Source organism: Mycena indigotica (genome assembly GCF_014461135.1).
Source record: "Mycena indigotica strain 171206Taipei chromosome Unknown Mind.scaff0012, whole genome shotgun sequence".
NCBI classification, from domain to species: Eukaryota; Fungi; Basidiomycota; class Agaricomycetes; order Agaricales; family Mycenaceae; genus Mycena; species Mycena indigotica.
The window spans coordinates 2,637,401-2,777,926 of record NW_023503011.1 but is presented as its reverse complement, the minus strand read 5'-3'; the positions used below and the strand labels follow the sequence as shown (position 1 = coordinate 2,777,926).

Sequence of the window (140,526 nt, the reverse complement as noted above, 5' to 3'; positions counted from 1 at the left end):
AAAATGGTCACAAGCCATTTTTCCTGCCTTTCACCACCTCTTTCGTTCCACTTGCGATGTCGGCACCATGCTCATGTGTAGTCTCAAACGCGGCAGCTGATTCCCTCGATGAAAACGTCATGAATGTCGCGATGGAACACCGCCAAATGTAAACGGCTGATCTGGGTGGAAGGAAATTTGGGCTTTGAGTAACGGAGTGGGCGCTTGCGGAGCGTCTGGTGGAATAACTGAGGCTTATTAACTGTGCGTGAACATCCATTATGCTCCACTCCTGGTCGCACAGCATTCAAGCAACGACTCACAAGTACATATTAACTTGTAGTCTCGCGATAGGTGCGTGTCTATTTCCACTCTCTCACTCTCATGTAACTGAAGAGGCTGAGTAGAGAACTACTCCTACCCACGGACGACGAATATCTCGAGGACACCAGCGCAAGCACTTGCGTGGCTCCGAGAACGAGCGGAAGCGCTTCGAACGGCACGCTGCACGCGTGTATAGAACGAGGGGCAGCATCTGGAATTGGAGTTGGCAGGTCTGTGGCACTCTCCAGCCCGTCCCTTGTCCAACGTTAACCAGAGTTTTTAGCTCTTGTTCTCCTCCTTTTGAGACAAGACTCTCGCACACCTCTTCAAGTTGCCACTCGTTGTACTGCCCACTATCTTCATCGTCAACTTCTACTGCGCCAAACACATATCCGAGCTCATCCCTTTTCTGTCTCGCGGGTGTAACAGTTGCGCGTCGAAGGGAATATATGCCAGCCTCGCTGAACTCGGAGTTTGTGGCTCAACCCATCCACCCCCATCTTCGTTACCAAGTTCTCGTATGGGGCCGCTGCTGCTGCTAGCTCACACATTCCGACTTCAGTCGCTAGTTTCACCAGAGCACCTCCATCTAACTATGAGGCCAGTTATCACAAAAAATTATTTGCTTGTGGTTTGTGGTTTATGACTTATAGTTGTGTTCACTTTCTGTGGTTGAGGCCATCTTTGTGCTTGTGGCATATATGGTTGAGGTTTTCATTTCCGTGGTTAAGGTTTTGATTTCTGTGGTTGAGGTTTCAGGGCTGTATTGTAAGTGTCTAGAAGCTAAAATTCAGATTTCCATCAGATTCAGATCAATTCATCAATGCTCTACAACAAGTTAATACTCTTTGCAAAACTCCAAAGTCTGGAAAGCTTTACTTACCAGGTGATTTATCTGGGGATCTTGCAGTTCAAATGTTTGAGGCTCTCTGAAGCTTGGTGAGACCAGGAGAATCTAGATATGTAGAAGGTAGTTGCCTTAAACTGCGATAGCAAGATTGATGGGATTGATCGCCATCATAGTATCAATTTGTATGTGATTTAAATGTGGGTAAGTGGTCTAATGTATGATACCTTAAGCTCAAACACAATGAACATAATCATAAATCTCATAGCACAACCACAAACCATCAATTGAGAAGCAAAAACCATGTAGACCACCCACCACAACCTGGTAAAAAACCACAACCATAAAGCTGTACCATCTTTAAAACCTCGATGGAAAGAGCACAGACTCAAATAACTAAATTTTTGTGAAAACTGCTCTTATATCTAACGTGGTGGTGGATGTCAATCCCACGCGTTCGAGGTGGGTGTGGCCGTATTGTCCTCTCACAGAAACTCACCCGTCTACCCTGAAGGCGCTTCGACTTGTCACTGAAGATGCTCTCCGGCTCAATGGCCAGAGCCGCGCAAACTCATCTGTAGGCGCTATCTACCACCAGTACACGTCATAGAACTTATTCATAAACGTCGGCTGCTCAAGTGGGGTGTTACGACCCGGATTCTCTCCGGGCTCCCTTTCCCTTTGCAGCTTTGCCAAACACTAAACTTGCACTAAACAACGCTCGAATACCCAAGGCGCTCAACAATGATTACATCTCCTCCCATACTCCTTCCTCATCCATCTGCCTCTGGTTCTCCTCCTGTCCCCGCAGGTTCCACCAACGACTTCTGCCCCGAAGGCGAAAGTCACGTGCCACTTACGCAGGCCAAAAGCATTCGATATATCTTTGGACCCATGCTATATATTACAGCAAGTGCTTGCCACGTTGTACGACACTCGCCCCGGCCCACTCCTCGTTCATTATTTCCCCGCCGCATCCGAGGCGGAAGGCCCTTGTCCGGCGCACTTTCGTCCACCCCATCCGCCAGTAACAATGAGGTCGTGTGTTGGAGGAGACGTAGCAGTCGCAGGGGAAATGAATGCCTGAGAAGATGGGTGGACTTTAGGGGCATTGGGGGCCAGCATTTGAGCACTGCGACTGCCAGATAACCTGATTCGCCTTCGTTCGGCCGAAAGTGTCGTCAAGGGCGGGCAAGTCCGAGCTTTCGCGGTTGTGGAGATCTGTGCTGTTTCTCGGTGGCTGGTCTTCTTCTTCGCTTCTGTCGTACTTACGATACTTCCTCTAGTACATAGACCTCCGTGTATCTCTACCGCGAAGTTGAACGACATATGAGGCTGTTACTCCTGTCGTTTCACTAGCTGATGTAACACTGGCTGAAGATTCTCGCTAAGGCCTAGCGCCGGACAGGTCACTCTTGTCGTTGTGCGGTTCGGAAGCACTGGTTGCCAAGACTCTCTGTGCGCGAAGTTGTCGAGCGCGGATGCATTCGGGAACGCATCAAATGTGCGAGTAAAGCGACTGTATAGTTTGGCGGCTACAAGCGACTTTGCGGCGGTCGAGGGCGAGTCTGTCCAGGCGCAAGCCATCCTTGGTTGCAATGTCATGGCCTGCCCCTGCCCCCATATGACAGTTAGCCTACGTCCGCTGTGATATCCATGCATCAGTAAAAGTGCACAAAAGTCTTTCAGGTCTTTTAGGTCTTTGGGCAAGACCAAAAAGACCTAAAAGACCTGAAAGATGCAAAAGATGTTGGGTCTTATTCCAGCAGCGTCCTGGTCTTGGGAAAGACTTGAGATCTTTCCCAAAGATCCCAAAAGACGCAATTAAGACCTGCTTTAAGACCTGCTAAGACTCTCAAAGATGCAATGCAAAGAGTGAATAAAAGCAATAAATTCAATATAGCTAATACAATTTGATAACTACGCTCACACTACAGCTCTTGCTGTAGTGGGCCAGGGCCGGGAATCATTGACCGAAACGCAAGCGCTTCGGCCAGTCCAACCCCGAACGTGAGGCACACAGAAGAGGCGGGCGGGTCAGCGGGAGACAACCGCTGGCCCGTTTGGGCTGAAACCTTCACGGATTGCAGGAGCAACCCGTCTGCGCCAAATCCTGCGTTTTGGCGCGAAAGGACCGAAAATTGGTGGCATGGTAAGGCAGGGAAGCCGGAAATAGGAAGCTGTGGCGGGCGGGAACGCGTCGGTCGTTGGCCGCCGTTTTCGCGTCGTTGGGAACGGAGGGAGAGACGGAGAGGTGGGTAGACTTTGGTGGGATTCGGCCCAGAAACGGGCGCAGGATGAGCGGGACAAGTTTCGGCCCAGTCTGGCCGGTACATCGGCCGACGAGCGGGAACGGCGGGAGTGACGAGCTCGATCTTCGGTCTTCGGGAAGCGGAGGGGCGTCCCGGACGCTCCTCCGAAAATGGGGCGAAACGGGCGAGAATTGCTTGCGGGAGGTGGGGGACAAGTCGTTGCTGAGTGATGCTTGAGAGTGCATTTGCAGCCTTGGTTGCTCTGTCAGGCGTGAAAACTTGCCATTGAGGGGGAAAGCCTTGTGTATTGATGGAATTGAGGTGGCAGAGCGTTGAGGAGTGGAATTGAGGCTATAGGAGGGTGCCTATGGGGCGGGAGATGAGGGGAAAAGGAAGGAAGAAAAACGGCGATGAGTTGCCGACAGCGATCAGCCATCTGTCATTCACATGGCAACATGATGGAACATTAGGGCCCTATTTTGATGGATGACTTGGGAGTTGTGAAAACAGTTTACAGCTCAATAGTTGCAATAAGGCCTTTTGATTATGTCTAAAACTGCAGAGCTTCCTAACCAATTGACTTATGATATACTCCTCACCTTCTCACACCTATACAAAAAAAATTTGGGTTTGTTGACTGCAAAGATCATTGCAGAATAAGACCAAAGATTGCTTTCCAAGACCAAAGACTGCTGGCCAAAGACCAAAGATTGAAAAGATCTGTTCCCCAAGACCAAAGACCTGCTGTAAAGACTAAAGATCTAAAAGACTTTTTGACACTTTTACTGATGTGGTCTGTTATCCCCTCATTTACGCAGAGCACGTTAATTGACCAGTACTACTAGGAGGCATTTCCCGCCGCGGGTCTTCACAAGCAAACGGTTGTCGCGGCGGGAGCGAATCCAATCTGCATGTGCTTGCCGCAGTATTATTGCAGCTGCAAACGGCCGAACGATTGCGCTCATGCTTCAGCCTAGCATACAAACGGGCGGCCATTGTATCAGGTCAGGCACGTGAAACGGCGGGAGTCACTTCCGCTTTCCACTGCTGGACACGATTATGCTGACTTATCGCCAGCTCAAGTTGGATAAAAGCGCGGCTAGCATGTACAGTCCGCAAACCACCACTTCCTGTTCTGCTCAGCCTACTCACAGGTAAGTCGTCATCCTCATCCCGCTCTACACAGACTAATTTTTTACCCTGGTTTCCAGATATCAATGCAACTCACCAGCCTCTTCGCCTCGCTCCTTATCGCATGCGCTGCCGGCAGCGCGGGCGCAACAACGCTGAAATGGCACGCCGGTGCCCGCTGCACCGGCGGCGTCATCGAGACCGTTTCCGACGGCAAGTCGGGCCAGTGCATCCTCCTCGGCCAGGGCCGGACCGCGCGGAGCATCTCCTTCGACGGAGCCAAGGGCATCGAGTTCTTCGAGTCCGGCGGGAAGCACGACGTCTGCACCAACTAGTGCTGTCCAATTATGATTATGAATACGAAATTTTCATAATTTATTCATATTCATAATATATTCTCTCTGCTGGAGCATATTATAATTGTATTCATATTCATAATCATAATTGGGCTCAGAATATGAATATATTATGAATATATTCAATTATATTCAAGCTTCACAAGTCTGCACATAGTGCATATAATCCACCTTATCTCATGGTTTATTGAACCACTCCTTGGTTATGGTTGTTTCTGTGGCCAATTTTGCAGTCATTGAGGCATGCATATCTGTCATCCTATGCTTGATGCTGGAGTCTGGAGACCAGGTGCCCTACAGAGATGCTCTTTGCAGCCATAACCAGGATTGGTAACATAGCCTGGATATTCTACAACAAGATATTAAGCTGAACAAAACTCTAGCCTAGGTCAAGTATGATACCTTCACCAGCGAAGAGTATCATCAAAGTCCAGGGTAGCAATATAAAGGTCAACTTCAGCCTTCTGTCAGGGCTGGATATGGATATTGTCCGGCCTGATTTACTGCCAAAAGCCATTGATATGGTAAAGACTGAGTTTGAAGATGTTGCTACTGCTGCTAGTAGCCTGCTACAGAGCTAGTACCTCTGGCTGAAGGGCTTGCTGGTGTATTTGAATATAATTAATTATGGCCAAGGTATAATATATTATATTCATAATATATTCATATTCATAATCACTCATATTCAATGGGTCTGAATATGCAAAGGGCATAATATAATCATATTTATTCGAATATATTCAAAATATATTCTAGCATAATATAATTGTGGACATGCCACCAACGGCGCCCAGGCGAGCAGCGCCCACAACTCGGGCTGCGTGACTGCGCCGGCAGGGTGCGTGGTGTTGCGATTCGCGAACGAACTTGCGCCGGTGACTAACATGCTTGACTGCAGATTCAATTGGGCGAGTGTTCGTCTCCGGTAGATGGAATGGGTTGGCGGTGGTGTGGCTACAGAGTATCTTAGTACTTGTAACTTGCTTGGGTTCAGGTTGCAATAGATTCGGTGTGGACAGTGGCTTGTGCAGCAAAGGCGGTGAGCAAGAAGAATTAAAAGCAGCATGCGGCAGTAGCACACCTTCTGCTGAAATATCAGGTCAACTTCTGCCTTAGACCATTCGCATGGTGTATCGAAAGCTCATAGATAGGAAAGTATCCACGTATAGTGCGGGTCTTCGTCTGCCTGCAATCGTGGATTGGAGAATGGAGAGACATTTGACGTTGCCATGTCTATTTTGTACAAAGTGCTACATTGCACATGCAAGACAATGAATGGAGGGACAGAAAACAAGAGAGACAGGGAGAAGAAACTTGAAGGGTGCATTGGCAGAACATGGTGGAGGGCAAGCGACACGTAAATTGAAATATTGAAGTCGTCGTTGGGAAAAAGAGAGCCCCGGTTTGCAGATACAATGTGTGTTATTCATCGGCCACGAAGGACATAAGCTTGAACTGTGTTTTCTCTCATTCTCCCCACGCCTTTCCCGCATCTGCTTCGAAGTCGTTGCATCCACCATCCGCTTGACATACGAGCCAGGGCCGAAGGGTGTTGCGCATATGGACGCACATAGAGAAAAAGGCAAGCAGAACGAGGGGCAAGGAGCGCTAATAAGTAAATGAGAGGATAAACGGGTTGAGCGGCGTTATCAACGCACAATGTGGCCTTTCCTCGTTACGTGTGGAGCCCAGAGCGGGTATTACTGCGCAAAAAGACGATGCCTTGGCGTACTGGTGGATTCCAAGCTTGACGTGGGCCGACAATGGTGACCGCAAGAAGAGTGGAGTGGTAGGTCGCCTTCTCCAGTACTAGTATTCGGTTTGCGGATTCCGACACCAACTGCGCTGGCAAATAGGCTGGGCTTGAAGCAGGAAGCTCATCAACGTTCGCGCCGTAATCGGAGCACAGAGGACACACACTGTCTTTCAAGAGCACCCTTTGTAGCCTCCTTAAGCCCTCCTCCACTTGGCGAAAGCGCTGAACCCGCCCTCCATAAACGCCGCCGCGCTGGCCGAGAACAGCACGGACAAGTGCGCTGTCTTCTTGCGGCTGAGAAAGCGTCAGTAACGAGGACAAGATGGGCAGCAAACACACCTCTGCCGGAGAGGAGTCCCATATTAAGGCGATTGAGAGCGGCTCTGTTGGATGGTGGGGACTTGGCAGCGTTGCATGGTCGTGCTGTTTTTGCTCTCGGCGTTAGTCCTTCTTGCGGCTGAGAATGCGTCAGTTAACGAGGACAAGATGGGCAGCAAACACACCTCTGCCGGAGAGGAGTCCCATATTGAGGCGATTGAGAGCGGCTCTGTTACATGGTGGGGAGTTGGCAGCGTTGCATAGTCGTGCTGTTTTTGTTCTCAGCGTCGTCGTCGTGGTCAAGAAGAAAGAGGCGATCACACGCGTCACACATCCTCAAGCTTGACAACCTTCCTCTACGACTACACAACCACTCACCTATTCCAACGTGCTTGCTTACACTTTCTTTTCGCTGCTCATCTGTCAACGCCAAGCTATGTCCAGGCTATGACAACTGCTGTTCTCGCTGGCAGATTGGAGCCTGACATGATTGTCGTCCAGGCCATCTCCCCACGATCTATTCAAAGCTCAGGCAGAGTCCATGCTCTTCCTCCTCGCCCTCACCGCCGCCAGCCCACGCGACACCACTCCCCCCGCCACCGGGCCCGCCGACGGCTGCGGCGGCAGAACGCTCTACGACATCATCTGGGGGTGTCTGGTCACCATCTTCGCCTGCGTCTGGGTGTCGGTGCACCCAAACGTGCCGCCGAAACCCGCGGTTGCGGAGCCCTCGCACAACAGCAGCATCTGGACGCGGGTTTTCTGGAAAATACGGCACGGCACACTTGCCTTCCGCGCGCGGCTGCAGCTCATGCTTGTCGGCATTCTGGCGCCGGAGCTCATCGTAGGGCTGGCGCTAAGACAGCGCGCGATGGCGAAGGAGTTCTCGGAAGGTATGTAGCCGTTTTGCTGACATTCCATCTTCCTGACTGCAACATTTTCAAGTATTCAAAGTGTCTATGACCCACGGATTCTTCATCGGGATGGGCGGATTCGTTGACATCAACGGCCACCCGCTCGTGTCGAGTAAACAATTCACGGGCCGCTCGCTCACGTTGTGGGCAAGGGCCAACTACCTCACGAACCGCACCTTCCCCGCGCTCGGCGCCATCCAGCGCGTCCCTCGGGGCGCTCTTACCGACAAGAGCAAAGGCGACGTGTACAGCAAGGCCATCGCACTCAGCCAGTGCCTCTGGTTCGTCCTGCAATGTCTTGCGCGGGCAGCGCAGCACCTCCCGCTGACCCAACTGGAGGTCATCACGCTCGCGTTTACCGCGCTCAACTGCTTCACGTGGGTCTTGTGGTGGGACAAGCCGCTTGATGTCAGCGAGGCCATCGTGATCACCTACGAAGCTGCGCGCGACCCCTGGGACCAGGACTCGATAGAGTCTGCACCCACCGCGGAACCGTTGCAGGCGAGCCGGCGGGCGAGGTTTCTCCGCATACTGGGCTTCCCCTTCGGCCCCGCCGACGACCTCTTCCGGCCCGAGACCGCCGCTAGCGTGCCCACTTTCTGGTACACCGTCTGGGACGACATCTCCTTCACGCTGGAGGGGCGCTGCTTGCTGCACGAGTTCCTCATTGCAGGCCTCTTCGGAGCCATCCACTGTGCCGCCTGGCGCGGGCGCTTCAATTCCTCCCCGGAAATGTGGCTCTGGCGCGGGGCGGCGACGGCGCTCGCGGCGATCCCGCTCGCGGCGGCTGCGCTGCTTTTCGTGGGTGAAGATGGAGTAAGTCGTGATATGAAGCTCACGTTGCGGATGAGCAATGCGCAGACGACATATACGCGACTCGCGGCTTTTGTTTTGTGGGCGCTGCTGCTCTACATCCCTGCAAGACTTGCCACGCTGGTCCTCCCGCTGATGGCCCTGCGATCCGTCGAGCCTGCAGCTTTTGTGGACGTCAATTGGACGATGTATATTCCCCATGTGTAGTGAATGCAACGTGAAGAAGAAAGATAGAATGGAAGAGCTCGATATACTAAGTACAGAAAATGATGGCCAACGAGGAAAGCTATGGCCAAGTCTTTTGCGAGTCACGACCAAAAGAGAACTTAGGAGATGGATTACACCTCCCTTGACCACGGCCCGAGGAAGTGGGCCCCAATACTGCCATCCAGCTCTCCGCGCAGCTCCCTCAGCCGCTCCCCACACGCACACCCCTCCGGCGCGTCTCCGGCCCGCGCCTACGCCCAGTCCAAGAAGCCGCGCAGGTCCGGCCCGACGCCGTGCAGCGTCGCGAGGAGCACCGGCGCGCCGGCCCGGGGCCGGGGCCGGTATCGGCGGCGTCCGCGCAGCTGTGCTCGCGCAGGATCTGCGCCACGCGCTGCGCGCACGCGGCCAGCGAGAAGTGCCCGCGCAGCAGCCGGCGCCGGTGGGTTTCCTGCAGCGTCCGGCCGTCGTCACTGCTGTCACGGTCGGAGTCGTCCGAGAGACCGGTTTTCGTGGGACATGTCACGGGGCCGCCCGCGGGCCCGGATGCGGAGCGGTGCGTTCTGCACAACGTCAAGGTAGTAAAGTTCCCCGAGGAGCCGCCGGAGGCCGCCGGAATGTGAATCATGCACCATGTCGAGCGCCCGGCGGGGGGAAACCGTGTCGTCTTCCACGTATTGCACGACTGCGGCTGCGAGACGACGCTGAAGCCGCTCTTGGTTGCCTTCCCCAACTGGCGAATCGCGATAGTGCGAGCCTGAGCTCGCGGAGGGAGCGCAGCAGCGTCAGGCAGTGAGGGAAGGAGATTCTGTCGTTCAGCAGCGCCTCCGGGTCGTCTCCGAGTGTGGAGAGTATACGGCTGATAAGCCCTGCTATCCACTGTGCGGTGCGCCAGATGTCGTGGGCCCGCGCGAACTTGTTTGCTTGGATGAGAGTCGGGAGATCGGTGATCGTGCGTGCGTTATCAAACTTGGGAGAGGGCCTGTATTCTGCGGTCAGTCGAGCATGGCACACCCAGTAAGCTCTCCCACGTTTCGTATTTCAAGCCTAGAAAGGCATTCAGGCTGTCGGCGTCATCGTCGTGCAGCACAAGCGGGACGAACTCCGTGGCTGCTTCGTTTTCCAATCGCCAGGAAAAGGTCGTATTCTCGCCCTCTGGAGCGAGCACAAATCGATGGACCTATCGACGATTCAGCCACGGACAAACTACAAGCGAAGCAGGTGGCGGACCTTGTAAAGGGTGTCCCGGACCCGGGGCACGATCCTTCCGTCGTCGAAATAAAAGCGGGGGTGGCGCAGAGCCGGGGCACGCGCTGCGAAAGGCGGGATGGTCAGCACATCTATAATAGTGGATCGTGGCGACAATGGAGTATATACGAGAGTAATGGGACTGGGACTGGGACAATGGGACTCGAGTCCCACTTTTCCTGGTCCCAGTCCCATTCCCGAAGCCCCGGAGTGGGACTCGGTTACGACAAATCACCCTAGTTGATGGATCGACATGGGTCGCATCAACTGGGTTGCGGCGCCGGCCGCGGCGGCCGGGGTTTTCCACCCCGGACCCCGACCAGGGCGTCGCCCTGGACCCACCCTGCCGGGGGCTTCCGCTCGCCGCTAGGCCCGCTGCGCGGAGCGTGACATCTCTTTCCGGTGTCTTTTGTCCTATTTTACTTGGTAAACATGTGAACTTTTGACAGGGTGGCGCGCGACGGCCGGGGTTTCCCACCCCGGACCCCGACCAGGGCTTCGCCCCGGACCCCACGCTGCCGCGGGCTGCCGCTCGCCACGGAGGCCCGCTGCGCGGCGCCTTCTTTTATGTTTTTTTGATTGATTACCGATGCTGATTGCTTTTCTCGTGCTCGGCTACGCGCTCTTGGCGCCGTGGCAATGGGACTCGCCCCATCAAAGTGGGACTGGGCCCATCAACGTGGGACTCAGTCCCATTTGACGAGTCCCAGTCCCACTATTCTCGTCACTCCTCGCGACAATGACCAACCGCGACGCCGACAATTCTGGAGACCTGGGGGAAGCCATGCGCTATCTGAGGGCGCCGGCCGGTGTACAGTGCGCGGCCGCGGAGAGCAACGCGTCTGCTCTTCTTCTGCTTCATCTTCGCTGACATCTTCCGAGTCCTCGTGCCTGCGCTTGACGCCTGAAACAGGGGGACGGATTCGGCCACGTAGTGCTAAGATATTCGCGTCAGAAGGGCTTTGCCGCGTCAGAGCCTGAGCCTGTACATACCACAGGCTGCTGCGCTGTTACAAGAGGACCGGATTCTGTCAGTGACATCGGAGCCCTAGGGATGCCCGGAAGTCCTGCAACGTGTGTTGGGAGCGTATTCAAAAAAAAAAAAAAACAGCTAAGATACGCACCGACTTCGTAAGACCGAGAGCGAGAGCGGGCTCGCAGGCTGGGTACTACAACGCTGCCCTCAGGCTCGCCGTCCTTCAATGCTTCAGCGGGCGATGCAGATCGCAAGTAGACCCTGCGAGTCAATCGACGAGCTAGGGTGCTGTGAGTAATTCCTGGGGAATTACTCACAGCTGTTTCGAAACCGGTTTCGAAACAGGGGTGTTTCGAAACTGTTTCGAAACCGGCCGGCTGCCGGGACCGGACCGCTCCGTCGGTAGCCGGCCGAGGTGCCAACCGAGAATCAACGTCCCACATTGGCATACCGGTCCACGCCAAGGGAGTTGGTGCCACAGCCGAGCTATTCCCGTGGGGGAGGTGCCATTCTGGTGATGGTCGGCCACCTGGGCCATGACAACAGTCGCCGAAAGCCGAGGTCGGGCATCCCGGACAACCACGTGCCGGTTTCGAAACCGGGGCAACCCTCGGAACATTTCAAAACTCACAGGTGTTTCGAAACCGTTTCGAAACGGGTTTCGAAACACCTTCAACTCACAGCACCCTACGACGAGCGGCCATGCTAGTGGATGGGGGTGTAATTGGCCGAACGAAGGACTGAGCGCAAGGCTCGTAAATGGTATTTTCATGAAAGCCAGCCTTGGCGCATTCTTGTCTCCAAAGACAACGTGGCGCCGGCATGCGACAAAGGGGCCGTAGCGTGCCGGACTGGACAAAGGACGTCCGTCGCGCAATCTGGCTTCGTAAGACAAAGAGCGGTACCTGACAGCTCTTTTACGCACTGTAGTCTGCCGCCGCCTGCCAGTTCTCCGCCGAGCCATATCCCGCTCAGGCTGCCCGATGCCCTTTGAATCGAAGCCTCCACCGCAGGTGGAGTTAGCGACAGCCAGCGGAGAGGGCGGTCGGCCATGTCGAAAAGGAAGAAGCGGTGATCGGCCCAGGGCCGAGGCCCGAGGCATGTGACCACACTGATCTTGACTCCGCACCATCGCATGACGGCTTTTCGTGGCTCGCACCCGATATAAGGAGACTCGAGACGGAGTCCTGACCTCTGGCAACGTGCGGCAAAGGTACAGCACGCCTGCGACAACCTTAAACCTCAATCCCCGCTGGGCCGTTTCGCCCCCGACTAAAACTTCCTTCAAGTTCCTTCCCTCGCCAACTTTGAAAGTCCTTCGTAACCAATCCCTTCGACACGGTCAATACTGTAACTTCACAACCGACTCTTTTACCTTCACTGCCTTCCCTGCTTTAAGCACAGGTTTCAATTAGCAAGGATATTGTGCATACATAAGTCGGAGCTGAAGAAACTTGACGGGAAAGAAAAGTCGATGGTATTCACCTGAAGGAGGCAACAATCGGATAAAAGACGACGAACGACATGGAGCAGCATGAGACATCAGAGTCCATAAAGAAGTACGCAGCGCAAGATCTGTGCCGCTAGTCGTATGTGGAGCGAACCACGAAAACCTCGATGGAAGTAATGTGTGCCCTTCATAAGCCCCAATAAGCCTCTGAAAACATTTTTTCTGAGTTGGCACACACTATATCCATGACTATATCACCTTCTTTCCGCGCCATGGCTTGTTTCCCAATTCGCGACCGAGCTCGCGACGAAGTCCCCTGGTCTACGAAAGCGTGCTCAACGGAGACCTTGTAACCCTCAATCCCGGGCCACATTAAATAGACGTCATGTGGAGCTATTCGGGCAGCTCGAGAGCGGGTCGGTGTAGCCACAGCGCGCGCGGTGGATGGGTTTTATTGTCGTCTCGATTCGTGTCACAAGTCACGCGTGACGGCACATGCGTGGATGGAGGCGGGAAGACCAGACGCAACTGGATGGGTGAGCGATACGGCGGAGGCGTAATTGCGCAATTGCATCGATGAGGAGAGTTAGGATAGTTGTAAATGCGTTATTGGGCCAGCAAGGATTTGCACGGTTTTGCCGCATTGGCAGAAAGATGTCGGATGGAATGGAAGACTCGAGGTGGGGAAATAAGGCGCATCGAATGAGTCGGAGACGGCATTGTTTTCGAAGAAGGACCAGCCGAATGTTTTAGAGGAATGTGGATAAGGTAGCGCAGTTCCTAGAGGTGACGGGGTTGTTACGATTGAAGGCATTTTCCGGGGTACCACAGAAGTGGTTTTTGAGGAGTATTATATGGCGCGCTTTGAGTTGTGGAATAATCTGAGCGTCGTACAGCTGCAAGAAATGCAGAACCTGACAATGATTCAGTATACGTACACCAGAATCACAAAGACTCACCGTCTCATCCAAAGTTTCCGCTTATATGCGGAGGCCTTCAAGGTCATGGTGCTTGAACGCGTTGACGGAAACGGCTACTCCAGGCCCACGCTTCCTTTGGAGAATGAAAATGCGCGCAAGGACGAGTGGTAAGAATAGAGCTCTGAGGGCCTGACGCGTTCGGGATGAATGGGCGGAAAAGACGACGCAGACCAAGCGTCTGTTCTCGGCTACTCATCTGGTCAACAACAAACCCATCCGGAAACGGTCGACACACACACGTTTGACCCAGTCCATATTCCTCGCGCCAGCACAGACTTGACCCTTATTTCGTAGGCGATTTGGATGGGCTTGCGAACGAGTCAGACGATTTTGAAGTTCTGCGAGAGAGAAAGACGTTAGCAAAGGCAGCGAAAACATTCACAGTCGTCAACGCACCTTGAGCCCGCAGCAAAGCATGCGCACCAAGTTATTCGCGCTTGCCATAGGAATCAAATATCGTTCTGAGAAGAACACGTTATTTGGTGAAAGCGGAAGAAAATGAGGACACACCTCCTGGACCAGGAGAGGAAGAGGGAGTAAACAAAGTATTGGCTATCGAGTTGGGACTGGAAATGCGGGGATTAGACGTCTGCGAGAGGCTTCTAAATGCCACACACACGCACCTTATGCGCGAGCCATTCCCACTCTTTTCCGTATGTCCTTTCCTCGTAAGCCCAGCCATTTCGATACCACCCATGGTCGAGCGTGCGGAAGGATCGGGCACCTAGTAACCGGCTCGTATCCAGCGAGCTGGAGGATGTGGCACCAGCACTGGCGCTGACACACATTGAGAGAAGGACTGATAATAAGAAACACGACACACCTCCACTCTGGCGCCCACGCTGTCTGTGTGCTTTTTGCGGCAGCCTAGGCATGTAGAGAAGGGCTAGCAGAGAGCACGGATACGGGTAGTGGATGATGGGGCTGGGGCCATCGACATGGGCGTTTGGGTCACACTTGTCACCACTTCAAGTTCCTGACGATGACGACGCCCAACCCGCTGTACCTCACTGAGCTCCTCGACAACGTGTTCTGGAATCTTCACACCTCTACCGAAGACGTGTCCTCATGCGCTCTTGTCGCCTCGCGCGTGGGTCTACCCAGCCCAGGCCCATCTCTTCCGCACGCTTCGGTTTCATGGCTTCGATGAGGGCGACAGCTCGGTGACTGCTGTTTGGCTTTCGCGCCTAACTGCACTCGTGGATGTACAGAACTCACATCTCCTCCGACATCCCCGGCATCTTAGATTGGCTTACGGGAAAAGCAAAGGAACCCAGAGTACTGCCGTGGAGGAGTTGTTGTCACTGCTGGCATGTCTGTTGAAGGCATCTCCCAATCTCAACCGCATGACCTTCTGGTCTAGTGGAGCGCGTTTGTCTGAAGCGGCCATCATCAGCCTACGCGAGATCCTAGCCGTGCCAACGTTGCGGACACTGACCATCCACTGCGCCGAGTTCTCCACCGAAGACGACTTCTACAGGATCTGGGAGAACTGCTCGCCAAATCTCCTTCATCTCAACTTGATCTGTGCCTGGTATCCGTATGAACCTACAAGTGTCCAAACCGACTTGGACCAACAACGACGAACTTCTACCCTGACGAATGCGATCTCGCTCAGCTCTTTGTGCCTCCCGCCGACGACCCAGCCCTACCTTGCGCAACTTAAGAAGATGCTCAAACTCCTGCCTTTCACATTCAATAATCTCACGACCCTCTCCATTTCCAGTCTTAACTACTCTGCTGTCCTCTGGGAATTCTTGCCGCCAGATAACAAGATCCAGCAACTCCATTTTCGCAGCCAGGGCAGCGCTTCCTTACACCGTTTGTATCTTTAAACTTATCTATCACCAGCCCTATGGCAATATTCGGACTGGAGCAGATCGACCTGTGCCATTCATGCTTTCGCACTTCCCGTTTTTGACATTCCTCGATCTGTGCTTCTGCCCTGGGCACCAGAAGAGCCTCAACTTCCTTGCTAAACTCGTGTCCACCATACCGGCGTCCAACCGCCTCCAGACTATCCAGCTCCAGTCTTTCAGCACGTACGACTTCGAGCACGACATGAAGCTGCACAGCAAGGTCAACAAGGACAGCCTTGACAACGCCATCGCAAAGGCCCCAGGGAAATTCGAGGTCTGGATTAAGATGCCGCCGGATATGACAAACGCCTGGCGTGAAGGCTTCGCACAAACAAACAAGTCGAAGACGGCAAGCATTGCAATGCTCCAAATCACCTGGCGCTGATGGTTATATCTTCTATAGGTATGGAACTTGTCACCTGCAAGCGCATGTGAGTGCAGTAATTGTCGTCTCACCATCACTGCCAAAACGGTAAGTAAGATGAACGCTACTTCCTACCGGTCGTCACCAACGTTTTACCCATAGTTGTGGACCTTGGCGAGCAGTAATGAATGCATTTGCATCGATTGTCAGGTTTGTCTCGTATGCTGCAGGTTACATTGCAAACTCACACTATTAGCCTTTAACTGCATCCAAATATAATTGGGAGCCGCAAGATTTCAGTGCACGTGGAACGTGATGAATAAAGCGGAAATAAGAGTATGTTATACATCGGAGACGCGAAAACAAATGACTACATAGCTCTGGAAGATTGCTGAGAACACTGGCGTGATGGTCTACTAGTACTTCCGCTGTAACTTGTCCCAGCCTGAGGTCTGTGATAGATGGGACAATCAATGCGAAGTTTTGACTATGGCAAGCCTTTGGCGACCGCGACCTTCAATTTTTCAAGTTGTACCATGACGAGGATTTTACGTTGGAGCAGAACCATTAACATTGGATTTATAGCGCAAAGCAAGTATTAACACCGGCACAAAGACCGATTCGATGTTGAGACCAACCATATCTATAGGCATCTCGACTTCCAGGATACATACATGGACCCCCAGTCATGCCGCTGTTGGTAGTTTCTCCGACCCCGACTGACTCTCGGCCTCGCAGCAGCGGCGCACGCGCCATTGAAGAATCGGCACGCTTGCGTTGGAGATGCAGACCCAGACAATCTGCACAGCGAAATTAATGCCAACTGCCAGACATGTCAGCCATCCACGCTCGCAACGGAAATCGAAGATGCTCACGGTCGTTTTTCGTCCCAAACACGATCGCGCGCACGCCGCGCGAGACATTGTACGCGGGGAAGACGATGCCGTAGCGGTATATATGCGGGAGGGCGTCGATGGGGAAGACACAGACGCGACATTGATGATGATCCAGAATATGAGGAAGTAGGGGGCGAAGCTGGATGTAAGGAGGCGTAAGCGCGGCCTCCAGCGCGAGGCCACAGGCGAGCATCGCGAGGTAGTGCAGCAGCCAGAAGATGATGAACCCCGCGTGGCCGTAGTGCCGCTCGAACGGGAGCTGAAAAGCGCGGCAGAGCAGGGTGTAGAATAGCGAGAGTATAAAGTATGCGACGTAGGCCGTATTGAGCCGCGTGTGTATGATGGAGTCGAGGCAAAGTCGGGTTTCGAGGCCGGAGGTGATTCGCCCAACGTAAGACGCATTGACGATAAAGAACTGGAAGATGTCTCAGTGAGAAAGTGTGGAGCCGATACAACGATTTGACCACTTACCGCGAGGATCATAAGGTAAATGAGGCCGACAAAGGTGACAGCCCCAGCGACAGGGACGTCGAAGGGATGGAGATTGTGAATGGTGAAATAGATGGGATGCGAAACTAACCCCGGCGCGTTCTGCAGCAGTTGGGACAGATTGCCGGTCAATGAAGTATTCTTAAGGAAGGCGAGCGCAAATTCACTCGTTACGGCTTCCAGCTGGGTAGTTGCCAGTCTGACATGCAGTCGACTGTATACCGTAACTTAGCAATTGAAATCGATATATTGGCCACATACTATATGTTCTCGTTTCGAAGCTTCGTTGCCGATGAAGGTTATCGCATTGGATGAGTTGTACGACCCGTCTGCAGATGCCAGGGCTGTGCTTAGGTTTTGACTGGCCCCGGCGTTAACTATACCATCCGATTTAACACATCGATTGCGCCAAAAAGACCAAGAAAACGCACTTGCAACCGCATACCACACCTTCTCTTGAGAGACGTCTTTCTCGAGTTGGGAGATGCCGCCACGGAAATTGCTAGCACTCAAGGCATTCCAGTGTATTCCTCCATGCCCAGGATGTGTCGCGGTCAGCGCAGCAGATACAGACCGCCCCCACCACCCCGCCGTCGAAGTCCTGTCGCGCAATCCGTGAGCTCTCACGCAAATGGGGGCAACGTGCAACTTACCACGACCCAGCCCTGCAGCGGATGGTCTGGCGACTGCCATAACGAGCCCCAGTAGATCGAAAAGACAGCAAATATGCCAAGCGAGAGCAGCGCGACACAGCCGCCCACCGTCTTCAGGAACACTCTGCTCGCGGCTTTGCCTTTGGGAGAGTTGTCCCAGAATTTCGCAGTAAACTGTACGGCGTCGGTGGTCGCGGAGTCGTTGGAGTTTGAGTCGGTCGACATCGTATACGGTATTGAAGCCAAGGCAGCCTGAAAGGTAAAAGTTGAAGGAGTAGCCGTTGACTTTGCGAACACCAGCCTCTTATATGAACCAGCCAGCCTCACGCCCCTCCGTAAAACGGTCAGCGCGACGCATCAGTCGTCGAGCCCGGTTGGGAATGAGCAGCGAGGTGGGATAGAGATGACGGTCGAGAAGAAGCCCCGAGCAGCGTGACATGACTAATTGATGATTGCGTGTGCACGGCGTCGGATGACTTTCGGATGAGCCCGGGCGGCCCATTTGTCAATGGGCAAATCGAAGTCCGCTTGATAGCAACTTGATAGCGACTTAATCCTGCGTTCCAAACTGCGCTGGATGCGCGCCGCTCGTAGTGGTCGTAAGCAAAACTGCCCGTGCGCGCGGGAACGCAGATCAGCTGCGTGGGGAATGATTCGGGATCCGAATTGCTCCTTGCCTATCGGACGGATTCGGACCATCAGCGGGGACAGCGTCTGATTCTGAAGAGTGATGCACCAAAGGCCTTAATAATAATTCAACCGCATAGCCCACTGGCGTGGAAAGCCACCCAACAGCATGTCCCACTGGGCTGGTTCCACAATTTTTCTATGTGAAAAGTTTGGTAAAAAATTGAAATTTTTGAATAAATTTTTCCAAGTCAAAATTTGAACTTTTTTTTTTGGCAACTTTTGCCTGAGAAATATTAGAAAAAGAAAATGGGAGTTTTTTTTTAACTAATTATTACGAAGAAAAGGTCAGACTATATATATATAAAGACAAAACTAGGACAAAAATTTGAGTTTTTGCTTATAAAAAATTAAGAAAAAAACTTATCATTTGTGCAACAATTTTACTAATGAAAAATTTGAAACGATTTCCCTAGCAAAAATCTTCAAAACATCTTAATTTTTTTTTTTTTTTCTAATTTTTTTTTCTTTCTCTCTCTCTCTCTATATATATATAGTCTGACATTTTTCTTAGTAATAATAAGGTAAAAAATTCAAAATTTTTGAATAAATTTTTTCTACCTTTTCACAGGGAAAAATTGTGAAAACGGCCCAGTAAGATCTTAAATAATGAGTGACCTGTACCAGATGGTCGCTAAGCGCTAATCCCTAGTACACATACCGGGGTTTCAGCTGACAAATGGTCCCCTAAGCAGGATTTATATATAAGACATAATGGTCCAAAACGATGGCTTTTTTGCCCCTTTGATTAATATAAAACCTGTGAAAATTGTATCTGATTTACAAGAAATCAAGTTCTATATCAGGGTATCAAATATCACTTACATGACACTGGGTGCAAACCCAATGGCGGCCTGTTAATGGGGGGTCCAACAGCGGCCTTAGTGCAAACAAAGGTTTCTTTGTCTGCAACAAAGGAAAAAAAATTCCCTTCAAGCTGCCGTTGGACCCCCATTGCCAACCGCCATTGGCATTGCCACCAGTGTGATGACTACCCAATTCCGGACCATGTTTCGTAAACAATAAGTGCACATTATTCAAGCCCAAATATTTGTGAAAGGAATAGTGTCACCTTATTATTACCCCAATTTGTCATATATAAGGGTGATTGGTTATATATAATGGCAATTTGTCACTTATTTCCGATATATTAGGGACACTTGGGTACTGGCCCAGATTTTTGATTTATATGGTCTTATATCTTGTAACGTATTTGGTACATTTATTTGTGGCAATGATTGTCAGCTCACACCAGGGATTTCCGCAAAAAAGGGCAGCCCAAAGCTGTATTTATATGGCAGAGATTTGGTGCTAAAAACAGCCAGCTGATTGCCACCAAGGCAAGGCCCCAGATGTAAATGCACGTGACCGGCAAATTTCCAAATAAGGAAATTTTCCACATGCACAGGAATCAAGAGCCTTGATTTATGACCAATCAGGGCCATTGATTTTGATAAATCTCTGTCACATATAAATCCTACTTCGGGTGGCCTTTTTTGCACAAATCCCTGGTGTGGCTGACATTGGCTCTGAGTTCAGTCCAATCTGATAACTTAATATATACCCCAATTCTTTCAATCCAGTCTACTTTCCTTAAGTTTTATTTATTATTTATGATCAAATATAAATAAATAGTTCAAATAGTTTCCACTTATATCAGACTGAAATCAATATTAACAGCACATTCAAGTAATTCTAGACTATAGAACCTCTTTGAGACTGTCGTGATATCTTTTTAATTAGGGATCGCAATCGGACCGTAGGTACAGCAGTACGGCTATGGTACGGTACGGCCGTATCGTACCCGTATACCAAGCTCTAAGCCACAAAGTACGGTACAACCGGAGCTCCGTAACCCCACTATACTTGGCCGTGCTTTAGAATAAAATAACTTGCATTTTGTAGACAGTAGGTTGTTCTACACTATATCTGTCACATGTGACGCATGATGTAATCTCACATGTGATTTCAAATGGCTTAAATTTATAAAGACCCTTATATCCCATCATCAGATCATCAGATAGCTTCCATATTTAGAATTACCTCTCAAGGGAGACCTACCCTCCAACATGCTAAATTTCAAGCTGATAGCATCTGTCAATCATGTACTGTGAGCAAAACATGGGGTGGACATTTATTTTGTAGTCACACTGGTTCTTAGCAAGTTTCTACTCATATCGCTTAACTATGTCACCACCTCAGTCTCATTGCATACTGTCTGCTTGTTATTGGCGAATGGTCAGTTGTAGACCAGTGCGGTCAATGGCTAGAAAAATAGCTTGAATTTTAAATCAAGTTCAACCACGAAGACAGACCTGACAATCGCTGCATTCGCATTCACTCGCCACAGTCCGAATCTGTCAGCCGTGAGTTGCTCGTATAAATGTCGCGCTGATGCTGCATCGTACTCAGCGGCTTTGAGTGGCCTCCTTGCAGCAACCCCTCACGCCACATAGTTTCCTGACCCGGGTCCATCTTCAGCCAGAGCTCGAAGACACCAGCGACACCGGCGATGGCCGTGCAGAGGGGCTGCGGCTCACAGGACCCTGAAAAAGCATCGTTCGCCGTGGCGTACAGCTCCAGCTGGATCGCGTGAAGCCGATTTGTGGGCGGAATCGTGCGCACGAGGGCCGCTAGCAGATCGAGGCAGTGCTGCCAGCGCGGAAAGGCGAGGTCGAGGAATGCCAGATGCGGGAAGTTTGCGAGGTCGAGGCCAATGATGTCGTCGTCCGGGTCAAAGATCTGGACAGAGCCTGAGGCACCAACTGGGAAGGTATTGTGGAACAAGCTTCGTACCTCGACGCGGAAATGAAGTTCGCGAATATTATTATTGTTAATATTCTTGTTCTGCAATACATTCCAGAGGACGGCAGAGTAGTTGATGCTCGAGACCGAGAGCGTCGTGAGATTCTCCAGCGTGAAGGGGAGCAATTCAAGCATCTTGCGCGCGAAACGAGGATGTGCCTTGCGTGGAAGACATAGGGACCGCAGCTGGATAGTGGTCTGCAGGTGCGCAGTAGGCCAGCTTGACTCCTCCGGCCAGTTGCACATCCAGATCAGATGCCTGATATTAGGGGAGCATATCGCCCAAACGCGGCAGAAGTCGCGTTCACTCGCGAAGCCGCCGCTGCACTTGATGGTCACCGTGTGCAGTGTGGGGAGGGACAGCAGGTCGCGCAGGCCGACGAGAGCCATCCGGGAGAGCGGCGGACCGTCGTAGAGGAAGGTCAGGCGCGTGAGATTGGGGCACGATATGCGGCCCCGCAGCGTCCAGCCCAGGAGCGGCAGCATACCCTCTAACTCGGCGATTCCCGTGAACCCGTTGCGGACAATCAGGTGATGGATGTGGGGCAGGAGCCGTGAGTTTTGAGGAGATACCAGCCTCGCGATACGCGGAAACCAGTCTTTTTCGTCCGAATGGAAGCGGAGGGTGGAGAAAAGCCGGGTTTGTGCTGGGTGGACCCAGGACCGGGCGACGAGTGCGCATGAGCAGAGATCAGGCTGACTGTGCAGGTTAGAGAGACAGAGGTCGATGAGCTCGGGTATGTCGAGAGGATTAGGCGCTACTAGCAATGGAGTCATCCCCAGAGAAACGGCGACGCGTCACCGCGTGACTACTGGCCGTCATTTGATGTCATCGTCACTCTGGCGGCCGTTCGACCCACAGCTCAGCGGGAAGCTTTTTGACGTTACATTCTACCGTACAGCAATCCCACCAAGTACTCCTACAGTAGGTCCCGTTTGTCCGAAGGCGCGAGAGGGATTTGATCATATTTTTTATCGTCGATCTCAGACGCGGAAGTCGCGGCCATGGTCGCGGGCGCCGGGGCAGCCGCCGGGGCTGGTCCGGGCCTTCGTATTCTCGCCCGAGGGCCGCATAAGGTCGTCCACCAGTGCTTCCTGGGCATGCTGCTTATGCCAGCTGCAGTTGGCCAGGTGAGGAAGAAGGACCTGAACGTGGGCTCACAAGTGACCCAAAAAGGAAATTGCCTTTTCATCTTCTCCTCCATGGTCAGTCCATGGCGCCAATCCATCTACCCGCCCGTTCCACGATCCACAAGCCAATGCTTCCCACCATCCTTGAAGAAAGCGTTGCCGGAGAGCGATATGAAGACTGAGCGTCGATGACGTGGCATTTGGGCGGTCACCGGTGGGCTGAGGAGCGGCGAGGAAATGCTGAGAGATAGAGCCAGAGGCGGCGGACAGCACCAGCCTGAGGCTCTATGGTGGTCACATAGCTTCTTCCACGGTGCGTTGTTGAGCTCCTGGTCTTGCTGCAGGCTAACTCCACGATTTTCGGCACAGGTCCTGTCGCCCGCGGGTTTTCACCGCCAACGAAGTCGGCTGGAAGACTTTTATATCCACCCGAAGCTCGACACAGAGCCCCGTTTGCACTCCGGCACTGTACTGTACCGCGCCAACAGACCATGGCTTTCAAGCAAGACCATGGCCTGGCGGGAAACACCACCACGTCGGGCTGGCGACTTTCATCCGTTCTGCGCCTTGTTGTAGGCTTTGACATTCCCCAACCAAAGAGGTTTTAGACTCGAAGGTGCGGTGTCGATTCAGGCATCTTGTCTCCGTACTCATTTTCGTAGCGCGCTAAATGGAGCATCCCGGCTGCTTCCACCTAGTTTGCTTCGGCCCAAAGTAGTCGGCTGGTCCGAGGGACTCCAATATTCACTTGTCGCGAGCCACAGAAGCCACACGAGGCATTGTCGCCACATGTTTTTACCCAATATGCTGTGGAACCCCCAACGCGACTCCTTCCCTCTATACGGCCTCTTCACTCCAATAAACGGCTTTTCCGACGACTCATCGCATCACTCTGTCATCCGAATCCGCCCCATTTCGATTATATCCCCCGCTTTTCGAGCTCATCATTGCTCTCCTCCTCCTGCATACAAATAACCGGTCATTCGCACACCCCTCGGCCGTCCACCGATGCTGCAAACCTACTGGAACTACTACACAATGGTACACATATAGTGGATGATAAGCTGCTCACGCGCCTCGTCTTCGCTGGTCTTTTTGGACAACATTCAGAAGATATGGCCTCCCCGCCCTCATAACCCTTCTTTCCACGGAAGCAACAACTTCCCCGAGTCATGAATCGCATAGCTTATCGCGCGCCGCCCCCAGAAGCTCCTTAATTGCTTCATTCTCGACGTCGTAATCCCTTTCCTCAGCACCATTACCGGATTCGCCTTCCTGTCCCCCCTTCTCGTCATACAGCCTTTCCTGGAGTATAATATACACCATGTCCTGCTGGAGGGACGATAATAGGACCAGGAACCCTCGTTGGCGTTCCTTTTCTCCGGGAGAGCATTTATCACCTCAAGACGACTCCCTCCCCCTTACAGCCGTTTGCGCGTCAGTAAATCACGGGCCCGACATCTCATACCCCCTCCTTATCATGCGCCGCGGTTGCGGGGTACTCGTATGGCCGTTCTCGGGATGTCATTCTACCCTTCCTCCTCCGCCTCACCAGATCAACGCGGTGAGAGCGGCGCTGGTCTCAGGCGTTGACCGACTTTGATCCACGACCACCACAGCACGAAATAACGATATGACGACCACAGACCGTCGTCTTCGTCTTGTTCTGCTGATAATATTGTGGATACAGGCCAAACGACATTCCTACCGCTCTTGGTCCTTCATGACGCAAAAAGGACTTCCCCGACTACCTCTGATATTCAGTTATGACCCGCTTTTGTCCGACAATCACGCCGTTGTGGAACTCTTTCATCCCCTCCTCGTCATACCTCCGATGTCTACCTTCACCATTCCTACTTCGACTTTCCTATTTTATATACTCCAAGGATACACAATACCTTATTCGAGTTCCTCAATCTCCACTGTTGGTGGTGGATGGGGAATCTAGGCTCTCTCGCCTCTAATTTTCGTACCTCTCTTTGCTGTGCTGCTTCCCTGTTTCAATTTTCCATTCTTTTCCTCTATTGTATGTACTCATCCTCCACATTGCCTTTGTTGTAATAGACTCCTACGTATAACATGTTCATTACCACTGCTAGTACTTTAGATATCTTGTCTAGAATCTAGATCAGCAGCCGGCCATGCGAAAAGTGAGTCACTCTCCCTGAAAAGCGTCGTGTTGACTGCTCACGGGCGCTTGTAGAAGCCTTGGCCTGGCCGCGCATATGTGCACAGCCTGCTGTGTGTGGTGGACACACACATCGTTGTCAGAGTCAGCCACACATGGTAGGGTATATAAGGTGCGTGGCGCGCGTCTCGCTGTTCTTCTCACCCGCATCCAAGCTTCTTGAGTGCCCCGAGTCGGGACAATATGAGAAGCCTCCGGCGCAAGACGAGCCTCGGCTTTCTGCTCAACGATAGGTCTCCGTCACCTCCAGCGCCAACAGCCCCCCAAAAGGGCATACGGGCACATAGGGCATGTGTCCGGTGCCGCAAGCGCCATGCCAAGGCTAGTGGTCCAGGATCATACTTAATCTGCGCTGACTAGGAAGCGGCGGACAGTGCATTGCGACGCCGGATCCGGGTGACATTACTTGCGTGCGATGTTTGCGGAAGCAACTCGAATGCGAGTACTGGGACGTCCCCCTCGACGAGCCAGCTCCAAAGCCACGGCCGCCGCCGAGAATCTCTGGTCCGCCCTTGCAACTCAATCCCGCACCGTCTTACTACCCGATGCGAGAGGACGATATCACCTACGGCATGAGCAGCGGCTATGGCAATGCAAGCCAGGCTTATCTACCATATCCGCCTCACAACGAAGCAAACCTGTCTGGCCTTCAAGTTGGATACTACGATAACAGTCTTTCACCCACACGACCCTACGACCATACTCCAAACATGAACATGCAATCCTCGTGCGTGCCTTTCCCTAACATGTCACTACCTCTGACGAGCCCCCGAGGTATTCGTTCCCCACACCTGAGTACACGACGGCGGCGGCGTACCCCGGCCCTGGAGACACATATTATTATTACCCCCCTCCACCCGCCGACTATTTACAACCCAGGTAAGCCCATCAGCATGTCCCAGCACTAGGTTTGACCGGCATTGCAGAGGGTGTATTTGCCCGGCTCCACCATGTCGCTGTGGTTCACAGACGAGAATGGGTTGAACCTGTGCCATTTAGTAGAACTGTAGAATGACAATTACTTACTAGAAAGAATACTGGCATATTCAGATTTCATTTAAATCAGAAGGAGAGCTGGAGGAAGATCTCTTGTAATTGTGGTGCATACTATTTACCACACAAGGTACTTACTCAAGCTTCATACCTTGCTCGCGCACCACTGCCCGTCCATCCCCGGAACTCTTGGCAATATCCTGCGCGTGCCAGTGAATTTCCTACGCCTGCCATCAGAGAGGGTATACCAGTAACCACAGAGCAATGCCCCTCCGTTTTACTGCCCTTAGCGCAACTGTCACCGTTGCCCGGCCTAACGGGCCGACGTCCGCTCCGGCAAGCGGGGACACGACAGCCGGCCCCGTGGCCCGGGAAACAGCGGTTTTTGTGCGGCTCTTCAGTAAAGCAACGATCGCATTGCTCTGAGTCTGGGTGGGAATGCCGATATCCAACGACAGCGTTTCGAGTCGCAGACAGCGGTCGCCTGTTGTGGGGGGTGACGATAAGGCGAGCGCGCGGATGAACGGGAGACAGCCAGGGTCGCGAGCCGCGTTGAGACTTTTAACGTCCAGATGCGCGAGTCGTGGTTGTGTCGCGGCGATGTCCAAGACAGAAGCGAGCTCGTTTGAAGCCGGGGACACGCCCAGGCCCCGGAGCGCTGTCAATTTCGAACGCGTGATGATATTCTCGACACCGTCGAATGGCGCGTGAACCACCAAGTATTCGAGGCTGGGCATAATGGTCTTTCCGTCTCGTCAGCTTCGCTGTTTTCGTCGCGGCCCGCTGTTTTGCCTCCGCCAGTTCCTTCTCCAAATCAGCCTCGACACGCGCAATATCGTTGATGAGCTGGATCCTCTCCGGGCCGGGCGGCACTTGTCAGGAGCTCCTGGACTAGGCGCGAATGCGCCCCGCCTGCCCGGGGCGGGTCGTTATTGCGGAGGAATGCAGTCGCTTCGCTGGGCGGCGTGGCCCTTTTACTAGGCAAATTAGCGGCCATTCGAGCCTGAGTTGACATGCACTTGCCTCGGGGGAGCCATTGAGGACGGAAAAATGAGTGGAGAACCGGGATGGCGCGCCGAGGATGTGGTCGGGAAGAAGAAGTGTGGGTGACGTAAGCGCCACGTCTCTGCGCTGCTCCGCCACCTCCCGACTGCGATGCTCTCCCCCAACGTACCACTCTGTCCGCGACAATTCCAAACGAACGAATAGACCGCAAGAGATACTAGCCTCCATGTCCGAGGGGCTATTGTATGGGTCGCGGGTGCGCGTATCGGTCTTTTTCGCTTTGTCGTCTTTCTGATCTTCTCAGGCTTCTAGGCAAGCCGCGTCGCTTTCTCAACGACAGAAAGAGCTCGAGGGCTATGGGTTGCGGCATATAGTGAGTACCTCGCTGGATTTCCGTGGATTACGGCTAGACTGATCATGCTCTGTCACCACGAAATCCAGCGGGCCGCCTTGCAAATTGCAATTCATAAGAGAGCTTCCGACTCTTTCTCCACCATCTCCCATGGAGCGTCGCGCGGGCGCTCATCGAGTCAGAGCGGCCATATCGTTTGCGTGGCCTCACGCGTGACGCTTCCCGGCCTGCGGCCAAGGCGTTTCAGCGGCAGGGTGTTGACATTGTCGTCGTATCAATTTCCGTGGGTAATGAGAGCGCGGTTAGGGCCGCATTTGAGGGTGCAGATGTCGTTTTTGTGTGTGCTTTATCCCTGTCTGTCTAGAGCAAGTTGCTAACCTCGGTGACGCACAGGCGGTGACCAACTTCGGGAGCACGGCGATGCGGACAGAGTGCGTGGTCGCCTCCTCTTCACATTTGTCCCGCCTCACATTCCTTCTCCAGGAAATCGCTGAAGGCAAGCTCATGGTCGATGCTGCCAAAGCGGTCAACACACCGCTGCTCATCTGGTCGGGCATCGAATCAATTAAGGCGCTCTCCGCCGGACGCCTCCCCCACGCAATCTTCTTCGACAGCAAGGCGGCCGTCACGGCTTAGGCCAAGGCGTCCGGGGTCCCCCTCGCTGTCGTCCAGGCGGCGGGGTACTATGCGAGCAACATCTTCGATGCAGTGCCCTATGCGCTGGAGGCGAAGCCGGACGGAGGGTACCGCTTCCGCTTCCGCTTCCCGATGTCCGGTGCGACGCGTGTGCCTGTAATCGATGTCGAGGCCGACTATGGGCTATACGTCCGCGCGGCGATTGAGCGGGAGGAGTTTGGCGCGGGGGCAGAGCTGTTGTCGGGGACGATGATTTCGATGGACGATATGCTGACGCAGCTCAGCGCGGGTGCGTGCTTTGTATTGTGCTGGGTAAGACCGCTGATTTATCGAGTAGTTATCGGACATGACATCGTGTATGAGGCCTGCACCCAGCAAGAATTCGCAGGGACGTTTGCGGACAAGGCGCCGTTCTTCCCTGTTTCGGCGATGAACGACATGTATGCGGCGTATGAAACCATCGGGTGTGCGTCTTTTGCTTCCTGTTGATAATCAGCGCTGACCTTCGGCACAGATTATGGCTCCAAATCCCTTACTGACCATGGATTCCTTGCGCGCAAGCCCCGCACACGGGCGCGAGCACTTGGAGTCCTTTTCGAAGCACGAGTTACTGGCAAAACTTGGGATCGATACAATTTGACTAGGTTGTACTCCTCAATTGGAACGATATAGATCGAAATACAACTTAGCAAGACTGAAAAATTCAAATAATGCAAAGCACTACCGAGTAATGATTGACTTGCTTTTCGAATATCGACTGCCGCTGAGTCCAGAATCCAGATCTATGTCCCCTCTACTGCATCTGCAACTCTACTGTATGCCCGAGTTTCAAAGTTGTCAAGTCCTGTCCTTCCTGCATTGCTCCGAGTCAAACTATGGGCCAGTCTTGCACGAAGGAGCACAAGGTTCCAGTCGGTTGCTGTTACAAGCTCAGTAAATATCAACCCGACTCACAGGACCACGGCTGTACGCTGACCTTTTTTGACGAGATATAGAAGCTAGGTGCCGTGAACGTGAACTCCGTCACTGCTTGGTTGTCGGCTGCCGCCCGCCGCAGTTCCCCAATGGTTTCCACGCGCCGTGCATCGCGCTCCTCGCGTGTGCGTTCTGCGCTCTCACGGCGCAGAGAACTCGGCGAGGATGTCAGAATTATTTCCTTCAAGGCATGTGCGCCGGCGGGCGGGCTCTGCGATGCCGAGCCTCGCCAGTGGGTCTTCAACCAATGGGCGAAAGAGGCCAGTGGCTGCTCCTCGAGGGACGTGTCAAAACGAAGCGTGGAAAGCGCGGGCAATGGGGTCGCATTGATGGCGGTGAAAATAGCTTTCGCGATCGATGGCTCGAAACCCAGAACGCTCAAGTGTATCAGGGCGGGTGTGTGTTTCAGCAGGGTCAGATGGCCAGTCTGTTTGCCACCGGGAGTAAACGGATGCTCTTTGACGGTAACAGCTTTGAGGGTGCATTTTGAGCGCTGGATAAGAGCGGACAGGTGTCTATCCACGAAGTAGTCGAGACGGGTGATGTGGAGGTTGGTTAAAGCAGGAACAGTAAGCTGGTCGGTCCATTTGTAGCTGGTATCATCGCAATATACCACATGGAGAGATCGCAGATGCGGGAGAGTCAGCCCTTCGAGACCGTACTCTGGATCGTTAGCGTTACCTAGTAGAATCCTCAAGGTTTCTAACATTGGCATACTGCGGAGTGATTCATAGATGTGGGCGATATCAAGGTCGGTGACGGAAAAGCTTGAAATTTGGGTCCAGGGAAGGATGATTTGGTGACAACGGATACCAAACAGTTCAAGTTCTTGAAGGATCGGGGCATTGGCGAAGAGAGAAACAGGGGTGGCATTGTCGCCTTCAAATTGTCTATGAAGCTCCAGACTTCTCAAGCTGGCGAGCATCCAGGGCTCCCGCACTTCGGAGACGTCATCGTCCACCAATGCCTCGAAGTTCCCAACGTATTTGGCAAGTCGGGCAAAAGCGCTTTGCGGCAAGTCGGGCGCCGAGGGGCGTAGATGACCGTCGAGTTCTAGAGAATGGTTTCGCGACCGCTTCAAGCATAACTTCAGCCGCTTTTCCGCAAAACGCCCGCTCAGCGTGATGGTTGACCAGATACCAGCGAGGCTCAAGGCGATCTCTCGCCAAATGCGGCACACTGCCGCCAAACGAAAAGGCGAGCAATGTCGTGTACGATGGTCGCCAATGTATCTCGTCTCTGTCGCGCGAATGAATATTTCGCACAGAATATCGGCGGGTATAGCTGTCATTCCGGAGTAGGTAACTTTGCGTAGCTGGGCAATGACTCCGCGACGAGTGTCGATGGCGGCGACGAGCTGGCTGCGGAGCGCATCGATTTCCGCGTCCACGACGGCGAGCTTTTCCCGTAGTAACGCGGCAGGTGTTGGGCGTGGCATTGACTCCGAGTCGGAGATGATGGCCGTCAAGAATGGAAAAAAAAATCGTGTCACGGTGACTGTCACCTTGACGTAAGCACCACATTTCTGTTTTCCTCCCCCCATCTGCCGCCTTCAATCCTTTCCCGCACAATGCTGCATACTCTCCAGGCATCTCAAACAAGCAGATGAGCTCCGTCGTTCGCCTCAATGCCCCCCTGAGCTGGGCAAGTGCGCTCATCCTTTCCTCGTCTTGTGCTCTCGCTGACACGTTGACTATGGTCATATAGCACGTATACAGAGTGCCACGCTGAAGGATGGAATCCATTCAGAAGTGAGCAGGACAGCAAGGCCTCAGGTCCGTCTAACCACACCCTTGTCTCCCGCAACCCGTTTTTGCTCATTTCTTCATGGCGCAGGCGCTCAGCTTCCGGCGAATCACTAATCCCCGAGACGATGTGCGTTTCTTTGACCTTGGTGAGCAATTCGCTCCCTCCTGATACCTTACTAAGGCTACAGCGTTTGCCCAGCACCTTCTCCTCCGCTGCCCGAACTCACAACGCATGTTCCGCCTTTCTACCGCCCCCAAACGCATCCTCACATATCTTCATTCGGCTCCTCCCAAGGACCACGGTCTACAACTCTATACCTGGACTCCTACGCGCTGGAGGCCACGTCGGATCGAGTTTACAGCTTCCGCCTCCCGACGTCCGGCACGACGCGTGTGCCCGTGATCGACGTTGGCGCGACTATAGCCTGTACGTCCGCGCCGCAATCGAGCGGGCGGAGTTCGGCGCGAGGGCAGAGCTGTTATCGGGGACGGTGATTTCGATGGACGATATGCTGGTCCAGCTCAGCGCGGGTGCGTGCTTTGTCTCATGCTGCGTGATCTCGCTGATTCTACTTACTAGGCGCCGTTCTTCCTTGTTTTGGCGATGAACGACATGTATGCGGCCTATGAAAGCATCGGGTGTGCGTCTTTTGCTTCCTGTTGAGCATCAGCGCTGACCTTCGGCACTGATTACGGCACGAAATCCCTCACCGACCATGGATTCCTTGCGCGCAAGCCCCGCACATGGCGCGAGCACCTGGCGTCCTTTTCGCAGCACGAGTTGCGGGTGAAACTTGGGATCGATACGAGTTGACTAGGTTGTACTCCATGCTGGTAACGAATAAGATCGATTAACTGGACGAGAATCAAGTGTCAATAGTGGTCTTCTGGCCTTGGCTTGGCCTGAAAGCCATGGCTTTGGCCCGGCTTTCCGTGGCTTTGGCCTTGCAAATCATCAGGCCAGGCCAACTCAGCTGGCTTTGGCCTGGCTTTAGCTTGGCTTTGGCCTAGGCCATGGCCTCGGCTAGGTGTGATCCGGTGTTGTTGATCAGATGTTGGCATCAAAAAATAATAGTGGATATTTAATTTAGTGTAGAGAGGGGTCATAAGGTAACCTGTAGAGCATCAATAAAGCCTTGACATGCTAGTAATAGCACTTCTAACCCAACATATGACTAGAAAACTTCCTTTTTGGAAGTTAGATCAGCCATCAATGATCAGACTGAAAAGCCATTAGCTTTTGGCCTGGCTTTGGCTTTCTAGACTCTCAAGCCAGGCCAAAGCCAACATAGGCCAAAATTTCTGGCTTGGCTTTGGCCCTGGTACCAAAGCCAAAAAGCCATGGCTTTTTGGCCTGAAGCTAAAGCCAGCAGAACACTAAGTGTCAATCAGGTATGCTGTGGTCCGCGGGGAGTTACTGACCTACGTATAGTTGCTGTTGAGCGTTACTGAAAAGGAGAGAGCTCGTTCTTGAACTTAAGTCACTTAACAGCTATCGACGGCGATCGTCACGAGAATCGAGCTGCGTAATTCTCAAGCTGTCATCGTCACAGAGATTGATGTCCGCCAGATTTTGACGATTGCTAGAGGCATTCACGTCGTCAACTGTTCAGTCCTTCCTCCGGAGTCCGTGCGCTGGCGCCGCCCGCAGGTTGCGCAGAGCTGCGCCGTAGGTATTACTAATCAAAAACTTCATGCGCGGTTCCGCGGGTTCCACGTTGTTCCATTGCCTTCCATTACACGTCATGATGGTCGGCAGGCGCGTCCAATAGGATCGCGCCAAGCCTCGCTGTGACTGATGTCGGGATGGCGACAGGCGCCCGTGATGCGTGACGCCGCCGGCCTTATAAACCGCGCGCGACCGTGACGCGCGTCACTCCTCGCCCACACACCCACACCCACCACGAGCCTGTAAGTCGCCACACCGCCACGCCACGCCGATGTCCACCGTCTCTTCGTCCTCTCGGGTCTCTACTGCATCAGCAGCAAGCTCGCTCGGATGGCGCGCGAATGAAGGCCCTTCATGCACTGCCTTCCACGACTCGGACGAGGACAACACCGCGCACACGCAGTCACTGACCACCAGTCCCCAGACGTTGCATGGACTAATTGGGGCCGCCTCTGACTCCTCGCACGGGAGTGTCCCTTCTTTCAGCGCCCTTACGGACTATTCACCACCGTCGTCTACAATGGCAGAGCACCACCAAGCGCTCCGCGCCATCGCAGACATCACAGGTGCCCCGTCTCCTCGCCCCCACGCGCCCGCCGCTGATCGCTCCCCACCAGCCTCGCCCGAGTTCCAGAGCGTCGGCGACAATTTCGCCGCCGACTTCGACGCGTACGCGGACGAGCCGCTGTTTGACGACTACGACTACGAGTACTCCCCTGAGCCAGAGCTTGAGCACGACGACTCCCCCCGGGCCAGCCCCCACGACACGCCGTACACGCCGTTCCTGACGACGCCGCGCCTCGCGATGGAGGTCGACTTCGGCTCTGCGGGCGCCGCCTACACCGTCGAGGAGAACTTAAACGAGCTGGCGGGACAGCTGTTGGCGCTCCCCGATGACTACAGCGAGGCCAACGGTGTAGGCAGCCTGAGGGGGTGGGGGGATGATGGGCGCCGTGTTGAACGAGTGCAGCATCGGCGAGCGGGGGCTGAAGACGAGGAGCTTGTCCAAGTTGGGAGGCGCGGACAGCTTGTCGTTGACGGGACCCAGGAGAACGACCTGGCGGGGCAGCTGTTGGCGCATCCCGATGAATACAGCGAGGCGGGTCTCGTCAACGAAAAGCTGTTCGCTCGTCCCAACTTGGACAAGCTCCTCATGTTCAGCCCCAGCTCGCCGATGCTGCACTCGTTCGACGCGTTCCCATCCACGGCGCCCGTCATACCCCCACCCCCTCCGAGTCAGGCTGTGCGGCCCACTCGCACGCCACGGTCGCTGCCTCACGCCACTGGCACTCGAAGGGGTATCACCGTCAATGATCTGATTCCGGACGACGCGCCGACGATGAAGAGGACCTACCTGACGCCCAGCGCTACGTCGCGCAAGGCTGTCCCCGCGCGTCCGTGTCCCGCAAGCTTAAGCGCCGCCACTCCGCCGCTTTCGATGATGAGGATTACGCAGAGCCTACCAAGGAAGTGCTCGATGAGATTGAGAACAAGCGGCGGAGCAATACCCTCGCTGCGCGGAAGAGCCGCAAGCGCAAGCTGCAGAAGACGCAGGAGCTGGAGGACACGGTCGATGAGCTGGATAGGCTCGTGACGATTTGGAGGCAGCGCGCGCTGATGGGGCAGAGTTTGCTCAAGCAACGCGGAATCATGCTGGACTTTGGCAACAAGGCATAGATATCTTGGGACACATATATGCATTTTGTATTCCGCAATCTTGGTTGTATCACATATTGTTGTGTATTAATTCCCGTACCCTTAGTATCCCATCTGTTGATTCATATTCTATGTTGTCAATGAGCAAGCTGACAACACACTGTAGATTCTGCAGGTTACGATTTACCTGGAGAATCTGATTGATATCATGATCGAGCATCAGCCTCGGCCACCCGGGCCGGTGCTTATACTCACCCTGACAACTCAGAAGAAAACCGGAGGATTTGTTTTTAAATTTTAATGAAGGTAATCATAGGAGAAAAAATGGTGACCTTGATTGATTAGAAAAGGTTTAAAGAATGTCCACTGGATAGGAAGGAAATCTAACCAGAAAAATGTTTTCTCAGATTGTAGCTGTAAGGGCAACCCCGGAGGCCTGAGATCAAGGTCCTAGCAGGGGAGGATCCAAAGCGTGAACATTGGTAAGCGAATACAAATGAAGCTGACCTAGCAGGGGAGGATCCAAAGAGAAGAAACTCTGAGGGTCCGCCTGCTAGGTAGCTGACTATATACTGCTTGTCCGTAGCTGCCGCTGTCGGGCACAGAAGGCTTGGGCGGCATCGCAGGCGAGGTCCCAGGGCGACCGTCGGGAGGGCGTTGACGGATCGGTGATTGTGCGGGCGAGATGGAGGGCCGGACCGGAGTCGGAACCGGAGTCGGAACCGGAGTCGGACCGGAATCGGAGGCATCTCCGAGGGGCCAAAAGGGAGGTTCCCCTGACATCACCCCCCCCCCTTTGAATGCGGCGTCCCGACGCATAGACCGGAACGGAATCGAGTCGAAGGTCGCAGAGGCGATGTGCCGTGGTTTGCCAGGGTACTTACGGTAGAACTCCGCGATTTTCTCCGGGGCGAAGACGCGGTCGAAGCGGACCCACTGGTCGTGCGACGCGTCGTAGCCTTTCCATCTGACGAAGTAATTCAGCCGTTTATACCTCACCCTTGCGTCCAAGATTTCCTCTATTTCCCACTCCGGGACTCCGTCCTCGAGGTCCGGAGGGGGCTGGTCGTAGCCGGGGCGTCCGTCGAAGGGGTCGTCCTAGGCGAGCTCGAGCTTGACGACGGGGAAGACCGGATGGAGCTTCGAGTAGCGCAGAGGAAGGTCGAGCTTGTAGGCACCTTTGCTGATCTCCGCGACTATCTTGAACGGTCCGAGGCGGCGATGGGAGAACTTTTCCGAGGGGCAAGTCGTCCTGATGTCAGAGGCATCCAGCCAAACACGGTCGCCAACCTTAAACTCCGGAGACGGAGTGCGTCTCCGGTCGTAGTAGCGCTTGTACTCCTCTTTGGCCTTGGCTTCAGCAACACCAGTGGCAATCCGGTCGCGGAACTCGTTCACCGACTCCATGGCGGAACGGACTCCGGGTTCGAAGCCCATGCGTGGGAGCCGTCCCGTGTCCGTCATGAAGGGGACCTGCTGCGTGGAGGAGTGAACATGGTTGTTGTAGGCGAACTCCGCGGCCGGAATCAGCTCATCCCAGTTGTCCTGCTGATAGTTGGTGAAGATCCGCAAGTACTGCTCCAACTCCTGGTTGACGCGCTCTGTCTGACCGTCTGTCTGCGGGTGGTACGCGGTGGACGTGGCAGGCTTGATGCCGATTAAGCGCCAGAGTTCTCGGGTGAAGTCTGCGATGAACTGCGAGCCGCGGTCGGAGACGTACTTCTCCGGAGTCCCATGGTGCCGCCAGACGTTCCGGTAGTAAAGGCGGGCTGCCCCTACTGCATCGACCGTCGTATGACACTCCGAGAAGTGGGCGCGCGCTTTCCGAGGGTGTCAACGACGACCATGATCGCGTCGTACCCATGGGCTTCAGGAAGCTCTACGATGAAGTTGACGGAGACGGTATGCCAGCGTTCCGGGGGCGTTTCCGTGGGGTGCAGCTCTTCGTGGGGCAGTCTCCGGAGTGCCTTGGTGCGACAGCACAAGTCACAGGTCGCAACATACCGGCCGATATGGCGAGACATCTGAGGCCACCAGTAGTTCCGGGAGACCAACTCCAAGGTCTTGAAACGACCTGCGTGTCCGGCGACTCGGGTGTCATGGCAGAGCTCGATGATGCGTCTCCGGAGGTCCTTGTCCTTTAGTACAACGATCTTCCCTCGGAAATGGAGAAGACCGCTGGAGACGGCCCACTCGTCAGACCATGAGGAGTGGGGGCCTCGAGCTTGACCTTGAACCTTAAGAAGTTGCCGGGCCGCTAGTGCGACGGGCTCCTCCAGGTCAGGCTCACCGGAGAGGGCATCACGGATGATCGCGAGCATCTCCTTGTCGTGGATTTCGTAGTTGCGCTGGACATCATTTAAGCTTTTGGAATAGAATGCTACAGGGTGCCACTTCCCGTCCGGGGCGGATTGTGAAAGAACCGCCCCCGTCGCATAATCAGAGCTGTCCGCCTCGAGTCGGAAAGGCCGTGTGTCGTCCGGAATCGCCAGGACCGGTTCCGAGGTGACCGCGTCCTTGATCGCTTGGAACGCGGAGGCCTCTGCGTCGCCCCAAGTCCATTGCTGGTCCTTCTTGGTGAGCACGAAAAGAGGGCGCGCAAGGGTCGAGAAGTCCCGAATGAACCTGCGGTAGAAATTAGCGAACCCAAGGAACTGCTGAATGTCCTTCTTGTTCTCCGGAGTCGGCCAAGCGGAGACGCCTGCGACCTTGACGGGGTCCATTTCGACGTGGTTGTGGGAGATGATGACTCCGAGGTACTCGATTGACGATTTTTCAAAGTCGCACTTCTCCGCTCGAAGGTACAACTTGTGCTCTCGGAGTCGCCGCAAGACCTCCTGGACAATCTGCCGGTGTTTCCAGAGGTCGGAATGGGCGATCAGGATGTCGTCAAGGTAGATCATGACGTCTCCGGAGAGGATGAGGTCCTGGAAAATGTCATTCATCATCGTTTGGAACGTCGCGGGAGAGTTTGTCAGGCCGAAATACATCACCAAGGGCTCGAACAGGCCTCGGTTAGTCCGGAAAGCCGCTTTCCACTCGTCACCTTCCTTGATCCGGACGTTGTTGAAGCCCCAACGGACGTCGAGTTTGGTGAAGTAACGAGCGCCTTTGAGCCGGTTGATGAGGTCGTTGATCAGCGGAAGGGGGTACCGGTTTTTGACAGTCATCGCGTTGAGAGCACGGTAGTCCTGGACGAAGCGGAGTCCGCCATCCTTCTTCTTGACGAAGAAGACCAGAGACGCCATCGGAGACTTGGAGGGCGAATCCGGCCCGTCGAAAGCCCTTCCTCGATGAACGCGTCGAGCTCGCGTTGCTCGAGGGGCGAGATGGGGTACACCTTGCAGTTGGTGGGCTTAGCGTCGACGAGTTCGATGGCGTGGTCCCAGGCTCTCCGTTCCAGTAGCATATCGAAGGACTCCTTGTTGAAGACGTCCTGGAACTCCTTAGCCCAGTCCGGGATCTCGGAGGGTGGAGGGGCGGAGTTCCTAGCAAAGGTTTCGGCCAGGCGCTGTGAGACGGTGCTACCTGCGCGTATCTCCTCCGAGGGACGAAACGAGGTGTAGAAGATGCGGTCACCATCTTTGAGCTGGTCATCCTCGTCGTCCGAGTCCGAGTCCGGTGTCAGATCAGGCAGGTCGGAATCGAGACCGGAGTCGGAATCGTCTCCGTCCTCAGGGCCAGAGAGGTCCATAGTGCAAACCGAGGGGAACGGGCCGGAGCGGAGACGTTTCTGAAGCGACCGGAGTCGCCGCAACTCGGTCCGTTCGACACGCTCCTCCTCGCGGCAGGTCGAGCAATTGCGGGGACACCGTGTCATCTTGACCTCCTTGGTTTCCCAGTTGATATCTGGGTTGTGTTTCCGCAACCAGGAGTACCACAGGATGAGGTCTTTGTAAGGGCAACCCTGGAGACTCCGACGAAAGCCTAGCAGGGGAGGATCCAAAGCGTGAATAAAAGCTACGGGAAATACACGGAGGGACCGACCTAGCAGGGGAGGATCCAAAGAGAAGAAACTCTGAGGGTCCGCCTGCTAGGTAGCTGACTATATACTGCTTGTCCGTAGCTGCCGCTGTCGGGCACAGAAGGCTTGGGTGGCGTCGCAGGCGAGGTCCCAGGGCAACCGTCAGGAGGGCGTTGACGGATCGGTGATTGTGCGGGCGAGATGGAGGGCCGGACCGGAGTCGGAACCAGAATCGGGTACGTCTCCGGGCGTCAAGGGAGGTTCCCCTGACAGTAGCCGAAAAAGGGTGCATACGTGGGAAAAAATGGAAGATATCTTTTTTGTATGTCAATGTTGATTCCTTTTTTTTTCTGATAAGATTGCTGTTCTACTTATTGTGTCTTTCTAAATCCATTTTTCCTAACGAAAAAGGTCTCCCTTTTACCCTATATGGCAGCAGGGGGGGAGGCCACACTCTACCCTAGCACTGTTGTAGTATATGGTATGCTATATGTGTTAATCAGTCATTTGTGAATTTGATTTGTTTCATTTATTGCATTCTGAACACTGCTAAGGCATCTTTCATGGTCTTCTCTCAAGTCTTTATGGTACTGTACTATTTAGATCAACTGTCCGTGGCATGGAACACGTAACGCACACTGTCCGCCGGACAAGGTGTACGGACTACCATAAAAGGCAAGTCCGGCGTCAGTCGGAACAGAAAATTGCCTATTTAAGGCGATTTTGATAGGAATCCGGGCCTAAACACATAACAGAGGCTAATCAGCAAAACAATCTTAGAGAGACTAATCCTCAAAAGGATCTACCCAGTGTTGTCTTTGTAGAATTCCTGAACTATACAGGTAAGGTTACTATTGATTCAGATATACATATAAACTAAGGAAATTTGTATAGTCCCAGACAATCCAGGCTGGGAAGGAATTGAACCTAGATGGGTTCTTATAGTCCCAGTGACAGCTAATTGGGAGAATAATGGACTTGCTTTATCTAGAACACAGCTGCCCCTCACTTTAGCTTGGGCTATCACAATTCACAAAAGTCAAGGACTGACTCTTGAACGGGCTACAATAGATCTAGGGTGCAGTGACTTTGCTCCAGGACTCTCTTTTGTAGCCATATCTAGAGTTAAAACTCTCAAGGGCATTGCATTTAGGTCTGCCTTTCCTGTGACACGTTTGCAAAAACCACAAAACAATGATACATATCAGATGCTGGCTGAGGATAATCTACGCAGAGAAGGACTTGGGTTTGAGATTGATTATTATGGTATAACTCTTACAGAATATGTATTCAATGAGCCATATGTACAGTAGTTAATAGTCCATCCACTTTTTCTTTCTTTGAATTTATAAATATATAATACTAGGATTACTGTACTATTTAGATCAAGTGTCCGCGTTACGCGTTACACGCAGTCGCGGCGCAGACACTTGTGGTTTTCGTTACACGTGTAAGGCCGGATTCCCATCAAAAACAGGCCGAAAAAGGAAATTTTTCGGTCCGGCTGACGCCGGACTTGCCTTTTTTGGGAATGCGGACACCTTGTCCAGCGGACAGTGTCCGTTACGCGTTACACGCGGCGGACACTTGATCTAAATAGTACAGTAAGGCGAGCTTCCCCTCTCCTGGGAACACCATTGTTCCCATAAATTATATTTATAAATTGGACACATGATCTAAATACTACAGTAGTCTCTCCGAAAGACCCTTATGTCTTTCCAAAGACCCCCAAATCTTTCCAAAGACCAGGATGCCGTCTTCTAAGGACCTGGTGTCTTGTGTGTCTTTTGGATATTTTAGGTATTTTTGGTCTTTGGTGAGACCTTTATGTTATTTTACTGATATTGTCTTATGAGTTGTATATTAGCTAGTGCTGACAAACACACTGATTCAGCTGTCACTATAGCCTATAGTCTATAGGTCACTTGATGAAAGTTGTTTGTACAGCCAAAATATCCAACTTTGACTTTGAGACAATTGGTGACATTCTCTATACTAGTAGTTCAGTGGCAAAAATTTCTGCTTTCGGAAATTTGGCTTGTTTGTCACTGTATAATAGCATGACACATGTCACAGGCACCAAAATCACTGGCTCTAGGATCTTTCAACAAGCACAAAAATTGCCCTGGACTTGGGGAAATTTTCACCCTTTTTTTAATAATTATTCACCCACTTAGGCCAGGCTGAAAACCCTGACTGTTATCAGTGCCAATGCCACTAATAATGCACAGTGGGTTTGGGGGCTGAACAGGGGGGCTGCACCCAAATAAGGCAATTTCCACCCGCTCCCTCGGGCACGGTACATGGGGCAGGTCATGTATCTGAATAGAATTGATAGTGTCCTCTGGTGCTCTTTATGGTCTAGCCACCCCTTCGATGGGGCCTCACCCGTGACCAAATCCCACACAAGGCTTTTTGCTGTCGTAAGCCTGAGAGCCCAGATTTCTCGCAACTATCAAAGAGGTGCCGAGGGTTTCCTCGGAGACCGGTGTTTCTTCTCAGGGTATTTTTCCCCCGTTTCGAGCGCCATAGAATTGGGCGCTGGGCCTCACTCAAATATCAGGCAACTATCTCAGGTGGCCACATGGCCCGCTTTCCCGAGCACGGTACATGACGCAGGTCAGGTGCTGCATCGACTGAGTTGCCTCCAATATGTTCTTTTCAAGTGTTGTGGTGCTTTGTCCCTTCGTGGGGATGTCGTTGCCGTTTCCCCTTTCCCTTGCCATTTGTTTTCTGTGTTTTGCAGCATCACCCACCACTCCCTGTCTTGCTAAGGAAGATGTATAAGTATAGCTATAGTATATAATCCATGATCAGTCACTTGGTACAGTACATTAACACTTTTTATCTGTAGCAACTTCAGATCCAACTTGAATCAAAACTAATACAACAAGGTGCACCAAAGCAATACGACCACAACTCTAAGCATCCTCCTCGGGCTCAGCGAACCGGCGGCGCAGCGCCTCGGGCACCACCCGGCTTGCGGCGCGGGTGCGGCCCCGCAGCTCCTCCTCCTCGGCCTTCTTGCGGAGCATTGCCGTGAAGTTGTCCTCCCCGTGGTACTGCCGCCGGCCGAGGATGCATGACGTCCCCGCCCGCGCCGGACACCGGCTGCCGCCGTCGGGATCTGGGTTGCCGTTGGTGCCCTAACTTTGGTTAGTTGAAGAATCGAGGAGGGAGAGGACGCACGGAGTAGGTACACCACTCGTTGTAGTAGTAGCACGCCGTGTCGCCGCCACGCGTCAGCGCCATTCGCGCCAGCGGGACGCCGTCCTTGTTCTTCGTCGCACAGAGGAAGACACAGGGTGCCCTCCTCGGCGACTAGCCCAGCACACTTGCTGTGCGAAATACTCGGGAGCAGCGCGCCGTCAGACTAGGGCACTCGTCAACACACTGCAAGTACAGCGGGAAGAGAGGAGACCCACGTTACGGAACGCGCAGCTGATCTGCTCCGCGTCAATGTCGGTGCGCCTCCGGCCGGTGCAAACAACCCTCCCAACAGTTCGATCGGCGATGTCGATGGCCTGGACGTCGTCCGCGGCGACGGCGAGCCCCGCGGGACAGTGCACGCGCGGGCGGTAGTACGTCACGAACGCCGGCGAGGGTGCCGGCGCCGGCGGGGCGGGGTCGGCGACAAGGAAGCCGGCGCTGACGTGGGCCGCGAACAAAAGCGGGATGAGGACCGAGGAGAGCATGGATGAGGCGGCTGGGTGGATGAAGCCATCGACGACGAGCCCGGCTTTTAACGGCGAGCTTGCTGGCGGTCGATCGAGGAGAGCGAGAATTGTGGCGGTCAGGGGCGTGCCTGTCGGACCTATTTTCCTTTGTGCAACTGAATGCTCGCGTGGTGGAGCGGCGCCGCCACCGTTGCCTGAGTCGGGCGAGCGAGGCCGAGGGAAGAGGGAAGAGGGGGAGGTATTGGCGTGATGACGTGTATGTGCGTCTGCGTTGACAGTAGTTGCGGCGCGTTGGAAGACAGGCAAGCGCTCCATCCTCGCTATGCAAGTCGGCCCCGCCGGCGCCATGCTTACGATGACCGGTCATCGCTTCGAACTAGTTGCCAGTGCCGCCAGGACTTCGTGTCCCTCCTCTGACGGTGAGACACACTCGCGCCATTCTCGGTTTTCCTCCTCTCCCAGCTGCAGCAACCCCTGGAGTGGATTCAGCAGCACTGCTCCGAGTCTGCCAGGCGTCCGACACTTGGCGGATAAGAATTCGTCCTAATATGGTGCCAGGATCGCCGACGCTGGGCGCCGGTGCATCTCCTGATCAGCCAGCGACTGAATGTCGCGGGGACGCAACGGGGCAGGAAGGGTAGGTCCGACGTGTGCGCTGAAAGTCTGCCAGTAGATATAGGAGAAAACTCGAAGGGAGCAAAGGGATATGGTATGGTGAATCAGGGCACGTTCATGCAGTGAAGAATCATCAAGTGGGAGGTTTCTACGAATGCCATGAGATACAGGGAACGACGACGAAGGCAACTGGAAGGAGTGCCGTCTTCGAAGCGGGATAGAAATAACGCGAGCGATAGATAACCTCCGGAAGGATGAGAAGGCGAAAGGGTGGAGATCATAAGGAGTCGGGAAGGAGGAACAGCAGATGCTAGCCAAAGGTTAAACGACGGGTCGAGGACAGCGAAACAACATACTCAAAAGTCGTCCTATCTCCTTGTCAGGGATTCACCCTGGCCAAACATGCCGACGACTACTATTATTATTATCAATAAAACGAGAAGACAGGAACTATAAGACGCGCCTCGGATGCGCCTCCCTTTTCTTCAGTATCGGAGACCGGTGCTTGAAGAGGGGGAAGACATGGGTGGGGTATGTCTGCGACTGGGAAGCGGACGAGCATCCTGCTGTAAAAGAAGTATGAGGTAGGAAAAGTGGGCGGTCGGTCGATGGACGCACGAGGCACGTTGTTGGTGGTGCTATTGAGGCACAGCGCCTACTACGGGAAGCCCGAGGCGGCACGGGACACGACAAACTGGCTCTATGCTGACGGCGAAAGCCACGCAGCCAGAGCCGTCACAGCCAGCGTATCGAGCATATAGCTGCAAGGCAGTCAGCGAAAACGGGACGAAGGATGTATCGCGCCGACGCACGTCCGCCTATACGACCATGCATCCGCCCCCACTTCACTCGGAGATATAGCTGCAAGGCAGTGAGTATAAACACAAGGAACGATGTATCGCTCTGACGCACCTTCGCCTAATTGACCAGCCATCCACCCCCACGGAGACCACCCTCCCTTCCTGCGCGGGTGCGCGTCTTCGTCGAGAAACGAGGCCGGGCGATAGCGCTAAGGGCATGCGCGGTAAGCCTGAGGACAAGGCCAGGCGGCCAGCCACAAGGCCGGATACTAGTAGCCAAGGGAGCGGGACCCAGGCAGGGCTTTGTGGGGCCCAATGAGTGGTACTTCATGTGTCGAGAGCTCGAAGACCGTGGATAACGGAGACGGGCGCAGGGAGGGAAGAAGAAGAACGCGAAAAAAAATGATGTGACATTGTGTCACACGAGTTTTTTTCTTCTTTCCCGACCACCTTGTCTCGGCTCACTCAGGACTTGTTCCTGCCTCAATAATGTCTGCAAAGTGAGCAACCTACCCTGACATGCACGCTCTAACCATTTCCACGCCTCAGCCCGCCCAGCGAAGCCGCTGCATTCCTTCGCAATAACGACCCCCCGCCGCAGGGTGGGGCACATGCTCGACTCATATCCGAGTTTATCGACGGCGTTGCCCGCGAGCGCACGCTAGTCCTCGAACAGATTGCGGGTGTAAAAGCGGCCTTGGAGCAGGAACTGGAGGCAGCGACACGGCGAGCGGATGCCAAAATCATGAAGCTGGAGACGCAAAAACAGCAGCTGACGCAGATTATTCAGCAGCACAAGGGCATAATCTCCGTTGTTCGACGCCTGCCGCCCTCCGTTATCGCGAATATCATCTCGCACTTGCTCTCCATGACAACTAAGAGGGAGACGCCTGCCGGCCAGCTCAAGCCTGAGATAGAACAGGATTCAAGTTCTTCCAGTCTATCCGCTCATGCTGGAGAGCCGACCCCATCCACCTCATGGACTCTGGCTGTGCTAACCCGCGTCTCGCGCTTGTGGCAGCAGACGACGATCGAAAACGCCCAGTTCTGGTCGACAATCTCGTTGTCGCAAGGGTACCGCGATGCCCCACCTCTGGCTCTGAGACATCCTCTTTCCCGACTGACCACACACATCGCTCGCTCCAAACAGGAACCACTAGAGCTATTCATCGACTTCGTGCACGAAGATGGGCTCGTCGACTCGGAGTCAGTGCATTGGAAGGCCTTGATGGATGTGGTGGTGCCCACGAGCGGCAGATGGCGCCGTCTTGCGCTGTCTTGGAATGGTCCTACCAGAGGATATCTCGATGACCAGTCACGACGAACTTCTTTGGACCCCTTCAATGTGCTGGAAACCTCCCCGACACGACTGGATGCTCTCGAAATTTCATCGGCGGGATCTCGAGGTTTCCAATTCCAGGACCGTACCTTGAATCAATTTTCCCGCACAGTGCGGAAGCTCTGCTTACACACCTCCATACCGCTACTTCCTGTTGCCTGGTTCCAGCTCACCGACCTCCACTGTTCCTACTCGCTCGATATCCTCCGACAAATCCTGTGCTTAGTCGTCAACATTCACCGGTGCTCATTTGTCGTCGTGTCGGACCCGGAGCCCCAACCTTCTTCATCTAAAAAGAGAAAGTCCTCCGCCTTCGACCCCGAGCCTGAGCACGTTCGATTCGGTACAATCGTCGCATCCCTGCTTGAAATAAAGCAGCTCTATATCGAGTCGCCAATTCCAGTCGATCCTCTGCTCTCCGGTGTCTCTATGCCCAACCTCGAATATCTTGTCCTCGATGTGCCATTCAAGTCTGAGAATACCCTCGAGCCGAGTACTCGTAACCTGTCAATGCTCTGGCGCTCGATATGCACATCCCTTCATGGTTTGCGGCTGACGGTCGAAGAAGCCATGCTCACCAACGTCTTGTCCATTGTCCGCACACAACCACACTTGGCGCATCTCGACGTCACGACCCGGCCTGATATTCGGTTCGACAGACCCGCGCAACGACGCACTTTCATCCGCGGCCTGCAGCTCTCCACGCCGCCGAAGCCTGACGATGCCTGTCCGCGCCTGGAAACCCTCGCGCTCGCCCTTCCGAGTCACGACCCCGCAGCGGAGAAGGACATCGTCGCGATGTTGAAGAGCAGGACATCGGGCGCGCTTGCGTCGCATTCGCAGATCGCATCACCGCTGCGGGCAGCGAACATCGGGGACTTGTCTCAGGGTCCGTCCAAATTCCTGTTGGTTATCAAACGGAAAGGCATCGCGCTGTCGTATACGATCCGTGACCACTCCTCGACGCCGCAGAAAGACCCTGTTGTATCTGGACAGTGGTCCGTGATTCCGGAAATGGTTGGGCCTTGGTGTGCAATGCAGCAACTGGCAGGGGAGCAGGTCTAGGTTCTGAATCGTCACTCATTCATCAACTCCGAAGTGGAAGTATTGTCACAACTTCGTAACATAGATTTTGTACGGGATGTTATGAGGACCAGTCAAAACATAAAAATTCTAATGCGATTTGATTATGCTGGATTTTGACAAACCCTGTGGGTGCTTGAACTGCTTCAACACACCTGCATATTAAGTATTTATGTCTGTTGGTACAAACTTGTATCAATATTTTTTTTCAAGTTCCAAGCTGTAAAATAAACCCTTGGTGCTATTATGAATTTAAAATTCTCTACTAAGCATTACTAGTACTGTCATGTGGGTATGGGTCAACTGTTCGTGTTATGCATTACATTGACCAACAAAGTCTGTATGAAAAAATCACCGCAAATAAATAAAAAAATTAGTCCCAAATTTTGAAAGACTACTTAATCAAAATGGGACAGTACTGCTGGCCTATTATGATGTGATTAATTACTTATTATCTATAAAATGGGTAATAATAGCAATGATACTTCATTCAGGCCTGAGACAGAGGCACAGACTGCCAACTGGAACTGAAACCACGGTTTAACCACCTGGTATGCCTACCATACCCCTCTAATTAGAGGCTAAGGAGGTTAGCCTCTCACTAGAAGGGTTTAGGCCAGTGGCTAGTGTGTTCTTAGGATTCCTCGCATAGTTGGTGGACATGACTGCTTGCTAGAAGGCCAAGTCCACCAAAAGTTGGTGGTTCTTTCCTCTGCTTATCAAACCTCTTCCAAGCATTGATCTTGACATTGCCCGACCTCCCACCCACCATTCCGATCTGATGGCACATTGAAATATTAAAGTTTTGCAGTTTGTCTAGATAATCTCAAATGTACAAGAAAAAATTGAAAATGCATAATATTATTGCCGTTTTCAAAATAGTTGGCACCGCGGGTTCGAACACAACTTTTGCCATTTTTTGGACCCCGCAGTAATTATTTTATTTCTCCATGAATTCTCAACATAAAAAGAAAATTTAATAACCTAAAATCATCGTTTTAACGGGGCAATTTTATCGATCAACTTCGGCCATAAAACTACCATATATGGACATTTGCTCATCAACCTGCACATAGCTTGATTGTGTCAATTTCTATGGGCAAAATAAAATACCTTGACCATATATTCGACTATGCAAGGACTTGGCACATATACATCATGTGCCCGCCTGAATATCGGCCCCAACGGACCCGATTTGAGCGAGAACAAGCAGTGACATTGATGTATTACATACATGTGACACTCACGCTCCGCTCTTTGCTTCTACCTCCAGTGCTCTACAGCAGACATGGGAAAGGGCACTCCGATCCCTGAGAGGTTGGCCTGGACTATTGTCCGGATGTACAACCGCCTTCCCATCCAGGATATTGTAGATTTCACCACAGTCAGCAAGCGTCAGATACGACGCATCCTTAGGGCTGTAGACCGTACCGTATACGGCTACGGCCATGTACGGTACGGCCTCTGACGGCGCCGGGACGGCCCTAACGCCGTACCGTAAGCCCTCGAGCTCGAGGCGCTTACGGTACGGGACGGCGCCGTCACGCCGTATTACGGTGACGGTGACGGCCAGCTAGGTCACTGGGTGTGACCTAGGCTAAAGGTGCCTCCGAGCGACCGGGCCGGGACGGGTGGCAGTGCCAAGCGCCCGCCTGGAGTGCTAGGCTGCCTCCGAGGCTAGCCAGGCCGTGTTGGCTGACCACCGACAGCGGCTGGGCCCTAGCAACGGGCATCCGGAGGTCCGATACCCGGCGGATCGACGATCTCCGGATCAAATCGCGCGCTAGCCGAGCCTTTGCCGTATACGGCGACCGTCACCGTATACGGGACGGTCATTACGGCGTCGCGGCCGTCCCGTCGCCGTCCCGTACACTTGCGCACCAGGGTGCCATACGGTACGGTTACGGCGCCGTATTACGGCGTGCCGTACGCCGTAATATACGGCGACGGCCTACAGCCCTACGCATCCTTGCTTAGTACCGTACAACTGGTGGGGTCCTCTCAGCCAAGGCAGTTGAAACACGTGGTCGACTAAGGCACCTTACAAGTGGACATGTTTCTGTTAGGCTTTCAACGCTCTTTCAATGACTATCTCACTTATTTTTGGTAGTTTCTACTTGGCTGCCTGGACTACAGCTGTGACCAATACCTTGACGAACTTCAAGTTGCGCTTCAAGAAGTCTGTGGTGAATTTGTCTCCCTCCCGACTGTATGGCGGTCACTTCAGCGCCAATGATATACTATGAAAAAGGTAGCAGTCCAGGGTGAATCTATTGCCCATGCGGCGGCTACTAACAGATACGCTCAGTTGACACGGCAGGCGATTGAGCGCTGTGCCATCAAATGAGCAAGTTATACGCTCAAGATTTCACAGCATTTCGAGGCCCATCAACTGGTTTTTGTCGATGAAAGCTCTTGCGACCACCGGACAACATATCGTGGGAAAGCCTGGGCAATTCGTGGTCAGCGAGCAGTTCGAAAGGCATTCTTTGTCCGTGGAAAGCGGTGTGTTCGCTTTCTAGAATAGACTGAAGAGCTAATTGGATAAACTGCAGATTTTCTGTTCTACCCGCCATGTCACTGGATGGTATTCTATCAGTAGACATCCGCGAAGGCTCATTCACGACCGAGACATTTATTGAGTTTCTAGATGGTCTCTTAGATCAAATGAACCCATTCCCAGCTGCCAACTCGGTTGTCGTGATGGATAACTGTCGGATCCACAAAGCTGAACAGATTCGAGACCTAATTGAACAACGGTTGGGACAGCTATAATATCTCTTATGATTCTCACTTCATTGTAGAGGCATGAAATGTGTTTATCTTCCGCCTTACTCCCCGGACTTCAATCCAATCGAGCTCGGGTTCTCGAAAATGAAGGCATACATGCGCCGATATGGCAATGCATTCCGTGCGGCAACGGAAAATGAAGCAGATCGTGTTGTCGCAATTCTCAAGCTATATGATGCAGTGTACTCCATCACACCTGACGATGCGGCAGCCTGGTTTAGACACTCTGGTTATTTCTAGTTCTCTCAATGCATTTCTTGGCACCTCAGTTGCTAGTACAAAACATTGGATTGAGCAACCTAACCGACAAACCTAAGCAGCGACAACTATTTCACGTGCATGGAACTCCTTCCAATATTTACGAGCAGTATCACAGTCCTTCTTCACCCATACCATCACAGTTCGAGCAGTGCCCTTCTTCATACCAGGGCACAGATCCATCAGCCCATCTGCCGACTCCATCTCCAGCTGGTTCAAGAATACATAACCATGTTCGTTGAGGCTACTGACATGTGCGGAAAGATTTGCGTTGTATTTCGAGCGGGCATCATGAGTGTCTTGCGCAGGAAGCCATTCTGAGAGCACTGGGAAGTCGATCTCATCGTCCATCATTTCTAAGCTTGCCGTTCGGGTAGGTAGTTGTTTAGCATGTGGCGGTGAGTTCAGCAGTGAAGGAGGAGGTGGTGGAGGGGGTGGCGGGATTCCATATGGTGCACCATAGTATGGATATGGACCCGGAGGAGGATAGCCATAAGGCGGCACAGCCGTTCTGTCAGGAACAGGGCCGGCCCGGGCCCACGTGACGGTCTCCTGCCAGTCTGACAAGTGTGGGAAAGATGGTTCAACCCCCATAGCTGGGTGGTCGGCAACCAGGCAGCGTAGATGGTGCCACTACTGCAATAGAGCAGGGTAGGGACAGCTCGGGCGACTCGAGACGCCCCGCTGTCACGTTGTGTGACAGCGGTGTCACAGGATACGAGTAGTCGTCTAGAGTGTCCTACCCCTGCTGAAGGGAACGAGTCCATAGCCAAAGAGTGCTGCCTAGTAGAGTCGGTGCCCAAGACATAGGGCAAGACATAGGCTGGGCCAGCTGAACAAGCCGTTCGGGCGGGGCGTGACGTAACGCGGTCACGCCCGACGGTTCAGGGGTCGAGGGGAGTCGCCCCGCAGCAGGGGCTGCGGGCCCGAGACCCCTGGAGCGCTTGAGAAGGGTTGCCAGTCCAAGGGGCGACATATCTCCTTTCCTGGAGGAACGAGTCGCTGTGGCTCCTAGACACCGCGTGACGGCGCGGTGTGACGCGTGACATGCGGGCCCGATCGGGCCCGCACCCTCCCATCGCCCCCGTACCAGGGGAACCCAGAGCTTGAGGCCAGAGAGCAAGAAGAAGTGGCTAGGACAAGGGTGAACATAAGAGACAAGAGCCTGGGCTGTCCAGCCCAACCAAGGGCTCAGGTCAATGAGGCAAGCTGGCCTGCGGTGTTGGAAGTCGTCTAGACGCCCCTTTCCTGGGGTATGGTTGCAGCAACTCCGCTCTAGGGGACCAGGCCGGAGTAGGGTTCAAAGGAAGAGACTTCAATGCTAAACCTAAGGTATAGGAGTAATACTCTAGTCTTTATATACTGTGGGCGCTAGGGGCTGATCGGGCCCGCTGAGGGTCGATCAGAAGGGAGCAGGGGATGTCTCTGGTCGTCCCTGGTCGCTCCGCTAGGAGCCCAGGGACCATTCCTCTGGAAAGGAGCCATGCCAAAGTCGACACTAAGGAGTGTTTGGCAATGCAACAGTAAGGAGCTCCCTCCTGATCCCTGTGGTTGTCTGGGGCCGATTGGGCCCACTGTCAAGGGCGTCCGGCGGCGCATCATGATCCCTGATGGCGGGTCATGATGGCTTGATGGCTGACTAGAGCGCGATCCGTGATTAGGTCCCTTCTCTGGGATATTAGTGTTGTTGCTCAGTGCTTTGAGCTTGTGAATATATGAGGGCTTGTCAAGCCCTAGGGCTCTAAGGGTGGTGAGGGCCCGTTGGGCCGTATAGGGCCCGACGGCCCGACCCGAACCGTCACACGTTCTTGCATTCATGCGAGATGGCGGAGGTGGGGGAAGTCCGAGACCGAGCTCTGGTGGCGGAGTAACATAGGACTTGTACTCTGTCTCATACTGTAGTAAATGATTAGCCCGGACTGAGTGGATGTGGGTGGGACACACCATGATTGTTCCCCACTTCCCAAGGTCTTTATGCGACAACGCAACGTGCTGACGACTCTCCCCCACCGACACACACCATCCACCATGCGATTCACACTTGCGTTGCAGCGAAAGTTCAGCGACATGCTGTGCACGTGTTTTCTTCTTCACGCCACCTTCCGGCACCTCCAGGTCATTGTCATCATCACTCGTTGCACCAGCAGATGCCTATATGGAAGATGAATACGAGATGGTCGGCGATATAGCAACACAGACCTTCTTCCCGGTTCCACCCTTCTTCCCTTTCCTCTTCTTGCCTGATTCCTTCGCCTTGTCACGCAAATCGATGATGTTGATAGTGAAATCCTTCTTTGGCGTTGTTTGGGACTTGCGCCATTGTTTGAGAGCGGTAAGGGCAGCTGTAATCATGCCCAGGAAGCTGTCGGGGCTGTTGGTCTTCAACCGAATGGGAGGGTTCTTTGCGGCGGTTGTACTAAGCTTGTAGCCAATCTCCAGATTACTCTTGCGAACGTCCATCTCGTCAGCGACTTTTTGGAGGAATTCGGCGTGCGGAGTTGACGACAGGATCTTCAGCTCAGAAACAGCCGCTCCATCCGGTACAAGAAATGTGAGTAGTTCGTCTAGGAGCCATAGATAGTCAGTATGGTCCATCAGGAAAACTCAATCCGCCTGGGCGGCCTGGCACCAAGGCGCCCAGGCCACTCCCAGACCTGACAGGCCGCCAGAACCGGCCTGTCTCCATTAATGACATAGCCAGCTCCAGAATTGATTCTGGCGCCAGAATCTTCCCAGAGTTTATCCAGGACAGTTCTAGCACTCTTCCAACTACACCCAAAATCACTTGAATTAGAAAAGAAACCATAATATTGCAATATTATACAAATCATTCTATCTACGAAAAACTAAAGGTGACGCGAAGGCGGGGTTGCCTCCGCGCAGCCGCCTGAACCAGGATCGCAGAGAGTGCCAGGTCGGGGGAGGCCGTCAACGTGGTCTGGATCGAGGCACCGGTGAGCGATGAGAGAGCGTCGCACCAAGGGAGTGGCCTGTTACCTTGCTGCCACCGCCCACAGTCCAGCCATGACGCCGGAGAGCAGGACATCTGCTCCTTACCAAGAAGCCAAGCACTGCGAGGACGGATGAGAACAGGGAGGAGGAGGGAAAATGGGAGGAACGCACCAATGCATGCGGCATTCCTGGCCCAATCGACGCTACCCCTGGTGCCCACAAGCTGCGCCGGCTCGAGCACACGCCTTTCGCTGGGGGCGGAGGCGGAGGTGGAGGCGGAGGTGGACTGGCGGATGAAGACAGCGCTACTGGATATGTCAGCGCAAGGTAAATGAAGGGGAGACTGGACATACATGCACCCAGGGCCTGCCATATCGTGTATCATGAGTCAGTGGCCAGGAATCGCTGTATTGTTGCAGTCTGTGTATGGGTAAGAAGGAATGCGCGCAAGAGGTGACTTACGCAGGGGTGCGAGTGAGAGAAAACTGGGGGGGAAGGTGGTGGGAGGAAAGAAAAAGCGACAAAATCGCGCCACCTGTCAAATCGTCACCAGGTAACGTGGCATCATCACATGGCTGATGCAGTGATGCTGGACTTAGAAGATTTTCGCTGCCTAAATACTGGCAGATTGCATCAACTTCTGGCACCAGCCATCACAGCCAAGCCAGCTATGGCCCAGCCGTGCCAGATTGGTGCCAGAATTTGCATGACATTTGCCAGGCTTGCCAACCACTCCAGGCGGATGGAGTTTTGCTGATGTCGGCGCTCGGTCAAAATACCACTCACCTTCTTCCTCCTCTCCTCCGTCAGATTCATCCGTGTTCTCCGCATTCTCCTCATCAGAATCAGCAATTTCTATCGTCGGGGCTCTATCTTTGCTCTGTTTCCCTGCCTTGTCTCTGTTGGCACCCTTCGACGCGAGTTTCCCGGCCCTCAGAACGGTTTTCTTCACAGCAGTCGACTTGGGGGAAGCCCTCGCGTTCTCGCGTTCCTCTTCATCCTCATCTTCCACCAGCACATAGTCCACGTCTCCCTCCACCGCTCCATCGCTTGGTGAAGAATTCCGCCCCAGTATTCCAGTGATAGCATTCACGGCGGCTTCAGGAGGGTCGCCGGAAAAGGAACGCGAGGAACCTGAGTCAGATTGGAGGTTGGGGACGACATCGTCGCTTGAGCTTGTCGTGGAGACGCGAGAGCGCGTCCAAAGACGCGGAGATGCTGCCTTGGGGGCCAGAGAGGCGAGTGGGGAACGAGACCGGGTAGTAGCCGTGGCAGGGAGCTTCGGTGGACGTCCCACGAGGCCGCTTTGCTATTGGACCATCGTCAGACTCCGTGGGCGGTAGATCAATGTCACTGCTTGTTCTCGCTCAAATCGGGTCGTTGGGGCCGATATTCAGGCGGGCACATGATGTATATGTGCCAAGTCCTTGCATAGTCGAATATATGGTCAAGGTATTTTATTTTGCCCATAGAAATTGACACAATCAAGCTATGTGCAGGTTGATGAGCAAATGTCCATATATGGTAGTTTTATGGCCGAAGTTGATCGATAAAATTGCCCCATTAAAACGATGATTTTAGATTATTAAATTTTCTTTTTATGTTGAGAATTCATGGAGAAATAAAATAATTACTGCGGGGTCCAAAAAATGGCAAAAGTTGTGTTCGAACCCGCGGTGCCAACTATTTTGAAAACGGCAATAAAGAAGATATGATATTTTGGTCTAATGATCTGGAATCATCAAATTTAACTTATAGAGAGAGGCATTCTAGTCCAAAGTAATCGAATGCATATATGTACTCCTTAATAAGATATAGGCTAATGGTGTATAATATTGCTGTCTATGGACTTATCTATATTTCAATTTGGTGAATGTTGTTATGAATATGGATATCAATAATCATAACTACTTTAGCTAGATATATAGGACTATATAGACTCTACATTAGTATATATATAGGACATTCATTGTGATGATCCCTACTAACTTTCAACCTAAAAAAGTTAGTAGACATAACATAAACCACACAACTCTGCTAGTACACTGTAGAGGCCAAACAATCCTCTCAAATCATACATACCTTACTATAGTATTTTACTTATTTCAAATATCACCTGTCACACCCATGATATTATATGAAATTTTTTCACATGTCACAGCTTTTGAGAATTTCATGCCCTAAAGCGGTAATTTTGCACATTTTCTGGCACGCCAAGGACTTCCAAATAAGGAAATCATACAAATTCAAATTTTTGTATGCAATGTCACACCCAAAATAGCATTTGAATCAAGTAAAATACTTAGTACAGTATGATTTCCTGTATTCATAACAACATTTACTATATTGAAATATAGACCTGATGATTTTGTTGTAAATAGGCTGATAAATATAATATTATATTATAATATATATATTATATATATTAGAAATGTCTATTCTTTATTCAGATTTTTAATGTCCTTGAGGGGATGACAGACAAGGCATTTAAAAGCTGAGGTTTTCATATATCTTTGAATGCATTATGCCCCCTTTCTGTGGAATATAAAGGATCCATTTACTCTTTTTATAAATGAGTTGTTGATATTTGGGTGTGTTTGTTGTTAGGGAATGGCACGGGTATCCGAGGGCCTACCCGTACCATGACCCGCACAGCCACAGTACCCATACCCGCGGGTACGGGTATGGGTTTACCCGCAGGAGGGGCAGCTAGTCAAGAAGGCATGTCAACAAGACTGTAATTAGTGTCCATAGGATGCCAGCAAAAATAAACAACAAATACAGAATTGAACACAGAACCTTTGGAGCGGCAAGCACAAGGGGAACCAGCTGAGTCATCAAGCCACAGGTAAGGGTGGCGCTGACCCGTACCCGTACTCGTGCGGGTAAAACCCGCGTACCCGTGCGGGTATGGCCTACCCGTGCCATTGCCTATTTGTTGTACAAAAGAATATAGTTTTAACTTTTCAAAAAAGGGCTTCTTTCTATACACCTCTAACAGTAGATGAAAAGAGAAAGATTTGCCTTCTGCTTGCATGGAAGTGGCAAGAAAACATCCTCCTCCTCACTTTTCCTGAAAGATGATCTTTGTCCTTGTATGACAGGTGAAAAAGAAAACCAAAAGGTGTCCTTTCTGCTACAAAGAGAAAGGTATACAAATCTGTATAAGGAAGCTGAACTTTGTAAGGGCAACCCCGGAGGCCTGAGATCAAGGCCCTAGCAGGGGAGGATCTAAAGAGAAGAAACTCTGAGGGTCCGCCTGATAGGTAGCTGACTATATACTGCTTGTCCGTAGCTGCTGCTGTCAGGCACAGAAGGCTTGAGCGGCGTCGCAGGCGAGGGTGACCATTAGGAGGGCGGAGATGCCTTCGGAATCGGACCGGAATCGGATGTGTCTCTGAGGGGACAAACTTTTAATTGACAATTTGGGTTGTTTATGAGAAATTTCCTTGAAATACAGCTATTTGTTCAAATTCATTCTTCTCCGCAGAAAGAAGTATCAAAATGCTATTGTTTCAAATATTACACTAGGCACGGCCCGGGGTCCGGGCCCATCGGGCGCGCGCGGCAACCTATTTATTCCCCCTGTCCCTTCTGCCTCGTGTCTGATGGTATTCCCTGCTTTCTTCCCCCCACTATCCGAGGCGATGGCAGCAGCCCCGACTCCCATTCCCCACGGTACGTCCCCCGCCGCCCTTAGGACACCGCCCGACGCTGATCGCGCGCCATCGCCGCGGCCAGCCTTCGCGCCCGGCGGCGACGTGACGCTCTTCTCCAGCGACGGCACGCGCTACGCCGTGCACCGCCAGCTGCTCGCGGCGCACTCGGCGCTGCTGAGGCTGCTGCTGCAGTATGTGTACCCCCAGACGCCGCAAGTGCCCCTCGCGGACGTCCCGTTCGCGGACCTCGCGGGCCTCGCGGACGCGGTGCAGAAGTACGACGTGCAGGCGGTGGTAGCGCCGCTGCAGAGCGAGATGAGGTAAGGGCCGAGGGTTGCCGTGGGCATTTTTTTTATGATGCAATTCAGGGACCGGCTTGAGCAGCAGCCGCTCGCCGTGGTGGGCTTTGCGCTGGAGCGCGGGTTGGCGCTCCTCGCGGAGGATGCGGGCCGCCGCGCGCTGCGGCTGCCGCTGAGCGATGCCGCGGCGGCGATGTCGCCGGAGTCGTTCGTCAAATGGGTGCGCTGGGATGCGTGGCTGAGACAGAACTGACTTCCGCGACAGGCCGTGTTCCGCGAACGGTGCACAGTCGGCGGCGCCCCCGACCTCGAGTTCCGCAGGCACGAGCTCGTGCCGCCCGTTGCCACTGGCATCCGGCTGCTGTCGGGCCAGGTGTTAAGGGCAGAGTAGTGAATAGCCTGGATCGTTTGACAGTGAGGAAACCAATACACAGCTTGTACACGGCGCACCGTCCACTAGCTCCCTCTGTCTTCTCCGCCATGATCCATCCCCCGGGCGCCGGCGTATCCATCCCAGCTCCGTCCGGTGTCAGAACCTGCGACAAAGATGTAGTGTTGCCGGTTGAGTCGGCTGCGAAAGTCCGTACATGAGTACATGGTGTACAAGTATCCTGCCCCTTCCCGAGAAGAAAGGCAAGTACAACGAATATAGCTGGGTGCGGAATTGGCAATAGGGGAATAGAATATGGGGAAAGAGGACGAGCACAATTGGGGAATGGAGGAAGGACAAGAGCGCTGGATTGTGGCGAGTGAGAACAGACGGAGGGATGGGGCGCTTTGACGCACTGGCCTGTGGCCGACCGCCCGATTGGCCGTACACCCTGCGCACTGCCCGGCCCTTCTCTGTCTGTCCTCGTAGATGCGAGGGTTGGCGACGTTTGCGCAGTCGCAGTTCGCAGTCGCCAGCCCGTCCGCGCGTCGCGCGACACACACGCAAACGGCAAGTGAGGAAGGCGTCGCCGGTACCCGACGCCAGCGGGATATGGCCGGGAAGCCGCTGTCGGCCACGCCGCTCCACGCGTTGCAGACGGTACGATAGCGCAGCAGAGCAGCGAGATGGGAGGAGGAGGCAAGTGCCAAGGACCGTGACGTGGCGCGCTTACGTCACGCGAATGTCTTTTCGTCTTGACGTCGATGAGCGATTCTCTGCGTCGTGTTCAATCCCAGGTCGGGGCATGGGGACTGCAGGTGCTGTTGAAGGAAGAAAGGAAAAACCAATGATTATTGTAGAGTGATACAGCAGTACTTATAGTACTCTAATCTTTCTGGTAGGTTCTAGCTAATGAGTCAATAGAATATTGTAGAACAATCCCGACGCATCGGCGTCGGTGATGGCGGTCCGGCGGCTGACGTGATCCGGCCGGTGAGACTCGGGTTCGCTACCCGATACTTCAACACTCCCCCTCGAACACGAGTCGAGCTGAGTTGGGGTGTCCGTATTTCGCAGATGGGAACTGCCTCTCGTGAGAGAGTTATTGCGCTGACAGCGCTTCAATCGCAAGGCCGCCGAAGTAAGTGGCGTCTTCGGTAGTGACAAGTGCTGCTCCGGGCTTCGCATATTTCTTTGTGCGTGGCCCGAGTATAATATTGTCGGTGGTGATTTGGCTACTGATGTCTCGCGGGGCTTTCGCTGGCTGTGCGCGTTGCTCCGGACGTGCATGAGTTGACGTAGGTGGAGATGGGGTGAGAGAACTTAGAGGTGATGGCGGCGTGGTCGGGATCAGCGCGTTGCTACGCGGTGGTGTCGAATGGGCCGTGGCCATAGCCTCGGGGGCCATGCCGGGCTTGCCATTGACTGGGGTGATTTGCTCCCCCTGGTCCTGCCGTGGTGCTGTTGGTACAGCCGGTTGCCAATTGTAATCCTCGTCGTCGCTGTCTGGTGTGGCAGTCGTCCAGTTTGGGGTGATGTTGCCAAGGGCGTAGACGTTTCCGATGTTCCGGCAGTGGGCTAGCCGATGCCCATTCTTGGCGATGATGATGTCGCCGCTGCCATCGGGGAATTCGAGGCGATAGCCTGCGCGGTGGAGTCGTCCGAGTGAGATGATGTTGTGGGGTGAAGCTGGAAGGTAGAGGACGCGGAGGAGTGTGACCTTGTTTACCTTAGACCCAATTTTGAATTGCAGTCGTACTGTTCCTTCCCCCAGTGCTGGAAGCTTACCAATTCCGACTACATAATGGCTTTGTAGCGGCATATATGTGTGGAAAAGTGCTTTATTGTTGACGATGTGGGTGGTGGCTCCGCTGTCGAGCAGCCAGGAGCTCCGGGTCAGCGTTGGCTGCTGCCCGCTGGCCATTAGGGCGGTGTCCGGCGAGGATTCTCGAGCCGGTGATGGATTCCAGCGTCGACGCCGGTGGCGGACCGTGCGGTGATAATTCGCTGATCTTTGTTGGGCCGTATAGGCGATGTGCGTGTCGCGGCACTGGGAATCCCAATGGCCGGGCCGACCGCAATGGTGACAGGTGAGCTGGCGACTGGCGGCGTTGGCGCTGAGTCCGCTGGTATGCTGATGCGAGGAGTTGGGCGCGGGCGATGCCGTGTCGAGACGAGCATCCGGCCGGAAGTGTGGAGGCGGTCCCGAGCCGCTGACTGCTGGCGACGGCGCAGTGCTGCCGTCCGAGTGTGCGTGGGAGTTGTTGCCAAGAGAGTGGAGCGCATCGCGGGTGGTCCCGGGCCGATGGCTGTGCGGTGAGGCGGTACGCGCTGGCGATGCCGTGGGGTCATCCGGCGTGGGGGTGCTGTGTACTCGCTGTCCGGTCCGTCCCAAAGGCGCTCGTTGGGCTGTCTCCGGGGTGTAGCTAGGCAGCAAGAGTGCTGATGCGCTGGCGCTGATGAGAGGCGTGAGAGTGTGCGTCATAGCGTGAGAGTTCCGCGGAGTGGGAGGATGATGCAGGCGAGGATTGGTGCGTGTGTTAACAGTTCAGGCTAGGCGGGGCCCATAACCTGTTGAAGGAAGAAAGGAAAAACCAATGATTATTGTAGAGTGATACAGCAGTACTTATAGTACTCTAATCTTTCTGGTAGGTTCTAGCTAATGAGTCAATAGAATATTGTAGAACAATCCCGACGCATCGGCGTCGGTGATGGCGGTCCGGCGGCTGACGTGATCCGGCCGGTGAGACTCGGGTTCGCTACCCGATACTTCAACAGGTGCGTGGCGCGCTCGGTGACGATGAGGACTCTGCTTATGCACGCTTACTCAGGGTATCTACGGTCCCCTGAGCAAAAATCATGACGGAGTCACGGAGACCGGACGCTCGGCGCGTATCCCTCGGCGTACGTGTGGCGCTTGGTCCCCGGCTCACACGCGTACGGGTGATATGGCGGGGCTGACGAGGGCTCGTTCTCTTGTGACGACCGCCGTCTTCGTCGCGAGCTGCGTCCAGGCTTCTTCCGACGAGCACTCTTATCCGCCGACCGTCAACTCGGACACCTCGCCAAGTGTACGACGTCTCGCAAAGCGGTGCTAGTGGATCCACTCCAGGGGGCTGCAGCTGGGAGAGGAGGAAGGCGCCAGCTTGTCTCACCGGTGGAGGAGGGGCAACTTGAAGTTGCGATTCACTCTGGCGGCACTGGCCAACAGCTCGAAGATGGATTTCGTACGCATGGTGGGTTAATGCGATCTGGATAGCACGGATTCCGCGGTCTCCTGCGAGTCGCGACACAAGGAGCGACGACTGCCAACGCACATGGCCCCACGTCATGACGCCAATCCCTCTTCCCCCTCTTCCCACGGCGTCGCACGCCCGACTCAGGCAACGGTGGCGGCGCCGCTCCACCACGCGAGCATTCAGTTGCACAAAGCAAAATAGGTCCGACAGGCACGCCCCTGACCACACCAATTTTCGTCCTCCTCGATCGACCGCCAGCAAGAGGCTCGCCGTTAAAAGCCGGCCTCGTTTTCGCTAACTTGCATCCACCTCCGCCGCCTCATCCATGCTCTCCTCGGTCCTCATCCCGCTTTTTGTCGTGACAAGCGTCAGCGCCGGCTTCCTTGTCGCAGACCCCGCCCCGCCGCCGCCCGCACCCTCGCCGGCGTTCGTGACGTACTACCGCCCGCGCGTCCACTGTCCCGCGGGGCTCGCCGTCGCCGCGGACGACGTCCAGGCCATCGACATCGCCGACCGCACCGTCGGCCGGCTGGTGTGCACCGGCCGGAGGCGCACAGACATCGACGGGGAGCAGATCAGCTGCGCTTTCCGCAACGTGTGTCTCCTCTCCTCACTGGCCATTCGAAAGTGTTCTAACGAGTGACCTAGTCCGACGGCGCGCTGCTCCCGATCGTCTCACACAGCAAGTGTACTGGGCTAGTCGCCGAGGAGGGCCCCAGTCCGGCGCCGTGTGTCTTCCTCTGTGCGACGAAGAACAAGGACGGCGTCCTGCTGGCGCGAATGGCGCTGACGCGTGGCGGGGACACGGCGTGCTACTACTACAACGAGTGGTGCACCTACTCTGTGCGTCCTTTTCCTCCTCGTTTCCTACCCCTAATCTCTGTGCAGGGCGTCAACGGCAACCCGGGGCCCGACGGCGCGGGCGGGAGCTGGTGTCCGGCCCGCGCGGGGACGTCGTGCATCCTCGGCCGGCGGCGGTTCCGCGGGGAGGACAACTTCACGGCGATGCTCCGCAAGAAAGCGGAGGAAGAGCCGGGTCGTGCCCGCGGCGCTGCGCCGCCGGTTCGCTGAGCCCGAGCAGGACGTTTAGTATAAAATATTGCTCTTGGTGTACGTCTAGATCCTCTCTTCTTGCTGTATTAGTGGATATCGAATCCCAAGTTCCCACATATTACAGTGCACTAGTGCAGTCCATCGCACGGAGCGCTCGGGCCCGGGGCTGGGTACACAGGCGCGAAGTTCTCGGCCAGCTCCGCCTTGCTCGGCGCCATCAGCGCCCATCTCATAACATTTATGAGAGCAAAAATCTGGGATATTCAACCAAGGGCAAACCCCCGGCAAAGGGGATGGCAACACCGCGTCAGTGCCAAAGAACACATATTTCGTGTGGCCGCTGATGAAGCACTTGCCCCGACTCATGTACCGTGCCCGACAAAGCGGGTCCTCTCAGGCTGGGAAGTGCCTTATTTGGGTGCGGCCTCCGGGTCGGCCCAGGCCTGATTTGAGTGTAAAATCCGTTTTCAAGGGCTTCTTGGCAGGTGACCTTCTGGCCGGACAAGCGCGGCATAGTTATCGAGCAGGCTCCCTATTCCCGTGCAGGCATATTGGTTGATAGCGGGGAGCGCGCGGCGGCACGTGCCAGGGGGCGGGCACACACCACGGACTGCTCGGCGAGCTCCGCCTCGCTCGCCTGTCGCCGGGCCCCCGCGCGCTCCTCTCGCTCGCAAGCCGGGGGCCCGGGACGCGTCCCCGGCCCAGAAACACTCCGTGCATCCCATCCGCAGCGGCAGCATCAGCGTGTGCGTCGTGGGGCCGCCGGCGACACCGCGACGGCCGACGGGCACCATGGCAACGTCGGCACGCGGAGCGTCATTTGCGCGCGCGGATCCGGGATGAGTGTGTTCTCACCGGCGTTCTCCGGACCGCGCCGAGCAGGACGCCGGCCGTGATGTTGGCAGCACGGCGTGCGGATCGACTCCCTTAGTAGTCACTGGTGACTGGAGCCAAGGACACCGAGCGGTGCCTGCGGTCAACACCTCTAACAGTAACATTCATCGCACCCAACAAAGCACCGGCAACAAAAAAAAGGACTACCTCTCAACCACGAGCAGATCAATATGCAACCTGTGCCAAAACACAACCGATGCACAGAATTGAATGGCAAACAACTGGCGCACGTGATGAGGCACGTGGCCTGACTCATGTACCGTGCCCGAGACAGCGGGTCGTCCGAAGTTGCCGTCTTTGTGTGATGCTTCGGTCCGATTCGAGCCTAAAATCTATTTCCGCGGTGGCTCTTAGGCTCTAAGGTCGGTCATGCTCACTGTCTTTACTCTTGAGAGCGCGTTACATCACTCTCGGATTGCAACGTTCATTCTCGTTATATCGGCTAACACGGAGCGGTGAACGAACTTGCGAGTCTCGGCCAGCTCCGCGGCACGTGCCACGGGGCGGGCCCGCGAACTGCTTGGCGAGCTCCGCCTCGCTCGCCGCCCCGAGACACCGTGTTCATCTCATCCGCAGCGGCAGCATCAACGTGTGCGTCGTGCGGCCGCCGGCGACGCGAACGTCGGCCCGCGGACCGTCGGCTCCGCGCGGATGTCCACGCCAAGTGTGTTTACTTCTCCGGGCTGTGCTGTGCAGATAGGCTTGGATGAATGCCCTATGAAGCCAAGAACACCGAGAGGTGCCGGCGCCTGAGCTTAACACCTCTAATAGTAACATTCATTGCACCCAACAAAGCAAGTAACATTCATCGCACCCAACAAAGCGAGAAAAAAAGCCTACCACGAGCGCGTCGAGCTAATATGCTGACGCCCCACTGCAGCATGGACCCTATATGCTAAAAGACAACCAATACACACAATCAAATGGGGCAGATAATAAACGCACATGATGAGGCACTTGGCATGACTCACGTACCGTGCCCGAGAAAGCGGCCGCGGGTCGTCTGACGTTGCCTTCTTTTGTGTAACACCTCAGCACCGGAAATTTATTACTGGCTCTAGGGTCGGACAGCAAAGTAATCTCAGCTGGAGGTTAATTAAGGAGAGGGAAAGAAGATAAGTAAGCTGTGAAAGATTCCAAAAATTCAAAATGACCAGCAAACAAGCCAAAGGGCAAAGTTCATAAAGCAAACTTGCCGGGGCAGGGCCTACATACACCCCAGCTTTGAATGTTACTTTGATGAATTGGAATTTCTATTAAGAGATTCATAAAATTACCTATTTATTCAGACAATATTTAGGGATGCCACCCGTTGCCGTAGCGGCAACCGCCATCAATTTAACGGGTGCCACACGGCAATGGCTGTTGATTCCACGGCCGTCGAAGGCCTTTTCCAGACCTCCGACGGCACGGGACAGTCAACGGGATGGCTGTAACGGTTACGGGACGGCCCGTCAGAGTGATGCAACTAAATAGGGTTAGTAGGAGTGCTGTAGCAAGACAAATACCAAGAGCTCTGGATCGTGCATGCACAATCATATGATTGCACCACACAGCCTGGAAGTAGTGGATATTATTATGCCAAATACAAATAATAAAATAATATTTCCATAATATAATCAAATCGAAAATATTATATTATAATATTTGATTCTACTCCAACAAACCTTTGGCATTTTTAACCGCAGTTCTCAGTATATGATTCAGTACCAATATTGGGCAACACTCTAGTGGTTGATAGTCCAACATGTATTATATGTAAGTCTTCTTCAACTGACACTATTATTGCCAACAGGCAACAATCAGCCTGATTACTATAAGTAAGAATAGTAATGGCCAAGTCCGGTTCGGTCCAGTTCTTGGCATATTTTGGCTGAACGCTGGACTGCCGGTTTGGTTAAAAAGCCTGATTTGGCAAACTTGAACAATGAACTTTGGTAACTGGTCCTGAACCAGCCTTTTCAGACAAAAAAGGCCAAACCCGAGCCCCAGTTAAGTTCAAATAGTCAGTTCGGGTTTGAACCAAAAAGCCGGACCAAACCTGGCCATAACTAAGCAAGAAGACCATTCACAGTACAAGAACACAAATAGAAGTAGTACTAGTTACTATACAAGTTGGTTTTCTACAAAGTTCATAAGTTTGGAGCTCACATATAAGTTGCTAGAATAATATGTTATAATATATTACACTGACGAGCTTTCTCACTGGTGTGAGAAAGAACAAGAAAAGCAAGAGCCCTTCAAACTGCTCTAACTGCAACCAAAGGCTACACCACAACCAGAGAGGGAGAAGAAGAAGGAAGACTTTGAACTCTGAGGGAAACTCTGTTGGGGGAAACTATAATATGATATGGAAACCAAACTAAAGACAGGCTTATATACCCTACTAACTAGGAGCTAGGAGAAGGAACAGGAAGGAACCATACAGGAACTAAGGAACTAGATGAACTAAAGGAGTCCGGAAGGACGGCCTATCCGGATCAATGCTGACTAATGACTGCTGATGAGCCTCTAAGGCTGGTCAACACTGGAGTCATAATACTAATATAATAATATCAAACTATAATATAATATAGAATAATATAATATAAGTCTAATCCTATGGTTTTTTCTTTATTGCAGCCATAACGAGTGGGTAGACATAGTACAACAGTTTGTGAGTATTATTTTTCAGGTGAGTCAATCACATGATCCCGTGGAACACCTGCCCAAATAGGCAATCATCACACATGTCACAGTCGGTTAGTCCAGCTGACAGGCTGTGGGCCCTTAATTTTTTTAGTGCATATGTTCCTTAATTTTTTTTTCTTCCCTCTCCCTTGAAGCCTGAACCAAAGTTCAGGTTCAGGGTTTGCAAAAGAAAAAAAAAATATTGCCTGAACCTGAACTGAGCCTAATCTCACCATCTCATTGGCTAGGGAATTCAAGATTGCTTATACCACTGTCTTGTTCTGAAGCATCCTTGTTTCTCATCTATCTCTTTACTACCTTAGTCAATCTTACTAACTTGTATCCATGCTCTTTTCTGGCTGCTATCCATTGGCATAAGAAGTGTTCCCAGAATCTGTGCATGGACATCCTTATCAGCAGCAGGTGAAAATGTGAAGTTCTGGATTAGTGTTGCAATGACAATCTGCATTTCTTGAATCCTGTTCCGAACCGTGAGTAAGTTTGGATAATGTATTAACCAGAAGTGCAGCTTACGCTAATCGCCATCTAGGATGGATCAGTCAGCCCTGCGGCCATTGTTGAGATGGGTTTACATACCCGAGACAGAAGTGAGGCCCGGCGGAGAATGTCAGCCTGAAGCAGAACAGTGGTCAGTAGGCAACTCAAAAACACCAGCACTGGAACACACAAGTTGGCATATGGACCCATCCCATCTCCTTGTGGAACCCGGCCCTCAATCCACCGATAAGGATTGAATTCACCCACGTCGGCTCCCCATCGCGATTCAAGCCTGCATAGCACATTTCTAAACAGCTTCTTGATCAAAGTACACCCATCAACACACCTGTGGAAAGAACCAGTGGAAAGCACGAGGAGCTGGCCTTTGCGCACAGGGATATGATCAATGTCACCATTCGCAGTGGAAAGGGGTTTGCTGAGGGGGATGAGCGCATCTCGTGTAGCAATCCGGGAGGTCTGGGCAATGGCAGGGTAGACTCGCAATGTTTCCTGTATTAGAACAGTGTGATTGGACACACATGCTTGACATGGGCGCTCACCTTGATGATCGCATTGAGCAACGGGGACTGCTCGAAGGGGGCATTTGTTGCACTGAGTTCTTTAAGTTCTTTACGGAGGTCCTCTTGAAGAGTGAGATTCCGTGAGAGCTCCAGCAGCGCCCAGGAAATCTCAAGGGACTAAATTGGACATGTGGGTCAAAATACAATGAATAATAAAAGGTCTTACTGTAGTTTCTTGTCCAGCCAAGAGTAAAGTCGACGTCTGCTTGACAAGCTCCTCTGGACTCACTGTTGAGCCTGCTGCGGGAGATAAGTCACTAGACAGTTGGTTGACTGTGCACTGTTGTACACACCATCAAGGACAGCACCATAGACGGTAGCTGAACCTGTCGCCGCACGATGATTTGCAATAAAGCGCCATGTGAGCGCTTCCGAATTGCGGATCTGTTTCCGCACCATCGTAAATAACTCGCCGAATGCAAAGTTGGGGACCCGGTCGAGGAACCACTGCGGGAAGAGCCCGAGGTTCAAGAATCCCTCGGCGATCACCTGGACAGACGACAGTGTCGACGTGTATCCACTTGCAGTTGACGTCAGCGTTAGGAATAATGCGCGAAAGTAGCAATATCGCACACTACTTGCATGTTCGTCTGCACCACCTCCGGTGGGAGCTCGTTGAGTGGGATTCCGAGCAGAACTGAGAGAATTGTAAGTTGATTGTCACTGGTCGGCGCTTCATTCCAGCGGTATGCGTACTTTCCGTCGTCATCGCCAGCGTCGTGGAATTGAGCAATGGCATGATGTCGATGACCATGCTTCCCGTGCCGTCAAGATGTTCGTCCAGCGTTTCACACAGCTAAGGAGGTGTTATGCGTAGGCGGACACATCGGCGGTGAGACGCACCTCCTGAGCGATCCTCCCCACAATCGGGATGTAGTTCCGCAGGGCCGACGGAGAGAATGCACCGTTCATCGCCGCACGCAGCCTCCGATGGTCCTTTCCTGGGGAGCGTTAACCACGACCGGGCCGCCCGGGAAAAACGTGAGAGCATCACCGTGCCCGTTGAGCATTGATATCCCCCCCGCCCCGACGAGCCAGACGAGTATCGTGCGCATTGCGGGCGCGTTCTCGAATGCAGGACTACCATGGATGTATTGGAGTGCCTTGGGATCAGCAACAACCAGGGCGTCGCGCTGTGCTAAGCTGAGAGGGGCAACGGGGAGAATGACAAACGGAAGCCTGAGCCCGCACCCCAAAAGCGCCGTTGATACGGTAGACTGGACCGTACGTCTTGCGCCAGAGAGACTCGAATTTGTCGTAGGCCGACAGCTGCAGTTCGACCATGTTACCTGTACAAGTTGCAGTGGGGTTATGGGTGGGTTATGGGTACATACCAAAGAGCCAAGACGTCGCAGTTGGGCCGGGTATGTGGCGGATGGCTGCTCTGCGGCGACGCTCTCGCCACACAGACCGAAGAAGATAGCAGAGCAAGAGCAGGAGGGCAAGGACGTCGACTCGTAGCATAGTTCTCCTGGGCAGACGGGCGGGAATCCAAGTGTGGGGGACGGGAGGGGGCCTATACCCATAATAGAGGCGCCCTGTTCTTATTGGCCGTGGTCGGGATAGCATGGGAGTCGGTGCCTGGAAATAGGACGGACAGCGGGCCGTTGGGTCGTTAGCGCGGATGAAACGAGCGGTTTCGCTCAGGCTCCCGACAGACTCTCCGAAAAGTACGATCAGAACACGTGGGGTGGCGCTACCAGCACTCACCTTCCCGACATCGATGAAAACCGTGAACACGTCCAGGCGCCAGACGGCAGTGTGTCCCGCCGGCTGGCGTCACAATCGTCGGGAAGACAAAAAAATTTCGGGTGACGTGGTGACGTAGCCGCCACGTCACGTCCTTCTCTTCCCTTTCTGCGCGCCGTCATGCGCGGGACGCATAATCCTCGACCCACACCTCGACAACGACGGGCCCGCTCGCGGGCAGCTCTGGGAGTCGCTGAGAAGCGCGATGGGCGCTTGGGCACGCGTGCGTCAAAGCGGTCCTTCAAGTTCTTTCCTTGCGTTTTCACTCAGTGCTTTCCAGCTACGCTCTTGTCGCCGGGCAGGGAAGCTATCAACGCCCCCACCACCGACTCGTCCGGCGCCGCTTCCTTCCCCCGCCGCCAGCCTTTCCGTGCTCCGGCATGCGCCGAGTCCAGATTCCTCGACTCGTGGAACTTCCACGGGACCTTCCCTGAACTCAGGAGTCGGCGCACTTGGCTCTGTTGCCTCTTCTCAGGCCGGCGGTGCTTGCCAGCACGTCCGTCGTCAATAGCCCATGGCTTCCCGCCAACGCCGGGCCCGCGCGCGGGCAGGTCTGGGCGTCGCTGAGCGGAGGGAACGTATGGTTACTGGGGCAGACGTGCGTCAAGGCTGTCCTTCTTTCCTTGCGTTTTCACTCATTGTATGCCAGCTATATTCGCGATGGTCGCCCCCACCACCGGGCTCATCGATCCTCTAGCTGCGACCGCTCCGGCCGCGAGGCCTTCAGCTCAGACTCCAGAGCCAGTGTGTCGTGGTCCCTCAAAACGGCCGCCTCTGGTGGGCTCTGCGCCTCATAGCCCCCCCCCCCCACCAGCGTGTCCATCGACCCACCGCCCGCTTGTCCCGACTCACACTTCCATTCCAGCGGGACACTCGTTCGATTCGCGCGTCGCACACAGTCTGATATCGGCGAGCTCGGGTTCGCATCCGAGGCGGGTCTTATGCCCTCTTGTCCCATCCTCGTTTTGTTCACGGGCCACATACTATAGTCGACTCCTTTCATGGTCTCCACCCTTTCGCCGTCTCATTCTTCCGTCCCGCCTCGAAGACGGCGCGGCGCCCCTGCCAGTTTCGACTCGGTGGCCTATATGCTTTCATGAGACCTGTTACTGTAATGGACTCGCATCGAGATTGCGTGCCCGTTCTATGGCCGCGCTGGAGAAGGGGCGGAGGCTTCGCCGTCCATGCGCTGGATCACCCTGGATGAGCGGCGAGCGCCGGGGTGGCGGGGCGTGCCACGCGATGGAGAGGCGGCTGTCGAGATCGGAGGGAGACTCGGGCTGTGGCGCGCATCGCATCGACAGCGTGCGACTAGGGGCGGGGGGCAGTGCTTGGGGTGCACTGCCTCTTTGTGGGTGCGCCATCGCCTTGCAGTTGCTGTCTTGTTATCCACAGTACACGCGTCCGGCGTCTAGATATCACTGGATTGACGCCGCTCTACAGTGACTCCCGTTGTGGACACCACACGCGGCCGCCGTATATAAGGCGGAGCTTGGCACAGGCACATGGTGCCCCACACCCTTCCTTCCCCTTCACTTCCCTCTGCACACGACAGCCATGACACAGCTCCACGCGTATGACGACCGCGACGACGACTACGACGCCACGCTCGACGACGCCACGCTTGAAGACTCCACGTTTGACGATGCCACGCTCGATGGCTCCGTGCTCGACGACGCCATGTTCGTCGAGCCCCCGCCTGCGTCAGACGACGAGCAGACCCTCGTCGACACCGTACACCACCCTCCGTCCCTCCCCTTACGCACGCACTAACGCCCTGCAGGACTCCGACCCCGACCTCTCCGACTCCGACCGGCCGCCGACGCCGCCGCCCGTGCCGGGGCTCGCCCTCGGCCTCGTCAACATGGACGCCCTCTGGCGCGCCGGCGTGACCACGCTGAACCTGCAGCTCGGCGGCGTCGGCGCGCCGGGCCTCCCGGGCGCGCGCCGCGGCGGGAACGGCGGCACGGGCGGCGGCGGGAGCGTCACGATTATGAGCGCGAGTCGCGCGCGGGCGTTGTTCGGGGAGGGCCGGCCTGAGGGGGCGCGGGTGCCGCGGGTGCCGCCTGTCCCCCGGATCCCTTCGATTCCTTCGGTTCCTGCGGTTCCTGCGGTTCCTTTGATTCCCTCGATTCCCCCAATCCCCCCAATCCCATCGATCCCATCGATCCCATCGGGCCGCGCCGGCGCCCCTCCCCCTCCCCCTCCCCGTCCCCGTCCCCGTCCCCGGCCCGCCACACAAACAAGCGCCGGTCAAATATTCGACGCCGCCGGCCGGCCGCTGCTGTACGCGGACGCGCACACCCGCGTCTGGGGCGGCGTCGACGGCGCGCCCGGCGGGATCCTGAGCCCGGCCGCGGCGGAGCGCGTGCGCAGACAGGCACGGCCGCAGGCTCGCACCGGGCGCCGCGGCGCTGCGGGAGACGCGCGGGGTGCCGCTGCGCCGGCGCCGGCAAGGACCGTCGTGCACGGCCCGGGATACGTGGTGTACAGGGATGCACCGGCGGGCTGATGCTGTTTCGTGCGATCGTCTTTAAGTTTTGTGGAATCGGGTACTACATACATGCCTTTGTTCTTGCCTGCCTCCAACAGAACCCGGACTGAAATGACGGGCTTGGTGTGTCGCGCAGCTGGTCCCGAGAATGCCCTGCGTGTCCAGCGACTCGAGTATCATGGCAGAGCCCGATGGGACGTCTGCGGCAGTCCTTGTCCTTTGGTACGACAATCTGCCTTACAGAGTTGCTGCGCCGCTAGTGCGATGGGTTCCTCCCGGTCAAAACAGTACTTTAAGTTTGGCTCAAATCAGTCATTTTAGCATGAATTTAAGTTGTTACTGGAATGACGCTTCTAAGCTTAGTTTTAAGAACAAAACTTAAAGTATATAAAAAGGCATCATTCTAGGCTAGACTAAAATTTAGCTTTAAACACCAAACTCTTTCAACAATGTGTGAGATCCACTACCAGTACCAACCTCTTCCTGAAAAGAAAACTAAATTTAAGTCTAGCTTCAAAAGATGCCTTTTTATATATTTTAAGTGTGTAGCTTAAACCTATACTTAGAACAGTTATTTAAGTCGACACTTAGATTTGCTCTTAAACCACCACTTTGATCTAACATTTAAGCAAAGCTTAAAGCACTGTTTAAGCTACCATTCAAGTTAGTGCTTAAATCATATAAAAAGCCATCATTTGAAGCATGACTTATATATGCATTTTTACGGTGTGTGGCCTGCAAGGCTGCCCAAGCCTTCTGTGCCCAACAGCAGCAGCTACAGACAAGCAGTATATAGTCAGCTACCTAGCAGGTGGACCCTTAGAGTTTCTTCTCTTTGGATCCTCCCCTGCTAGGACCTTGATCTCAGGCCTCTGGGGTTGCCCTTAGAGGAACCAGGATCGGAAACGGAAACATCCTGGAGTTTGCAGACACGGAAGAGTTCTGGCTGCAGAAGGACGATGTTGGAGTTTTCAGAAATGATTCTGTGGCTAGGTCTCCAGAAGAGGGCACTAGACTTAGTACAAATTTTACCTTGGAGCTCAACTTTATTCACCCCTCTCCTCAGCAATTATTCACCTCAGTGGATGTTCTGAAAATACTGAGCCTTCTCAGTGGCACCCACCGGGGTGCCACTGATAACTCACAGTGTTTTGTGGGCACATCTTGACCTCCTTTTTTTTCCCAATTGATCTCTGGGTTATGCTTCCACAACCAGGAGTACCCCAGGATGAGGTCTTGTTCGCCAACATGAGTACCAGCAAGTTGAACATGCTTGAAGTGGCCCTTGCAACGTAGGACCAAGTCTGTGATTTAATTGATGGAGCCAGCATCGTTGGGGGTGCTATTAACATTGAAAACCGGAATTGGTCAACATGTTCCTTGCGGCAAGTCGAGCAACCGTGGGGGCACTGTGTCATCTTGAATCTTAGTGCTGTCCAATTATCATTATGAATACGAAAATTTCATAATTTATTCATATTCATAATATATTCTCCCTGCTGGAGCATATTATAATTGTATTAATATTCATAATCATACTTGAGCTCAGAATATGAATATATTCAATTATATTCAAGCTTCACAAGTCTGTACATAGTACATATAATCCACCTTATCTTGTGGTTTATTCAACCACTCCTTGGTTATGATTGTTTCTGTCGCTAGTTTTGCAGTTATTAAAGCATATATATCTGTCATCCTATGCTTGATGCTGGGGAACAGGCACTCTACAGAGATGCTCCTTGCAGCAATGACTAGGATTAATAACATAGCCTGGATATCCCACAACAAAATATTGACCTAAACAAAACTCCAGGTTAATCATGATACCTTCACCAGCCCAGAGTGTCATCAAAGTCCAGGGCAATAATGTAAAGGTCAACTTCAGCATTCCGTTAGGGCTGGACACAGATGTTGTCCTGGCTGATTTACTGCTGAGAGTTATTGATATTGCAAAGACTGAGTTTGAAGATGTTGCCACTGCTGCTAGTAGCCTGCTACAGAGCTAGTACTTCTGGCTGAAGGGCTTGCTGGTGAATTTGAATATAATCAGTCATGGCCAGGGTATAATATATTATATTCATAATATAATCACAATCATAATCATAATCATAATCACTCATATTCAATGGGTCTAAATATGCAGAGGGCATAATATAATATAATATAATCATATTTATTCGAATATATTCAAAATATATTCTAGCATAATATAATTGTGGACAGGACTAATCTTGATCTCCTCAGTTTCCTAATTATCTGTGACGGATAGTACACAGGGTGCCAGGGAGAGCTTTCACGGGGCGGCAGCAGCAGTAGCGCGGACAGTCATGTATGGGCAGGGATATGTGGTGTACAGTGATGCACCACTAGGCTAATCATATATGTTTTGCAGTATTTACCATAAATAAATCCTACTTCAGCACCTATTTTTTGGCCAAAATTCAGTGTGGCCAAAAGCATATTGAAACACACGACCAATTTATAAATCAATGGGCATAAAACATTTCACTAATTGTCCACAAAGCAGACCCATGCTTATTTCCCATCAAATACTGGTAAAGTTGCTAGGATAGTCTGTTTTTCTAAAATTCTATCATTATTTGCCACAAACAAATACTGCTTTGGGTACCACTTTTCACTGTTGAGTCGTTGACTCCTGATGTGATGATACTACATTTAGTTGTTTTGTCATTGGACAATACTATATATTCTTACAACATTATTATAGGTGACTTCCGTGGGAATGCGGATCATGCCCTCGTCTGGGGACAGACTACTTTGTGGACGATTTCAACATGCAGACACGGAGCTGCCTCGCGCCTATTAGATTTCAAATAAAGCAGCAAACTATCTGCACGTGTAACGTCGTTCACGGATCTTCGCAGGATTGATAAGCACACGTTGTCAAGCCGCCGTTTAGCCGAACCATGAGGATTTGGCGGAGTAATGGGGCAGAAATTTTTTGGGGACTGGCCATGGGTGATGATATGCTCGTGAAAGGCGGGGCGGCGGGAGAGATGTGGTGTCGGCCGGACTCACGCGCGCGCGCCGCTTTCCGGCGTGGGGCTCGCGCCAAGTCCGCCCTGACACACGCCGATCATTCCATTTGTCATACCGTGTGATGTGCCTGTCACGCAACGCGGGTTTCTTCCGCTCGTCATCAGCGGATGCCCCGCCGCTGACTGAGCGCGGCTGTGAACGCGGCTCGCCGCTCCCCGCGCTGCTTAGTGGCGCTACACGCTTGCGCGTGCTTTTTAGGCAGCCTGCCCTGCGCGTGGCGCGTGCCCTTTCTTTTTCCCGCCAGCCAGTGTCACTTATACCCCCACCACGCCCAAATCTCATGCACCGGAACAACCTCCCCCCGCGGGAAGGCGTGTATGAGCTGTCGGTGAGTCGTAACGCCTTCTACTCAGCGCAGTCCTCATGGACCTCTGTTCACAGCCGCAGAAAAGTAGTGCGCCGCTTCTGTTCCCTCCCTTGCCCCTCTGTTGACGCATCCCCCACTGGCAGAAATGCGACGGCCGCCGCCCTGCCTGCGGACAGTGTCGCAAAGGTACAAGCACCGCTTACGACTGCGAGTATCCTGTGGAGGGTCGGAGCCGCACACAGCAGTTGGAGGAGACGGTCGTGCGGTTGAAAGCTAGGATTGGGGAGCTGGAGGGCGGGCTGTTCGACGATGTGAAGCGAGAGGAGCTGGTGTTGAAGCTCGATATGCCCATGGTCAGTCCGCCGGGTTATGAGTGGATGTCGGCAAGGTCGCCTTCGCGTACGTTGGCCTTCATTGCGTCGCATGCCTAGCTGATCTGGTTAATCCTAGCGGAAAGTCCTGGCAGGGTGGCGACACCCTCGTTATCTGGCGTTTCCACTGCTTCGAATGAACCCTCGCCCGAGGTAGCCCTTCAGCTGTGCGTTTCCCATCCAGATTTGAGTCAGGGAGCCTCACGCGAACAGAGTCGACACCTTTCTCGAATCATTCACCCGCGCAGGCTTCGGATTTTTCCTGTCCCCCATCGCTCTCCGGCACCGCGCGGCCACAACGCAATTCATTCTCAACGGACGCCATCCTGGGCCAGCGCTGCTCAACGCCGTTTACATGTGGGGCACGCACCTCTCCTCGCCGTCGCTCCCCGGCTCCAATTGCTCCTCGGGAGACACTTTCCTCGCGCAAGCACTACGGCACCTGCACGATGAAGGGACGAATTCGATGACGGAAATTTTAGACAGAATACAAACGGAGATCCTGCTGGCATTGTACTTCCTCGCCCTCGGGCGTGCGCTGGAGAGCAGCTATCACGCCACAGCAGCCAGCTCCCTTGCCTTGAGCGCCCGTCTACATTGCATCGGTGCCCCTCATCCCAATGTCACCTCCCCACTTCTTTCTGAGCTTCGGAGCCTTCACCTTTCGTCGTCGTCTGGGAATGACGGCCCCTCTGAGACGGAGCGCGTAGCGGCGTTCTGGACCACGCTCGTTGTCGCCAATTTCTGCGCCGCTGCACACGAGCCGAACGCCGGAGCTGCTGCACTGTCCAACGTGGACATTTCTACGCCGTGGCCACATATCGAACGCATTGTGCTGCCTACTCAGGCGGGCCCGTCTGGTGATCAGTGGGCCTTGAGTCCAGAATGGATGGGGGACGCGTTCGCCGAGTTTGATCCCGAGATGCCTACGCTGCCCGCGTACACGGATGCCGGCCTGAACACGAGCTTGTTGGGGGTGGGGCTGCACGAGCCATCGTCGATGGTGGAGTACCCTGTCCCCGCGTATCACGATCTGAGTCAGTTCTCCGCCGCTTTCCCAGCCTCCACCGCCGACGCACACTCTCCGGGGGTCGTACCGCAATCCGGAGTGATCCGCTTCCTCAACGGCGAGCCGGACGGCAGTGAAACAAATCCAAGTCGGCTGACTTTAATAGGGAAGTCGTCGATCCTGCTCGAGAAGGCGGCGAGGAGCGATCACCATGGTACCGCGGGTATTTCTTCTGTTCTATTATCTCATCTCTCACCCATGAACAGACGCCGCCGCACTTGCGCTACTCGACACCCTGATAGACCATCACTTCGCGTCGCTACCACCCCTCGATACCGCTGAGCGATGCGACTTCGCCGACCACCTGATGCACCTACTCACCCATGGCGCTTCGCTCCGCCTTCACCATCCCCGCTCCGCAAGCTGCGAGCGGTCGAGACAGAAGGCCCTCGCGGCTGCCCTTGCCACCGTCTGTGTCGGGCATTCCCTCCAGGCGGCCCGAGTGGACGCGGCGGCGGCGGTGGTGATGCCGATTGTGCCTGTGTTACTCGAGAGTGCGGCAGAGGTTTTGCTTGGGGCCGCGCGCTTCGGTTCGGGCGAGGCTGGGGACACGCTTCCGGGCATGGCCGGCAAGGAACTGCTTGCTGGCGTCGAGACACTGCTGGGAGCGTTGCGCGCGATGCACCCGAGTCCGGTGATTGGTGTGTCTTGCCCGTTTTTCGCGATTGATGATGTTTAATGATTGGGCAGAACGGCTTGTGGACCGTGTGCGACGGGAGTATGAGTGCGTCGCTGCCGCGGGGATGTAGCGTAACGATAAAACATGATTGGTTCATACTGTATAGTTTGTAGATGTATGCTACTAGGGTTTCGCTGTTGTTCATGTACACTTACCAATTTGTAACATTTCTAATATTCTGTAAACGGAATGTATGGGCCAAAAACCCGCCACCATCCCTCTAATATGTTCATGTGAAACGATTTTACTGGATAGAATGTTAGGCTACACCTATGTACGTAGCTCGAAATATTTATGTCACCAAATCTCGACTCCGACTTATGATAAGGATATAATTTACTCGGCTCTGACAGCCGAGTCATTTGACGCTGCCACTGTCACGCTCGCAGCCCTGTCTCTTCTAACCACGATGAGCTTGGCGATATTTCCTCCCGAGCTCGACGACCTCTTCATCCAACACCTGCACGACAACGTACCCTCTCTCGCAGCCTGTGGGCTCGTGAATAGAGGCTGGCTTGCGCTGAGCCGCCCACTCCTGTTCGGCGAAGTGGTGCTGCGGGACAAGAACTACGACGCATTTCTCGAGCTGTTGACGACCCCGGAGGCGCTCACGTTCCTCGCGCACGTCCACACATTGTCGATCAACCGACCTGACACGGACCTTGACTCCGCGGACGCCTTCCGTGACCTGGTCCCGCGACTGGCGGCGCTCTCGCACGTGCGCCGCCTACATCTGTGCTTTGTGTCTTGGGTCGGGGTTCCGACTGAAGCGCTTGACATGCTCCCTAACGTCTTTCCAAATCTCGTCAAGATTGTCTCGATATTCACCACCTTCGGCTCACCGGCCGACTTTACGGCGCTTGTCGGCCGACTCGTGCATTTGGAAGAAGTCGCGGTGCAAGGGGCGTTCTTGACTGACGGAGACGAGACATCTGCGGCTCACGACGGTGCATTGCCACCACCAACCACCCTTGCCGTAGTTCGGACGAAGATTCGTTCCGACGACGGAAATCCATTCGGTTATATTGCGCGCTGGCTTGCCAAATCCCCTCCAGCAGCCTTTCGCACCCTGGAAGCAGGCACACTCTGGCCCTCCGCTCTCCCTGCCGTAGGGGCACTGCTTGCCGCCGTCGGGCCCAATCTCCGACAACTCGATTTCGCGCTGCTGAATCACGTCACTGAGCAAGAGGCGCGCACACATCTCCCACTGTCTGTGCATGCCCCGAATCTGGCCGACCTGACGCTGCACATCGGCTTACGTCGCTTCCACGCGCCAAACCGTACCCGCCTGCACGCGCCGTGGGCCCTGCTCGCAACCGCAACAAAGGCGCTACAAACGCTGACGCTCGTGTTGACGATTGATTACATCTACATGCTCGACGCGCTCGACTGGGCGCACCTCAACAGCGAGCTGCGGCGGCTTGAGAATCTGCAAACAATCAGCCTTTTGGTCCACTGCCACAACACGATCACCGATCCGGAGAAGCTGGTTGGGCCGAATATTAGAGGACGCATAGAAGCGGACGTTGCGCCTAGGGTAAAGGTGGAGGTGGAGGTGCTGCGGTCGGCGCGGATGTTTACACGGCTGAATAATTGAACGTGTAGTTTGCAGAAAGCTACAGACATTGTGGATTTGTCTCTGGGTACGCCGTTGATCAGTCCTCGATCCTCTCGGGAGTGGGCAATAAAATGTCTGTCAACTCATTGCTCGGGAGTTTTCTTTTACTTGCCGTTGCGCATTACTGCGCTGTCTCTGATTCCCTGGTGTAATTGATGAGAATCCTCTTCTTGCGGACTATTCTAGACAGGTAGCGTCAGGATTGCCAGGAAGAAACGAGTATCTACTACGGGATGAAGGTCAGGTTTCGTGGAGCCGGTTTAGGTCGGCGGCAACGCACCATCATTCCTGTACATCCCAAGTCTCCAACTCCTCTGAGTCCTCTCCAACTCCTCCATACCCGCGTAGTGCCCAGGTACTAGTAGACAGCGCGCGCGTGCCAGTGGGTACTGGGCTACGGCGCGCAACGCAAGCCCGCGAAAGTCTGGGAGGAGGCAGCGGCGAGAGAGAGGTCGCAGCGGCCACACAGCCGGACAGACTCACCCAGCCTCCACTCCAAGAAAACGGCGTTCGTCTTGGTCCATCGTCGTCGTCGTCAAGGAAGAAAAAAATGACGTAAGGCGGCGGTAACGCGGTCACGACCTCCGCGGTCTTTGCTCTTGCCGCCCATGGCCACAAACGCCGCCCACCCATTCGCCCCCGCTCCGCGCAACGAGACCGCACCCAGACCCGACGTCGTACTCCGCAGCAGCGACGCCCCGCCCACCGACTTTTACGTACACAAGGCCGTGCTGGCGCTCGCTTCTCCCGTCTTCGCCGACATGTTCTCGCTGGCGCAGCCTGGACCCGCTGTGACGACTGACGGAAACGAGGCACTGCCTGTCGTCGATGTTTTTGAGCGAGCGGCTGTTCTAGACAAGGCACTGCGCTTCTTCTACCCGAACGCCTCATCCTTTCTGGATGGAGAAGACCGCTCGTTGTACCCGCTGGACGACCTCCGGTTAGTTCTGGAAGTCCTGGTCTCAAAATACCAAGTGGACTCCGTTACGCCGTTAGGCAAGCGTTTGCTCCGGGAACATCTTTCCTCAACGGCCAATGCTGACGTTGTCGGCGTCTTTGTTGTTGCATGCGGACTGCGTTGGCACGACATCGCGCGAGAAGCCGCCTGGGCGTCCCTTCGACTCCCGCTCCGCGAGTTCGTCAATCTCCCTCACGGAAGCAGCCGCAACCAGCCTCTTTCCAACTCCAATACACCAACCGCTCTCACAAGCTCGCCTCTACTCGACCACCTCCCCTCGTCGACTTATCACGCACTCCTCACATACCACGCCACCTGCGCTTCTCTCGCTGCCAACGCGACAACCTCCCTGCTCTGGCTTCCCTCGGAAGCTGTCCCCGGCGCCGACTGCACCAACTGGAACCACCCCGCGCTCTGTCCGCGCATGGGGCACTGGAGCTTTGCCGGCAAAACTCTCGCCCCGGCGACGCGCTGGTTCGCCGTGACGCTCGACTGGCTTGGCGAGCGGCTGCTGAAGGCGCCGTTACTGCCGTTCGACGCACAACTGGCTGACGCGGGAGAGCTTCTCGTTGTCGCTGTCCGCGAGATTGGCAACTGCGAGTCGTGTCGCCGGGACGGGTTTCCGGTGTTGTTGGACTTTTTGCGCCTGTTGCGGAAACGTGTGGAAGGAGAGCTCGGGAAAGTGAGTGCGCTTTCGTGTGTGGCGCATGACTGAAGCTTGGCAGGTTGATATCGTTCTAGATCTCTGAATTGCCCATACAACGCTAGCGTATGGTAAGCTCGGCATGATTTTCCCCGCAATCCCAATGTTCGCAGGTAGATATCGTGCTTGATCTTCCAAAATAGCATTTGGAACCATTCTCATCGTATCCCACAGCTTCCAGTCCGATATCGATAAGTCCCATCCGACATTGCTCGACAAATACTTTGTTTTAGACAGCCTTCAACCGACCAACCTTCCGATTGGCTGGCTTCCACAGCAATATTGACACTGTGTCCCGAAGGCCGTGTCTGTGGACGCGCCTCGTTGACCGTGCGATGATACTTACGACACTCTCAGGACGTATCAAACACATTGCGGGTCTTCGTACCGGCTACGGCACTCTGCGTCAATGCAGATCGTCCTCCATCTGTCCCTATCTGTCCCCTGATCGTCTCGCTGAGGGGGATGCCAGTGTGGGAATGCTCCCGGGGCTTCGTGCACACGGCCATGTCTTCCTTGCCCTCTCCCTCCATCGACTCGCCCAGGACCTTCTACTACGACCCCTCCTATTTCTTCATACCACCGCTGAAGTTCAAATCACGGGAGGAGCAAAAGCGGTGGACGATTCCTCGCTCACTCTTGTATGCGGATAATTTCAATGCCTTCTGCTTCCCGCTCGTTGAACGGTGCTTAGTTGCGGAGGAGCTAAGCAGTCATTTTTCTCTCACAGCAAAAACATTGTGGTCTCTAGTGGAACCTTTATCGTAGACAATCGACGCTTTTTCGGGACTCCACCGCGGGAACCAAATGCAACTTGAGGTATGTTTCACCATTCTGCCGTAAGCTCGATGTGATTGGTCGGGCAAGGAGGTGGACACATCAAGGGTTGAGCTACTGAAGGAGATTGTCATTCGCAAACACACTCGTCTCCACTGGGTTGACCTGATTGAAACTTTGATGCTATCATGGATTCTGGTATGTTACATTTATTGCTGATTGCATATACCACCCCTTTCTTATTTCAACACACTCCAGGCACATAATATTGCGGTATTTCATTCCCTTAAAGTTGATAATGGATCTGACAAATTTAGTCTGCTATTGCTTATTTTAGCACCAAGCCTTATATCTTTGCTGAGCTTTGTCCTGCAGTATGATGATTTATTTTGATCTTTTTCAGCATAAAACTTATGATTTAATACCAGAATACTGACCCATTTCGATCAATTCAGCGGGCCTGTGACCCGTGACCGTTTGGCCGAAATGTCCAATTCGGCCGCAGGCCGAATTTCGCGTGACCTATTACCCGATTGGGAAGTTCGGCGCGCCGCAGGCGCCGCAAATTTGAAAATCTTCCCGATTAGGACAGTTTGGGACCAAAGGATTTGGCTGTGACCTGTGACCCGCCGAAATATTTCGGCTAAAAAATCCGATGTGACCGTGACCCGCCTAATTGAATGAAATAGGTCAGTATTGATGTTCTGATTGATTCCCATGGCAAAGTGCAACTTGCATTGACGACAGGAGCAAATAATCTCCACAAGCTTTGGCATCATCGTCGACTGGCTATTACGACTCGTCATCCTGAGGTTTTGATGTATGATGATATCCTTCAGAGGGTATGTGTTTCTTTTTCAAAAATATTATTTTTTGCATAGAGCTGTTTGAGTCTCAAGTACTGTATTACAGGTCTTCAGACAGGGGCATCTAGCCACATATGGTGAGCTGCACCAATCATCTCACTCAGCACTCTTCTGAATGGTGGGTTTTTTTGTCACACAGGAGATCAAGTGACAATAGATCCTGATGACTTTGATTCCTTTGTTGTTGCATTTCAGAGGGAGGAACCTGGCCCACTGTTATCTGCCCCACCTAGCCACTTCCTGCCACGGTCAAGGCTTCGCCGCACAATTGAATGGGCTATCAGCTCTGATCACCATACAATAGATACCATTCAGCAGCATCTTCTTCATCAAATCAGTTTTACAGCATTTAAAATATTCTGGCCAGGAGTACAAAACATATCCATTTGTGCTTCAATTCAAGCATCATGAGCGACCTGATAGGGGAGAAGGCCTGCATCATTGTGCCGGATATCACCAGGAACTGATTCTACTCTCTGCAGACTTCAACAGCTTGCGTGTTCTCTCAGAAGCTCGCCCAGCAACCAATGAGCGTTGTGTTGTGTGTCAGCAGAAAGTGATTACAAAGCAAAATGCCTACTGTATGTATCTCTCTATTGATTAGACTGCAGTGCTTATGGAACCATAGTGACTGGAGAATGGAGAAATCGGCGGTATTCTTATATCCTAGAGAACAAGGATGATTATTATATTCATCCAGCTTGGGAAGAAGGGTGGACGTCGACAGATGATCTGGCACATCAGTATCCCTTCGGCAGGGTTACTATTGAGGAAGAAGAAAGAGCATGGAACAGTTATAGCTTTCGAGCCAGAGTTGGCCGTGGCTTAATTACCAAGGAAGAGTGGGACACATTTGTAAGGGCAACCCCGGAGGCCTGAGATCAAGGTCCTAGCAGGGGAGGATCCAAAGAGTGAATAGAAGTAAGCAAATACAAGTGAGGCTGACCTAGCAGGGGAGGATCCAAAGAGAAGAAACTCTAAGGGTCCGCCTGCTAGGTAGCGGAACTATATACTGCGCTCTTGACGCGCCAAGGTTGATCGTTGCTCCGTGCAGTATGCCTGCGCCATGTCGCAGGCCAGGTCCCAGGGGGATCGCCAGGCGGGGGCGGCGATGCGCCTGACGGAGGCGGTGATGCGATCACCGGAGTCGGAGCCGGAGTCGGACCGGAATCGGAATCGTCTCCGAGGGGCCGAAAGGGAGGTTCCCCTGACAACATTCCAAAGTATAAGATTTTGTGATCTTCCAGAAACAGCTCGTTGGCATTTTTAGTAGGGTGTCTTGCACTACTAGTAGGGCAGGAGTAGAGTCATGTTATGATGATATACAATAATACTTTCTGACATTGCATATTTCCTAACTCCTAGAGTTGCAGACTGAAGTCCATTTACATCCGGGTTTTGCATAAAAACAGCGACCCGGAGCTGGACTTTTTTGTGAGAAATCAGGTGCCAAAAAGGGGCATCCAATCTCTCACAAATCAGTGTCGCAGATCCAATGTCCAAACTACCAAATAAGGTAATTTTGATTTCACATGCTCCACAATCAAGGCCTTTGATTCATCAGAAATTTAGGGCACTGATTTGGGCCCCGATCTCTGCTATGTAAGTCCATCTTCGGGTGGCTGTTTTGGCGCGAAATACTACAAATGCTACAAAAAAAAAAACAGAAAAAAGAGTTGTGGACAATCAAAGCCGATAATTTACTAGGGAATGTGTCACAAACAACACCAAATCAGAGAATGCCAGTTGGTCAGTAAAAGCAAGCAAACCCTGTTCCTGGCCCTAGACAATTGTACATTCCGTGCGGACCAGGCACTACTCCTAACCTTCTAGCACTCCTCCCCTGTCCCCTTGTATTGAGTTGGGCTTGGCGACAGTTCAACATTGACAAGCTTTGATTATCACATGTTAGTCTTAGTCACACTTGGTCATCACCCATAATAGGTTGTCATTTCTTTTCTCCTCCCTCTCTCTTTTCATAGTTCCTATGACTATTCCTTGTCCCACAAGCCTGGTGCCTCAGATCTGGTTCCTAGCCCCTAGTTTAGTTAGTATAAATGCCTGTGGATAGTTAGCCAAAATCCATCTTTCTCATCCCCCCAGTTTTTTTCTTTGTCTTTTGGGCTTAAGTTGAGGTCAGGCTGTTAAAGTCTTTGAGTTGCAGTCAGTGCAACTTGAAGGGCCTGCCATTCTGTCAAACCCTGGGTTTAAGAAACCTTTTTCTTTGCCTTTTAAACCTTTGATTCTGGTCCTGGTTGAGAAAATAAGACAGGGAGAAGATTGGATCATTAGATGTCGATGCTGATGTTGGTTGACAGTGTGGAGAGATAGCATGTAAAGGCATGGCTAAAGTATGATGTTATTGCCTCTCATATTAGGCATGGTAAATACATGGTAATAGTATATATAAGTAGAGTAGATTCCTGTCAGGCTGCAGGTCGGGCTGTGCAAGGACTCCTCCTAAAAACGCGTGCCCAGAACAGAACAGACAGATCGTCGGGCCCGCGAGTACGGGCGGGCGGGGTAGATTGAAACCGAAAGGGTCCATTAACTCGGTCCCTTGTTGCTGTTGGTGGTCAAAGGTTTGAATCGGGTCGTGGTGGGCCCGATAAGTCATTGGCACCTCCTTGCACAGAGAAAGGTAGTTCTTCAGACGATCTAAGCGATAGAGTACATGGTACGCTATCACACATTATATACGTGGGCCCGCAAATAGGGTTGATCCCGGGTGCGAGTAGCGCGATGATATCCGAGAACACCCGATCAGGCCCGGACCCGGCCAGGGTCTACCCAGTGTGTCGTGACAGGTCATGTGACACTTACATCACCCTTGACGTGTCATTCTTCACTCTACCGGTCTCCTCAATGGCTTCATTTGTCCTTCCCCTGCAAGGACTCCAAGGTACGAACTCCTCTCTGCCAAGTTCCTAATGCACAAATCCCTTATTATAGGGGTCATGAAGCACTGTTAAAACGTCGTGCGGCACCAGCAACCACCCACCACCATGTCTGCCTTCAGCGCGCAAGTTGGGCTGGCAAATCAATCAAGAAGTCTGCAAAGCAGGTTGCAACCTTTCTATCCAGTGTAAGGGCAACCCTGGAGACTCCGACGAAAGCCTAGCAGGGGAGGATCCAAAGCGTGAATAAAAGCTACGGAAATACACGGAGGGACACCCGTAGCTGTAAGAAAACAACAACAACTGGTGTACCCTGGAAATTGCCGTTTTGAGTATCTTTGACGATTTGGTATAGGATGTGTGCTGTTTGGTGCTCAGATTGTTGTACGCGTCTCCATTGGCATCAATGTCATCAGACAGCGCCGTTAGAGTTGACGAATCTATACGAGACCATCCCGGGGACGGCTAGCGGAAGTGCCAGACAAGCGCTCGTCGTCAAGACCCTCCCAACGATCACCTTGGGACTGTGAGCCTGCGACACCGCTCAGGCCTTCTGCGCTCTACGTCGGCAGTTACGGACGACCAGTATATAGTTGGCGCCCTAGCAGGCGGACCCTTAGAGTTTCTTCTCTTTGGATCCTCCCCTGCTAGGTCGGTCCCTCCGAGCCGTAGTGGTAGTATTTAGCCTAAAACCAGTAGGTGTACTTAGGAAATACATTGCCTAGGCTACTAGGTACAGCCAGGGGGCTATGTACACCTAGAACTTTAGGCTAGCACTTCTCCCTGGGCTAAAGCATTATTCTTATAGAAATATATATTATTATTCTTTATCTGGTATTCTGTTACCTAAGCCAGTGCCCCTATCTATATAATGTTTTTAATGTGGAACCATTTTTGATTGCCATCAGTACTTTTGATGGCTATATCATGATCCATCATTTGTGTCCAAATTAGAATTATTATTGATATAGGCCTTCCCAACTATATACCGGGTCATCGGCCTGAAGAAAAGGAGTTTAAAGTATTATATATGCATTATTATTAATATTATATGTATTAGATAACAGTTTATTCCATCATTGATGCTATATTGATCCAGAGACCCTCAAGTGATTCTAGCCTAGATCACTGGGTACACCTAGGCTAGGTGCATTTACTATCCTAGGCAATGCATTTCCTAGGTGCACCTAAGCCAGGAGGCTAATTCTTACAGCTACGGGTGGTTAATAATTGGAGATCAGATTCGAAAACTAGCGTTCTTTATTGTAAAATCGACCACGATTGCATTGCCAGCATGGTGCAGCGCATGTCAAAAGCATAACATGTGTGGGCGCCTCATTCCGCAAGATGTCCAAACTTGATGGAATTCAACATTCGATATGCTCATTGTTGCGCTCGAATACAAAGTGGTAATTAACACAATTACGGGGAATCGGGACCTTGAGGTCCTTTGCAAATACGAGATCTCCAATGTTAATGAGCCGTCAATATGACCACTGTAGGAATACTAACATATGGACCCCATAAATTCATTTTCATGCACAATAGCTATGCAACAGATGGAGAATCTCAGAATAAATGTTGTAAACCTTTGAATCAAATCTATCTGCACCTGGCCCCAAGGCCTAGGCCTGCTCTAGGCCAGGGACCAGTCTAGACTCTGAACTGAACCACAGGTAAAATGCCCATATTTGGCAAGTCTGACCCAGGACCTATATTAGAACCTTCCAAAAGCCTAGACTAAAACATTCTAGAACCGGATCAGCGGATCAGGTCACATCGTCACGGATTATGTAATTAATTTGAGAGTGGTATATAAGGAGCTCGATTGTAGTAGATAGGAAGAAGAATCCCACCCCATCCTATTACCATATTTGGCAAGGAAGCAAGGCAGCTAGGTCACAAGCGTGACAACCAGGGAACAAGGTAGCAAGGTAGCAGTTCAAGTTAGGTCAGGTTAAGTGCAAGGACAGGGAAGCAAGAGATCTTGTTTATAGGAAACAAGTGGCAAGGAAGCAAGTTTGTTTGTATATTTGAGTTAGTATCTTGTGTCAAGAACAGATACATTCTCTTGTTTATTTTGTGAAGCACTTTGGAGGTTGAGCTTAATTGTTCCTTCTTCTGTGTTTTATAACAACAGTACAAAAGTGATCTGTACAAAGTTCACAATAACCAGATTCTATTGCTATATTTGGATATTCTGAATCCATTAGTTGTTTCCTGCAACTCGAACCCCCGAACACACACACATACACAAACAAATAGTGGATTAGTAGATTAATAGGGTTGAGGTCTTGATAGAACTCCTCTATCAGTTCACTTTGCCAGTGTATTAACGTAAAGTGGGCCATCTCGGACAACATGGCCTATACGCTGCAGGTATGATCCACTCGTTATCGCTCTCTTTTGTCTTCCTAACTTGACATCCCTTTTCATCAAACTCTCATGCCTTCCACCACATAGCAAAACCAATAGACACATTGACCAAAGCTCTGTGTTGGGCCCATGCCACTGGGCCTGGCATCAAGCTGTATATCCTTTTCTCTTGGTTTTATTAGTGTGACTTATTTTATAGGGTGACACCACCATCAGTAAAGTTCAGGGCATTGGCAGTAGTGACAGAACCAATGTCTCCATTCAGCATGATGATTGGCATGTCTCTGTCCATACAACTTTTGAAGAAATCATTAGGAAATGCTCTCAGATATACTGATACAATAGCTAACTGTACCTTCAGATCAATTCATTTTTCTTTGACAAAACTTTAAAAGACCAAAACATTTCCAAAGACCATGGTCTAAGACCAAATATCATCCTCCCCAGGACTAACACTGCCACTGGGCTGTTTCCACAATTTTTCCCTATAGATTTGTCTCAAGTCAAAATTTGAAGTCAAAATTTGACCTTTTTTTTAGCAACTTTTGTCTCAAAAATATGAGGGAACAGCTTGAGATCTTTTACCTAATGATTACTAAGAAAAAAGGCAGACCATATATAGAGAATAAACTAAAACAAAAATTTTGCATTTTTGTAGCTAGCTTTTGCCAAGAAAAAAATTAGAAAAAAAAATTCAAGGTCTTTTTCACTTGTTAGGGAAATGTTTCAAATTTTTAATCAGCAAAAATTATTGCAAAAACAATCAGTTGTTTCTGTAATTTTTTTTATAATCCAGGCCACAGATGATCAGGATTGTGCAAGATTATGTCCCTACCACATGTGATCCCATCAAATGCACTAGAGCCTATCATCCCTCCTTCAGGTATTACACTGCACAGGTTTCCTGGTCTTGCCACTGCTGTGGGATATTGTACAATCCAGTATCTACAGCTCTCCACCATCTATGCACTGATTACTATGGCCATTGTCATTTTGGAAACCAAATAATGAAGTCTTTCAAATCCTTCACCACAACCACGTTTGGCCACAAATGTTACTCTCAACTTCTATAGACGTTGACACACCAAGCCCCCCACCCCTTCAGCATGTCAGAACCACTTAGCTTTTGTCATCAACCACCAATCTCTGAGATGTCAATATTCTACAAGACTCGGAATCTGCTCCCTCAATCTTCGTGCCCAAGCACCCCAAGAACTCATCCCAGCCTTCTAACCAACTTGGGCAGCACACTCCATTGGGGTTGCAAAATCCCTTGTTCACGAAAGCCACCAAACAGTTGGTCATATTCAAAGCTTGAAAAATGTTGAAACAAAGAGTCAGAGATCTGGAGGCCCAATGTTGGGGAAAAACCACAAGTTCATGGCTGCTCAGATACTCATCAATGTCAGGGGAACCTCCCTTTCAGCCCGGAATCACCCCAATTCCAACTCTGGTGATCACATCACAGCCATCAATCGCATCAACGGAGCGAATAATACAGCTAATTATTAGATATAATTTGCATATGTGGACATATAGTTAAGGAAATGAGGCCTCCGCGTTCCAAGCGATGAAAGGACGCGGTCACCTCGGAACCGGTCCTGGCGATTCCGGACGACGCACGGCCTTTCCGACTTGAGGCGGACAGCTCTAATTATGCGACGGGGGCGGTTCTTTCACAATCCGCCCCGGACGGGAAGTGGCACCGTGTAGCATTCTATTCCAAAAGCTTAAATGATGTCCAGCGCAACTACGAAACCCACGACAAGGAGATGCTCGCGATCATCCGCGCACTCGAGGAGTATAGACACTTCCTCGAGGGCGCCGCGCACCCTGTCGAGATTTGGACTGACCATAAGAATTTGGAGTACTTCAGGAAGACGCAGCACCTCAACCGGAGACAGGCCCGGTGGTCTCTGTACCTCTCCCGGTTCGACTTCACGCTGCACCACAAGCCTGGCCGCGATATGGGTCGGCCTGACGCCCTCTCCCGGAGACCCGACCACGGAGTCGATTCCGACAACTCCGATGTCGTCCTTCTGCGGCCTGAACTCTTCCACGTCCGCGCACTCGAGGGCGTTTCCGTTTCCGGTCCCAGCTCTGAACTCCTCCGCGACATCCGTGATGGCCTCTCCGGTGAGCCTGACCTGGAGGAGCCCGTCGCACTAGCGGCCCGGCAACTTCTTAAGGTTCAAGGTCAAGCTCGAGGCCCCCGCTCCTCACGTTCTGACGAGTGGGCCGTCTCCGGCGGTCTTCTCCATTTCCGAGGAAAAATTGTCGTACCAAAGGACAAGGACCTCCGGAGACGCATCATCGAGCTCTGCCATGACACCCGAGTTGCCGGACACGCAGGTCGTTTCAAGACCCTGGAGTTGGTCTCCCGGAACTACTGGTGGCCTCAGATGTCTCGCCATATCGGCCGGTATGTTGCAACCTGTGACTTGTGCTGTCGCACCAAGGCACTCCGGAGACTGCCCCACGGAGAACTGCACCCCACAGAAACGCCCCCGGAACGCTGGCATACCGTCTCCGTCGACTTCATCGTAGAGCTTCCCGAAGCCCATGGGTACGACGCGATCATGGTCGTCGTTGACACCCTCGGAAAGCGCGCCCACTTCTCAGAGTGTCATACGACGGTCGATGCAGTAGGGGCAGCCCGCCTCTACTACCGGAATGTCTGGCGGCACCATGGGACTCCGGAGAAGTACGTCTCCGACCGCGGCTCGCAGTTCATTGCGGACTTCACCCGAGAACTTTGGCGTCTAATCGGCATCAAGCCCGCCACGTCCACCGCGTACCACCCGCAGACAGACGGTCAGACAGAGCGCGTCAACCAGGAGTTGCGGATCTTCACCAACTACCAGCAGCACGACTGGGATGAGCTGATTCCGGCCGCGGAGTTCGCCTACAACAACCACGTTCACTCCTCTACGCAGCAGGTCCCCTTCATGACGGACACGGGACGGCTCCCGCGCATGGGCTTCGAACCCGGAGTCCGTTCCGCCATGGAGTCAGTGAACGAGTTCCGCGACCGGATCGCCACTGGGTGGTGAGGTATAAACAGCTGAACTACTTCGTCAGATGGAAAGGCTACGACGCATCGCACGACCAATGGGTCCGCTTCGACCGCGTCTTCGCCCCGGAGAAAATTGCGGAGTTCTATCGTAAGTACCCTGGCAAGCCACGACACATCGCCTCCGCGACCTTCGACTCGATCCCGTTCCGGTCTATGCGTCGGGACGCCGCATTCAAAGGGGGGGGTGATGTCAGGGGAACCTCCCTTTCGGCCCGGAGACGCGCCCGATTCCGGTCCGACTCCGGTTCCGACTCCGGTCCGGCCCTCCATCTCGCCCGCACAATCACCGATCCGTCAACGCCCTCCCGACGGTCGCCCTGGGACCTCACCTGCGACGCCGCCCAAGCCTTCTGTGCCCGACAGCGGCAGCTACGGACAAGCAGTATATAGTCAGCTACCTAGCAGGCGGACCCTTAGAGTTTCTTCTCTTTGGATCCTCCCCTGCTAGGTCAGCTTCATTTGTATTCACTTACCAATGTTCACGCTTTGGATCCTCCCCTGCTAGGACCTTGATCTCAGGCCTCCGGGGTTGCCCTTACAGTTTCTGAAACTTCTGTTGCTTTGGCTACTTGGCGGCCTATACCCCAAAGTGAGCGAATATGGGTCCCACCAACTCCCTCTAGAAAATTATGCATAAACCCAAGGATAAGATGTTTTACAGGATCCCAGAGTGCAAGATCAAACATAGGTGACCATCTGACACCAGTCTCTGAGGCTTGAGCTTCTCTGGCAGTAAAGGCATTGATTGCTAAGAAAGCTGCTGCTGCTGCTCGAACAGTCTCATTACTGCGGAATTCCCAGTTATCATAATCCAGACGTGCAATCTCTTTGAGAGTGATCATGCAATATGTACAAAACATATCAGCACTATGCCCAAGATAGCCTGCAACTTTGCGAATTGCAGCAAGATCTGCAAGAAGAGGAATAATCAAGGACTGAACTAAGACTCCTGCAGCATTCAGGGTAGTTTTGATTTTCTTGCCAGGATTCCAAAAATCCTTCATGATATTAACCAGCGCTTGGATAACATGCCAGATTTGATGAACATCAGGTGCTTTTTTCCCTGGAATCAAGCTCCAGAAAAAGCAGTTCTCAGTTTCAAACCGCAGATGTGCTGGTAGATTGAGACAGAACAATACAACTGCACCAACTGAGTTAACTTTGCCTAATTCACCATAAGTATAAAATTTTAAGAATATTATCTGTGACTCTTACCTGATATTTTATTGGTATAAGGATTAAACCAATCAATGTACATTGACCAAACAAGGTTGTATGGTCCAAGAACATAGTTTCCAAGGCTTTTCCAAAGTGGGCTATCTTTAACATCCTTCATAACAGCAGGATATCCACTAAGCACCCTATTAGCACTGTCTGTTGCAGATTGCTGTAATGCTGTAACTATAATAGGACGAGATAAAAAAAATGATAGAAAGGAATCAAATGACTGAGAGGTAAATTGCCTAGCAGGAATATCTCTAGTACCAGAGAGAGTCTTGATAGACTTGAATAAAGGGGTGCCACAGATGGCGGATTGAGGTGATTGTCTATATGAGCATTTCCTAGGTATTTGTCCCATTCCCTGTGGATACATGGAAAAACATTCTGAACAACAGATTGTTCTTTCAATTTCAGGTTCAGAAGATAATTTGTATGCTGTTCGTATATCCCTGGGAATATGAATCTGAGGGATCTGTAAATTTATTCCAGAGGCCTTGAGAACACTCCAGATTATTTCTAGAGTTAAGAGTAAAATCAGGCCTAAGCTGTTTAGAACTTTATTTGCTGCATCACGGCTAAGTCCCATTGAGAGGTTGAGCCATAGAACCAACAGGATAGATAACTGTCCTATAGGTTGAAGTGCTAGTATTATCTGATTAGAATATTTACACAAGCTGCTTTGTCATTTGCTTACCATTCTCAAAAACCTCAGGTGGAATTTCCACTGTCTCAAGTACTTGAGCCAAAGGGGGGACAGCAGCTGAATTAGCAATTTTAGGACTTGATTGAGACTCTATGTTTCCTGTTTTAGCCCTGCTAGTATGCCTGCTTTGATTTCTAGGCCTTGATTGGGCTTCACCCAGAGAATCCCTTAATTGCTGAGCTTTGGTATGCTTTGCATAGGTTTGTCTAGTCAAAAGTTGCCCATCAGGCTGGCAGCTTTCACAAAAGCAAAGCTGGGTGTTCATGGGACAGAGGCGGAAACTCAGGCTGTGGAACGGCAGAACATGCTTTTATTGGATGATCTAATCTACAGGTTCTATCAAATTCTCACGTCATACCGGTGTCCCGAGCCGGAGGTCCAGGGCCGAAGCCCCGTTCTTTCATTCAAAAAGATTCTCTTTGTGGCTTGAGCTGCAACGCCAAGGCAGGTGCCTGACAGATGAGCTGCAGGTGCCCGTAGCCTCCCGGAATTCCGGGAGGCAATGGAATGCCGGCGGTGTGAGTTCCTCTTCGTTGTTCCCATCCGAGCTCTCATCGCCGTCGAAGCAGAATGCCTGCGGAGTCATTATTTGTTCCTGGGAAACGATAGGTGGCACTTCTGGACCCACAGTGGTCGCACACGAGTTGGAGTGATTGTGTCAACGCCTCGTGTTGTTGTCGACTCAGAATGTGCCTGGGAAGCGGTGGGATAGTACCGGAAATAGCAGGGAGGTGGACGCCGTCGTGCATCGCCTGGTTTGACATAGGAAAATAATACTCATGGGAGGACCCACACTCGGGCCCGTCGTGCATCACCTCGTTTGACATGGGAAACCAAGACTCACGGGAGGACCCACACTCGATGGAGTGTACGCGTAATCGCCTGAGGAACGCATGACTCGGAGACTTGGAGGCAGTGCTTCTGAAACGGTATATAAGGAAGGGTGAAGCCACGGCAACTACTCAGCTGCGTGTTAGCCCCCCACTCGCAGCTCAGCGCTCGCGCTCAGCGCTCATGGGCAAGATGGCAATCGGACCCGAATCGGCCGAGCCTACCGAAATGATATGTTACCGTGACGACGGCTGCCACCTCATCTTGGCTCTGCCCAAGCTCTGACCCCACACACTTCGACACCGACAATCGTTGCTGGGCGAGGGTCCATCAACCACCCAGCGTCCTGTCGCGCCATTCCCCCCCCGCGGATTCGCAGCAGCACCCTGACGCAGCTGCCCCCACTTGGCCATTCGGCGCCAATCTCTCCAGTTAACACGTGTATCGTCCCTGGGCCACTCTCCCCTCCCTCGTCTTGTTCCGCTGGTCTCTCGCGGCCGCCAAGACAGCGTCATATGCACGACACGACCATCTGACAGTGCGAGCATGCTTCTTCGCAATCACCCGCGTGCTGATGTGCCTTCCCCAGTTTTCTACTTATTCGACGCATGTGGGTGACCGCACGCTGCCTACCGGTCTCCCTGCCCCCACACACGTCCGGGCCCGCTATGCTCTTTCTCCTTCTCTTGTTGGCCCCCGTGTCAGCGCTGGCTCTGCGCAACAACTGGAATAAGGCATGCCGCGGTTCGTGCGCATATGACCTCCCCAACGCGGGTGTCCTCTCGATCGTGCGTTGACAAATGTCTCTCGTTCTAAAGTACTGACGCTGGCTCTTCAGGTTGGTGGAGACAAGGCGGTATCTGACATCACGTCTGCTGGTGGCTGGAGTGTCCTGAGCTGCGACGCCAATGCCCTCTCGCAGCAGATCCGCCTCGTCTGCAACTCTGCTGCTTGCGAGCATCTTTTCGAGGGCCACGGAGCCGTCAACACCGTCGTCCGCCTCCCCGAGTCGGTGCGCTTATGTTCTGTCTGACACAGACGAGGATGCTGATTCAGCTTGCAGTGTGGCGCCAACCCCTTCGCCCGTGTTGCCTCCGTCAAAGTGGACGCCAACCAATCCATCCCCGGTGGCGCCAAGTCGAAGCGCGCCACTGGCAAGTACGCCAACACCGTCTTCTTGATCAGGGTCGATACCGATTTTGCCAAGGTCGACGCTAGTGTGTATGTACTAATTCCCACGATTGTGTGCGATCTAATGTACATCCGCTAGGACTGGTCCTGTTGAATTCCGCATCGAGGGGTACAACTACCAGGGAACCGTTACAGCACCGGCGAAGGACGTCGCGAGACGCGGGGGCAGTGCGTTTCCCATCTATGCCATTTCAATCCTATCTAATAGTATCTTCAGATCCCACCGGCTATAACAACACTCTCTCCAGCACTCTGTCCGTATTCCCCCACCCCTTATCCATTCACTCACCCTCCTCAGCCCTCCCATCAAGCTCAACCAGAAATACCCTCTCTTCTCTGGTTCGGTCAACTGCCCCAACTTCACCGCTTCCGTCGCCACCGCCCTGAACGTCGACGTTGACCTTACGGTCTCGCTTGGGCTAGTTGTCGCGGGCACCGTCATTCCCGCCGAGATTACGCAGTTCGCGGTCTTTGGCGGCCTCGATGGCCATGCGGGTGCGCGCCTTTCGCTGGACGCTACTGCTCTCGTCAGTCTCTCTATTCTGCTTCCATTTACTCGGGAACTGACTATGATACAGGGCACGTACTCTACTGGCAAGGTCTCCTTGTACTCTGTCGCTCTCGCGGGCGTTGATGTCCCTGGAATCTTCACGCTTGGCGTACGCCACTGTTCTCCACTTCCAATCCACGTTGCTGAGTTGGTGATTATAGCCCACCTTCGATTTGCTGGGCAAGGCCGACGCTAACATCAAGTCTGGCGACCTCTCAATCGGCGTTGATCTCAAGTACAACGTCGCCAACGCGCGTGCTTATATTCCGCCCCAGCCTTCTGCTGTCGGTGGCTTCAACCCAGACAACAGCCGTTCGTCGCTTTCTTGCTCCATGTGCTACTCTCACTCGACTCAGAACTCACCCTTTCCGTCCAACCATCGATCAAGACCTCGGGCACCGTCTCGGGCCACCTCATCCCACAACTCACGCTGGGCCTGAACGCCTTCTCCGGTATCGCCAAGGCACAGGTCTACCTTAACCTCGACGCCAGCACCGGCATCGACCTCTCCCTCTCCGCATCCGCGAATGCCTCTACCGGGACCTCGGGCAACGCTGCCTCGGGCACCGTCGACGGCTGTGTGGACATCTCCGCGGGGCTCGGCGTCAACGTCGGCGCGAGCGGCTCGCTTTTCGGGCTCATCGGCGAGGGCGAGTACCCGCTCTACTCCGGCGCGTGGGACCTCTACGCCAAGTGCTTCAGCGCGGCGTCCAAGCGGGCCCCGGAGCCGGGCCGCGGGCTCGGCCGCATCGGACTCGCTGGCGCGGGATACAGGCTGCCGGGCGACGCGCGCCAGGGGTTGGCGGAGCGTGCGGCGGCGGCCAACGGGCTTACGTGCCCGACGAGCTCGAGCAAGGGCCAGCTCGTGACGATCATCGAGCAGATCGTGGGTGCAGTGAAGAAGCCGTAGGCTGTGTACGGAAGGAGTGCGGTGTAGCGAAATGTATTTCGGTGTATGTATACCCAGGACTATTGGGTGTTTAAATTTGCGGCGGCTGACGAGCGACCCGATCCTGACGGCACAACTGCTGGCTAATTCCGATTGAGTCGAAGGGTTCCTGCTGGCGAGCGCGACACTGGAATACCCGTCGACAAGCATGCGTACGGCTTTGGCGGTCATCAGGGACAGCTAGCGGAGTAACCGAGGGACAACGGACCTTCACCGTTCACAGTGACGCCGCAGCCAGAGCGAGCTGAGCAAAGCATCGGCAAAGGACTAGGGACGATTTAACAGCGTCGATGGACCCAAGCCAGCGATAACGCTGACTCCGGGTCGTACGGTCTGTGGGCGAAGACCTTGAGCAGAGCGAAGACGGCGGGGTGCAGACGTCGTCATGGTAAGCCATGACTCGGAGCCCTGGCGTTGGAGCTGCGTGCGAGTCAGGGCTAACCGGACACGCAGAACCATTCCGCTGCCGTACCACAGGCCGTTTCGTCCTCCCTTTATACCATTTTCACGAGCACCGCCCCACCGAGTCATAGCTAAACTGAATAGTAACATGTATTAAGGGTTATCCCATTCATGCTAATTATGTATTTAAATATGTAGCTAGCGACTGAACTTGTAGGGTCTACCCAGAGGTCAGACCCTTGGGGTTGACTTGAGGGTTAACTTGAGGGTTGACCCTCAAGTCACTGATATACATACAATATCTCTTACAATTTCTCCAATGTATATACTGACAGTTTTAATCACAATTTCTGGCATGAATAAATTTGAGATTTCAACAATGATTTCATTGTACTGTAAACCCACAGTTTCAGCAGTGGAGAAATGCAAATAGAAACAAAGAGAATGTATGTGCATTTCCTTTGTATCATCTGTGCTGAAACTGTCAGTGAAATGATTTCCTTTGTTTCACTGTCAGTTTCACCACATTTGATGCGCGTGATATCATGACCAAACATATGTGTGCACAGATATCAACCATTTCAGGAATGGTTTCAGTCCCATAGATAGTTTTATCTCAGACTGTCTAAAACTCGTATATATTTGACTAAAATCATTCTCAGTTTCAAAAATGTATATTTTGGGCAAATCTCCACAGGTTGATTTGGTTCTAGATTTTGGAAGAATCTACAACAGTTTCTACTTCAAGGGATATTTTACCAAATCCGGTGTGATAGAACAAACTCACTACCTCCATCTGCTGGGCTCATCACAGACTGGAAAGCATATTTATAACTGACAACTTGTACCTGATATGACCTGTGTTATCCGGTGGGATAAATAGGTCTATTGAATCAGTTCAAACATTAATTTTTGATTTGCTAAAAATGCCACTGAGGTTTCAATGGTAATTTATGGTTATTTATTCCTCCCCACATTGCTTCCTCCTCCTTTGTAGCCAAACCCTGAGCATGCCTGTCTTGGAAACTATAATGCAGCCATGCTTGTTCCTAGTCCTTGGCCTGAAGTCTACCAAATGGATACTGATCTGCAAGATCATCTGTCCAATTCTCCTTTTTTGCTGGCCCCATATGATAGTTATCTAGGTTATAGGTGACATACATGCTGAATTTCTCAGGTAGTTCAGTAACTGAAGTGATATAAGAACCATTATCTGAACTTTTATTAAATATTGTCAGGGGAACCTCCCTTTCGGCCCGGAGACGCGTCCGATTCCAGTCCGATTCTGGTTCCGACTCCGGTCCGGCCCTCCATCTCGCCCGCACAATCACCAATCCGTCAACGCCCTCCCAACGGTCGCCCTGGGACCTGCGACGCCGCCCAAGCCTTCTGTGCCCGACAGCGGCAGCTACGGACAAGCAGTATATAGTCAGCTCCCTAGTAGGCGGACCCTTAGAGTTTCTTCTCTTTGGATCCTCCCCTGCTAGGTCAGCTTCATTTGTATTCGCTTACCGATGTTCACGCTTTGGATCCTCCCCTGCTAGGACCTTGATCTCAGCCCCCCGGGGTTGCCCTTACAGCAGAAGAAACTCTCTACGGGATCAAGCGGACAAGATTACCAGGTTTGGCGCTGACTCAGGCTCGGAGTACGAGTCCGTTCTGCCCTCGTCACCACCCCCTGCCACTTGTCCCCTCCTCCTCTACTCCTGTGGTCCCCGCACCCGTCATGCCGTCCGGAGTCACTCCTACCGCAGATGCCCGGCTGGACTCACTCGAGGCGAAAATTGATAGCCTAACTGAGGCCCTTGCTTTACTCACCAACCAGGCTTCCGCTGCCGCTAATAATGCTGGCAGACCCCAAACACCATCGCCGGAGACGTCAATTCCGACTCCGACTCCGGTCCAGGGCAACTCCGAAGCCCTTTTTGGCGACATCAACCTCGCCTCAAAATTAAACCCCCCGTTCACCTTCAACGGCAACTGGAAACGCGGCCGCGCGTTTCTTTACGCGGTCCGCACCTATGCCCGCCTCGCCCCTGAGGCCTTCGTGGTCAACGGAGAGGCAAGCGAGGAAAAGGTCGTCCGCTATGCCATGTCGTTTATGGCAGAAGGACCTGCTCAGTAATGGGCAGAGCGCCACGGAAGCAAAGCCCCGTTTCCGTTTCCGTCTTGGGGCTCATTCGTTTCCGAGTTTCGGCTCCGGTTCGTTGAGGAGAACGAGCAAGATCACGCTCTCTCCAAGCTGGAGACTTCCGCCTATCACATGGGTACAAAGGATGTCTACCAGTACACTGACGACTTCGAGGACCTGATGGACCTCGCTGGATTCGAAGACGCGCTGGTCAAGGTGACCAAGTTCCACCACGGACTTGACCCCTTGATCAACAATGGAATCACGTCCTCGAACAACCCCCCGGACCTCCAGGATTACCTTAGCTGGCGCACCCGGGCCTTCCGTTAATACGAGGCCCTGGTCCGGGCCAAGCTGATCAAGTCAGCCGCCCCCAAGATGCCTGGCGGTTTGATTCGGACTCCGTTTCCGGTCAACCGCATCCCGGCTCCGGCCCCTTTCCGCCCGGTGGCTCCGGTCGTGCCACCCGCGGCCCGCGCCCCCGCTCAGGCGCCTCCGGCTCCCGTCCCTATGGAGTTGGATCGCACCAGGGCTCGGGGTGCCCCTCGTCGCGCCTGCTTCAGGTGCGGCGACCCAAACCATCTCGCCCGGGATTGACCCCTCCCCGCCGATGTCCACTCGATGGACATCCTCGACGAGGTGATCCAACAACTCGGTGATGAGATGTTAGCGGAGTTGATCGCCCGCTACACGGACACAGCTGCCCTGCCGGAGAGGGTTTTGTCCCCCGCGACGAGTGACTGGTGTGCCCTCGTTCGCGTCTATAAATCGTTTTGCCTCCTTGTATGATGAATGCAGTTCCTTGCCCTACAATGAGCCCGAAACAAAAGACACACCCTCTCCTGCCCCCGCCTCGACTCCGTCTCCGACTCCGCCCGCGACTCCAGTCATCGTCCTTCGCCGCCTTACTGCCTGGGAAAAGAAACTGCCCAAGCAGTATACTGTTGCCGGTGCCCCTGGGGCGAACTCCCTCCACCTCCCGTTGGAGCTAGAGTCCACCACCAGCGGGCTGAAGCTCTGGCTCTCTGGGCTCGTTGACTGCGGTGCCACCTCCGACTTCATTGACACGAACTATGTTGCTCGGAACGGCATCCCGGTCCGCACCCTCGATCAGCCGATTCCGGTTTTCAATATCGATGGCACCCCCAATGACGCTGGCTCCATCAAACAGATCGCGGACTTGGTCCTGCGCTACAAAGGCCACGCCGAACGAGTTCAACTCGCCGTCACTCATCTTGGTAAACAAGACCTCATCCTGGGGCATAACCCAGAGATCAATTGGGAAACCAAGGAGGTCAAGATGACACGGTGCCCCCGCAATTGCTCGACCTGCCGTCAGGAAGAGCGCGTCGAACGGACTGAGCTGCGGCGACTCCGGTCGCTCCAGAAGCGTCTCCGCTCCGGCCCGTTCCCCTCGGTTTGCACTATGGACCTCTCTGGCCCTGAGGACGGAGATGATTCTGATTCCGGTCTCGATTCCGACCTGCCTGATCTGACACCGGACTCGGACTCGGATGATGAAGATGACCAGCTCGAAGATGGTGACCGCATCTTCTACACCTCGTTCCGTCCCTCAGAGGAGATACGCGCAGGTAGCACCGTCGCACAGCGTCTGGCCGAAGCCTTTGCCAGGAACTCCGCCCCACCGCCCTCCGAGATCCCGGACTGGGCTAAGGAGTTCCAGGACGTCTTCAACAAGGAGTCCTTCGACACGCTACCGGAGCGGAGAGCCTGGGACCACGCCATTGAGCTTGTCCCCGACGCTAAGCCCACCAACTGCAAGGTGTATCCCATCTCGCCCCTCGAGCAACGCGAGCTCGACGCGTTCATCGAGGAAGGGCTTTCGACGGGTCGGATTCGCCCCTCCAAGTCTCCGATGGCGTCTCCGGTCTTCTTCGTCAAGAAGAAGGACGGCGGACTCCGCTTCGTCCAGGACTACCGTGCTCTCAACGCGATGACTGTCAAAACCGGTACCCCCTTCCGCTGATCAACGACCTCATCAACTGGCTCAAAGGCGCTCATTACTTCACCAAACTCGATGTCCATTGGGGCTTCAACAACGTCCGGATCAAGGAAGGTGACAAGTGGAAAGCGGCTTTCCGGACTAACCGAGGCCTGTTTGAGCCCTTGGTAATGTATTTCGGCCTGACAAACTCTCCCGCGACGTTCCAAACGATGATGAATGACATTTTCCAGGACCTCATCCTCTCCGGAGACGTCATGATCTACCTTGACGACATCCTGATCGCCCATTCCGACCTCTGGAAACACCGGCAGATTGTTCAGGAGGTCTTATGGCGACTCCGGGAGCACAAGTTGTACCTTCGAGCGGAGAAGTGCGACTTTGAAAAATCGTCAATCGAGTACCTCGGAGTCATCATCTCCCACAACCACGTCGAAATGGACCCCGTCAAAGTCGCAGGCGTCTCCGCTTGGCCGACTCCGGAAAACAAGAAGGACATTCAGCAGTTCCTTGGGTTCGCTAACTTCTACCGCAGGTTCATTCGGGACTTCTCGACCCTTGCGCGCCCTCTTTTTGTGCTCACCAAGAAGGACCAGCAATGGACTTGGGGCGACGCGGAGGCCTCCGCGTTCCAAGCGATCAAGGACGCGGTCACCTCGGAACCGGTCCTGGCGATTCCGGACGACGCACGGCCTTTCCGACTCGAGGCGGACAGCTCTGATTATGCGACGGGGGCGGTTCTTTCACAATCCGCCCTGGACGGGAAGTGGCACCCTGTAGCATTCTATTCCAAAAGCTTAAATGATGTCCAGCGCAACTACGAAATCCACGACAAGGAGATGCTCGCGATCATCCGCGCACTCGAGGAGTATAGACACTTCCTCGAGGGCGCCGCGCACCCTGTCAAGATTTGGACTGACCATAAGAATTTGGAGTACTTCAGGAAGACGCAGCACCTCAACCGGAGACAGGCCCGGTGGTCTCTGTACCTCTCCCGGTTCGACTTCACGCTGCACCACAAGCCTGGCCGCGATATGGGTCGACCTTACGCCCTCTCCCGGAGACCCGACCACGGAGTCGATTCCGACAACTCCGATGTCGTCCTTCTACGGCCTGAACTCTTCCACGTCCGTGCACTCGAGGGGGTTTCCATTTCCGGTCCCAGCTCTGAACTCCTCCGCGACATCCGTGATGCCCTCTCCGGTGAGCCTGACCTGGAGGAGCCCGTCGCACTAGCGGCCCGGCAACTTCTTAAGGTTCAAGGTCAAGCTCGAGGCCCCCGCTCCTCACGTTCTGACGAGTGGGCCGTCTCCGGCGGTCTTCTCCATTTCCGAGGAAAGATTGTCGTACCAAAGGACAAGGACCTTCGGAGACGCATCATCGAGCTCTGCCATGACACCTGAGTTGCCGGACACGCAGGTCGTTTCAAGACCTTGGAGTTGGTCTCCCGGAACTACTGGTGGCCTCAGATGTCTCGCCATATCGGCCGGTATGTTGCGACCTGTGACTTGTGCTGCCGCACCAAGGCACTCCGGAGACTGCCCCACGGAGAGCTGCACCCCACGGAAACGCCCCCGGAACGCTGGCATACCGTCTCCGTCGACTTCATCGTAGAGCTTCCCGAAGCCCATGGGTACGACGCGATCATGGTCGTCGTTGACACCCTCGGAAAGCGCGCCCACTTCTCGGAGTGTCATACGACGGTCGATGCAGTAGGGGCAGCCCGCCTTTACTACCGGAACGTCTGGCGGCACCATGGGACTCCGGAGAAGTACGTCTCTGACTGCGGCTCGCAGTTCATCGCGGACTTCACCCGAGAACTCTGGCGCCTAATCGGCATCAAGCCTGCCACGTCCACCGCGTACCACCCGCAGACAGATGGTCAGACAGAGCGCGTCAACCAGGAGTTGCGGATCTTCACCAACTATCAGCAGGACGACTGGGATGAGCTGATTCCGGCCGCGGAGTTCGCCTACAACAACCATGTTCACTCCTCCACGCAGCAGGTCCCCTTCATGACGGACACGGGACGGCTCCCGCGCATGGGCTTCGAACCCGGAGTCCGTTCCACCATGGAGTCGGTGAACGAGTTCCGCGACCGGATCGCCACTGGTGTTGCTGAAGCCAAGGCCAGCTGCTCTCACAAAGGCCAAAGAGGAGTACAAACGCTACTACGACCGGAGACGCACCCCGTCTCCGGAGTTTAAGGTTGGCGACCGTGTTTGGCTGGATGCCTCTGACATTAGGACGACTCGCCCCTCGGAAAAGTTCTCCCATCGCCGCCTCGGACCGTTCAAGATAGTCGCGGAGATCAGCAAAGGTGCCTACAAGCTCGACCTCCCTCCGCGCTACTCGAAGCTCCACCCGGTCTTCCCCGTCGTCAAGCTCGAGCTCGCCCAGGATGACCCCTTCGACGGACGCCCCGGCTATGACCAGCCCCCTCCGGACCTCGAGGACGGAGTCCCGGAGTGGGAAGTAGAGGAAATCTTGGATGCAAGGGTGAGGTATAAACAGCTGAACTACTTCGTCAGATGGAAAGGCTACGACGCGTCGCACGACCAGTGGGTCCGCTTCGACCGCGTCTTCGCCCCGGAGAAAATTGCGGAGTTCTATCGTAAGTACCCTGGCAAGCCACGACACATCACCTCCGCGACCTTCGACTCGATTCTGGTCCGGTCTATGCGTCGAGACACCGCATTCAAAGGGGGGGGTGATGTCAGGGGAACCTCCCCTTCGGCCCGGAGACGCGCCCGATTCCGGTCCGATTCCGGTTCCAACTCCGGTCCGGCCCTCCATCTCGCCCGCACAATCACCGATCCGTCAACGCCCTCCCGACGGTCGCCCTGGGACCTCGCCTGCGACGCCGCCCAAGCCTTCTGTGCCCGACAGCGGCAGCTACGGACAAGCAGTATATAGTCAGCTCCCTAGCAGGCGGACCCTTAGAGTTTCTTCTCTTTGGATCCTCCCCTGCTAGGTCAGCTTCATTTGTATTCGCTTACCAATGTTCACGCTTTGGATCCTCCCCTGCTAGGACCTTGATCTCAGGCCTCCGGGGTTGCCCTTACAAATATGATCATACATTAAGACCTCTGACTGGCGAGTAGTAATTGACAGTCGCCGTTTATGCCCCAGCTGATGCAGTAAATTTGCTCCAGTGGTTAAGGCTAGTTGGACCTTTCCATGAGAATCAATAAGAACATCTCATGATCTATATTTTAAAACTTTTTTCAATTGTGCCTTCCCAAGACAAAGGTGCATACTGCAGGACATATTAGCAAAGATGTATGGCTTGATGCCAATATATGCAATGGCAGCCTGTTTCCATGAGATATAATTTGTCTGTGAAGATCAGGGCATACTGCAATATCATGGGCCTATAAAGGTGAAATCAATACTAATATACTTTTTCATTGAAATCCACTGGCAGACCATGTTGGAACACAAGAGAAGAGTTTCCATGAGGTCTCCTCGCAGGAACAAAGCAACCTTATGAGCTGCATTCATCCTGATATCTTAGGACAATCATTAGAACTCAAGGGGTATAACTCAGGAACATATTTACCACCCTGCTATATGACAAATGTGTCCACAGCATTCTTTGATGAAGTTCCAATAATCTTAAGAACATTTGAGTGGCTATCACTCTGTGTGAGATAAGGCTCCAACCAAATACAATACAATACTCAATATATTGAGTTATAACCCAATACAATCCATATATATATACAGGGTGGCAAAATTTTTGTAGTATAGAGTATATACTGTATAGATACTCTATACTATTGAGTTTTCTCAGAGGCCTATATAGACAGTATCTGTAGGTTATACAAGGTATTTTCAAGTCAACTTCTTTCAGATAAGGTATTTTCTGAGTCTTTGTTACTATACTTTTTGGGACTATATCTGATACTAAAAGTTCAGGTGCTACTTTAACCACAGCTTCCAACTCCACCACAAACTGACCCATCTAAACAACCTCATTATTATATGAAATTTTCAGTTACATTTCTGTCAATAGGAATTTGTAGTACAGCTCAAGTACAATATCTCATATATCAATCATAAGTCTAGGTTAAACTTCATAATTTCCTTATATGGAAATTTTATCACAATCAAAAGACTGTAAGTATTATAATATGAAGAGAGTTTTTATTTTACTATTACATTTGACTATTAAAAGCCTTGGTTAACCTCAATGTCATCTTTTTGCTGCTCTAAGACTTTCAGGACCTGTAACTAAGATGTTATTATGGTCCCTAGCATATGACAGAACTATACTAGATAGTTAATAACTGTCATATATATAATAATATTTTAAAACAATATATTATCTACTATATACTCAATATATTGGGTTATAACTCAATACTATCCATATCCCAATACAATACAGCCTTGGAGTGTATATGGATAGTAATTAGTTGGAGCCCTAGTGTGAGATATGAAGCAAGCGTCGCAGCAAGGGTAACCAACAACATTCCCGCATTAAATTCAATATCCCGCTTTCGGCGCTACAGATGTACTATGAGCCAAAATGACATTTTGTTGGAGACACATACATTCTCTGCACCAGAACGATCTCGGATCCAGGTTATACACTCTCACAATCACTGCTCGCCCATCGAGATCTGCCCCGTGGAGTCGACTATGTTTGCAGACCACAATTTGGTTGAGCAGCTGGAGTTTTGAAGAGTCAATTTCCTTCGGATGCACATGAATATTGGGAAGGATATTCAGAGATAGGTGATTGGACTTCGACGAAATCGATGGAGGGAGCGGGCATAATGCAGACGAATCGATGAGAAGGAGGCAAAGAACTCGATGCTCAGGCTGTGTCGGCACGGAGCCCCGGAAACGTTCACGACACCACCTGGGAAGGTATGAAGAGCATCATCATCGCACGAACAACGAGGTGCACACATGCACTCCCGTTGGCACGTTGTCCAATCGGATTCGGGCTGTCGCACTGACGAACTCGCAGTAGCACAGGCACTCTCAGGCCGTCAGTGCTGCCAGTGAAGCGGCGAAGATTCCCAACGGGAGCCTAGGTCCCGGACCGAAACACTTGCCCACCGCATATCTGGCTGAAAAGCCAGCATCATTGCCTGAGCGCTGTCATAAACGTTTTTTAAGTTGTCCTATGGCGCCAGGCGAGAGACGCAGAAGCTACGGGAGCAGCGGGGGCTTGAACTGTTCTAGAACGGTAGCCAGGAGCCAGGTGGAAAGCATAGTCAGTAAAGCAGTTAAAGCCATTGTAGCAACAGGACCACGCACCGTGACACCACGCGTAGACGACTGTCCGGGCCCTGTAACTGAGCACCAGCCCGGGCCCGTCGGCTGCCGCTGCAAACAACTAGGGCGTTGAACGCGAGCCGGACAGAGGACACTGCGGCGTTCTGCCCCGTCGTTCTGCCACCCGCCCGGGTGCCAGCGAACGACGCGAAAAGGAAGCCGCGTAAGCACCGCCTCGCGTACGTAACGCTGTGACTGCGTGACACGTCTTTTGCTTCGTACCACCACTCGACCACCGCCAAGGATTTGCTCAGACACGATGGTATTGGCGCATGGATTACTACAAGACCGCGGATCTACGCGGATCCGCCGCAACCCTGCGCCCGGGCCCAGGCCCCCGTTCCTGCCCGGCACGGCTTGTTTACTCAGTGCTCGCAGGCTCAGTCAGCAAGCACTCGTCACTTACAAAGCACCCCGGCGCGGGATACCCGGGAATGTATAAAGCCTGGCTTGACGCTGGTGCCATTCAATGGCTGCCCTCCCCCCGTTTTCCGCTGCGACCACCGCCGAAGAGGCCGCCGACGCGCTCGCGGAGAGCATCCGCGGGAAGAACGGTGCGTGCGCTGACCCGTGGTGGGCGGTAGTCGCTGACATAGAGCAGTAATCGTCACTGGGACGTCGCTCAACGGGATCGGCTTCGAGACCGCGCGTGTGATCGCCAAGCATGCGAGGCTGGTGGTCATTACGGGGCACAGCGATGAGCGGTGTGTCGTCTTTGGGTTGTTTTAATACACCGCTGACATTTCGCGAGGCTGAACCTAGCGGCAGAGGGCATCCGCAAGAGCGTCCCCAGCGCGAACATCCGCACCCTCAACGTCGACCTTGCGTCTCTCGCCGCTGTTCGCAAAGCCGCCGCAGAAGTGAATGCATATACTGAGCCCATCCACGTGCGCAACGATGCAGCTTCTCACTCGCAACCTCCTGACATGGAAAACTCAGGTCCTTATCAACAACGCCGCCAAGCCATGGTGCGACTTCTCGCTGTCTGCCGACGGAATCGAGAGCCAGCTCGCGACGGGGCACGTCGGCCCGTTCCTGCTGACCCACCTCCTCGTGCCGAAGCTCCTGGCCTCCGCCTCCGCCGAGCACACGCCACGTGCGATCTTCGTGTCCAGCATCGCGCAGGCGCTTGAGGGCGGGAAGGGCGTCGACTTCGACATGCTGGTGAAGCCTGATGAAAAGAAATACGACGCGCCGACGGTGTACCACCAGGTGAAGACCGCGAACGTGCTCACGAGTGTGGAGCTGCTACGCCGCACGGGCGGGCGGGTGAAGACGTATAGTCTGCATCCCGGGCGTAAGCCTGCCCCTTTACTATTGAAGAATGGCCCTGACATCTCCCCAGTGATCTACACCAACATGCTCGTCACGCCCCTCGCCATCCCGTTCTTCCAGGCCCTCGGCGCGCTCGACAAGGACGCCAAGCCCACCCCCACCGAACAGCTCTCGTGGAAGACAATCGCGCAGGGCGCCGCCACGTGCGTATTTGTGCCCCTTCAACATCTGAGCATTGGCCTGAATGCCAACAGCACCGTCGTCGCGGCGTTCGACCCGCGGATCGCCGACCGGCCGGGCGCGTACCTCGACGACTGCGCCATCTCCGAGAACGGCGCCGCGCCGCACAGCACGGACCCGGTATGCCCCGCTGGTTTTGCCTTTATTATTCGGCGTACTGATTTGGGCGCAGGAAATCGCGAGGAGGCTGTGGGAGGCGACGGAGGAGCTTGTGGGGGAGAAGTTTGCATTTTGAATTTGAGTCGGCCAGCCATTTGTGTGGATGTCGGTGTATCATCAGGTCTCTGACACGAGCATAATAAACTTGGAGGAAAAACCCAATTGGAGAGTTCACTTTCGGGCGTGCCCGATGGGCGTGGGCCTGCGCCAACGGGCGTGGATGGGCGTGGGCGTGGGTTTTGGCGGGCGATCAAAGCCCACGCCCGTCCATCAGGCCACGCCCATTGGTCGGCTTGGCACGCCCGTTTGTCCTGCTTGGCACGCCGGACAAACGGGCGTGGGCCTTGATATAGTCAGTCCTCTGACTTGTCTGAAGGCTTTTAAAGGGCTTCGTACGGCTCCATCCTTCAGTCGACGAGGCCGGCCGGACTGTGCCAGACCCGCCACTGACCGACTCCGAGTCGGAGCGGACAATAGCTCCACTGGCACGCCAACGGCGCAGCAGACGACGGCGACGAGCGCCAGCTCAGGAGAGCAGGCTACGGTGGGTCCGGTCTGGCGCAGGGGCGGTCATGGGTGTGTCGACGCTGTGCCCGGGTTCCAGGCCCCGGGCTTGCCCCGGCCTGCGCCGACTCAGCGCGCTCGCGAGCCTGCAATCCTGCCGTCCACACGCACAGCTGGCACAAGCCTTAGAGCTTGCAAGGAGCCTGCGTAGAGGTCGAGAGGCTTGCCAAGACAGCTTGGCATCGTGGAAGGCGACGATCAAAGATCTTTGATCGCTGGAAATTACAGTCGACAGGCGCATTCAGATGATGGAGTGCTTTCAAACGGACATCGAGCTATGGTAATAGCTTACTTGTTGCCGACAGTAAGGCGCCGACAGCGTCCCACGCCCGCCCACGCCACGCCCACGCCATCACGGGCGTGCACGCCCGTTGGCGCAGGCCCACGCCGTTTGGCCACGCCCATATGCGATCTCTCACCCGAGAGCTCACTTTTGGGCGTGCCCGATGGGCGTGGGCCTGCGCCAACGGGCGTGGATGGGCGTGGGCGTGGGATTTGGCTGACGATCAAAGCCCACGCCCGTCCATCAGGCGTGCCACGCCCATTGGTCGGCTTGGCACGCCCGTTTGTCCCGCTTGGCACACCGGACAAACGGGCGTGGGCTTCTATATAGCGCAAGTATTAAGACTTGTTACAGGATTTTAAAGGAGCTGGAAGGCTTCATACCACACTATCTTCAGTCGGCGGCGAGATCTGCGAACCGTGCGAGCTGGCGGCCACCGACCATACGCCGTCCGGACCGTGCCAGACCCAACCCGCGACCGACGCAGACCGACGGCGCAGCTGACGACAACGACGAGCACCAGCGGGAACGTGTCGCCGGTGCGCCGGGAAAGAGAACGAGCCATAGCCCGGGCGGGAGACTAAGCTGCGGCGGCCACTGTCTGGCCTGGAGGCTGGCGCAGGGGCGGGCGCGGGTGCAGCATCGACCGCGGCCGCGGCCAGTAACTCTTGGCGGGCCGACGCACCCTTGCGCACCCTTGAGCTCATGTTGAGCACTTGCTCAATTTTGAGACAGCTTGGCCAAGACATCTTGGCACCGTGGTTGACGACGATCAGCACATTTTGATGTGTTTTGATTGAAGCCTCCACGGTGATGCGGACAAGTGACCGCCGCATAACGGTCGTCGAGGCTTCGCGGTCGCCGCCATAGTAGGGGACATAGCCTCTGCGGAGGGTCCCACGCCCGCCCACGCCACGCCCACGCCATCACGGGCGTGCACGCCCATTGGCGCAGGCCCACGCCGTTTGGCCACGCCCATATGCGAAGTCTCATCAGACAACATCTAGATCTGGTATAGGATGGGAAAAAAATTCAAACCAATTTTTGGTTTATGTGGCTGAGTTCCAAAAAAGCGTCGATTGTCTATGATAAACGTCCCACCAGTAACCGCAATATTTTTGCTCTGTGAAAAGAAAGATCGCTGGGTCCCTCCATTACTAAGTGCTGGTCAACGAAAGCAAGACACAGTAGACATCGATCGAGGTCATCTACATACAAGAGTGAGCGAGGAATAGTCCAACGCTTCGCGTCCTCCCGTGATATGAACTTCAGCGGTGGTATGAACATATAGGTTCTATAGGGGTCGGCCTCGAAGGGTAGTTGGAAGGACATGGGCAAGTCGATGGAGGGAGAGAGCAAGGAAGATACGGCGGTGTGAACGAAGCCCCGGAAGCTTTCCTGACCTACCTATCCGCGGTCAATTCATATTGACCGGTTGGCAGCCAGATCGAGATCTGGAAGATTGCTTTGACGCAAGAGCTTCTTTGAATTCGACCGCAGCCATCACTAAGCCCTCAGATTGCAATCGATCGTCGCTGGCTCAGGCACAATGTTTACAAGGAAATCATCACCGTGCGAGGAATCGGGAAACAGGACAACGCACAGATTCAGCGCGATCAGGGCACAATAAGTACTCGTCACTCATGGAGGACGATCAGCATGGATGTACAAATGCCTCCGCAAAGGTTCTGATACGTGCTGAGAGTGTCATCACTGGCAGTATCATCGCACGGTCAACGAGGCGCGTCCACAGACACGGCCTTCGGGACACGGTGTCAACATTGCTGTGGAAGCCAGCCAATCGGAAGGTTGCTCGGTAGAAGGCTGTCTAAAACAAAGTATTTGTCGAGGAATGTCGGATGGGACTTATCGATATCGGACCGGAAGCTGTGGCACACGACGACATAGTTCCAACTTCCGAAGGGTACTCGAGCTCTCTTTCAAGATCAAGCACGATATCTACCTGCAAAAATTGAGATTGCAGGAAAATTCATGCCGAGCTTACTTCAGGCTTCCTTACGTTCGTTTTGTACGGTAATTCAGAGATCTAGAACGATATCAACCTGCTAAGCGTCAGCCACGGTCCACACACGAGAGCGCAGCGAGCGCATTCACTTTCCTCAGCTCTCCCTCCACACGCTTCCGCAACAGCCGCAGAAACTTTACCAACACCGGGAACCCGTCCCGCCGACACGACTCGCAGTCGCCGATCTCGCGGACAGCGCCGACGAGCAGCTCTCCCGCGTCATTTAGCTGTGTGTCGAACGGCAGTAACGGCGCCTTCAGCAGCCGCTCGCCAAGCCAGTCGAGCGTCACGGCGAACCAGCGCGTCGCCGGAGCGAGAGTTTTGCCGGCAAAGGTCCAGTGGCCCATGCGCGGACAGGGCGCGGGGTGGTTCCAGTTGGTGCAGTCGGCCCCGGGGACAGATTCCGAGGGAAGCCAGAGCAGCAACGTTGTCGCGTTGGCAGCGAGAGAGGCGCAGGTGGCGTGATACGTGAGGAGCGCGGGGTAGGTCGACGAGGGGAGAGGTGTTCGAGGAGAGGCGAGCCTGTGAGGGCGGTTGGTGTGTTGGAGTTGGAAAGAGGCTGGTTGCGGCTGCTTCCTGGGGGGAGATTGACGAACTCGCGGAGCGGGAGTCGAAGGGTCGTCCATGCTGCTTCTCTCGCAATGTCGTGCCAACGCAGTCCACATGCGACAACAAAAACCCCGACAACGTCAGCATTGGTCGTTGAGGACAGATGTTCGCGGAGCAAACGTTTTCCGAGGGGCGCCACGGAATCTACTTGGTATTTGGAAATCAAGGCCTCCAGAACTAGACGCAGGTCGTCCAGGGGGTACATCGAGTGGTCTTCTCCATCCAAAAAGAACGAGCCATTCGGGTACAAGAAGCGCAGTGCCTTGTCTAGAACAGCCGCTCGCTCAGAAACATCGACGACAGGCAGTGCCTCGTTTCCGTCAGTCGTCACAGCGGGTCCAGGCCGCTGCGCCAGCGAAAACATGTCGGCGAAGACGGGAGAAGCGAGCGCCAGCACGGCCTTGTGCACGGAAAAGTCGGTGGGCGGGACGTCGCTGCTGCGGAGCACGACGTCGGGTCTGGGTGCGGTCTCGTTAGGCGGAGCGGGGGCGAATGGGTGGGCGGCGTTTGTGGCCATGGGCGGCAAGAGCAAGGACCGCGGAGGTCGTGACCGCGTTACCGCCGCCTTACGTCATTTTTTTTCTTCCTTGACGACGACGACGATGGACCAAGACGAACGCCGCTTTCTTGGAGTGGAGGCTGAGACCGCTGGATGAGTCTGTCCAGCTGTGTCGCCGCTGCGACCTCTCTCTCGCCGCTGCCTCCTCCGAGACTTTCGCGGGCTTGCCGACCCAGTGGCTTGCGCGCAGTAGCCCACGCACGCGCGGTCTACAGATAAGTTGGAGACAATTTGGAGACTCGGCATATACTTGGATTATGGTGCGTTCTCGCCCTCCATTACCAGCTCCACGAAAGCTGACTTTCATCTCATTTCCCTTATGCAAAAGGAGGACTTGACTCGATAACACCACGAGCACGGGCAGTGAACCAGAGTCGAGGCGGAAATCAGCGAGTAAAACAAGACTCCCGAACAATGAGTTAAACCTGGATATTGCGCACTCCCGAGACGATCGAGGACTCAACAACGGCGTACCCAGATCCAAATACACGGCGTCTCTGGGAAATGTGCAAGTGTGCTTCCGCATCTCTTTGAGTACCCACACTGACATCCGATAACTTTCTGCAAACTATACGTTCAATTATTCAGCCGTGTAAACATCCGCGCCGACAGCAGCACCTCGACCTCAACCTTCACCCTACGTGCAACATCCGCGTCTACGCGTCCTCTGATATTCGGCCCAACCAGCTTCTCTGGATCGGTAATCGTGTTGTGGCAGTGGACCAAAAAGCTGATTGTTTGCAGATTCTCAAGCCGCCGCAGCTCGCTGTTGAGGTGCGCCCAGTCGAGCGCGTCGAGCATGTAGATGTAATCGATCGTCAGAACGAGCGTCAGCGTTTGCAGCGCCTTTGTTGCGGTTGCGAGCAGGGCCCACGGCGCATGCAGGCGGGTACGGCTTGGCGCGTGGAAACGACGCAGGCCGATGTGAAGTGTCAAGTCGGCCAGATGCGGGGCATGCACAGCAAGCGGGAGATGTGTGCGCGCCTCTTGCTCGGTGACGTGATTCAGCAGCGCTAAATCGAGTTGTCGGAGATTGGGCCCGACGGCGGCAAGCAGTGCCCCTACGGCAGGGAGAGCGGAGGGCCAGAGTGTGCCTGCTTCCAGGGTGCGGAAGGCCGCTGGAGGGGAATTGGCAAGCCACCGCGCGATATACCCGAATGGATTGCCGTCGTCGGAACGTATCTTCGTCCGAACTACGGCAAGGGTGGTTGGTGGTGGCAATGCACCGTCGTGAGCCGCAGATGTCTCGTCTCCGTCAGTCAAGAACGCCCCTTGCACCGCGACTTCTTCCAAATGCACGAGTCGGCCGACGAGCGCCGTAAAGTCGGCCGGTGAGCCGAAGGTCGTGAATATCGAGACAATCTTGACGAGATTTGGAAAGACGTTAGCGAGCATGTCAAGCGCTTCAGTCGGAACCCCGACCCAAGACACGAAGCACAGATGTAGGCGGCGCACGTGCGAGAGCGCCGCCAGTCGCGGGACCAGGTCACGGAAGGCGTCCGCAGAGTCAAGGTCCGTGTCAGGTCGGTTGATCGACAATGTGTGGACGTGCGGGAGGAACGTGAGCGCCTCCGGGGTCGTCAACAGCTCGAGAAATGGGTCGTAGTTCTTGTCCCGCAGCACCACTTCGCCGAACAGGAGTGGGCGGCTCAGCGCAAGCCAGCCTCTATTCACGAGCCCACAGGCTGCGAGAGAGGGTACGTCGTCGTGCAGGTGTTGGATGAAGAGGTCGTCGAGCTCGGGAGGAAATATCGCCAAGCTCATCGTGGTTAGAAGTAGGGCTGGGGATTGATCGATTTTAGCCTGGTATTGATACGGTATCAATAGCCAGCCACGGTCGTATGGTATTGTACCAGTATCAGTATTAATCAATGTATTGATTGTATTGATGGGTATTGATGGTATTAATGATGTATTGATGGTTTTTTGATCTACGACCAAGAAGGAGAGCCTACCACATCCGAGCTTTGGCATCCAACTTCACCGCAACCCATTCCTTCGCAGCCTGTTCCTTTTGTTGTACCTGTTTCTGAGTAATTGGTGCCAGAGGCTTTCCGTCATATCGCGCAAGCAGTTTGGGGGTGTCAAGATTAACCAGTTCTTCGATGTCGAGACGTAGTGCAGTTGCTGCATCTCCATATATGCCGCCGCTACTTAGAAGAGACAGGGCTGCGAGCGTGACAGTGACAGCGTCAAATGACTCGGCTATCAGAGCCGAGTAAATTATATCCTTATCATAAGTCGGGGTCGAGACTTTTGGTAACATAAATATTTCGAGCTACACAGGTGTAGCCTAACATTCGACCCAGTAAAATGTTCTCAAGAAAGTGAATCACGCGCCCGCTCACGAACATTACTATTACCCCACTCTGTACTAAGTATATTTTCAACAATTTCCAGATTTTTTGGACAATTTCATCAAATTTAGTAAAATTTTGAAAAAGATTTCTTAGCCAACAGAAATTTTATGAAATTTGAAACAATTTCTCAGGGAGCTTTTTCCTGATGATGTTACAAATTGGTAAGTGTACATGAACAACAGCAAAGCCCAAGCCGACATTTACACTATATTAGTGTTGACTAGGGCCGGGCCCAAGCCCTGAAGCCCAGCCCGGCCAAGCCCTCGGAAGCCCGGCCCAGGCCCGGCCCTGGGGTGGGGCTTTAAGGAGGGCTTCAGGCCCCAAGCCCTCCAAGCCCCGCCTTAGCCGAGGGCCGGGGCTCGGCTTCCTCCCAAGCCCGAGCCCTGGCAAGCCCGGCCCTAAACAGGGCTTGGCAGGGCAGCCCGGCCCTAGACAACACTACACTATATACACTATCAACCACTGGCATCGTTGCGCTACAACCCCGCTGCAGCGACGCACTCATACTCACATCGCACAAGTTCCACAAGTCGTTCTACCCAACGATTAAACATCACAAATCGCGAAAACAGCCTTGTACGCTCTCGAGCTCAAGCCTCACAATAACATTGACTTGATCTGGACAGTGTATGTGTATCCCGCGCTCGCGCGAAAGAATTCAGGGCCAACTAGTCGTCCGTTCCGAGTCGGTCCCACAGGCCGCCGCAGACATTCATGCGACTGCATAGTGTAGGAGATGGGTACTACTTATGGGAAGGGATAGGGTATGGAGGCGGGCAGACAACAGAGAAATGAGTTTTACGACTCGGAGGTGTGTTGTCTCCGCCCTCATTTCAAGTTCATCCTCCCTAACGCCGAGTGTTTCGAGCAAAGCAGTTACTTACATATGTGGGTAATTCATTGGCATTCTGGGCTCCATTCACCTGTCCCCGCGGTCCTACTCACGAATTCAAATAGACGTCCACATTTGTCAGTACACGGCTGTCCTCCATGAATGCTGTGGCTCATGCGGCAATCTTCCTCGCCGCGGGCCCGCCAATCATACCGCCGACCAACAAATCTGGGTTGGGCACGGTAAAATTCCCGAAGCACCCCTCTGCAAAGTCGATCTCCCGTATGCGCTGCTTCATCCCCGCAACGAAGGCCTTGAGCGGGCAGAGGCCCGATGTGGAGGCCGCGCAGCCCGCAATGCCGGTCAGCGGAACGACGGCATCGTTGAGCAACCAGCGGATGTGCGTTGGAGAAGACGCAGGGGAGGCGGGGGAGGGGCAGGAGAGGACTTGGCCAACGAGATTCGCGCCAAACGGCGAGATTTGGTTCACAATATACGACTGAGACGATTAATCAGTTGAATTGCAAAGGACTAGCACATACACGATCTTTTGGTATGTGTGTAGAGGGGAGGGGTCCTGTCCGTGCCATGCTGGTGAAGTTCATAGCCACAACGACTGCAACCATCAGCGTCAACAAAAATGAGGGCCGATCCTGGGACTGGACGAACTTGCGCTTATAACCGTGTCGTGAGTCGCGTCGACGTAAATTGGCTGGTCCAGTGGGAAGGTGATGTTGCTGCCCACGATGGTCGCGTTCGTTGTTGTCGTCGATGCTGCAATGCTGGGCGGTGTCTCAGAAAGGGCTCCCCCGGATAGGAGAGAGGAATGTACCGTTCCCCACTCAGCCGAGACACCAGCTCTTGCACCCATCCAACACCTTGTGCCGCGACCGCCGGGTTTCCAGGCCCGTTGTCATACCTGTAGAAATTAAGTTCCTGAGAGGAGGCCGATGCCAGTGGGGGAAAGAAACGTACCAGAAGGATAAGTCCACCGAGTACTCATATCCATTCCACTCCTCCTCCGTGAACAGGTCGCAGAACGCGGAGTAGCCAAGCGCAACAGTCTCGTATGCGCACGTTTGTTGCATAGCGAACAGCCACGTCGCGTTCAGCGCCAGGCCAGACAAGTGCGGCGCGAGGCTGAGATGAAATAAGCTTCGTCAAACAGATAGGTCGAATGGGTGGACGACGCACCGCTTTTGAGCGTTTTTGAGGTAAACCTCTGCCCACGCATTGGTAAAATTACTTGCGATACCCGCGACGGCGTTGTTCGCATTGGCACATTGCTCATACGGAGCCAAGGTGCCTGTTAAAATCCCATCCAGTCTGAGATCTCATAGGAGAAAATGCGTACTGTTGAACCCCAGCGCCTCGATCTCGATGAGCTGGTGGTAATCCTTCGCAAAGTCCTGCACGCCGAAGAAGCCGGCGGCAAAATGAAGCGCCGAATCAAGCATGCGTTCTATAGGAAAGCAATCAGATTCAGGAGTGCGCCACGGTCGGAGGAATCCTACCCTCGGAAGTCGTGCGCCAGACGGGCAGCTTGCTGAAGCCTTTCAGAAGGTCGCCTGAACGGAGTTAGTCGAGGCACGGCCGCCGAAGGATCAAAACTCGCCATATTTGACGCGGAATCCCACACCCAGTTCGAACCTGTTTATAATTAGCTCTCCGTCCCACGCATCCGAACGCAGAACACACGCACATTTGACCCCTCCCGAACGGCGTGAGTATTTCTGCTCCGAGTTTATATGTCCAAGTATTCAAAAAGGCGAGCGGCCCGCTAGCGCTGAGCTTTCCAGAGGCTGCAACAGCATTGAGAGCAGCGGCGAACTTCGACGGCGCAGCCCCGGTTGTTGGGTATCGCGCGCCATGGCGGTGAAGAAGATGGACCTGGTTGAGGGAGCACCCAGCGGGCAGGCGCGGCGAGCCATTTGCGACGCCAAATGCTGATTTTGTTGAAGCCGAAGAGGAAGACGGCGAGCGGAATGGCGAGAGGTTACCCCAGGAATGGATGACCGAGAAGCCAGACAAAGACGGCGCGTGGTCCTCCGTTCCGGGCTCGACAAGCGGGAACGTATTGTCGTAGACAGGAGAGACGGGGGCGGTGGCAATTGCCAAGGCTTCGTCGCCGGCTAAGCAGTTGAAGTCAGTCGCAAACTCGGAGGATAAACGAGCAGGGAGCGCACTTGGAGTTGGCCCAAACACGTTGATTTGGGTCCCATCCGGAAAGTCCGAAGCGTTTTCGGTCACGCTTGCTCCAGTTGGCGGGAACGCGAAGGTCTGGGTCGACCCAACGAAGGAGGATGCTTTTGAGGCCTTGTCAGTCGTGCCAGAAGCTAACTGGGCAGAGAGGAGGACGAGCGAAGCGACGGGAAGCAGCATCGCGTGAAGCGGGGCCATGAGAAGCCGGGATGACTGGCTCTTTTATTGGTGAAAAAGTGTGTGTGCGTCGTACGATTGTACGTTAAGGCGAACGTGCGCTTGTCGAGCTAAAAATAGTGTTCGCTGTTCCACATGCGGCGGCGGTCGTGAAGGGTAATTGAGGTCTGGTCAGGAACGCATTGGTGCATAGACTCCGGAGAGAAGCGGCATTTGGTACCGTGTATGAAGAAGCGCCGGCATGGTGGTGCAGAAGAGAAGAGCAGAAGATTTGTCATCTCGGCTGAGATCGCGCGATCAGCCGGATGACGGCACTGATGATCATAATCGAAGCTTGTCAGGACGATAAGACCATGCGACATGTCCGACATGTATTGGTGTTTTGTGGTTGCCCAAAAGAATTAAGCAAAAATTCTCCCAAAAAGGAAAGAGAAAAGAAAGGGAATTGTAAGATTCTGGATAATGCCCGTGTTATATACATATACTATACTATTTCAATTATTTCCTCACCCCCATGGTGCATATATCACATGTTTGTTGTGCCTTTCCAAATTCCCACTGGCAACTTTAGTTCAGAGTCAGTTTGAAAAATTGCCTTTAAGGGTTAGGCAAAGTTTCGCCAGATGCACATGACTAAGAGAAACATATATTGGGCACAGCCATACATCATGAAGTATTCAAAAAATTAAAATACTGTACACTACTGCTTCTGTATATGTATACTGTATATTTTGTTATATGGCTTGTGATTGGAATATTTGCTTTTAAAAAGTTTTAAGCTACTATAGTAAATGTACTTATATCACTTGATACTGTGACGTGACGTCGACAGTTTACTATAGCAATAAACAGGATATATATGCTTTAGTCTTTGCTTAACTTGTTGAAGTACTGTAGTATTTAAATTGTTTTGTCAGTCATATGTCACGCCCCTGGCTGATCCAACAAAAAAAAATTTGTTTGTCACAGGATGTGGACAAGTGCGACAAAATGGTTCGGCTGAAAGCAGCTCAGGCCAAAGCTGCTACTGTATACGTAAGTGTACTTAATTCTTACATTTCATTCCACATTATAGGCTGCAACAGATTGAGAAACATTGAATATCACTGGCTCATACCACAGTTTAACCCAACCTAATGATTTACTGTGAATGCCTAGCTAAATGAAAGCTCCCCACAAGTGTCTATACCTGTTAGGCAATAGCATGAGTAAACCCCTGGGTATCCAGAGTCTTACTCATACTCATACCTGCACAGCCACTATACACATACCCATGGGTATGAGTATGAGTAGTCATGGATATGGGTATGGGTTTTACTCATGGGTAGTATCAATTCTAAACCCTAAAAGACTTATATATTGTCTAGTTTAACTCCATTTTATCCTATCTGTCCTCTAACTCAGGCTTATCCTTACATCCTCTTTATATAGATGACTTATTAGGTGATACACGGTGTACAAAAAAGTAACCGGACGATTCAATTGTAAATGACATCAGTCGTGGGGCCGCCCCGACGCGGTCTCTAGTCAGCCACAACCATGCCCAAGTCCTCCCAGTCTCATCGGAGACCTCGTCCCTCATCCAAGCAGCTCGATACACCCAAAAAGAACCGCTTCATTGGCTCCATGATGGCCAACGAGAACATCTCTGAGAACGCGCGTCTGCATGACATTGCCAAGTCAACAGCGGGCGATCTGTGGTCCAAATGGCAGACACATGGGACGACAAACGAGCTCCTGCGAGGCGGCCAACCCCGCGAAACCGACGAGAACACGCTCCCGGAGGCGATTGCCGCATCGACAGGCTCGGTCGAGACTCGTCGCAGACCGCTTTTCGGGACATTGCCAACGACGTCTCCGCGGATGTTGGCGCTGAGACAGTACGCCTGCTGCTTGCCTCCGATGGTTACCATCGCCGCGTTGCCCAAAAGGTCCCCGCGCTGAGCAAGACAACCCGGGCGAGAAGACTGGCGTGGGCAAAGGAGCACGCAGCGCGCAAGTACGACGAATTTGGACATGTCTTGTGGTCCGACGAGGCCTACGTCATCCTCGGCGAGAGTCCACGACGCATCTACGTGACGCGGAAGCCGGGGGAGGAGATGCTGGAGGAGTGTTTGGTGGAGGTTGCGAAGCAGTCGTCGGTGCGAGCGATGGTCTGGTCCTGTATTGCGAAAGGGCAGAAGGGGCCCCTGGTGATTCTGGAGTATCCTGGGGGCAAGGGTGGCGGGATGACGGCGCTGCGCTATCGCGACCAGGCTCTCGAGCCTATTTTACAGCACTTTTTTGCTGATCTTCAGCTCGACGACGGTGAAATGATGTTTCAGCAAGATGGGGCAGCCTCACATCGCGCGAAAATCACCCAGAAATGGCTCGCTGACCACGAAATCCCCATCTTCCCCCATCCCGCGACATCTCCGGACGTGTCTCCCATCGAACCTTGCTGGTGGGAGCTAAAAAAGCGTCTCCGAGCACGCACACCACAGCCAAGGAACTACGAGGAGCTCAAACAGGCACTCAAGGAGGAATGGGACGCAATTCCACAGCGCGACATCGACAAATACATCGATCGCATGCCCAAGATTGTTGACGCCGTCATTGCCGCCGAGGGCGGCCACACCCGCTATTAACCACTATTTCGGACAAATTCCCTTTATTACTTGTCATATGTACCCATACAAGTTGTATCTGTAGTGCCTGCATCAAAAGAATGCGAGTTCACAATATCCGAATTCAGCGTGCCGTTACTTTTTTGGACACCTAGTATATGATCTTTATATGATATATCTTATCTAATCTACCCATGGGTCATGTGCCCATGGGTTGGCAGGTAGGGAATTTGCAATCTATACCCATATCCATGCAGGTAAAACCCATGTACCCATGCGGGTCTGCCACCGATCCTGCCCACTTATCTCCTCTAGTTACATCCTCAGGGGGGGGAAGCTCTAACTAGAGGGGATAATAAATATCTGCTGTGTTTTCTTAAACTCCTTTCTGGATGTTAGTAGATAGGATGTTAGTAGACAGGGAGTCTTTGGGGGGGGAAGGGGAGGCCGGCTGGGGGAAGCGGGCTGGGGGAGCGGGCTGGCCGGAGCATCAATGGATGATCACCGGATGACACGATGATGGTGAAGGTCATCATCACTGTCTACTGTCAAGTCCCGCCCTCTGCCCGCCCTCCCCCACCTCATCTCATCACTGGCATCAAAGTTGCTGATGGCTGTTGATCTTGGGTCGCCCATGGTCCTGCCCGCCGTCCCGATCTGATGGCGCATCAAAAACGAAAGTTGTGAATACTCTGCTGCTACCAAATGTACAAACTGTTTATCAATAGCTTGAGTAGTTAAGGAGATATAAGCCTTTTGATCCAGTGATGGCTGAGTCTGAAGTTAGTAGACATCTCTTATAAGGGATATTTGGAGGATTTTAGTATAGTATGGTAGGGCAATTTATTATTTGGGTGTCAATATATAAGTCTCTATAGAAGGTGTTGGGACTGTCAGTAGAGGATCTGAGACATAGTTGGCAAGGAGGGTGCATACAATTTATGATGTGCACTAACCTTGGTTGGGAGGGCATCTGGCGGAGGGGAGGGGAGGTTGACAGATAGGCCATAGAATGTCTTTCATCCTGCGGAAGTCCTGCACTTATGATAATATAGTTAATCATGTCTACTAACTTCCCTAGCACAGAAGTTAGTGGACATCTTTCACCACTTTGGTTAAGGAAGTAGCTGGTAGAGGAATACTATTGCCACTTTAGTTAACCATGTCCACTAACTTCTGTACACAGAAGTTAGTAGACATATTTTATAACTTTGGTTGAGGAAGCAGCTGAAAATGCACAAGTGTGAGATGTCAGGCCATGGAGGGTCTACTTGGAGCACTTTTATCCTGCAGAAATCCTAAATTCATCATAATATAGTTGAGCATGTCTACTAACTTCTGTACCTGTGAAGTTAGTGGACATCTTCAGCCACTTTGGTTGAGAAAGCAGCTAGTGGAGGGATATATGATATGACAGGTTCATTGACATCTTTTTTCTGCTACTGAAGTCCCAAATTGATGATAGTTTAGTTGACCATGTCCACTAACTGTCAGGAACAGGGCCGGCCCGGGCCCACGTGACGGTCTCCTGCCAGTCTGACAAGTGTGGGAAAGATGGTTCACCCCCCATAGCTGGGTGGTTGGCAACCAGGCAGCGTAGATGGTGCCACTGCTGCAATAGAGAGCAGGGTAGGGACAACTCGGGGCGACTCGAGACGCCCCGCTGTCACGTTGTGTGACAGCGGTGTCACAGGATACGAGTAGTCGCCTAGAGTGTCCTGCCCCTGCTGAAGGGAATGAGTCCATAGCCAAAGAGTGCTGCCTAGTAGAGTCGGTGCCCAAGACATAGGGCAAGGCATAGGCTGGGCCAGTTGAACAAGCCGTTCGGGCGGGGCGTGACGTAACGCGGTCACGCCCGACGGTTCAGGGGGTCGAGGGGGGTCGCCCCGCAGCGGGGGGCTGCGGGCCCGAGACCTCTGGAGCGCTTGAGAAGGGTTGCCAGTCCAAGGGGCAACATATCTCCTTTCCTGGAGAAACGAGTCGCTGTGGCTCCTAGACACCGCGTGACGGCGCGGTGTGACGCGTGACATACGGGCCCGATCGGGCCCGCACTCTCCCATCGCCCCGTACCAGGGGAACCCAGAGCTTGAGGCTAGAGAGCAAGAAGAAGTGGCTAGGACAAGGGTGAACATAAGAGACAAGAGCCTGAGCTGTCCAGCCCAACCAAGGGCTCAGGTCAATGGGGCAAGCTAGCCTGGAGTGTTGGAAGTCGTCTAGACGCCCCTTTCCTAGGGTATGGTCGCAGCAACCCCGCTCTAGGGGACCAGGCCGGAGTAGGGTTCAAAGGAAGAGACTTCAATGCTAAACCTAAGGTACAGGAGTAATACTGTAGTCTTTATATACTGTGGGCGCTAGGGGCCGATCGGGCCCGCTGAGGGTCGATCAGAAGGGAGCAGGGGATGTCTCTGGTCGTCCCTGGTCGCTCCGCTAGGAGCCCAGGGACCATTCCTCTGGAAAGGAGCCATGCTAAAGTCGACACTAAGGAGTGTCTGGCAATGCAACAGTAAGGAGCTCCCTCCTGATCTCTGTGGTTGTCTGGGGCCGATTGGGCCCGCTGTCAAGGGCGTCCGGCGGCGCATCATGATCCCTGATGGCGGGTCATGATGGCTTGATGGCTGACTAAAGCGCGATCCGTGATTATGTCCCTTCTCTGGGATATTAGTGTTGTTGCTCAGTGCTTTGAGCTTGTGAATATATGAGGGCTTGTCAAGCCCTAGGGCTCTAAGGGTGGTGAGGGCCCGTCGGGCCGTATAGGGCCCGACGGCCCGACCCGAACCATCACACTAACTTCCCTGTACAGAAGTTAGTAGACATCTTCCACTACTTTGGTTGAGAAAGCAGCAGGCATGTAACATGATAAGTTATGGAAGGTCTACTGGCATATCTCTTATACCATTGAAGTCCACATAATAATATAGGTAAGCATGTCTACTAACTTCTGTGTCAGGAAGTTAGTAGACATCTTTCACCACTTTGGTTGAGAAAGCAGACAGGGGGGAGACATGTGTCATGCAAGGCCATAGGAGGTCTACTGGAATGCCTTTTATCCTGCTGAAGTTCTGCATTTGTGATAGTGTAGTTGACACAGAAGTTAGTAGACAGGAAATTAGTGGATATCTTCCACCCCTTTAGTTGATAAAGCAGCTGGGCTAAGGGGAGGACATGTGTCATGTCTGGCAATGGAAAGCTCACTGGGAACTCTTCCATGCTATAAATTTATAATAGTTATATTGTTGGAAGTTAGTGGACACCTTCAGTTTGCAAGGCCCCCCTTGCCATCCAGGATGTCTACTAACCCCCCTGGAGTAGAGATTAGTGGATAGTGCCTAATTTTTAGCACACATACTATTTATCACCCTCAAGCTGCAGATGGCTTGAGGTGATACTAGCTATCACAGAAGATCAGAGACAGATATTATAGTTTGAAGATGTCTACTAACTTCCCTGACATGAAAGTTAGTGGACATGGGCTATATATGTCTTTGATTGACCTGTTGAAGAATATGCAAGGTGCCTGGTGGACTTTATATGATATGAAATGACACATATATTCTGTCAGAGTCAGCCAGACTGCTTTTCTAATTAGAGTGGTGAAAGATGTCTGCTAACTTCTGTGCAGAGAAGTCGGTAGACATGGTTAACTAAATTACGTTAATCTAGGACTTTAGTAATATAGAAAATATGCCAGTCAACCTTCCATAGCCTGTTATGCCATATGACTCTTCACCTACTACTTTTTGAACTAGTGTGAAAGATGGTCTACTGACTTCCCTGCATGGAACATCAGGGAATACCCCCCCAGGTAACCTATACACAATTTGATATAATTATCAATAATTATCCACTATTATCTCATTATACACAATTATCCCATAAGCAAGATAATTTATGTTCTTACTCAATAATTTAGGGCAAATGTGATATAATTTAGGGCAACTTTTCAGGGAATATACTCTCATTCTTCTTCTTCTGTAATGCAGTAGAAGGCATAAGAAGAGATATATATTCAAAGACTATTTACAAGACATGATATGTATCGAACAACCCTCTAGGTCCTTCTCCCAACACGCTGCCAATGGCCACACCAATGATGAGGCCGGGCAGTGCTCGAGGAACTGTTGGCCCCACAGTACAGACAGCGGGACACAGACGGTCAGGGGCAAGCACTGGGCCTGGTAAGGATGAGTAAGTTGTGAGATGGCAAGAAGGATACATACTGTTGCTCCTGGAAGATCCCGGTCAGAACGGGGCAGTGGGCGGACCGCTGGCATCGGGACAACAGTAGGACCTGCAGCTCCTCGTAGACATGCGTCGTCACTATTGACACTTGAGGCTAGCATTTGGATCCAACCCTCAGGCTGAATGGACTCACCAGCAAGGGACTGGACGCTGCAGGCCAACGACTGTATTGTTCCGTGTGCGATTCCCAGCAGATGGGCGCGCATACACTCCCTGCCGGAGGATCAGTTTTCAAACGGAACGCCGGCAGAACGGGCCGGAACACCACTCGTCTTGAAAAACACCGGCCGGGCGACTCAGACCGAAGCACTAGCTTGTTGCGGTTGGGATTGGAAGGAGGCGGAAGACCGCCATCTGTCCGCACCCTGTAAGTTCCAGGCCGAGCACACAAGGACTCGGCTCACCAGCCCTGACTTTTGCCCAGAAGCTCACCTAGTTTGAATGAGTTTGGACCCAGACTAAAAAAAGTAACTATAATTAAATTTAGTAATTAATGTACAGATTTGTTTATTATAACTCATAATTACTATTGAAGGCAACAATACTACAAAAGGGTGTCCCTTTATTAATTTGAAAAAAAGGATTTAGAAAGACCTTATGGCCCATAGGACAGCCTTCTGAACAGCAAAAATGAAATTAGCCCAGTAATTCGACCCAGGGATCCAATAACATTTATTACCAATTCACTGAGGTTTCTGGGTGTGTGAGCTTAACCAGATAGAACTCTTTCTACTCATCACCTATTGTGAGAGCAACCCCGGAGGCTGTGACCTAAGTCTGGCAGGAGAGGATTTAAAGAGAAGAATCTATATAGTGCATGCCTAGAATGCAAGGAAGTACATTGCTGGACACAGAAGGCCTATTACAGGCCTTATTCCAAGAGGACTGTTGGGCAATAGTTTAGGCAAACTAGACTGGGCTGGGCTATGCCCCAGCTTTAAATGCTACTTGGATAAAGTGAATTTGTAGGTAGAAAAATATTAGAAAAATCCTACCAACTATACAATAGCACACAGGGGCCCAATGACCTTATTAAATATCTTGACTATGTTTTACATTGTACTTATAATTTGATACGAAATTGAGAATACTTACTTACTTAGAAGTTAGCACACACTTAGCCTGAGGTGTTAGCATGGTAAATAACCCTAAGTATGATGTGTTCACATACTGGGTGCAACATATCAGACACAGCTTCGTATTGAATTAGGATTGGTTATATTTTACAGCTTTTATTACCAATTCAGGGCTTTAACAGCACACAGTGTGCCGGTGACCCTCGAAATGGCAGTATGGAGTAAATGAAATACTAAGGCCAGTGACAAACATGTGCATACATTCACACGACATCTGGTTAATATAAGAGTAAAGTAATCAGCCAAGGATGGCTATATAATTATCTAAGCCTTCTTCTAGGGCTGTAGACCATACCATATGCAGCTATGGCCATGATATAGTACAATATTTGACAGTGTCATCATACTGTATGACAGTGATAGGACAGTATCCTGGTCCCATTCCTATAATTCCAGCCAAATTTTGCCCTGGAGTCACTTGGGTCAGGCAATGGTGCTGATCACCTATATAGAGAGGCTTGTCCGGCCCATAGGTTGACCCATAACTCCAATACAATATGGTTATGGCACCATTATGGCTGGCTATATGTGTATATTATGGTGATGGCCAACAGTCCTAATTGTTTCTCACACTTCCAAATCAGGAAATATTCATTAATTTTTCTTTTAATTACCTCTCCGTTACCTACGGTCACTCTTATATTAAGCAGACGTTGTGTGAATGTATGCACATGTTTGGCGCTGGCCCTAGCAATTCATTTGCTCCACATTTCCATTTTTGGAATCAGTGCTGTTGAGGCCCTGAATTGGTTAAATTAAAGAGTGTGATATAAGTGACTCTCAAAGTGACTCTCAAGGCCTTGCCCACATCTTTTGCAATAGTGCCCTGGGCCTCAGCCCACATCTTTTGCATAGAAGTAACTATCTGAGCTGCCCCAGCCCTGCCTAGTGTACTAAAGGCATATCTGGCCTCAACTATATTGGAATATCATATGTAAATGTTCAATCCTGAGAATCTCAAAGAGCTGAATGATGCTCATTTGACCATACTAGTAGCAATTACAACTATCTAAGGTTGTAGCATTAAGCCTGAGAATATAAAGAGCTGGTTACATTGATATACTTTTATAATCCTAAACCTGACTAACTGGATCTATCTATATAATTAAGCCTAGAAATAATAGTAGTGAGGACTAATTTATAATGATAGCAAAAATAATCTTATACCCAACTAGTTGTTTATATGAGACCTCATCTTAAATCTCAGCAATTCAAGTGTCAGACTGCGGGTCGGGCCGTGCAAGGACTTCTCCTAAGACCGCGCGCCCGGAACAGAACAGACGAATAGTCGGGCCCGCAAGTACGGGCGGGCGGGGTAGATCGAAACCGAAAGGGCCCGTGAACTCGGTCCCTTGTCGTAGTCGGTGGTCGATGGTTCGAATCGGGTCGTGTCGGGCCCGATGAGTCGATAGCGTCTCCTCCTCGGAGTAAGGTAGTTCTTCAGACGATCTAAGCGATAGAGTACAGGGTACACTATCGCGCCTTATATACGCTGGCCCGCAAAGGGGGTGATCGGACACCCTGGCCTCTCCTCCTCCTCCTCGCTCCCGTTCCTGGCCGCAGAGGGGACGATCGCACATCCCTTGCGGGCCAGGCGCTACTCCTGACCTCCTAGCACTCCTCCCCAGTCCCCTGGTGTCGAAGTTGGGCTCGGCGACGGCTCGACGCGTCGTTCTCGGTCACGTGCTTCCCACGTGTGCATTCCTCCTACTGGGGCGCATGTTCCCCGTCGTCACGTGCTGCGTGTTACGGGCCCGCAATGGCCCGACACCAGCGCCGGAGCGGACGGGCCGGGTCTTATCCGTGACATCACCCCCTCCCTAGGAACGACTCGTCTCGAGTCGGCGTGGCTCGGTCGCCCCGGTTTCTCGGGTTTAATTTTGACTCTAGCTCGTCTTTCCAATCGCAAATTCCATCCAGCCCATAAGCTTAAGCTAAGCTTCGGCTGCGCATTTTAATCTCCCGCGGCTTCTGTCGCCTCGTGGCGTCCGCAGATCGATTCTTCCTGTCCATCAAGTGTTTCACCGCGGTCACGTGCGGTATAGCGTTTCCGTGACATCAAGTTTGGTATCTTACTAGCATTCATAAGATATTTTTGTACAATAATAACTTTTGCTGATATACTCAAGCCTAAGTATGAGTACCATACCCATACCTACTATAGCAATGACAATACTCTTGAATCTAGGGATGAGCACGGGTCAACCCACGGGTGTCCGGAGGCTGACTCGGACCCAGACCTGCACAGCCACTAATCTGTGACCCGCGGCTCCGGGTACGGGGTCACCCGCCGGGTTGCAAGGTGGAGGGAGAATTTGGCGACAAATAATACTGAGGAAAAAGAGGGCAAGAGGCAGAATTGAACACGGGACCCCTTGGTAGAGTTCCAACAGGCAATACAACAGTCAATCACCACCCGCACGGCTCAAACCCGCCAACCCGCGTGGGTCAGCCGGACCTGTGCTCATCCCTACTTGAATCTGACTAACTCCATTTATATCATTAAGCCTAGATGCAATAAGAGGGCTATTCACCACTGATAAGGGCAACAACAATCTTGGTTTCAACTAGCTCAATTTATATAATTGAGTCTTGATACAATAATAGAGTATCCAACTCAATGACAGTGAGAGCAATAACAATACTCCAGTATCTAACTCATTAGCACTACTGTCCTATTTCAATCAAGTGTCGGCCATTTTTTTTTTTCCAAAATTCAGGACCAGAAAATTTTTCTTTTGATTTATGGTGGTTTTTCATGAGGACTTTTTTTTGGTCAATATAACTAGGAAACTTAATCAAAATAGAACAGTATTTAAGTGAGCCAGGAGTTATGACCCCTAATGATAGCTATAATCATTCTATATTCCACTAACTCAAATTTTTCAATGTAAGCTCAGTTATAATAAAACAGTTACAGTGACCAGATGGTTGCTATTTTCACAAATGATGACATGTCCAAAAGAGAGAGAAAAAATTATGTGATGCTTGTACTTGTCGAGGAAGAGGATAGGTTGTGCTCTTGGCTGTTGTATCAACATGTCAACATCTCGCCAAACAAGTATGCTTGGTCTTCCATATTTGATAGCTGGAATGTTGGCTTTATCACCATTGATGCAGTCTCGAGCAATGGCACAAGTGATAGTGTGTGTGTTGACATATTGCCAAACTCAGTGATTTTATAACAAGAGTATTGGCCCTAGTTGACTAATTGGACAATAACACAATAGGCACTATTGTTGATGTGTCCAAACCCCATGGGTAGACAGGAAGAGGATAGGTGTGTGTATTGCAGTGGTGGTCAGACACTACTTGTAATTTATTCTCTGTTTATTAACTCAGGCATCACATAATATATATTTGAAATGCCATCATTTATAAAAATAGCAATAAGTAACTAGATTATAATCATGACAAGAATAATTTTGAATCTAACTCCCTGAACTTCCGTAATTGAATATTCATAATATTGAAAGTTATCTGTGTCCTTATACAGGTTATTAATTGCTCTAGACTTGAAAAGTTTCAAGCAATCAGCTTTGACTTGGAACAGTCATAGTATCACATGAAAACTTATGCAAGCAGATCATGGAGACCTTTGAGCTGTCATATACCTAGTTGGGATTTTACTTGTTGTGAATCTCATATATCAAACTCAGCATCTTATATAAATTTTCCCCCTCCCTATGTCACACTGGTCTTGCAAATTTGGCATCCCAAAATGGTAATTTTGTGATTTCTTTCAGTATTTTTGGTGCTAAGAATTTCCTGATAAGATTCCATGAATTGAGTTTTTATGAATGGCATTTTTGCCATTTGAATTGAGTACAATTTTGAAGTTTTGATGTGTTTGAATGTTCTGGCAGTTTTACTTATGCTGACTGATTCTCTACTGACTCACTTGGAATATGTTAGAATAATGTACAACTAGTCTAGTAGATAAACTCAATAGATAGTCAGTATATGGCATTGTTTGCCTTACCGCATAGATCCCTTACAGGAGTGTAATTGCAATGCTCACTTTGATCCCATCACATCTCAGATCAACCGGAATTTCAACATAAAATAGTACTATATAGTGCTGGACCATGATCAGACTATAGTCAAATGGTGATCTGACCATGGTCAGAAATTGACACTTTGGGATAAATTTTTGAAGTCAAAATTTGATCATGAGGTAATATCACAGAGGAACCTCAGACCTCAGAGCTGACAGCTCAAGCCTCAATCTTGCACTGCAACCTCAATGCGCAAAGCACACTCCTCAAATACAAGCATCACAAACCTCAGAATCTTATGAATATGCCTCATTCCTTAGCTCAACAAGCACTGAATGCAAGCTCATATTTTCCAATGAAAAAAAAGGTATAACAGTTGCTAGAGGCCGAGCGTGGGGGGCGAAACATAGCAACAAGTTTCCAGTTCTTCTCTGGGATGGGGGCTGAGTTGAGAGGCAAGTCGGAGGCTGAATTTCGAGGAGGAGCTGAGGGGAGATGGGGGGAAGAGAAGGAAGAAAGTGGTGTGACTGGTAAAAATTTTCCGTTACCATAGAAGTTGATGCATCATTTGATATATATCCCTATCGGAGCACGCAAGGTGAGTACCAACATTGAGCACTAATATCCGAGATCTTACTGCAAACTATACATTCAATCATCCCGCCGCGTAAACTTCCGCGCCCGAGCACTGCCAAGCAGGCGGGCTGCCGCACGGCTTGGCGCTTGGAAGCGAGTCGAGCGACGCAAAGCGTCACCAGATGCGGGGCAGTAACTGTCAGCAGGTGGGAGACGTGTGCGCGTGATGCACCATCGTGCGATCATGATGTGGCTGTACATCGCCCCGCGACGCGCGTCCTCTGCCCCCAATTACTCGTCACCACAAGGCGATCAAACAACTCGGACTCACAATGACTTGCCAAGAAGGTGATCGAACGTCGTCGAAGGCCACGCACGGTCGCACCCACAGCGGGAATTCATATAAAAGGCCGGGGGAGCCGTCCTCTTCCACAGCACCCTGCTCTGCTTGTCATGAGCTCAGCCACAGATGTATCCGTCCCCGCTGACGTCGACGACGACCCGCCACCAAGCCGCGGAACACAGCGTGTCGCCCCGCTCGTTGGAAAACTTGATCACGGTGTGTCGTCCGCGGCGCTTGGTCGCGCTCACTGATAGTTTCAAGGCAACGTCCGTCCCGCCGCCACTCCGCGGCGCGCTTTTGTGCGTCGACTCTAAGAGCGCCTGTGCGTTCCTCGCCTCCGTGCCAGTCGCCTCCCCACTCACGTTCTCCTCCCCCAGTTCTGGCGTGCATCCTCGTAACTTGTTTGTGGAATCTGGATGCATTAGGCGCAGCACCCTAGAAGGAGAGACCAATGGCTCGTCCCCTTACATCCATTCCCACTCCTCCCCAATGGTGTATTCCACAACACTGGCAGGCTCTCAGTCTCAGCCAACTTCGCTGCTGTTGCTGCAGGCAGCAGCGTTTGTCAGATTCTGCCGGCCAGTGCCAGAGAGGTACACCTTGAAGTCCTCGACTGTCCTCACCGACGCCACCGATGGCCCAATTGACGCCACACCCCTGCGATGGATGCTCCTCCAGAATGTCGGCGAGCAGTGATGACGCTCAATTGCTGCGACTGCCACTGCCATCCACTGGTGCCGCCCACCTAGGCCTGGCCCCTCTTGCAGTCGAGTGTCCGGATGGTGTACCGCCTTTTCCGCTTGTGTTCAGGCCGTCTGCCAGTGATGCCACGCATGGCTGCCACGATCACCGCACGCATGTGGTTCTGGCGGACGACACGTACGGAGGGTGTCGTCTGCGAGATCCCCGGGCTGCAGACGGCGCGTCTCTCCCCAGCCGCTCCTAGAGGACGACGGCCCAGGTTGATAGTCGGCTGAAGTCGAAGACACCCCGGGCCGCAAGTGGCGACAAAGGTTGCGTTACACGGCGCTCCTCGGTGGGAGCAGCGAAACTGCTGATGATTGTGGTCGACGCAATGCTGGTAGTGGACATGGCTTTGTCGTCGGCGCGGAATGAAGATGGTGGTTCCATGAGCTGAATTCGAGGGAGGACATGGTGGTGATTGTGGAGGGTTTGGATGGGGAGCGAACAGTAAAGTAGTAGTGCTCTCTCCTCATCACACTGTGGTTTGACTTGAAGATTGTGTTACATTCTTCAATACCTGTGATAGAATCTAGCATCAGAGATAATTTGTAATGATATCCAATCATCCACCTTCTTACATATTTCCGATTCCACCGCCCCCCTCCCATCGCCTTTCACCGTAGCGACTTCTTCCTTTGCTTCGCTTCGGTCGCAAGGGTTAACAGTGGCGCGCGAACCCCCTTGTTGCGAGCGGCAGCAGCGGAACAGTCGTGCGCAGCGAGGTCGAGTCTGTTAAGGCATTTGTGCGAAGGTATCCGCCGTTGCTGTGGGGGTGTAGTCCGGCTTCGCCACCGGGCCTTCAGCGGAGTAGCTGGAAGAGGCAGGCAACTAGTATGGAATCGGCCAGCTGTTGTGTAGATGCGCGCTCACGGCTTCGCAGGCAAGCCTGAGTTTGGTGGGCTGAGAAGTCAGTCGTGAATCAGTATTCAGAAAGGCGGATACTTAATGACGCACGACTGTTGTTAGAGCCCCATATTGACCCTCTACACAGTCCCGCGGTGTGGCTTTAATTCCAGCGCGCATGGACCTACCCTTCGCCTCCGAATCACCCGCCCGTTCCCTTGCGTTTACGGTTCTGAGTCCATCGACCGCATCGATAACGTGGCAAGAGCGAGCCTCAAGTCTTCCATCACAGTCACCAGATATGAAGCGGCACTTGCGCCGCGCGATACAGCAGCGCAGACCATTGCCAACGGTGGTGCAGAAGAAGCAGTGACAAAAATCAGTAACGCCGTCCATCAGGAAATTTGCAGTGTCCTGATGTGCGTTGGCGAAGCTGGCCAACGCACATCAGCTGGTGGAGTGTTGGCCAACGCTGGCCAAGCTGCACCGTGTTGGCAGGGCGTCGGCCAGTGGCGGACCAGCGTGGCGCAGCTTGGCCAGCGTTGGCCAACAGTTGGCCAGCTGATACCCAGCAGCACCTCAAATGGGCGTGGGCGCGAGCGCGGGAGCGTAGTCAAAGGCAAATGGGATAGTGTTGATGTATATTAGTGGAGAGCCGGCTAGATAACATATCGCGAGATGTCACATGTGTTCATGTGTGACATCTCGCGTCTATCTTTTCTCTCAAACCACCATGCCCAACACACCATATAGGGAGGACCTCGATGTCGATATCCCCTCATCACAACCTGATGAATACGACGTGCTCACCTGGAGCAGCGCTACAAACACCGATGAATCACGCTTTGACATCGACGCCGACAGTGTGGGAGTGAGAGCCATGGAAGATGACGCGCATGTACGTGCTTATGGCCTTGTGAATCTTCCTTGATTCATCTTTTCTCAGCAGGACTCAGATGACAATCTGACATTCATCGAGCGCTGGTTCAAAAACAACCCTGTCCTCCGGGTTACCAGAGACGGCCGCAAATGCAGAGTGCCCCGGCCTCAGCCCAAGGTGCGTGCTAGTAGAACGATGTATTCCAGCTTAAAACATTTATAGAAATTGGATCCGGACCCTGAGTTGGAGCGATTTCGGGCTGTAGTCCTTGCACGCTCTCGTCAGACAAAACGTGTACGGCTTAAACGGAGAATCCTGTTCTGGATAAGAAAATGGCTGCGGCGAAGCGAGAGAGAAAAATATTGTGTCGTATCTTGTTGCAAGCTCAATAAGATATATTTCAAGAATCTACTTCCATTTCAGAATCACTCTCCTCCTCCTCATTGAAATCTGCCATCTTCTCATCGGAATCATAGTCAGATTCCCGCGACTCGTCAGAGTCAGAGCCGCTGATGTTATCATCCGAGTCCGAGTTTTCCGCAATGCCCTCAACACTCTCGTTGGGGTCGTCTTCCTGATCCTCGACTGTGAGCTCACCATGCCCTGCATCCAAATGTCCTATCCCACCACCCACGTATCGCATCACCATGTCACGATCGACAAAACTAACAATTGTTGAGAATTTGGTAAGTTAAATTGTTAAGAAATCACTGACATGCCAACGTAGAAAGCTTCCCAGTCACTTGTCTCGTTTGGGAATCGGGCAGCGGTCGTTGACTTGGTTTGAAGGAGCTCTGATGTACGGCCACGGCGGAATACTGGCATGAGGTGGGCGCCACGGACAACATGCTCAGGGTCCAGGAAGCCAAATGCATATGGATCGGTGTCGGGAACGAACCCCATGACAGGCAGACGGCCTTCGCGAAGTCCCGAGGTGTATCCAGGCTGGTCTCCTAACCAACGAACCCATAAGAACTCCATCCGTACTGGCCGTGTACGATCTGTGGCAGTGACACGGGAGACGGTTGCATTAAGAATGCCAAGAACTTGAGCATACCAATATGGATGAGCACCGCGTTGATGGGCGTTGGGAGAATTGACCATGACAAATGGAAGGGCACTTGAGTTCATGACATCTTGATCTCGCCGCACGTCGTAAGTGGTGTAGTTGACACGGAATAGCTTGTTCACATATATCTTGTCGCCCTGGATATCAACTGTGCGGCGCTCAGCATCAGAGAAAGTATGATTGGCATCACCATCAAAGGGAAGGTTCAACAAGCGAGCCAGAATATGATCCTGTAGATGCGGAATGAAAAACTAGAAGGCATCAGTCATCAATAGTGGAAGAAAACCAGTAAATACCTTCTTGGCTGGGTCCCCACCCTTGGGACTGAAGTCCTTATAAAGACTCAATGGTCTGCGCCGAGAAAGACTGATACAGTGGTGGACTTCCAAGGCTTTAGCTCCAAATGGGTCAGCAAAGACAAGTTCAGTGCGTTTCATGCGTCGTGGTGCTGTGTTACGCTTATTCGGAATGGCTCTTGGTTGACTCCGAGCCTTGTAGTAGTCGACGGCTTGCGACCATCGAGCACGCTCTAGACGTAGAACCCGTTTTGCGATTTGCGACTCATGGTCACGCTTGCTGGTAACGGAATACAAACGCTTCACCAGGCGGTGTAGACTCTCTCCCTGTCAATAAATGAGCCCAGTGTCAACATAAAAAAGGAAGCAATAACCAGACGTGTTGAAAAAACATCAGTCGTGGAGAAAAGACGGATGGTGGAAGGATAATCGGGCATTGCGTGATATTTGTATGTGTTGAGATTAAGAGCTTTGCGCTTCTTGCTGCGTTTCCTTGTCCCGGTGGCATCTTGAGAAGGAGGAGCTTCGGTTCCGGCAGCTGTGCGCTTAGCTGCATCCCTGGCACTCTTGCGGTCACGAGCACTAGCTTCGTGTGGCAGCTCGTATGTCGCAAACCGAGTACAAGTGGTCCGCTTGAAGTCTCTCATCAGACGACCGATTTCGGGAGTCAACACACGGAGGTGCTCTAGCGTAGGGTCTGTATGCATCCTAAGCTTTGTGAAAGAATGCCACTCTCCCAGACGGAACAGCAGCTTGAGAACACGAGCGTTATCTTCTGCTGGGAAAAGACCATCGAAGACGGGAATTGCGCATTGAAGAAGGTCCTCGAAATCTCGCGCACCAAGCTTTTTCATCTCAGATGCGTTGTTCGGAAAGCGACGGATAGTGTCGAGACCAAATGTTGCTAGGCTACGATAACTAGTTGAGAATTAGTAGTGTCTAAGCAAGAATCCTCTCAACCTACCGCTTGTTAAGCTCAGCTACCAGCTCAACTCCGTTTTGCTGTGCATGAAGCAATCGAATAAGGTGTGTGAAAAGGTTCTTCCAGACGCCAAGCTCGAACTCGTGCATAAAGTCGACAACGAGCATTCGATGTAGATCAAAATCATCTCCGAGCCGCTCGATAAATGCATTCTGCTCAAATAGGTAAGTCTCGCGAATCATCTATTTCAGGTTTATCACCTTTGTCGCCACAGATGAGGTCGGTTTGAGGAGTGCTTCAACCATGTTCGATCCAATACCGTTGGCGAGTCGATAGATCTTGTCTCGGGCATTGCTGACGGCTGATCTAAGATATGTCCGAATATTCGCACCAAGACGGACACTAATATCGCGAACAAAGCCCATGAGATGCATCTCAGTCTTTGGAATGAGACAGCGAGGGCAGGGACACAAGCCGGGACGGATAGTTGCCAATAATATCCTAAAGCAGTCAGTATTGATTCTTGTTTGCGGACTTCAGCTTACTTTTCGGGATAATCTGCAGAATACATAAATATACGGGGATATACCCGCCGCTCCACCCCATCAGCACATCGAATAACGATTCCATATCGGTAGGCGTGAAGAAATTCGTCATCTAATAGGAATTTCCATACTGCGTGGAAAAGCTCTCTCCGGCAGTGTGTCATGATATCATCCTTCTGTGTTTGCCATTTGACATGGAATTGAGAGATGAAGTCCTGAACTGAGTCCGGAAGCTGCAGCAGGGGGTAAGAAGACGGAAAGCAGTAAGTGGACTGGGTTGACAAACCGAAGGAATATAAGCGACATGATGCTCGGCACCGAAGCCTGGCTTATCACGGAAAAACTTGGAGAGGTTTCCGAAAAGCAAATAGATTGGCCATAATTTGGCGGTCCCGAAATTTGCAAGATGCGTTGAGTCCGACCAAAACATTAGTGCTGCAACTGTCTTCTCAAGAGTGCAATCGAGGGCGTCTGGTGGAAGCTCGCCACGTTGTCGAATCTTGTCGTGCTCGTCAATGAAGGCATCAGAGTTATAGAGCTCGCTGAATACGCGAACATCCTCTCCAGTGCTCGGAACTCGATGGAACGATTTGAAGGGCGAGAAGTGAAAGTGTCGCGATAAGGGATCAGAGAAGGCCGCCCGGACAATGGATGTCAGGCTCCGATACCATAGGCCTGGGACCGCAACTCTCTGTGGCGGGATAGTCGTTGACCCAGATGGTATCTCGATGTCGACAGAAGCTTGCTGAAATTGCTTCAAAAGCGGAAATGCTTCCTCAGCAGCTTTCTCGACTTCTCGTTCTGCTTGCACCGCTTTGAAGCCCCGAAGATCAGCAGTATTGAATTCGGGATGCAAGAGCACCTCCGACACCAGTGAATCTAACTGCGCAGACGATTTGGTGGTATGCCCGTTGTTCTGCCAATCAAGCAGCAGCAGCGAGGCTGAGGTATTGAGACGATTAATTGGTGGGACCGGAAGATTGGCGGGCTGGTGCGGGAAACCGCCAGCTTCATTCGCGGGAGCAAAATAGTTGCAGAGATCATCAAGACCAAGTAGGGTGTCGGGGTCGTATGTCGGACGGTGTAGATACGACCGCCAGAGCCCAAACTTATTCACCGCTGTTCGGAATGTGTCACGAACAATGAGATGAACACGACGCTGGGGCACCGGCTCAGGCTGACGTAGCGCCGTGGCAGGCAAGTTGTCTGCTGGTGCCAGATTGGTCGGCAGTTCCTCGCGATAGTGTCCCGGAAGGCGGATTGTTCGTTGGGGACGACCTGTTGCAGTGACAGCAGGTGTAGGCGGTTGAAGAACCAGTGTTGGTGGCTGAGATGACGGTTGCGCTGTCGGAATCATATTCGGCATTGTTGCTGGGCTCTCCAACTCAGCGTTGGGCAGTCCTGGTGTTTCGGAAGCCGGCTGCTGAGCCACCAACTCCCCCTCCACTACCAGCTCTCCCGCCTCGATGTCCGGTATGGGTGCATTTGCTTCCATGAAAGGAGAAGGCAAAAATTCTGATGCCGATGTAGCATTTGCAGCGGGCGGAATTGCCTGGTGGTCAAGCCAATATTAGAACAAATACTGGGCCTATACATGAGGGTAACTCACCGGTACTCTGTGTTGGCCTCGACCTCGGCCCCGTCGTTGTCGACTGGGAAGTGTTGGGCCCAACAGTGGAGTAGAGGAGTTATCGCCGCCGAGCGTTGAAATCATGTTGATATAAGCAGAGCAGTTGGCTGTATGTCGGCTGAGAGCGGCCTCGCTGAGGCGAGTTTCGCCGCAGACACAAGATAGCACCATGATCAGAATGATACAGAAACTCAAGCTGAATATGAGTTGGTTGCCCGTGTAGATGTGTGTTGTGCGGCTGGTGTTTACTGCCATCTGGGGCGCAGCACAGTCGAAAGGTGTTGCAGTCGTCCGAGTTGCCGCCAATGGTAGCTTGTCGTCGTCGTTAGTTTCAGGAGCAAGTGGGAAAGGGGGAAAAGTATCAAATTCATTCTGCGGTACGATCACATGCAATACAAGCTGTGCGCGTCGATCCTATCCTCGCGTTTCTCGATCGCAACGTGACTCGCGCTGGTTTGTTGATTCTCTTGGCCTTTAGCAAGATAAAACCAAAAGGCGATCGCTCACCGTTGTTTGTCTCTAACCCCCATCACCCCAGTGAGTTTCTCCTCCTTCGCGCCACTTCTCAGTTGTCCTCCCTGCCTTACCCATCCCCAGATGCCTTCAAACCATCGTCGTTCGTCGCCACCATCGCGCCCTCGTCATTCGTCGCCTCCATCGCACCATCGCCATCGATCACCTGCCTCACGCTCGCGCTCGCGCTCACGCTCACCGGCTCGAGGTCCTACCCGCCGCCCAGGAACCTCCACGCAAGATGGTGCATCGTCGCCAAACCCTCGACCTCGAACCCCTTCTCCCCCACCAACCCAGCGAGGTCGTAAACGAAAAGCGCCACCGTAGGCCCCACAACCTTTGCGACCCAGAAACTAACTCTCTCTTTTAGAGTTATTTCGGCCTCTGCTAGTGGTCGGCCCCTTCGTCGTGTTGTAGCTTGCTTCGGCAATCTTGCAACCATCATGTACGAGGCCCAGATGCTTGAGAAGGACCCATACGACGATGATGAGACGATTCGACGGATGTTTGAAGATGAGCAGTACACACTTGAGGAAGAAGATAAGTTTCTAGACCAAAAATGCGCGTGAGTTAAGTTTGTGGTATATCTTTCATTAACTCACACACCTTGAGCGATGAACGCAACTACGAGGCCAACATTTTACTCCACCGATTGCTCCCCGGTATGGCCGCAAAGAAAGTCAAGCTTGCTGCCGAAGACCTCCACGCGTGGATTCAGACGGTATGTGTCTGCTTGTTGAAGGCTCGGCTGACCTTGTTGCTCAGGTCCAGCGTGGGGCCAACACTGGGCGGGCTGAAGACTTCGGAAAGGTCACTGAGTCGGTCGCAAATTGGATCAACGACGATATCAGCAAGAATGTGGCTGATATTTGCGCCTTCGACTACACTCCAGCTGCCTACGAGACTAATGAGCATGGAGAGCAAGTACTAATCAAAAAACACGCACCATATCTTGTCCCAGACGACCGCCATGGACGTGGGACGAAGCACGACATCACTGGCGCGCTGCTTTCGTCAGTCGAGGTTGACTGGGCGGATGAAAGGTGGGTTGTCACTTCTTGTGACGCGCTTCTTACCTTTTCCCAGCATCCGACAGAAGATCGATGCTGGTCGTCAAGATTTCGCGCCCAACTACTACGTCCGCGCGCTGTATGCTGGCTTTCGCGGGGACCCCAATGATGTAGAGAAAGGCTTTCTCAAAAGCCGATACTTGGTTCGGGTGTGTACTTTCTTTATACTTGCTCTAATGTATTTAACCCATCTGCTAGACTGTCTCGGCCATCTTTCTCGCCTCCACTGAGGTTGAAGATGGGGAGGAAGACTCTGAGAACCAGCCACCGGCAAAGAAGCCAACGAAGAAGCGGTCAAGCACCCGCAAGACCTGCGCCGAGCTAGCAGGCCTTAATGGCAAGATCACTGGACGCGCTATTGCCTACGGGGCAGTTCAGGTGCGTGTTCCTCCCTCTGCATATGGCTCCATTCTCACCTGCAACTTCAGCTCTACCTATCGCTAACTACTGTCTACCAATGGGCCGAGGTTTATGGGGGGGGTTTCGCTGCCCCAAATGTATGACTTTTTGGTGGACTATTTTGAGGAGCCCGCTCCCAATTCAGCAGCCCGCAAACGCGTCGACGAGCTGCTTCAGTGGTGGAACACGTACGCATTGCACTGTCATCCATCCCTGCCTGACTTGATTCCAGGCGGCTTTTCAAAACGCACGCAGCTTCCGCGAGCACCTACCGTCCGTCCCGCAACTCACGTGCTGCCTTACGAGCTCATCGCGCTGCCCTGGAGCCAACGAATAGAGAATAAGCCATGTATACGTTTGTTTTGTGAAATATATTGCTGTTTTATTTTTATTTTTTTGCGTGAAAATAAGTGGATTGTGGTCGAGTTGCCTCCTGCTGACTGTAGCTTGGCTGATACCCCACCAGCCTGGTCAAGTCCCCACCGGTACGACCAAACACAGCCCAGATGTCGAATATCTGACAAGAATATCGCCTTGCTGGTGGCAGTTTGGTGAGTGTTGGCGAAAATGAGTCGCCCTGGTAAGCACTCACTTGGCCAAGTGGGTCGCCAGCATGGCCGCGCTGGTGTCGTTGGTGAGCGCTGGTCAACGTTGACCATGATCGCGCAAATTTCCTGATGCTCACATCGATCCCATACCCGATCAGCCCTCCCACGCTTTCTCCTCTGCACGACGACGTCGCCGAATGAAGAGCGCGCATCCAGCACAATTTCCAACAGACTTGGGCGCGGTTGGGTATGCGCGTTAAGGAGGCTATAGTGCATTGTTTGGGTAGTGGACTTGGCTGGCTGTGCGGGCGAGAGAGACAGGCGCGGGGTGTGTGAAGGTGGTGGCCCACTGGTGGGTTGTGCAATCGCACAGTGGGTCTTCAATGGTGCGTGATTCCTCTATCACTTGCTAAGGCTTATGAATGCCCCCAGTGTCTGCATGGTCTTCCTCATCGCGCTGCCCTTGTTCTTTGCGACAATTAACACAATTGGTTTTTAAGCCTTTTATTCTGTCGCCATGCCAAATCATTTGTCTCCCGGGCGGTGAGTGGACAGGCGAACTACCTTATGTTTATAGAAAGGACTGTCAAGACAAGAATATCCCATTTGTCATTGTTGACGGCGGCGCACCCACAAACACTATCCCCGTGTATAAAGGACAATAGCCAAGACTACGCTTCTCCACCCCAACGCCCATGGAGCCTGAGGCCACCAACTCTTCTCCAGCATCACCTTCATTTCTCTCTCCAGATGGTTACTTCACATCACCTCTCCGGTCTGTTGTAGCCCGGACCTATATCCTTGATTTGCTCCGGGCCAACACGTCGCCTGCCAATGCTGCTGAACTGCAAGCCTCTCAAGATGTGTTGGAGAGCGACGCACGTGCTGGATAATCTGGCATCTAGGTAATCTATTGATCAAGTCTTAGATCTTGGTCCTGGACGACGAGAGAGCCCCTCTATCGTCTCTCTCGTCGTACCAGGTGTGACCCCTCTTTACCCACTCATACATGTACTAATATCTATCGTCTCTCTCGTCGTACCAGTCTAAATATACACATATTTCACTCTGTGTTTAACAGGTTATGGGCCCCGGCTGAAATCTGCGCAACACAAACTTGATTCAGCCCTCATACATCCAAACTGATCCCTAGCCACTACCCAACCAACCTCCACTTGACATACTCCACCCACACACACCATCTCAACCACGTTCCCGTACCAGCACCTATTCATGACATCGTCAGCTGATAGCGAGAAAGAGTGGCGAGCCCTGAAGCTCACCCCTATAACCGAAAACAACGACGGCTCTAACAACTACGCTGAGTTTCGAACAAAGTCCATGCGAAAGCTGGACGCTGCTGGCTACTGGAAGTACATTGATGGCGAAGAATACAACCCACCAGTTATTCCAAAACTCATTACAAGCCAAACATTCACTGGGCTTGATGCGACTGGCCAGGAGACCACTATCACCACTCGCGGTAATGAAGTCGATGTCAACGTCGCAAAGAAGGCCGCAGAGGCCTGGCTGATTCAAGACAAGAGAGCTCTGTCTATCATTGTCGAAGCTACTCCTATGGCAAAGCTCTATGTGGTAGACGACTGCAAGTCAGCACGAGAGGCGTGGATAGCGTTGAAAGAAGCTTACGAACCTACGAACACTCTCACAGCAATCACGTTGAAGGGCGAAATTTCTTCGTACATGTGCGGCAGCAAGACCCCGATAGCTTGGAGAGAGATGATGCAAGGAAAGTTCCAGGATCTTCGACGCGCCGACCCCGACATGATGCCCGACCACGAATTTGCCAAATGTCTGGTGACCAATATGCCCCAGGATGAGAAGTGGCGGTATTGCAGAGATTCTCTCTTGCAAGAGATGACTGTTAGCGAGAAGCAAGGAAAACCGATGAGCTCGGCGGCGGTCGTAGCACGCCTGCGACAGGAAGAAACAAATAAGAAAGTTCCGGTACCGACATCCGAATCTAACGCCGAAGTCGAGAGTAGCGCTGTACCAAGCGCATCGTTAGCTCAACCTATCAACCAGGTGCAACGCAGATTCGATCGAGCTCACCAGAGAACTGAGCGTCGTGCGGCACCATACGATCGTCGACGCGGGCCCCCAACACCCTACTCTCCTCCCGCAAATGGCAGTCGTCTGTTTTGCGAGAACGTCGAGTGTGGAAACCCAGTTGGCCATTCTCAAGCAGACTGCGTGGCTTACAAAGGAGGAAAAGAAGGTCAATATCCACGAAACTACAGGGGAGCTCGAGATATTCACCTTCCACCGGACCAAAGAACTGCTGAACGCAGACGCCAAGCCCGTCAGAATCTCCAGCAAAACCAAGCCCCGCGAGGTGTTGGCGACCGATTCGCTGGCATGCTTGACTGGACGAGCGACAACGAAGACGACATTATGGCTGCCGTTGGGAACGAAATTGCTGGAGCTGATTATGCATTCATGAGTGGACCAATGATTCTGGCGGATGAAGAAGATGAGGAAGGAGAGATCTGGGTCAATGCAGTAAATGTGGCCCCAATTGTTGAAACAGCACGCACCGACAACGTTTATCACGACACAGGTGCTTCGCGCCATGTCTTCAACAAATTGTCCTCCTTCCAAGAGTACAGGACCTTCCAGAACCCGGTGAACGTCTATGGTTTTGGTACAAACCTGACTACCCAAGCATTAGGCAAAGGAAAGGTGTTACTGGAAGGCACTCACGAAGGCGACAAGAAATTCTCTGTCAGCAACGCACTACACATCCCAACCGCCCGCTGCAATCTCATCTCCGGTACACAGCTGGACTTGAAGGGAGTCGAAACGGAAACAGGGGGGGGACGCATCCAGTACTTCACGCCTGAAGGTTTTCCGTTTGCGTCTGGTGAGATAGTCGGCGGTCTCTACAAGATGAACGTGACCATCGCGGATTCTGCCAAAAGTCCCGCGGAAGCAAATCTGTCCGAAATTGGCACCAATTCGACGAATGATCCCGCGGAACCTGAATTCACCCAGGATTTCATCAATTCGACAACACCGACTACCACAGCCATCCTTGGCTCGGACACGAATGACACTACCAGACAGACGGTTTTTTCCACCGTCTAATGGGCCACCTGGACGTAAAAGGGCTCAAGCGTGCGACTCACGGACTCCCTGTTGACTCTGTCAACGTCAAGGACTGCCGGGTGTGTGCACTAGCTAATATTAAACGACTGAAATTCCCTTCTCAAGCCTCCAACCGCGCTGAGCGCGTCTTATTCCGCATTCATTCCGACATCTGCGGCCCTTTCCCCACCGGATATGGCGGTTTCAAATACTTCATCACATTCACTGACGACTATCGTCGATTCTCCTCCGTCTACTTTCTCAAAACCAAAGACGAAGCTCTAAAATGCTTCAATGAATACCGAGTCGCTGCGGAGAAACTACTAGGCGTCCAAATCGTCTACCTTCGCATCGACAACGCCCCCGAACTCATACACGGAAAATTCAAGGACTATTGCCTAGAACACGGAATCTCGTACGAGAAGACTATCCCAGATGCTTCCCAACAAAATGGAGTTGCCGAACGCCTTAACCAAACCATCCAAAACATGACCCGCGCCATGCTAATCGACGCCGCACTCACTCCCTGGTTTTGGCCGCTCGCTGTACAAGCCTGCGTTCATATCAAAAACCGCGTCCCTCACTCGGCAAACACAGACGGCTCAACCCCATTCGAAAGCTGGTTTAAACATAAACCCGATTTGTCTCATCTGCGACCATTCGGGGCACTAGTAACAGTGAGAAAACCAAATTCGACTGAGCAGATGAAGTTTCTCGCGCGAGGCGAAGAAGGAAAATTTGTTGGCTATGCGAGGGACGCCAGAGGTTACCTTATTTGGTTCCCAAAGGCGAGGACAATTCGACCGCGACGTGATATTGAATTCCACGGCTTCCCGGAAACTCCACCCTCGACATCAATGTCTGGCGAATTGTGGGAAGACGTTCCGTCAGAGATTGAGGAACATTTCCGAGAACGAGAATCTGTGGCCCAAAGCGGTCGAGAGACCTGCTTTCGAGCAATTAACGCCCAAGGCGGTTGAAAGACCGACCTTCGAGCCACAGACTTTGTACGTCCAACCGTTAACGGTTCGAACAAACTTTGTTGACCTGTTTAACCAGGCTTCCCTCCAATTTGGATGAGACTACTATGACGAGGAGCGCAACACCCGAGTATGTGAAAACACACAGGGTCTATGCAGCTAAC

At 52.8% G+C, this 140,526-nt stretch overlaps 19 protein-coding genes across 19 annotated transcripts; 11 read left to right on the top strand and 8 right to left on the bottom strand.

The window, feature by feature from the left end:
• Positions 1 to 7,504: 7,504 nt before the first annotated feature.
• Positions 7,505 to 8,897, top strand: MIND_01251800 (uncharacterized protein; the record flags this gene model as incomplete). Its single annotated transcript, XM_037369003.1, has 2 exons — positions 7,505 to 7,856; positions 7,909 to 8,897. 2 exons carry the CDS (start codon positions 7,505 to 7,507, stop codon positions 8,895 to 8,897), a joined length of 1,341 nt encoding a protein of 446 aa, XP_037214971.1.
• A 621-nt stretch (positions 8,898 to 9,518) lies between these two features.
• On the bottom strand, positions 9,519 to 12,171 carry MIND_01251700 (BTB domain-containing protein; the record flags this gene model as incomplete). The annotated part of the gene is made up of 5 exons (XM_037369002.1): positions 9,519 to 9,876; positions 9,926 to 10,074; positions 10,125 to 10,207; positions 11,800 to 11,996; positions 12,044 to 12,171. 5 exons carry the CDS (start codon positions 12,169 to 12,171, stop codon positions 9,519 to 9,521), a joined length of 915 nt encoding a protein of 304 aa, XP_037214970.1.
• A 4,286-nt stretch (positions 12,172 to 16,457) lies between these two features.
• Positions 16,458 to 18,034, bottom strand: MIND_01251600 (DUF3533 domain-containing protein; the record flags this gene model as incomplete). The annotated part of the gene is made up of 6 exons (XM_037369001.1): positions 16,458 to 16,594; positions 16,647 to 17,082; positions 17,139 to 17,339; positions 17,418 to 17,533; positions 17,588 to 17,757; positions 17,799 to 18,034. 6 exons carry the CDS (start codon positions 18,032 to 18,034, stop codon positions 16,458 to 16,460), a joined length of 1,296 nt encoding a protein of 431 aa, XP_037214969.1.
• A 2,721-nt stretch (positions 18,035 to 20,755) lies between these two features.
• MIND_01251500 (uncharacterized protein) lies at positions 20,756 to 22,096 on the bottom strand (the record flags this gene model as incomplete). The annotated part of the gene is made up of 5 exons (XM_037369000.1): positions 21,293 to 22,096; positions 20,962 to 21,238; positions 20,905 to 20,911; positions 20,812 to 20,853; positions 20,756 to 20,762 (listed from the first exon to the last, which is right to left on the bottom strand). The coding sequence occupies exons 1-5, from the start codon at positions 22,076 to 22,078 to the stop codon at positions 20,756 to 20,758; spliced, it is 1,119 nt and encodes a 372-aa protein (XP_037214968.1). The 5' UTR covers positions 22,079 to 22,096.
• A 3,651-nt stretch (positions 22,097 to 25,747) lies between these two features.
• MIND_01251400 (uncharacterized protein) lies at positions 25,748 to 26,350 on the bottom strand (the record flags this gene model as incomplete). Its single annotated transcript, XM_037368999.1, has 2 exons — positions 25,748 to 25,813; positions 25,862 to 26,350. The coding sequence occupies 2 exons, from the start codon at positions 26,348 to 26,350 to the stop codon at positions 25,748 to 25,750; spliced, it is 555 nt and encodes a 184-aa protein (XP_037214967.1).
• A 5,919-nt stretch (positions 26,351 to 32,269) lies between these two features.
• On the top strand, positions 32,270 to 33,675 carry MIND_01251300 (BZIP domain-containing protein; the record flags this gene model as incomplete). Its single annotated transcript, XM_037368998.1, has 3 exons — positions 32,270 to 32,564; positions 32,616 to 33,392; positions 33,455 to 33,675. 3 exons carry the CDS (start codon positions 32,270 to 32,272, stop codon positions 33,673 to 33,675), a joined length of 1,293 nt encoding a protein of 430 aa, XP_037214966.1.
• A 6,864-nt stretch (positions 33,676 to 40,539) lies between these two features.
• Positions 40,540 to 41,643, bottom strand: MIND_01251200 (uncharacterized protein; the record flags this gene model as incomplete). The annotated part of the gene is made up of 3 exons (XM_037368997.1): positions 40,540 to 40,745; positions 40,808 to 40,991; positions 41,044 to 41,643. 3 exons carry the CDS (start codon positions 41,641 to 41,643, stop codon positions 40,540 to 40,542), a joined length of 990 nt encoding a protein of 329 aa, XP_037214965.1.
• Positions 41,644 to 43,199: 1,556 nt separating this feature from the next.
• Positions 43,200 to 45,114, top strand: MIND_01251100 (F-box domain-containing protein; the record flags this gene model as incomplete). The annotated part of the gene is made up of 2 exons (XM_037368996.1): positions 43,200 to 43,210; positions 43,260 to 45,114. 2 exons carry the CDS (start codon positions 43,200 to 43,202, stop codon positions 45,112 to 45,114), a joined length of 1,866 nt encoding a protein of 621 aa, XP_037214964.1.
• Positions 45,115 to 54,740: 9,626 nt separating this feature from the next.
• Positions 54,741 to 55,481, top strand: MIND_01251000 (uncharacterized protein; the record flags this gene model as incomplete). The annotated part of the gene is made up of 4 exons (XM_037368995.1): positions 54,741 to 54,810; positions 54,874 to 55,111; positions 55,160 to 55,310; positions 55,356 to 55,481. 4 exons carry the CDS (start codon positions 54,741 to 54,743, stop codon positions 55,479 to 55,481), a joined length of 585 nt encoding a protein of 194 aa, XP_037214963.1.
• A 65-nt stretch (positions 55,482 to 55,546) lies between these two features.
• Positions 55,547 to 56,267, bottom strand: MIND_01250900 (uncharacterized protein; the record flags this gene model as incomplete). The annotated part of the gene is made up of 4 exons (XM_037368994.1): positions 55,547 to 55,626; positions 55,678 to 55,825; positions 55,877 to 56,087; positions 56,194 to 56,267. 4 exons carry the CDS (start codon positions 56,265 to 56,267, stop codon positions 55,547 to 55,549), a joined length of 513 nt encoding a protein of 170 aa, XP_037214962.1.
• An 11,434-nt stretch (positions 56,268 to 67,701) lies between these two features.
• On the top strand, positions 67,702 to 68,656 carry MIND_01250800 (uncharacterized protein; the record flags this gene model as incomplete). The annotated part of the gene is made up of 2 exons (XM_037368993.1): positions 67,702 to 67,878; positions 67,928 to 68,656. 2 exons carry the CDS (start codon positions 67,702 to 67,704, stop codon positions 68,654 to 68,656), a joined length of 906 nt encoding a protein of 301 aa, XP_037214961.1.
• A 3,362-nt stretch (positions 68,657 to 72,018) lies between these two features.
• Positions 72,019 to 74,197, top strand: MIND_01250700 (Zn(2)-Cys(6) binuclear cluster domain-containing protein; the record flags this gene model as incomplete). The annotated part of the gene is made up of 7 exons (XM_037368992.1): positions 72,019 to 72,029; positions 72,083 to 72,095; positions 72,152 to 72,407; positions 72,459 to 72,546; positions 72,593 to 73,602; positions 73,655 to 74,089; positions 74,139 to 74,197. The coding sequence occupies 7 exons, from the start codon at positions 72,019 to 72,021 to the stop codon at positions 74,195 to 74,197; spliced, it is 1,872 nt and encodes a 623-aa protein (XP_037214960.1).
• Positions 74,198 to 74,536: 339 nt separating this feature from the next.
• MIND_01250600 (uncharacterized protein) lies at positions 74,537 to 75,724 on the top strand (the record flags this gene model as incomplete). The annotated part of the gene is made up of 1 exon (XM_037368991.1): positions 74,537 to 75,724. The coding sequence occupies one exon, from the start codon at positions 74,537 to 74,539 to the stop codon at positions 75,722 to 75,724; it is 1,188 nt and encodes a 395-aa protein (XP_037214959.1).
• A 629-nt stretch (positions 75,725 to 76,353) lies between these two features.
• MIND_01250500 (BTB domain-containing protein) lies at positions 76,354 to 77,452 on the top strand (the record flags this gene model as incomplete). The annotated part of the gene is made up of 2 exons (XM_037368990.1): positions 76,354 to 77,385; positions 77,429 to 77,452. 2 exons carry the CDS (start codon positions 76,354 to 76,356, stop codon positions 77,450 to 77,452), a joined length of 1,056 nt encoding a protein of 351 aa, XP_037214958.1.
• A 13,309-nt stretch (positions 77,453 to 90,761) lies between these two features.
• MIND_01250400 (uncharacterized protein) lies at positions 90,762 to 92,804 on the top strand (the record flags this gene model as incomplete). The annotated part of the gene is made up of 9 exons (XM_037368989.1): positions 90,762 to 90,941; positions 90,992 to 91,165; positions 91,217 to 91,374; positions 91,424 to 91,512; positions 91,562 to 91,598; positions 91,643 to 91,871; positions 91,923 to 92,003; positions 92,056 to 92,206; positions 92,251 to 92,804. 9 exons carry the CDS (start codon positions 90,762 to 90,764, stop codon positions 92,802 to 92,804), a joined length of 1,653 nt encoding a protein of 550 aa, XP_037214957.1.
• A 10,296-nt stretch (positions 92,805 to 103,100) lies between these two features.
• MIND_01250300 (Short-chain dehydrogenase/reductase family protein) lies at positions 103,101 to 104,381 on the top strand (the record flags this gene model as incomplete). Its single annotated transcript, XM_037368988.1, has 7 exons — positions 103,101 to 103,185; positions 103,233 to 103,335; positions 103,383 to 103,518; positions 103,571 to 103,928; positions 103,977 to 104,109; positions 104,161 to 104,266; positions 104,319 to 104,381. 7 exons carry the CDS (start codon positions 103,101 to 103,103, stop codon positions 104,379 to 104,381), a joined length of 984 nt encoding a protein of 327 aa, XP_037214956.1.
• A 6,470-nt stretch (positions 104,382 to 110,851) lies between these two features.
• MIND_01250200 (uncharacterized protein) lies at positions 110,852 to 112,058 on the top strand (the record flags this gene model as incomplete). The annotated part of the gene is made up of 7 exons (XM_037368987.1): positions 110,852 to 110,867; positions 111,052 to 111,176; positions 111,228 to 111,282; positions 111,333 to 111,391; positions 111,435 to 111,517; positions 111,583 to 111,594; positions 111,664 to 112,058. 7 exons carry the CDS (start codon positions 110,852 to 110,854, stop codon positions 111,698 to 111,700), a joined length of 387 nt encoding a protein of 128 aa, XP_037214955.1. The 3' UTR covers positions 111,701 to 112,058.
• MIND_01250100 (Acid phosphatase) lies at positions 111,711 to 113,938 on the bottom strand (the record flags this gene model as incomplete). Its single annotated transcript, XM_037368986.1, has 11 exons — positions 111,711 to 112,037; positions 112,081 to 112,154; positions 112,208 to 112,320; positions 112,371 to 112,457; positions 112,514 to 112,678; positions 112,733 to 112,844; positions 112,893 to 113,000; positions 113,053 to 113,106; positions 113,154 to 113,188; positions 113,241 to 113,670; positions 113,725 to 113,938. 11 exons carry the CDS (start codon positions 113,936 to 113,938, stop codon positions 111,711 to 111,713), a joined length of 1,719 nt encoding a protein of 572 aa, XP_037214954.1.
• Positions 113,939 to 129,682: 15,744 nt separating this feature from the next.
• Positions 129,683 to 133,609, bottom strand: MIND_01250000 (uncharacterized protein; the record flags this gene model as incomplete). Its single annotated transcript, XM_037368985.1, has 8 exons — positions 129,683 to 129,947; positions 129,998 to 130,602; positions 130,648 to 130,974; positions 131,022 to 131,565; positions 131,612 to 131,781; positions 131,830 to 132,070; positions 132,115 to 132,347; positions 132,401 to 133,609. 8 exons carry the CDS (start codon positions 133,607 to 133,609, stop codon positions 129,683 to 129,685), a joined length of 3,594 nt encoding a protein of 1,197 aa, XP_037214953.1.
• Positions 133,610 to 140,526: the final 6,917 nt, after the last annotated feature.